This window comes from Tyto alba, unplaced genomic scaffold, assembly GCF_018691265.1.
Source record: "Tyto alba isolate M040663 unplaced genomic scaffold, T.alba_DEE_v4.0 Super-Scaffold_1, whole genome shotgun sequence".
Taxonomy (NCBI): Eukaryota; Metazoa; Chordata; class Aves; order Strigiformes; family Tytonidae; genus Tyto; species Tyto alba.
This window is the reverse complement of record NW_024881261.1, coordinates 41,116,397-41,260,575: the sequence shown is the minus strand read 5'-3', so window position 1 is coordinate 41,260,575 and position 144,179 is coordinate 41,116,397.

Genomic DNA, 144,179 nt, shown 5'->3' with positions numbered 1-144,179 from the left:
TCTATTTAAAAAGAAAAAACAAAGGAGTAGTTGGTAGCATGGACTTTGTTTTTCATTTTCCATGTCTCTTTAAAGTCAGCAGCGTTACCTCTTCTCATGTTAAAGAAACATTTGGCCCCTGGGTTAGCATATGCTGCACACCTGAATGTGTTTCTAATATTCCTCAGTGACTTTTCTGTAAAAGACAGGACTGGAAGATAACCTCTGATACTGCAAATGTTCCAGAACTGGTTTGATTTAACAAATTAGGTAAAGATACCTTATGCTGAACCATATGTGGGATCAAAGTTAACCTGAGAGGATTAGTTCCTTGGCCCATGTCTGTGGAGGTGAAGAATTGCATGTCTTTGTCCTGGAAGCATTATTTTAGACAGAAGAGTAAAATGAGATCTTGCAGGGAATAAACTTGCAGGGAAGGATTAGGTGTGCTTTGTGATAAATAAAGCCAGATGAAATCACACTAATGGCTTGAATCATTTTAACATTTGAGCAATGCTTTTATTTTCTGGGAGACATGTTTCTCTGCAGAAGCATAGTATAGTGTGGTCACATTGTCATTCATATTATTTTTTGTATTTTTATTAATGAATTGCCTTCATTGTTGTGTCAGTCACTCTAGGGTATACTGTACCCAGTAAAAACTATGAGCAAGCATTGCCTGAGCTATTTTCAAATTGCATATAAAAAGACAGTGAAGTAGAAAAAAGTGAATGCAGAGTATGTCCATGAGCAGTGAAAAGAAAACCTATTAGGTGCTTTGATTTCTTTTTTTTTTTTTCATGTCCTTCTGTGTTTCATTTGACTGGACATTGCATTGAGATAAAACACATTCCAATTACCTATAATGGGAAACCAAATTACATTCTTCAGAAGAAATTCTGATAATACAATACATGCAGGAGAATGAAAAATGATACAATGTATTGTTCAATTCCTATAATATAGTAGCATGATCTCCACTGTTCAGATTTGCTCACGGTGAGTCACAGGTATGCCTGGGACTGGATTACATTTTGATTGTATATCTGGCTGACACATAGCAGCTTTAAGAATAATGTACTGATGTGTCTCTTTTTATTTAGAACGTATTTTAATGGATGTGGTTTTGTCAGCTAAACAGCTCTGGAGACCGTGCACATATCAAAGTGACAAATGCCTGGCTGTTAAAGTCCCGTGTCATATTCATGAGGAAAACTAAGATCTTTCTTTTCCATAGGCTGTACAAAGTCATTACCTTTTGGGGCTCTCCTGGATAGCTACACACATAATCTTGTTTTCTCCCAGCATCCTTCAGATGCACAAAACTTGCATCCAGCTTTGATGGTAATTCTCACCGTTAAAAACCTTTAAAGCAAGCTCTGTCCTGTGGCTCTTCGTGCTCACCTACTCCCTAATGCCTGTGAGGTTCAGGCACAGCAGCCTACGGAGAGGGCATCCTGTCTTGCAAGAGGTAGCAAGCAGCGTCATAGTTGTTAAAATATCATACTAGGTCTTCATTTCAGTGAATGAAAACCAGAGTTGACAGGATAGATTATGAAATGCAAGGAGGTGAAAATAAACTAGAATCAATATTACTGAGTTTGACACAGTTAGTGGGCTTTTTTTTTTTTTTTTTTTTTTTTTTTTTAATACCTTCTTCTTAGGACTCACATGAATTGAATTTTGGAATTTAGGCACTTGATTGGTGGCAGCATGATTTTAAGACGCTGTATATTGGTTCCTCTTGTGACTAGGAGGCTAATGTGCCTTGAGGGGTATGTGGCAGTCCTCAGAGTGTCCTAATGGAATTGGCCAGGTAGGTGACAGTGCTGGGAATATTTCATGTGCCCTGAGAGCCTGTGCAGGATAATCCCTTTTTGGCATGGAACAGCTGGTGTCCTGTAGCCCTTGGGAGGATCTGTGGGACCAAAACCAGGGAAAGAAATGTTTTGTCTTGCTGCTCAGACAGCCTGGTTGGTATAAAGTCATAAACACAGTTGCTACACATGCTGTACTCAAAGGAGTTTCAGGGGTGGCTCAGCAGAAAATGAGATCTGGCCCTTTTCCAAGCCAGGCATTTGTCTGCTCTTGAGGCCATTGCAGATGGTCTGCCGAGCTGTCGCGCAGGGCAGCATGTAGGAGCACGCTGGTCCCAGCTGGCCAGCTCCGTATTCTGGAAGAAAGTTTTGGAGCTGGCAGTAGCTTTTTGGCCTCAAAGTTGGGAACTGTTGTGCTTGTACCTCAAAGAACAAGTGAAATGCAAGAAGGGCAAGGGACTTGTAGAGGTAAAAATACACAGGTCAGTCTTGCAAGCTTTTCTATTTACCATAGTGCTGGGAGTTTCTATGTTAATGGCAATAAAGAGAACAGTTGTTTTGTATCCATGTGAGAAAACTTTCAAGTATGTAGTTAGCACAGACTAGTAATTGGCATTTTAGAAAGAAAATGTTAAATATTGCTGAAATACACCACAACAGTGTCCATGTTCTCAATGTAGAAAATCTTCTTCAGATTTTGTGCTCAGAGCTTTCTCACTATTGCTAAGATGGAGAGGGAGGGAATTCTAGGCTCTTCCTTAGGTGAATCAAATTAATGAGGTTATGGATACACTCTCTGTGGATAACTAAATCTTTCAGGGATATGTGAAAACACACACAAGCACAATCCAAGTTTGTGCTAACATTTCTGAACAAAAGAGATGTCTTTTGCAAGATTATTCAAGTCAGGCAAGACTTGAAGGTTCCCAGGCTTACATTACCATGTAAAGAAGCTTTTTATTTCTGGTGTGTGAATGGAACTGCTAGATGCATAATCAGTTATGTTCAAGACAAATGAAAGCTGGAAGAAAATAAATTTTGAAAGACATTGCGCATGGGCTTTAAATAAGATGATTTAGGGGTGAAGTGGCATTTTGCAAATTGATATAATGTATTAAGACATGTTGAAATTGTTTTATGTACTCCTCCCTTCTCAGATTTTTTCATAACATTGAAATGCCAGTTCTTCATTTTTCACTTTACTGAAGACCTTGCCAAGATCTTTGGATAACTCGAATAGTGATACAGCCTAAGCTGCACTCCTGTCTCTAGCCTGTGGAGAGTGTGCACTTTTGCCAAAAGAAACACAGAGACATCCAGCCCCTCCAGCAGAAAGATGCTACTTATTTAAGACTTTCTATATATTTAGAACTAGAAATTCAAAAAGTCCTTCTAGTTCTGAAAGTGTTGGAATGGCCTCACATTGGTTGAAGAAGTCAGTTTCTATTTTTGTACATTTTCATTTTTGACAGCTAATGGGCTATGAAAATTTGATGCCGTTGCACGACAAAGTGGAAAAATTTTAACTTCTAAAATGTATTCCACATGTGACACACAGAATTGTCACAGAAACTTACTCCTTTTCAAAAAAATATTTGTCTCTTTTGCAAGAAAAGTCATTGTCTTCATTTTAATGATAGTGAAGTAATTTCTGCATTTTTAATGGCATGCTACTCTCAAGTTCAAAATAAGTAACGGGCGGTATGTGTTATATTCCCTTTGTGTACAAAGGATATAATTTGTACTGAAGGAAAAGGAGTGTCTCTCTGGAAGACAAGGAGAGAGTTGTGCGCTTGTTTCCTTTTCCTCACATACAAACTGTGTATTTCTAGGGATTAAGTAATGCTGAGCAGGAACAAATCTCATGCAGAGATTGTCCCACTCTACAGGGGAGTTTGCCTTTCCATCTTCATTCTAATTCCTGAGTATTCAAATTTTTTTTTTTTTTTTCTGGATTTCTTATATCAGGTGCTGTGAAACTATTGACTTCTACTCTTCTAGCCTTACAAAGAAATCACAGTGTTTTTTTCTTGTGAGAAGGTGGCCACATCTCACCAGACATCATAAGAATAAGGCAAAATCCAGGCATGTTTCGTATCACCACAGGAGATCTGAAGATGAATCCTGCCAGTTACACCTGTTCTAATATTACTTTTATTCACCTGAGTGCTGTGAACAATGAGACACACAGGATGGAGGGAGAGGTCTAGGCAGAAGCTATAGAAGCAAACTGAGCAGCTTTCAATAAATGTCTTTCCTAAATATTTGCAGCGATTTGTTCCTCCTATATTGAAGAAAATGTATTTCCTCTGGAGATTTACTTCATTCCCAATTCATTAATCAAAGACCAAAATTCAGCACTGTTTACAAATGCTCTTTAAATTGCTAACACTTGCAAAATTCAGAGCAACCCAGTGATCTGCTGCTCTTCCTCTGAAGTATAGCACACATTCAAAACCACATTAAAATGTTTATGTCTGTATGACTGATCACAGCCAGGCCACTCAGATCTATAGTGGCACTGCTGTCTGCTTCTCTGCTTAATCACAGATGTCAGCTTTCTACTAATATGAAGTTACAGCTGTTCAAAGTGAAGTTGCAATGTTAGTGTCCCATCACCTTTTTGCTCTTGGCAATGAGCCACAGTTGTTCAGCTAAAACATAAGGAGAATTACTTTTAACTGAGTACAAATATGCAGTGTTTTGTGTGGAGAGGTAAAAGATGGAATTATAAAATACCGAGGAGTCTCTTGGTGAGTTATTTTTATACTGAGTCAGAATAAAAATAGTATGTGTCTCACTGTTCTTTTGTTATGGGAGATTTCATGAGGAAATTGGTGCTCAGAGGAAGCGATTTATTAATGTCAGATCTTGTTAATAGGGACATTTTTGTCTTTTAGTTTACTGCTTGGCAGGTCAATAAGAACTATTCTTTCACCCAGGAAAGTAAGCTCCAGAGACTGTTTTCCTTATTTTCTAATTTAAAAGGAAAAAAAAAAAAAAAAAAAAAAAAGAGATCTCTGTAGCAGAACTAAAAAGGAAGTGAGACTTGCATCGTAAGGATTTCTGTGTTTCATTGAAGTGGAATGCTGTAGGACCTTGTGCCCACATTTGTGTCTTACATGTTCAGCATCAGAATAACAATTAGTGAAATTTTCTTGAATTACCATTTCTTACTACTGAAATAGATTTTAGACCATAGCAACTCTCTCAGTATTTCCTAGAAACACATGGATTAATTTTTGTTTTCTCTGCCAACTTAGTGGGGAAAAAGGAAAAAAAAAAGTTGACTGTCTTCTCATGCAAATAATAGTGCAACTTTATCCGAATGTGCAATATAGAAATAGAAAAATTTCTCTTCTGAATTTTCCTTTCTCTTCAGTTTTTGCAGTACCTGCTTTGCCAAGGGGCTGTTGGCCATTTCCTGTCAGGAGTGGTTGTCACTGTGCATGAAGTACAGTTGCTTATTATAAGCTTCTCCTTGAAATGTTTTTATTGGTAGGCTGCACTGTTATGCACTTGTAATACCACCATAGTTAAAATGAGGGGCTTGTCTTATTAAGACACTTGCATGTAAATAGTCTTTCATCATTTTTTGCAGAAAATATGTTTATTATACTGTATTTTTCGTTCATGTGTTGAATTCATAGACCACTGAGGTGTCTCCCTTGTTAGAAGAGAAAAAGAAATGGGCAGCTTGGCAGGAAGCCAGCTAAAGAGATGATCTGTGTTTGCCACTTAACTATGAGTTAACTTACTAGTTTCCTCACAGATTACTCCTGCTTGTTATGAGACAAACGACCATATTTTGCTCTTTGGAACATGTAAGGTGCTATCAGATAGCACACATAAGAAGCATACAGAGATTCTTAATTAAATTTATGATCTAATTGCCCTTTTGCGTTGATGCTGCAGCTCTGTCAACCAGCCCCTGCTGAGCCCACCGTGATGAGAATAGATGTCTGCCTGAAATCCACTCTGTGAAACTCCTCAGTTTCCTGCAGGCACAATTGCTTTTGATCGAGTCCCAGTTCTAAGGGGAAAAAGCACTGATACCATACAGGCTAGAGAGAAATTAAAAGTTTTGCATTTGCCCTTTGTCAAAAGACTTTTAGTTCTGCTAAGTTCAGTTTTACGGTGATACAAGTTGCAAACTACCCAGAGCTGCTGTCGGGTTTCAAGTTTTTAAGGAACTTTTAATAGTTTCCATAGAAAAGGAACCCACAGCCATGGCATTACTATTTCCTCAGCTTAAACTCCTTTTCAGGGAAGTTTTCTGCACAAAACTACAGCTATACCTCAACTTTTCCATCTTCCTTGGTGTGCAGATTCTTGCTTTGTGTTAATTAAATTCCCTTCTTTTGTTTCTGTTTTTGTCCCCACATACTTGGTCTCTACTGTGTGTAATGCTCAAGATTTTCTGCAGATCACAAGTTTCAAGAGCACAGCTAATTTTTCTGTTATATGCTGGCACTTACTACATCTATAGCTGAAATCAGAAGAGGCGTTCCCTGACCTTGACTAATGTGTAATTTTGACACCAGTAAGTGTATTTCAAGAGGTGTGAGGATATGCTAAGTCCCTATGAGTCTCTTACACATACTGTCATTTCCAAGGCAACTCACTGTCATATATTAAAGCTTTGACTCTCTCTTACAAAATGTACGCCTGCCTTTTTATGCCTTCTAAAAAATGCTTTTCCAGTATCTTAAATTTGCAATAAGAAGAAGTGTGCAGTTTTTGAAAGTAGAAACTGAAGGGGAAAAAGATGGTAGAAATGACCATATTTCATGATTACTGAATGTTAACATGAACTGGCCTGTAGCAGTCCAGATATTTCAAGTCCATATTGAGCCGGCTGTCCAGATCAGGGAAACTGTGACTGCTGGTTTCCTGGATGGTTTCCAATCTGAAAAATACTATAAAAGAGGTGGTTATTCCTATCACTGGGCCTGTGCTTCACCTGATTAGTACTGTACAGAGACAAGAACACACATGAAAAACTGAAATGAGTGTGTGAAGGATTTTTGGAAGTGATTACTGTTGTCCTCATTGGAGGAAGGGGACTAATTTTCTGTGCTGAGCTGCCACATCCTGAATTTGTAACTCTTCTAACATTTCTCGCATTTACTTGCATCCAGACCAGGCTGAGCTAATTATAGGGGATCAGGGAAGAGTTAATTCGTTAGTTCTTATGAGGGTCTTTAAAACGGACAACAGTGAACAACTGATAGCAGAGCTTGTAATTTCTGCCAGTCCTTTTCATTTTGAACACTCTCACTTGCATACTATGTTAATAGTTCAGAAAACTGTTAAACTTAGAAGTCTAAAACTGCACGAGTGAAAACCACAAGTTCTAAAAACTAAAGGAAAATATGTGATATTCTGAGATATCTGTGAGCATCTAGTGGCAGACAAAAAAGAGCAAAAAGTCTTATTACCCTTTCTCCATAGGGATAACAGCTAGTGAGGTTTCTATGCCTGCAGCTGTTGGGTTGCTGCAGTTTTATTCCACTTTATCACTCCATTTGCACTGTTGTGGCATTAGCCTTTAGTGGTATAGTCTGCATCAGAAATAACTGTATGGAAATGTCTTTTCTTGGGCAGAAATTGGGCATAAGAGCAATTCTGTGTCAAAGTTTTTACATGCCACTTGACTGGGAATGGAGAACTGTTGTTTTTTTTCAGCATCAGTTTCTCATGTTAATTATTTTTATATAAATCAAAAACCTAATGGAATTAATTAAGCAGAGGAGTGTTTTGTTTTTGCTATAAAAAGAAAGGCATTCAATACCGCAGTGACTAATTCCATGCAGTAAGGAAGACTGGAGTCTTTAGGAATAAATAATGTCAAGCATCCTACAGGCAAGTGGAAAAATAATTATTGGACTGGGAGAAAAATTACTGAACAATGCAAAAGAGATGACAAAAACCTCAGAAAAGTTGGCAGATGTGATTTTAAACTTGTATTTAATCTTGTGATGTGGCAAGAGAGGGGAAGAGAGGAGGTACTGAAGGATAATTGCAAGATTAGAAGAAGTAACAAGTTTTTACACAGACACTTACTTCAGGGGAGCTATCTCTTTCTGTATAATATGTGACAAATGGCCCATACCTGAATTTCATGGAAGCTGAGCTCTACACGTTGTTGCGAGGCTGCCAGCATAATAAGGAGTTGGACAGTCTGTAATTCAAAAACCAGGCACCTGAGACTAGTAAATCTAGAGAAGAATGACCCTGACCTGCAATTTTGATGGTAGACTGAGAGTGCCGTTTTTTTTTCCAAAATAATCTCTGCTAAACTCTGAAAAATCTATGAATCAGAATTGTTTCATATATCGAAGGCTGGCAGCGGAGTGCCTCATAATTCTGTTCAGGACAAAGTAGTAAGAGCTTTCAGATGTGGCCTTTGCAGCTTGAGATTTCCTTTTAAACATTGTGTGGAAATTAACATTTGAAATACTAAATATGTTTTCCTTTGGAGATAATGACTTACAAAGTTGCATAAAATTCTGAAAGTCTCATTTAACATTAAGCTGGTGTTGCAGCAGTCCTGCAGTAGGTATGTGGACTGGACATCTGTGACTGAATAACAGCAGCAAATAAACTTTTCTTATTTTTTTCCCATTTTCCTCTCTTAAATGTCATGAGAAGAGAATTATATTAAAAATCTGTCTGCTCTCAGTGGTCAGTGGCATTGTGACAAGTATTTATCTACCTTCTTTAATTTTTCATCTCTTCCCCATTCTGTTTTTGCGTATTGCTATAGTTCATACGCCTCCTTTAGTCACGTGTCTTTTTACCTAAAAAGCTATACACGTTGCATAAGCAAGCAGTTTAACATTCTCCCCCAACTCTTCTTCACCAAAACCTTTTATCTCCAGCTATACAAAGAACCTTGTCCTTTGCTTTGTAGGTAATTATTTAAAACCTGCCTGTACTTTGGTTGCTATTCGTGGCCAGCTGAATTCTAGCCCTTGTTATAATGAACAGTAATCTTGGACTGTTGCAAGAAACTTTGAGGCAGAGGACAACCACTAGTTTTACAATGAAGCTGTAGATTCCTGCACCTGGTTGATAAGAGGCTTGACTGCTGGGAACCTTTCTGAGGTTCATAAAAATGAAACACTGGAGAATGACAAATCCTTTAGCCTACCACTACAACACTTCGTTTCTGAGCAAAAGCAATACTGTACTTATAAGATTACAAAAAGCTGTAGGCAGCAGTTATATTCCAAGAAGATGTTTGCTGCTGACCAAATAAAATATTATTAAATCACTTTTGTGTGCACTGTATATTTGAGGCCATGATTGCATATTTTATATACAAACAATAATCCATTCTTCAGCTGTCCTGATGGATCATCAGGTCAACTGCTGAGTTTTCAAGAGTGGAGGTATAAGAATGTCAAAATCACTGATGTGTGAAAATCTTATAAAAGCAGCCCATTACTTTCAGCAAATAGCTGCTTTTGATCTTTCTGGTGATGGAACTGGTGATTTCTCAGGACAGGTGAGTCTACTGCTTTTCTTTAAGTGCAACACTTTTTTCGTGCATAATAACATCATTTCTGTAACCTTCAAATGTTTTGGTTCCAGAAAGGCTTTTTGTTTTTTGCTCTTCTGGTCACAGAACTCAGACAGTTAAACAACTTTCTGTGACATATGAACTAGGAATTTTATTCCAGCATGAAGTGTTAATTTAATATAGTATTTCTGAGTCACTTGCTCACAGCACTGTTCTACTGAAAATGACAGGCTTGACAGAAACCTAAGGAACCCAAATATCCTGGAGACACTTGAGTTACAGTCATTCAGCATATGTTTGGGGGGGTTTCTGTCAATTGGACACATGTAAAAAAGAATTACATGATTTATCAGCTCTCAGTTGCTCCTTATTCACCTATTGTACAAGAACAGCCAGCAGAAGAAGGTGTTTAGGGCCTGATCAGTACAATCTCCACAGAAATTAAAGAATTTTTTTATGCATGTCAGTAGTGCCATAGCAAATTCTGACTGCTGCAGGTCACTCTAATTACATGCTAAACTGAAGCCTATATTACGGTAGATACAACTGGTTAATTGTCTATTGATAATGAATAATGCAGTCATGCATACTTGACAAATGCTAAGAGAAAATAGCAAATGAGGTAAAATTTAGTCTCTCTTGCTAAGCTTCTCTGCATGGGCTGTTGGCCCCAAACTATTTCAGGGTTCTGGGAAGTAGGAGATGTTGTTGGTGAAAGTGCCATCCCCACCTCTCCCAGGACTGAATGAAGGCATTAGCTGACAGATTTCTCAAGTGGTTTCTCTCTGGAGAGTGTTCCCTGTATCCAGATAGCTGGGCAAATAACAGGAGAATGAGCATTTTGTGTAACAGTGGGATGTTTCATGCCTCACTTCTTTCAGAAACACAACCTCATCATTAGTTTATTTTTTTCCTGCTTAAATTAAAGAAAAAGCAACAGAACTGGTTTGATTAAATTTCCTTCTTCCTCTTTCTCCTTTCACTCCCCTCAACTTTGTCAAATGATGCCCCTATTTGGATAAAGTAAAACTTAATTAGTGTAATGAATTTTCAGTAAATATTAATTATATATATAAATTATTAGTTGGTTGCTTTGAATATTTGCTTGCTAACATGCAGACCACTTATCCCATGCATCATGACAAAAGAGTTCCTGACCATTGCCGTAAACTAGTGTGGACAACGCTGTAACATCTCCTGCAAGTATTCTGCTCATGCCTTACAAATATATCTCAGCAGTATTAGTTTGTCTGTAAGGGACTCATAGTTAATCTGTAAAATAGCAGATTCTGCACACACTTATATTATTTGAGATTTATACTGTAGTGACTTAAGCCATCTGTCTGGAGAACAGAAGCAATTTGATGAGATTTATATAAGCACACATCTGTCTGTTTTGCAAGCACTTATTAGTTGAGCACATCCTAAGTGTTAGCAACTTGAGGATCAAAGTGACAAATTTTTTCCAAAACATAGTTACATCTTATAAAGAATGTGCCAATCATTGCAAGTAATTAAATAAAGGTTGAATTTGGTTTTATGTCATCAATACACAAAGAAGATAACATTAAATACATTTTTTTGCTGTGAGTGTATTTGAGTCTTAGTCTTTTTAGATATTTCATGATATAAAACAGGAGACAGACTTCATTAATTGGATTCCATCTGTGGCTTTTTAGTAGTGAATATTTTTACCTTTGTGGCTTACTAGAACAAAAGATGTTCTAGTTGCTCTGATATCTTCAGTCCTGCCCAAGTGATGAGGTCTCCCAGTCTGCAGGGAATCATGCAGATGGATGATGAAGGCATGAGACTATTTAAGGTCCCAACAGCTTGAACTACTTGCTGCATATTGCAAGGCTACTTCTCTGTTAGTACAAACTCCTTACTCCTTCTCCCTGAAGTGTTTTCTTTTGTTGTCAGATTCTATTTGTGGAATGCATTAGATAAGTGAAGTCTTTTGTTGTGAAAATTGGTGGGCATCCTGGACATTTCGCCTGCTGTCTTGGTGAGTAGCAGAGATCTTCCACAGCTCTTGTTGGACACTAAGAGTCATCAGCTTCTCTCGGGCTTCCTGGTTCTTGGTGTGGCCTGTGCCTGAGGAGGGGCCTGTTCCACAGCGCTGGGAAAAACAGCCATCACATTGGCAATTTCCAGTGCTTTGCTATTGGTCAGGGATCTGAAAAACTGCCTACATTCAAGCCCAGTTACAGTAAAAGGAAATTAAGTTTATTTACAAAATGCAAAACATATGAATGTTTATGAAGACAAAGATAAGAGTGTGAGAGGAAAAATAGATACTCTAAATGAGTTACACTAGAAAAGACAGAAATGTCTATCTGATTACTTGGTCAAATCTTAGCTAGCCTTCCCAGTCAGGCGTTTGGTCCCTACACAGGACAGATGTATTCAGGGCTACTTCACAGGAAGGACTCTCCTCTGCTTCAGAGTGTGTTGCTTCCATTCAGACTTGTATCTCTGTACTCTTCCATCTTGACAGTACTGACTCTTGGTGTGTTCAGGAGATGATTTTGATGTTTTCTCCAACACCCCTCTCACATATTCTGTAATGCTCATATTTAAGGGCAGACTAGGTACCAGTCTCTTGTACTTGACTGGGGTTATACATATTTAACTTTGTCTTTTTCAGAAGTCAGTACTCCTTTGTAGAACCATGAGAATGAAAAGAAGCATTACCTACTAAGTGGGGAAGATAATTAAAATAGATAATAAGTTTATCTCAGGTCTAATGTAAGGTGACGTAACTTTTTAAATGCATCTTTTACTGTTTCACATGAACTAAGTCTTTCTATCTGTTGTGGTTTAGGCTCGGAGCACCACACTCACTCCCCTCTTTCCCCTGCTCTGAGAAGGACAAAATAAGCCCAGGCTTTAGATTCAAGATAGGACAGGAAGGGATAAATCACCCATTACTATCACAGGCAAAAGACAGACTCGTTAGGGGGAAAGAAAAAAGAACATACATTTATTACAGACTCTAAAAACAACAGCACTTACCAGAGCAGGACAGTGAGAAGCATTGCCACATCTTGAGAACACCTTCCCCCCACCCCTCCCTTCTTCCCGGGCTCAGCTCTGCTCCCGATATCTCTACCTCCTCCCCCAGCGGCGCAGGGGCAGGGAATGGGGGGGGTGCAGTCAGTGCTGCTGCTTCTTCCATCTGTGGTGGGGGGAGCTTCACCCAGGACACTCACATAAAAGCTGGCAATTCCATTTGGCTTTAGGTGTTTAGGTTTCAAAATGAGTTGAACCTTTGTGACAATGCTGTTGGAGAGAAAGGAAGTAAAATGTAAATTCCCTTTCAGTTCTCTTTGATCTCACTTCTGCTTTAAACTCAGGTTATATTCTGAAAGAGAACAAACTGTCCAAAATGATTTCCAGATGATATGCAGTGGGATGCCAGCAATGCTCCCAGTGATGTCATCCCAAAAAATCCCAGTGGAAGTTGAACAAAGACTTGGGGCATTCAGTCCCGTTCATTAGCCTAACAGACCAACAGATGTTTCTCTGGATGTTTGTTTGTCTGAATAATAAAATACTCTTCGTTCCTTCAGACAGTTCTGGGTTGCTGAGTGTGTTAGACTAAGCACAGACAACATCAATGTGACTTAGTGGGCTTGGGTTTGTTACCTGCCAGGTTTGATGCATGAATTCGTTTGTTTGTATTTTTATGCAAAAGTGTGTTGGTTTTTATACCCTGTACATATAGATTTCTGGCTGGCTGTCGACTGGCTGGTTAGCTGTGCATGGTTACCAATTTTCTCCGCTGGTTGTGCTCTAAAGATAATCACCCTGTTGCACAAGTGTTAATTAATCTAGAATTACTGAAAACAAGGAAGGGTTGCTCTTCCTGGGGTGCTTGCTGGGTGCAGCTCAGGAGGCTGGGAAACAAGAGCTACCTATCACTGAAGAGAAGGTATGGTTTAAACTATTAAATTTGTATTGACATCAGTAGTGATGCTAAGAATAAATGCATATAAATGGAATTTATTTACTTCTAATTTGGGCAATATCACCTTTCTTTATTTTCTGCTTCATAACTGTATGCAAATTGTGTTGCTCAGGCAGAGGAAGAAGTTGTGTTCCTTCTTTTAATTCATTCAGCCCATGTAAAGTAGTCTAAAATAGTCTAAACTGGTGCTTGGAACCATTTTACTTACCTATTTTGAAACAGAGGCTGTAATCTTAGCAAAATTTTGGCAGCATTTCAAGAGAAAGATCAGCAGATCACAAATTATTATGAACTTTTTTTCTAAAATTTATGAGCATCCACTCTTGTGAATGGTCCTGCTAAAGTAATTTTCAGTATTGATGTGAAGAGCTTTGTGTCAGTGTAAGTATGTAGTTTGAAATCTAACTTTCAGATAGCTCTACAGATTTGATGAGCACATCATACCTACAGTATAGCTGAAGGACCTACAAGCTGCTAGTTTATCAGATGGGAGAATACAGATATGTTAGAAGTCACTAGAGAGTAGTCCCATTTTTTAAAAAATCTAAGATATTTATTTATTTATTTATTTTTAATGAGAGAGTTTGATTTCATAAAGCAAGGACATAGGAAGAGGTTATAATTCAAGCTACCTTAGTTAAATTTCTTTCATAAAAGACATAAAACTCAATTACAGTTGATGATTGAGGAAGGAAATTAGGTGAACTGGGAACTCTAAACTGATCTACAAAAGCACTTGGAAAATTAAGCATAGATTATTCTGTTCATGTACAAAGACATTTATATGGTGAATGGAAGCCATATACTGTGAAACCCAGCAAATATTCTATGTTCATAAATAATTGAAACTCCCCAGGGTAAAATATTCAGTTGCAGTAGACACCTAATAAAACCAGAAGAAATAAAAAGGACATAAGACCACTGGAGAATTTCCAGTACATGATAAAGGGCTTAAGTGCAGCTGCATCAAATGCACCTAGGTTACCAAATGATGTAAAAGTGAAGCTGATGGCTAGGCAAAATGAAATAATCACATGGGCTGAATATCTGCAGACGGTGGCTGGTAGAAGAGCCTTGTGTCAACCAATAAACCAGAAACTATACATAACTCTAAGGAAGAGTCACATTAAAAACTCAGTTTTCTGATTTAAACACTCCGAATTAGGTACAGAGTGGTCGGAATCCAAATATTGATATCTGGAGATGAATGTTTCTAAAAGTGTCTTGTAAGTATGATAAAATATTTGAAGAAGAAAAAGTTACCCAGAAATATTGTCCTACCATTCTATAGAATGTCTGTCTATTAAGTAACTATTTGAAATTCTAAAGCTGCTTGTAATTATTACTAGTGCTTGTTCAAATAGTGAGACAAAGAGTACTGAGGATGATGTGAAAAGAGGAAAAAAAAAATCCCTTTAATCTTTTATTAAAAATATATATACACCAAAACCAGGTGTATAGACTTTTTAAATGAGTTCTTAGGCTGGATATGTTGCTGTTAGAAGGCAGCAAATTATGGGCCTTTCATTTTTTTTCTGTTGAAGATTCCTGGCTTACTACCACTATAAACCACAGTGCCATCCCATCGGGTGTTACCACAAAGGGGACAAGCAGGACGCTAGCGTGGGGAGCACTGTCAGCGACGCGAAAACCAGAACCAGCAGCCAGGGTTCAGAGCAGTGCCCTGCTCCAGCAGCCTCCTGGCCAGGGCACAGGGGCCTCTGACAGGTGAGACTGGAGTTATACTGCACTTAGACCTGTGCTTTACATCTTTAATAAATACCATAATGAGGGTAAAGATTAAGCTGATGCAACAAAGACACATTTGTGCTCTTATTTATTGAAACCTAAAGGTGTAAGCAATCACTTTCAATCCCAATGAACTGGGTTTCGCTGCGTTATTGGCCAGGATATCATATTTCTATTCTTTCCTAAAACAACCTCACAAAACAAAATACAACTGGGGCTCCAGAGCATTTCTTTTACAAATCGACTTTAAAGTTCTCTAAGATAGTTTCAGGTCACAGCAAGTTTCTTCATGTGATTGGATGCTTCATAATCACTCTAAACCATTTGATATTAATTCACAACCAAACTGCATCCGACACTGTTGATATGCTTTGGTTTCTCTTGCTTGTATTGATCCTGTGGCTTAGCTGCTGCGTTACTGTAAGGTTCTCAGCTTTTTCACAAAGACAACTTAAAAAAAAACAAATTTTGTGGGCTTATTCCAGAATCTCAGCAAAATTTTCTAAGAGCTAACTGTGATATCGTTAGGATTATTTCATAAAAAGTTGTTTGTTGCTTTCTGCCCACATTCATCAAAGTGGCCTCTAAAAATGAATCTGAGATCTTTAGTAGCTCTACAGGTCTTGTGTGACTCAGAGTCTGGCCTGATCCTCTGATATTCCAGTTTGGATTCAAAGTCTTTATGCAGTGTCTAAAAATACCAAGGCCAGAGACCCTCAGTAAGTCCTCTGTCGTCAGCAGCTGCTGGTGATTATCCTGGTTGAGAGTCAGGCATCAGCAGAGAAAATTCATCGCTGCTCCTCAGTTGTTTCCATGCACAGAAGGCAGCAAATGTGATTCCACAGTGGCTGGTGGCCCAGAAGTGCTGCATGAGATCGAGATAGGAGGGATGGGGGGTGAATTGCAGCTTCGGTAGGAAAGAGGAGAGGCAAGCTGCTGGGTTGCAAGAGGGCAGCGTGTGAAACGCTTGGTACGACCGCAGGGAAGGTGCAGGCGAACTGGAGATGGCAGGTTATTGCAGCAAAAAATGAAATGCTCAGCAGCCCTGCTGAGTGCATGCAGTTGCAGTACTGCTGATGCTGGGTTTTGTTGTGTCCTGCTGTAAGGAAGAGAGGGCTGAGGAGGGGCGAGGGCAAGGCAGCTGTGCTGAGCAGGGTAGTGGGAGGGCTCTGGTGCCTTTGCTGCTGCTGGAGGTGCCTGGGCCTGATCCAAGCAGTTCTTGCAGTTCTGATTTTCAGGACTCTTGTGTAGGCAAAAGAGATAGCAGGATGGAGGCATCTTTGCTGCTTCAAGCAGACACATCTCCCAGATGAGTATTTACCTTGTTGGGTGCCTTGAGCCAGACCTGCCTTGGCTTCCACGCTCTACCACGTGGTAGAAAGAGAAGGGAGAGTAATGGTATCCTCCAGAAAATCATGAGGAGGCGTTATAGCCCAGAAACTAATATTTTGTTTGCTGCAGAAATAAGCATATCTCCTTGATATGCCCTGAAAACAATGCAAAACATGGTTTCTGTTTACTTTTTTCTTTCCCCCCACCCCCCACTCTTTCTGCGATAAGTATCAGCTGTCTGCAAACATGAAAGAATATGGACAGTTAATAACTATGTCTTTATGGGGTTTATTTCCTATTGTGGGAAAAGTCTAGTTTTAGTTATTCCAAACTCTGGAAGACTTCATATGGCCAGGAGAGTCTTACTCGCTTTGCGGGGCATTTGTTCTTGGTCAGTGTCAGAAATGAGGTGCTGAGGCAGGTCAGCCTTTGCCCTGGCTCATTACTGGTCTTGCACACTGATTACTGATTTCTGATCTCCAGTTGAAGATAGTAATTCTGAGTGTTATTCCTCTATGGCTTGAACATACTGTAACCACAAACGCAGGGGGAGGGAGAGTCTCACTCAATAATTGTTTTCACCTGTGGAATAGAAAGACTGAAGAGTATTACTATTTTGAACTCTCTAGTTAAGCATTGCACTTGATTAGAAGAAATAAGCTAAATATGTGCAAAGCTTCATTTTGCAAACTAGCTTGCAATTTTTTTTACATGATTAATAGTCTCTTGTGAATGATTTTATGCATACTTTATATCACACAGTGCTGATATTTGTTTGCTTTGGAGGCAGGTTTCTTATGTTGCATCTCTCGGGTGAATCTTTACTGTGGCATCAGTCTGTTGTTCACTACTTATTTACTGACATAATTATTTCCCTTGCTGATTGTCTATTACCCAGTTTTTGGTTTTGCTTTCTTTCCTAATGCAGTTCCTCCACTCCCAAGTGAATATACATATTCTCTAGTTCAAGGGGTTTTTCTGGGTTTGTTTTTGTTGGGGGTTGTGGTTTTTTTAGTGTGTTTTTGTTTTTTTTTTTTTTGTGTATGTGTGTGGGTTTTTTTTTTTTTTTTTCCCCTCCTACAGCTGCTTATCATTTTCATAAATTAGAAAATAAATGTGATCAAGAGGTCCTTACCTTGCAAGCTCCAACAGTCTAAAATGGAAACTCCAGCTGTAGTCAAGTGTCGATAGCTCCCAGATTTCAAATTATCATAGTGATGTTTGATAACTGTGGAAACAATGACCAAAAGCTTCTGAAAACACAAGTCTTTTAAAAATCATTATTTTGTTATTACACCAGTATGTTACTATAAATATACTGGCTTAGTTTTGTGAGGAAAGAAAAACATGTAGACAAATACAAGCTACTTTTTTTTTTTTTTTTTTTTTTTTAGTATTTAGTTTTCATGCAAACTAAGTGATATGGAACTGTGCTGCTGCCAAGTTAGACTTGAATTCCCTTTTGTACAGCACATTTTCTCTGCTCTTTTTTCAAAAATTTACAGTATTTAACCTATCTATAAGATGTCTTGGCAAATGTGGTCTGTGTATCACATTCCAAAATCAAAATGCAGTCTGCAGAGTATTAACTAGATGTCTAGCACTGGATTTTTCTTGTGGCCAAGTGCTAAATCACGCTGGAGTTGAGTTTCTCTTCATGGCACTGGCATTTCTGCTCCTGTTTTACCTTGTTTGCAACTGCATCACACAGTCCTTTTATATTTTCACAATTAGTGATGCATGGGTGGGAATTGCTGTTCTATAAATGAAATGAGGATGCTGGTGCTGGGAGAACCAGAATTTGTAATAGTTTGATGTTGAGTGGAAAACATTGATGAGGACTGTGGAAAATACAGAGGTCTCTTCTTTCCCTGCGTTGTGCTCTGCTCCGGAGAGAGCAAAAAGTTCCCTGGAGAGTGGCAGTGAGCTGGTTGAGCAATGTGTTTGGTAGAATTAGCAGGTTGAATGTGTCCTCTCCTACAGGGTACCTGTTCTTGACAGCTTTTTTTTTTTTTTTATTTCCTCTCATAATTCCCTGGTATATAAAGGAGTTGGGGCCATTATGATTTCACAGCCATTCTAGGAAAAATACCTGGGAAGCTGGAATTCCAATCCTATATTGCTGTGCAAATTTCAAGCTCCCTGCTTTCTTGTCCTGAGCTATATTGCTTTCCTGTATAAAAATATATTCTTATCTTATTATTCTGTTTTTAGACAACAGAGGTATGTCTGGAAAAGTTCAGGATGTGTCTTTCCCAATAGTTGAAACGGAGGAGGGAGGGGGAAGCCTGCATGCCAGGCTCTGAGCTCACCAGTGGCCTATCAGCTGGCCACCTTGCATGCTGGCATATCTGCATCAAGCCGATGACCAAGCTGTGTTTGTAATAACCTTTTTCTTTAATTGTGGGTGTCAAATGCCTCTGTTCCTGCTGTTATTCAGAATTGTACGAGTTTATATTGCCAGCAGAGAACAGAGCTTCAGCCAAGATTTTCTGTTCAAAAGCTTATTCTGTTTAAGGTTACCTGAGATACCTATAAAATCTTGGAGAATCACCAGCAAGTTAGGTAACTGGAATGACTTCAAGATGGTGGTAATGTCCTCACTGATTGTGCTTTAAAAGTCATTAGAAGAAATAAAAACTCTTTTGTTAACAAAAAGAAATGTTGATGAGAAAATTTCCACTGCCACTGTCTGCTGCACTCATTAGTCTTGGTAATTCATTCTTGTTTGAGGGTTTTTGGTTTGTGTGTTTATTTTTTTTTTTTTTTTTAATTGTGAAGCAGAGGTGCTGTAATGTGAAAGTGAGAGATCATTCCCATCCAGAAAACTGAAGGAGTCAACAGCAACAATTTGTTCTTGGTCTGTCTGTTTGCTGCTTTCTTACCTTCTGCTGTTGTCTTATGCAGCAACTGAGAAACAATGCAGCATATTAAAGTACTATTCCCATTACTTCAGTTGAACTCATAATCCATGCAAAATTGTGCTGCAGAACTTTGAGGTGTGGCTTATTTGGGATTTGGTGCTTTGGTTTTTTTTTAGTGGTTTTGTTTTGTTTCCTTCTGTTTTTAATGTAGCTGCAGGTGAGAAAATACAACTGATGTTTCACCTCAGACAGGACTCCTGTCTTGTGGACCTCTGTGGCTAGTTAGCTGCAGCATTTTTTTCTGGGTATCAGATAGCTTTCCAGTCATCAGGACTGTGGCATTTTCCCAGTGGCTGGGTAAGGGCATTCGTCGGACTGGGAACAAGACATGCAGCCTGGAAAAAAGGAGAAAAACATCTCTGTGTGTCTGGGAATGCAGCATACCACTGAACATAAGCGATCATCAAAATTGTATCAGGGAACTACGGGAATTTTGTGGTGGGCTGCGGGTTGCTGATGCTGACAGGCTGATGAAAACAAGGGACCTGTAGTTCAGTTGATCCATGCAGGAAGCCATAGACGTTTTGTTATTTTGTCCTTTGTAAACTGGAATAGCTCTAAGGATAGCATTGAGCATAACAGAAACTAAAATCTAGTTTGGAGCAGAAGCATGTTTTGTGGCCATTATAGCACAAATATTTCAGAGCACATTAGGGATATGTAATGAGGTAGAATTTTGGATCCTAGCTATTGGTGGGGTAGACTTCATTGTTTGGGGATTTTTGTGCAGCAGTGTGCAGAGTGCTGTATTATTTGGCTGCTTGGTATTTCCTCAGTAAAATGTAAATTTTAAGCTCTAGAGAGATCTTACCATCTGATGATAAAAGCAGAAATTGGAGGTCATCTGTGCTCAGGGAAGTTTCCACTTCCCTCAGGGTGTCATTGCTTCCTGGTCAGATCCTGGAAGGTGCCTGGATTCAAGAGGGTGTAGAAGTAATTTGAGTTCTTGACAGAGATCCTATATAGACCTCTAAGTCAAGTTCTAAATAGGTTTTATCCATGGCATTGTACAATAAGAACAATAAAACATCTTACTGGACAAGGGCTTGTTGGATATAGCAAATATAGAGTGGTCATACACTGACTATCCTCCGTAGTGATAGGCTTAAATCTGAACCTGTAGTAAAATATGCAATTCACATAATTGTCCTATTTGTCAAAGAATGAAACATCAAGATACTGTGTTATCAACTGCTACCAAAATCCATCCTGCTTCCTGTCTTACTTTCCTCGTCTATCCTAAACAGTATACCTCGACGGAGGGGAGGACAAAGTCTTACAGGACATCTGCTGTAGAACGGGCACTGTCATCTCCTGACTGAGTTTTCCAGACAGAAGTGCAGTGCAAACATCGCCTGCCCTCCTTCTGCCATTTCAGTAGATGCAATTTTGATTCCTGTTGCTAGTTAGCAGGAGTGTATTGATCCCTATATCAAAATGTGCAATTCCCTCAGTTCACTTGTTCTGCTCTAACAGATCCTTTGTACAAGTTTGAAGGGAGGTATGCAGGGCCATTTCAGTTCAGGACTCCTGTTTAGTCTCTGAAGTTACTTGCAGATGAAGTAATTTTGTTGCCATCTAACTTTGCAATATGCAAGTGCTATTAGGTACATATAGTTTGGATGCCATTCCAGCAGCACCTGAAAATCTTTGAGAGCAGAATTTCACCCTCTGGTAATCATATGTATGAATTTCAATGACCAAAATGTGTTTTCAGTGGACCTATGCTGATGGCCTCATTTCAGGACTTTTTTTTTTTTTCCTTCTGATGGTTTGGAGAGAGAAGAAGGAAATTCATACAGCCAGTTTAATTTCATGTCTCCATTGCATCTGAGGACAGTCTGGATTGATAAGAGAGAGGTAGTGTTACTGTTGTTTTCTTTGGTGCTTGAATTTCTGGCATTCAAGGTCTCTTGTAAGGTATTAAAGTAACTGCAGGAACTTTAGTCCTAGTGTTATGCCAGGAAGACCTTTTTAAAGTTTTAAAAGGGTAAATAAAGCCAGTGTGATAATTATTTTATTATGATGAGTGAGAATATTGAGCTTTTCATCTTTTAAAATTCAATCTAAAAGCAGTATTTCATTCTCTTTTTATCCAATAAAATAACTGAAAATAGTTTTACTTGGAACACAGATAAGAAAATGCTAGCGATTAAAGATAATGTTGTGGAATGTCTGGCAGGGTTGAGTGCATCAATAACCCTGACACATAATTAAAGTAATTGAAAATGCCCTGCATGTGTTCTCTGATATAAGGCAGTAAAAGATCATTGAGGTACAAAAGCTCTTTCACAATACTAGATATATTTTTAGATCAATCTCTTTTATTTTTATTCTTTTATTTGAGTCCTTTAAATCTCCACAAAGCCTAGCCTAAATCTGCATCAGTGCCTTTAGCTAGTCCTGTTGGAATAGAGTGGCTCATATTTCATTCAGTTCATTTCTAAGGTTAGCGAAAAAGACTGGATTTCAGCTGAGAAACAGGGCCAAGAGGCTCCTCAAACATGCCAACACTGAACAGAGGTGGGATGGTGCCTCTCTTCTTTTTTTCTATCAGTTTTCTTCTTCATAATCCAATCTTGAGGGCCCCCTTGTCTCCCCTCTCCCTTTCTCTCTTTTTTTTTTTTTTTTTTTTTTTAACTAGACATGCTCGTTCTTCTCTTTCCTTTCTGTACTCTTGCCACAATTGTCTGAAATTAATCGAAGATGATAGGAAAAGTTTTTATTTTGAAGTTTTGTAAGAGGGGGGAGGCGTTCTGATTTAGGTTACTTATTCCCAGATGGGTCCTGGATTTCATTGACCCAGAACTCTGAGTTGATAAGAATTCAGAATCTTCAGGACCAGTCCAATTCTAACAGAAGGGACAAAATCATGTGAGACTCTGTAAATGACTCCAAGGAATGCATGAGGGAAAGTATTTTCCATTAAAAAGCAGCAAGAAATCTGGATTTCTTTTGCTTCAAGTTTAGACTCTGCCAAGGGTTAAAGTTTTTTTCTGGATTTTCTTCATCAGAAAGTGGTGAGGGCATCTGGCCTTTAAAAAAGCTTGATGTAAAATGTCAACTTTCCACAGAAAGGTCCTGTTTGAAATCACTCACTGCTGTTTGAGTGCCAGTGCTAGAATAGAATAGCATATGTCATTTGGAAGGGACCTGCAATGATCATCTAGTCCAACTGCCTGGTAGCTGACAAGAAATCAGAAGTTTACTCCTTCTGTTCCTCCCTCCATCACAAGGTTTTTTCTCTACTTGCCTCAATCCCTGTTTTTCTGCTAAGGACACATCGGAATGGTAGACTTTGGACTCAAGAGTTCAATGTAATTATAAATATGTCCATACTTAACCATGGTCATATGCATGTAGTGAGCCCTAGATTTTTTTCAAATTGGAAATGTAATTTGGATTTCAAGATGTTGAGACAAAAATGCAGGTAGCCAGTCTGATTTTGCTATTTGTCTCAATGATGGACAGTGGTTCATGATCAAAGTATTCTGTCTGTGGTCTTCTCTCATGAAAAATGAAGAGAACTCTTGTAAAAATAGCTTCATAAAACCAAGTTAGGAAATGTGTAATGAAAGATGTATGTTAGCAGCATGTTTTTCTGAAGGAAGATAGATGTCATTAATGACTTCTGTTGTATTTTATTAAAAAATCTTTACATAGTAAGTGCTAAATTGTTCTTAGTTCTTGCACTTAAAAATGGTCTCATGGTCTCCAGAGACTCAATCTATACAGGCACTTACAAGTCCGACAGCCTTCAGAGCAATGCATGGGGTGTAAGGGCTTAGTGCTTGGGCCCTTGTGAAGGATGGATATGGCTGTTTGGAGAAGTTCTTACTGGAAGCATCACTAAACATTGGCTCAAAGGGCACAGATTTGGGACGTTTCTGTACCCATCATCCCTTTGTGCAACTGAGCAGTAGTGATCCATGTTTTATTCTTGCCTCAGGAGGAAATAAGAGTAACGTGACTGGAAGTTAAACATAGGGATGAGGAAAATATGCTCAATACACAAAATTCAATGCATCCCTCTCCTAATCAGTGTTTAGGGCAAGCACAGGGAATAAAACATGTTTCAGTTGGTTTCAGATTGCATTTGTGGAAGTCACTTGAGCTAAATTAGCACACAGTGCTAGAATACATTACTGCAGCACTTGCAATCTGAGGGTGAATGTACTCCAAGGTGTTAACCTTGAATGGTCACGAGAATAGATGAGTCCTGAGATTCATTAAATCATCACTGCAGAGGTCAGGTGAATTTAAGTCAATGGAATTAAATCAAAACATATACTTAAATGGATATATTTAGATAGAAATAAAATTAAACATGTAGGGTAAAATGTCAAAACTAAATTTAAGCTTCAAAGATACAGAGAAGGATGCAACTTGGATATATAGTCTGCTCAGGTACCTAGTAGACAAGGGCAGCTGATTGCATTTGTAGACGTGAAAATGCTTCAGAAATGTATCTTGTGCTTGACATAGTGAGCTTGTGAACACTCTGCTTTTTTGCCCAGTTTGTTTTATCTTTATAGTGAGCCTGTTATGAACTCATTAGTTTATCAGTGAACAGTAAGCCCAGAACAAAGCAGATCCTTGTCTGACTGAACTACACCAGAGGGGCAGAGTACTAAATGTCAAGAAGACTGAGATGAGATAATGAAAAGAGTGGGTTGGACACTAAAATCATGTTTATATTTGGATTTCTTTTTTTTATTGGTAGTTTCATTTTTCAGTTACCAACATTAACTCACTACACAGCTTAACCAGAAGGCAAATATAATAATACAACTGATAACATGCTCCCAGAGGAGTAAAAGAACTGTACTCATGCATATAATACCAAACTGTCATTTCCAGCCAAATTATAACACAGAAAAGTTAACAGTATTGCAACAGCTCTGCAGCATGTTTGCATCTGTTCATTAAAACCCCCATAGTTTCTGTGTAAGACTTCATGTGACATATGTGCTCTAATGACCTTTTTGTTTGCTTTCTCTCATCTGTTTCTTCTTCCATAACAGAATTGTGGATATTCTAAAAACTGAGCTGGAGTGGGAGTGAGGAAGCTGGGCAGCCAGACAGGCTGCATTGCTTATCCACAACCAGTGCTTGCCTTGTCTGTTCTTGGAGATACTGCAGCCTCTCTAACTAGTTTTTTCCAGTGCTTCACTATCCATATTGTGAGTTTGTTTTAACTTCCCAAGACCTGACTAAAATTTCCCTTGTCCTACTTCAAAACTATTACTACTTGTCCTATCTACAGTAGAGTTTATTCTTTTCTGTTCAATAGCTACATGTTCTGTATATCTTGCCACAGTGATCTTTAGTCTAGACAACCCTAGTTCCTTCAACTTCTCTTTTCAGATATTATTTTTCTGAATCTCAGATTTTGCTGTCCTCTATATTCCTTCTTAATTCAGAAACATCTTCATAATTTGCTTCAGTATTGTAGTCTACTTAAAACAACAAAAAGCATCTAGGCCCTAAAGAAAAAAAGCAGGATTATCAAAACGCATGTCAGTTGGCATATGCCTCACCTTATGTGCATAGTATGGATTGTAATAATTTGTCATCGCCACATAGAGAGTCTTGAGGGCCTCTGCATGTATGTTATGTGAGTGCCCTGTCAGGGTAGCATTGCAGGATAAGTCTTAATAGACAACTGGTGCAGAGGGAAGAGACTGTGCCTTCCTTTGTGTCAGTTCTCTGTGTCATTGGAGTGCTACTGGAATTGAAATTGTTTATGGCCATCATAACCAACACAGAAAAATGTAGAGCTGTAGAGCCAAAGCCTCTTTGCCAGGAGATGAAGAGAATGTGAGTCACATGCTAAAAGATCTTGGTTTTGTATGTATGCGCTCTAAATGCTAAACGGGGGTTGGGGAGAGGCAAGTGCTAGACTGCTTAAAGTTTAATTTAAAAAAAAAAAAAAAAAAACACCACCAAAACCCCCTCAGAAATCTAAATTTAACCTTGCATAGGGAAGTTGTATTGGTACGGTCATTGCTTAATTTTTCTTTCAGAGAACAAGTCCAAGTGACAGGTATGGACAGGTCAAGTCTAGGACATCAGCACTATGCATTACAGTGTCTGAGCTCTACCAGGAGCTTTTCTAACAACAGGCAGTGTGTTTGTAGATGTGTCTGAGAGGAATTTTAGGATTTTGGGCATTGACCTAGGATTGTCAGATATCTTGTAGCACAGTCAGCACAGGAGGAGTAATCGCTTTGGCTGGTTTGCAGGCTGTCTTAAAACCCAGGGCAATCTTTGGATACACTCAAGTACTGCTAAGTCATCGGTGCTGTATTTGCATCTGGGATGTGTCAGATCACTGGGAAATCCAGATGGAAGAGTGAAACCCTATGATGTTTGCTCCATCTGATCTAAGGAAACGAGATGGCCCCCCCACCCTCAGGAAACGTTGCACCTGGGGGTTGAGACATGCCCTTTCTCTGTTAAGATTGCTTGTCAGGACATGCCCTGTGCTTGTTGGGACATGGCCTGTGTTTGTCAGGACATGCCCTGTGTTTTGTTAAGACCTGCCATTTATCTGATAACATGGGAGTTGCGAGGAGAGGGTCTGTGCCGGGAGGTTGGGGTGGGGGATATGTTAAGGATTTCTCAGAACTAATTGTAATATTCCCTCCCTATTCCTGGAATTGTGATACATGTGTAACATTCTACGTAATAAAAAGGAGCCGCTTTTGGCTCCAAGCTGCGCATGCAGTTGGAGGAATTTATTCCCCTGTGCGCCCAGCGCTAAATAAACATACCTACTGTATAACCTTCCTGGTTCTAAAGTCATGATTCCGCACCTCACATCTGTGCACTGTAAAATCTACTTCTAACCCTACAGAAAATGTGGATGCAGGAGAATGGCAGTAGCAGGTACCATTTGGTTTTTTATAAATTTTCTGATGTCTGACCCATACGAAATCTTTCATCTTGGGTTGGAATAGGTTCCAACAACAATTTGATGAACACTGCCTCAGCTCAGGGATGTTTTAGCACTGCCAAGCTCTGATAGAGTCTGTATTATGATAAAGCAGGTAATGATGGGTTATGGCAGTCCAAGAGGGGTGCATTTGCTAATGGTGTGTTCAAGATCAAGGTCTTAAAGCTAGGCTCTCACCTTGAAGGTAGGAGTATCTTGACTTTGAGAACACTTGGGGGCATATCAGTGAAATGTGAAGTTCTCTTGGAGTCTCTTTAACGCTTGAAAACAGCACGCTTATTTAGATGCCTGTGGACTTGAGGACTATGCAGTTCATTAGTGTACATGCCCCTTCCCAAACAAGGACTCAGGAGCCCCATCCATCTGTGTGAGCCGGTGCAGACCCACAAACATCAGTGGCTCCTGAGCAATTGTTTCCTGGCAGCTATAGCAAACATCAAAATAAACCTCTATGGACTCTGTTTTTATAAGCAAAGGTAATTGAACATTTTGGAAAGCTATGAACAGCACTGTGGTAACTGCACATCCTTTGGTTCTGGTGTCTGTCTTTGCCTTGAGAATTTTATTTGAAAACTGTCAGCCTAAGGCAAAATAGCAGTAAATGGGGTTATAAGCATAGAGAATCTCTCTGATTGCATAAAAGAAATGAGGGTGGAGAAGTGGTAGAAGACAGAAATTCCTGCAAGACAAAATGTTTGAAAGAATTGCGTAGCGAGAGGCTAACTGGATGTTTTGTTTTGTTTTTGTTTTTGTTTTGTTTTGTTTTTTTCCAAAAAGTGTTATGATGGATGCCAGAGAAAGCTGTAAGAAATCTGGTGTCCAGATGCATCTGTTTCCTGTGGCTAAATGTAAAACTTGCGTTGACAGCTGGTGTCTGTAAATGATTCCGGGAAACAGATGATAGCGATGAATTAGCACTGAGGAAATCAGCATGGCAGCCAGATAGTGTAACTATTTTACATGGACCCTCATCTACTGCCCCATAGCTTCCAAACTGACTGTCACAACAGAGCAGTGCATTTCAAGAAGGTGATAGCTTCCCTGAATTAACAATAGGTACTTGGGCAATGATCGGACTTCACTTGAGAAAATTCCTGTTGGCCTCAGTAGCTGGGAGTGTGGCCCAATTATGAACTGTGGGATTTAGCAAGTCACTCTATGTGGGTTTGAGCTGTGGATTTATAGTTCATTTGCAGAACAGAGACTGGACATTTTTATCAGAGACCGATAAATCTGTGTCTTTATGTGTGGGTGTGAGAGAAGGAAAAGTGCAAGCCTCAAGTGATCTGGGGAAGCATTAACCAGATGGCCCCCCCACCCTCAGGAAACATTGCACCTGGGGGTTGAGATGGGACATGCCCTGTGCTTGTCGGGACATGGCCTGTGTTTGTCGGGACATGCCCTGTGTTTGTCGGGACATGCCCTGTGTTTTGTTAAGACCTGCCATTTATCTGATAACATGGGAGTTTCTAGGGGAGGGTCAGCGCCGGGGGCTTGGGGTGGGGGATATTTTAAGGTTTTCTTGGAACTAATTGTAATATTCCCTCCCTATTCCCAGAATTGTGGTACATTTGTAACATTCTATGTAATAAAAAGGAGCCACTTTTGGCTCCAAGCGGCTCGTGCATTTGGAGGAAATGATTCCCCCATGCGCCCAGCGCTGAATAAACACACCTACTGTGTAACCTTCCTGGTTCTAAAGTCGTGATTCCGCGCCTCATTTTGGCACCCCGGGTGGGACTCTCTCTGCTCGGAACGACTGAGGAACGGACGTCCGAGCCGCGGCCCGAGAATTCTCGGAGGAACTCCGCTCCCAGCCGTTCACTGCAGGAGCAGACAAGAGCCATCTAAACTGCGGACGAAGGTGTGTTTACGGGGTGATGGGCTGCTGGTAAGGTGCACAGAGACGTCTGGCGCACAGCGTAGTGCCAAGGTGGGGTACCCAGTCTGGTTAAGGCGCCCCGGGAAGGGCTCTGTCTGGAGTGGTAACAGGAGCGAGGGACAGGCTTTGGGAGACTGTCAGTGATTGGTATGTAAGAGATAGTTTGCCGGGAGACGATCGATAATTGGTCTGTAAGAGATAGTTTGCCTTCTGTAATAAAGTCCTGCCGGAGCACTCCTACTCTGGCCTGGCCCAGACTTGTGGGAATCTCTCATTAAGGGCATTACGCAGGACTTGCGGGAATCTCTCCTTAGGGCAGGAGGGCAGTACACAAGTGAAGTCCTGGCGTGGACCCCTTACTAAGGGCAGTACAACAGTGGGATCGCTATCGTTCATGTCATCTGTTGTAACCCATGGGAACTGAAATAAGTTTTTGCATCTGGTACCGTGCATCGTGTGCTGATTCACATTAGTCGTTTTTGTACTTGTGGCAAATGGTTAATGGTTTATGATTTATGCTACACACTTCTTCCCTACAGTCATCCTTTGCTACTTCAGCATGCTCTGAAGGCACCTTCAGTTATAAGCCTCAACCAACTTGTGTTGCTGGGCTCCAGCCTCCGCAACCTGCAGATGAGGGTTTCTCCTGGGACAAGCAGGCAACCAGCTACCTGACAGGCTGCTGCCTTTTCTCCTTGTCTTCTCCAGGCTCAGCTGGCAGAACTAAGGACTCCCAGTCCCATAGAGCTGCTCTTCAGGATCAGGAGGAGGCTGAGGCTGTCACCAGCCTATCTTATGACTACTTCCAGCAAGGCACATGCAGCCCTACTTCCAGAAACTAATTTATCGGTCCCTTTGGATCTTGGGAACTGCATTTTGCTTCTGACCTTTGATCCCAAACCTCAGATAAGTGTTACTGTCTCCTAAGACTGTTTGCTGGCAGTGTGGGTGGTGGATGGCTCTCCTGTAAGAACACCATTCCCTCCTACTGTCCTTGCAGTTCTTCAGTGGCAGGAAGGCATTAGCGAATAGTTTAGGTTGGAAAACACCTTTAAAACTGTGGTGGTTTGAGCCCAGAGGGCATCTGAGCACCATGAAGCCATTCACTCACCCCTTCCCACTAGTAGGAAGGGGAAGGAGAAAATGAAGCAGAAATGGCTCAAGAATACAGGTAAGGAGAGGGAGGGTTGGCTCACCCATTATGATCATGGGCAAAAGACAGACTCATTCGGGGAAGAAGGAAAGAACATCATTTTAATTCAAACACTAACAAAGACAACACTTAACAGACAAGGTGGGGCAGTGAGAAGCCACCACATCCAAAACACCTTCCCCACCCCTCCCTTCTCCCCCTGCTCAGCTCTGCTCCCCATCTCTCTCCCTCCTCCCCCAGCAGCGCAGGGGCAGGGGATGGGGGTCACAGTCAGCTCACTGCTCCTTCCTGTTCAGGAGGGGGGAGGAACGCCGCACACCCCTCCCCTGCTCCCCGGGGCTCCCCTCTCACTGCAGACAGTCCTGCACGAACCTTCTCTGCAGTGAGTCCTCCCCACGGGCCGCAGCCGTTCCCACACTGCCCGCCCTGGCGTGGGTCCCCCCCGGCGTGGTGCAGCCCTCCCAGCGCCGAACCACAACACTGGGGGGGCCGCTTCTCCCCTCAGAGTCCCGGCTTCCTTTAAGCAGAGCTGCCTGTCCCGGTGCAGGCTCCTCCACAGGCTTCAGGCTGGCCTCTGCTCCACCAGTGATCTCCGTGTGTGGCAGGGTGGGCAGCCCGGATTCCTCACCACGGGATACAGGGGGCTCTGCTCTGGCGCACCTCCCCCTTCCTTCTCCTCCTTCCTTCCGCTGACCTCAGTGTTTGTCCTCACAACTCTTCCTCATAAGTCCCAACCGCCTCCCAGGTTCCCCTTCTTAATTATGTTCTCACAGAGGTGCAGCCGCTGTCACTGATGGGCTCGGCCCTGGCCAGAGGTGGGTCTGAATTGGAGCCGGGGGAGCTTTGATAAGCTTTTCACAGGGTCCATCACTGCAGCCCCTTCCCCTGCTTCCAAAAGATGCACCACGCAAACCCAGCACAAAGATCATCCTGTCGAACCGTTAACCTAGCACTGCCAAGTCCACCACTAAACCATGTCCCCAGGTGCTACATCCACATGTCTTTTAAACACCTCCAGGGATGGTGACTTAACCCCTTCCCTGGGCAGCCTGTTCTAGTGTTTGACAACCCTTTTGTTGAAGAAATTTTTCCTAATCTAAACCTCCCCTTGCACAACTTGAGGCCATTTCCTCTTGTCCTATCACTTGTTACTCGGGAGAAGAGACTGACTCCTTTCTACAACCTCTTTTCAGGTAGTTGTAGAGAACAATAAGGTCTCCCCTCAGCCCCCTTTTCTCCAGGCTAAACAACCCGATTTCTCTCAGCTGCTCCTCACAGAACTTGTGCTCTGGACCCTTCACCATCTTCATTGTTCTTCTCTGGACACGCTCCAGCACCTCAATGTCTTTCTTACAGTGAGGGGCCCAAAACTGAATTCAGTATTCGAGGTGCAGCCTCACCGGTGCCAAGTACGGGGGGAGGACCATCCCTGTCCTAGTCCTACTGGCCACACTATTGCTGATACAAGCCAGGATGCTGTTGGCCACCTGGGCACACTGCTGGCTCATATTCAGCCAGCTGTTGACCAACACCCCCAGGCCCTTTTCCACAGGGCAGCTTTCCAGCCACTCTGCCCCGAGCCTGTAGCGTTAAAAGGGAGTGGTTGTGACCCAAGTGCAGGACCCGTCACTGAGCCTTGTTGAACCTCATACAACCGGCCTTGGCCCATGGATCCAGCCTGTCCAGATCCCTCTGAAGACCCTTCCTACCCTGAAGCAGATCAACACTCCTGTCCAAGTTGGTGTTGTCTGCACACTTAGGTGCACTCAATCCCCTCATCCAGATCATTGGTAAGGATAATAAACAGAACTGGCCCCAGTACTAGAGCCCCGGGGAACACCACTTGTGACCAGTCACCAACTGGATTTAATTCCAGTTTGGCCTGGCCATCCAGCCAGTTTTTTACCCAGTGAAGAGTATGCCCATCCAAGCCATGAGCAGCCAGTTTCTCCAGGAGGATGCTGGATCTCCGGATGGATGTTCCTTCTGAACTGATCACAGCTTTTATGAAGTTATGTTGGCTACTCACTTCCATCCCCCAGTGCCTCGCTCAATATTTGGGAATATTTCCCATACTTGAAGAATTTGGGGCTTTTTCTTTGCTCTGAGAAAGTCCAACATAGCTGCCATATGTCATCTGGTTCTATGTTTTCTCTCCTCCTTTCCCCGTTCTTCACCATACAGCCCTAAGGCAGTCATTTATGAACCAGATTCTCATACTTTGGGAGCTGAAAGAACCTCCATTCAACGCCTAGGTACTTTGCCACTTATCTTTTCTGTGAAGCTGATGCTCCTTATTGCTATTAGCTGATCCTAAACAGTGAGGGACATTCAGATCCCTAAGACTTGATTACTCCAATATTTCTGTTTTCTTCAAAGACATTGTTCTTCTCCAAACCCATCATTTGCAATTTCCACCCATGTGGTGTCAAGAGATGCATTTTATTCAGAAAAATGCTTTTCCCAAGCCTCTGTACTTTGAGGTGGGTCTACACTGCACACTTAAGATGCTTGGCAGGAGGTTGTTTTTGTTTTTTTGTTTTTTTGTTTTTTTTTTTTCTCCCAGATTTAGGAGGTTTGTTTCACCCATTGAGTGATGTAGAGGTTCTCCTGTATCCAGGTGGTAGCTTTGAAAACAGATCAGAGATCTGAGGCATTTTTAGGCAATATTGCATGCAGAAATCCCACCACGGGCTATCCTCAGGTGTTCAGTGCACACAAGGAACATTGCAGCACTGTGTTTCCCAGCCACGCAGGGACCTTAAGATCCAGACAGACTTTCATGAGGTACCATGCTATTTTTGCAGCATCTGAGAGCTGACACAGCCTTTTCTTGTGAGAGCTGTTGCGGCTGTTACTAAACAGGCGATCTCAAGACCTCCCCTAGACTTGGTGTTTGTTGAAGGGCAACTGCGTGAAGCCAGTCATCCCTGTACAACTGTGCTTGTAGTGTCTCTCCAAAGGACAGGCAGGAAGGAAGGTGCTCACTAGTGTCCAGGACTCTTACAGGCCTGTAGTCCACCAAACTACCAGGCAGGTAGTCCACTGTGTATGATCGCAGCCCACAAGTCTTTTTTTATAAGGCCTGCGGATGGTGAGGAAAGAGTAGTGGCTGTACCTAGTGTCACTTGAGTGTACCTGCTTTCAGAATAAACAGTGGTAACTGTAACTGGAACAACTAAAGGTAAAAGCAGATGATAGTAATTTCTTGGCAACAAAGCAATAAATTCCAAAATACTGGTTCATGAGCAGGATTTTTGTGAAATTAATTTTCAGTTTCTGCAGTGATTGGATTTAAGTTAGCATTGTTTAATCTGTAGACTGCTGATTAACTATGTATATATTATCTTATATTTTACTGTATTTTACAAATGGTATCCTTTGAGGCAAATTATTTGAATGGTGGTTAATTCTACTTGAAAGCAATAGGAATTTTACTGTTAACTTTTACGTGTGGCAGTAAGGTGCTGTAAAGCACTTTTTGCACTCAATTACTTGAGCTAAATGTCCAATAAGTAACTTTGACTTCCAGGCTAAGCATGAGATACAGTTTTCAGTTAATATAACAACACACCTGCCTTTCTTAAGAAGAAATAGCAATGTGAAAGTGGTTTGAAGTATCATGGGGGAAACCATGGAATGAACTATCATTAATAATATATGTAGCAACTTTCACAAGATTTATAACACTTTTGAAGAGTTTTAGACTACATATTCAGGATCATTTCAGCTGCAGACACAGTTCTGATGGGAGTGGGAGGGCTGAGCCAAGGCTCTACTCTTCTACTCTGTCCCAGGTGTGCTGATTTCACAGCCTGGGGACTTGGGAAAGCATGTGTGTCTGTGCGAACTCTTCCCTGTTCCTTACAACTTGTGTAAAGAATAAGAAAGTGCTGTGAAAAGGGAGATTCCTAGTATGTTGAGAGAAGGAAGAGGTTTTTGAAGGCATTCCCGGTACATAGACCGTAAATGATCTGAAAGCTACATTGGGTGGTTGAATGAGCTATGCCGATGGCTACTGCATGGAATTTAGATATTTTTGCATTAAACAAACATTATTGTATTGTAGAGTTCAGAATAAGCTATCTTCTATTCTCTGCTTACAAAACAAAAGTTCTGTAATGCAAAAACTGATATTAATTAAGGTGTAATCAACTAAGACAAAATTGATATAATGATTAAGTAAGATATTCTTGGATCTGTACAAGCTATATATAACTCAGACTAAAACAGGAATAGCTTGACCATAATGCTAAAGGTTGGAAGTGTATGACTTCCCTTCTTCATATGGAGAAAGATACAACAAAATAGTAGAAGGCAGTGGAATCTGGCTTTAGGAAACAGGCTAGAGAAAATGTAATTTATGAGAAGCCACAGAAGCAGACAAATGGAGCCACATGGAAAGACTCAGGGAGTATGTGTCATGATGAAGAGTTAAACATTTACTTCTGAGGGATTTTAATCACTGACATGTAGCCATTGGATTCTGATATGGCTGTTTATAGGGAACTGAGCGTTAAAGAGGGGCTCGGTCTTCTGTGGAGTGGGCATACGAAGTCCCTCTGGAAGCATGACAAGCTGAGCAAATGTTAAATAAAATCCTGTGAAGGTTTCTTAAAGGTGCTTCAGTTCTACATTTGCAGCCCTGTGTTTGCAAGCATACTGTATAATGTCTATGTGTATGTCTGTAATGTGCGTGTGTGTTTTATTTATATATATATATTTAAAAAGAAAGAGAGAATGTACTCTTGGGGTGTAAAAAGTTAATGTTTCAGGTGTTGGTGTTTATTGGAAAAGGAAATCAATAATGGAGTCCTATATATCTTTGATGCAGTGGATTTCACAAGAATGCTCTCTGAACAGAACAGCCATAAAAACTTAGAAATTAGCTGTTTTGTTCAGAATTTTCAGCCTCTTTGCACCAGCAGTGAGCTCTCTTGCTTCCCTTTCTTCACTTATACTCCAGATTTTTTTTTTCTTTTTCTCCATGCTCCTGCTTATAATTGTGCATAAGTTCCAGCCAAAATGCATCAAACCAAATCCAAGGGAATTAACTCCTTTAGCTTTATTGCTTGTGCTCTTGGGGTGATTTTGTATTGGTCCAGCTACCTCCACAAAAGACGTTACTTTCTCCTTACATATGAGGAGAATGGAGAGCAGGTTCTGCCCTACCCAGCCCCTTCGATGAGGATAACAGACAGGAAAAAGGATTTTCTTGAAATGTAGAGGTTAGATTAAAATGGAGGAGCAACCAAATCTGGTTTTTGAGGCAAGAAAGAAATCTCAACAAAAGACTCTCTGCAGTAGTGCAGAATGCAGAGAGATGATCGTAGGATGAGATGGAAACACGAAATTTTTCATTTGCAGCCTATGGAAGTCCTTTACCAGGTTAGAGGCTTGAGGATGCCACCTTGAACATGCAGCTGCAGAATGGGATTGACTGTAGTTGCTTGTCTGGAATAATTTATTCTGGATGTTCAGTTATTAAAGCACAGAACATCTGTTTTGCTTGAGGCACCTCGCTTAAGTCCTACTTGCAGAAAGCATCCCTTTTCACCTTTGAAGGGTCAGAGAGATTTTTGCTGCCAGGACCACTATACAGGTGTTTTCTTCCTACAATGAAATCAGTAAGCAAAAATGTTTGAAAAATCAACGATCTCAGTATTAATAAATTGATAATTTTACCTCTTTTACTGCATAATGTAGTCTTCATTGTGTAAGGACTGAATACATTTAAATCTTTCTAGGAGAGAGAAGGGGAGAGCGTGGTGGTAGAACAGCTTAGTCAGAAGATGGATGAGGAGACAGTAGCTTGATATTGATCTCTGTCCATGAATTAGATAGGCACTGTCTGATAAAATATCCCTGTTTCTCTAGGTGTTATCACACATTACCAAAATATCCTACTTACCCGCTGGCTGCTCAACCTTGTGAGCGAGGCCTGTTCTGCCTTTAAATGGGGCCCATTTATCAGAAGAATAGAGTGGAGATGTTAAACTAACAAATGCAGCAGCGTGAGGGTACAGACAATTAAAATGTTCTGTTTGACATATCAAGTATGAGTTTCCATTTCAGGGAAACGTTCCTTTTCAGATTACATTAGCTCAGCTTTAAATATCACAGGTACAAACGATGCAGAAACCTCATGTTCAGTAGTCCTACTGGTATCCAGAATGAAGCAATCTAATACATTTATTCTGAAGAAATTGTCTCAACACCTGAGTGTAAGTGCAGCTCCTGAGCCAAGAGGGGAGAAGGAGGAGGAGGAATTGGCCCTGTCTCTCTGACATTTCTCATTCAACTCTTTCCCAGCAGTGGGATCCTGGGGTACCTGGCTGTGCCTGACGGGGCTGACCCTAAACACTGGCATCCCAGCCCTGGAGCAGGGCGAGAGGTTGCAGAGCTTCTACAACTCATTCAGGACCCTGAGTTTCAGGGGCAAGAGCAATTCAAGAAACCGTGTCCAGGAAAAAAATTGGTGCCTCCACATAATGTGTTTGAAAGATCTTCAGTTACAACCTTATCTAGGTAATATGGCACGTAAATTAGCAACATTGCCATAAGAGTTGTGTGAGGAAGACAACCTGATAAACAATACCCTACTTATGATTCTAATGGTTCTAAATATTAATGAAAAGAAGATTAAATCTTTACGAGGTCTGTCTTTGTTTCCTAAAAATCAATAATACGTGGCCTCTGTCATGGACAGCATTTATCTGTGTTCGATTTTACCTCCCCCAATAATGTCTCTGCATTTGCAGACGGGGATTTAAGCACGAACAAGAGTTCTGCACAAGTGGATCACTGTTCAGCAGATCCTTTCTCTTACTCTCTTGTCAGTAAGTTAAAGCTGCCTTAATTTATAGATGTCATTTTGAAGTGCTGCTAATTTTAGTTGGCTATAGCAAGGGAAAATCTTTATCTTCTATCATTTCTCATCTCTTAGGCTTTTTAAGAAATGCTATTTACTGTTAGCATGACTCATGTCAATGAAGTTAATATCTAGATTAACTTATGTGGTTGGAAGGCTCCTAAAATTACAGGACTCTCATGAATTAATAAACCAAATCGTCATCTACACTCAGATTATCCTTTATATTTAATAACCCACTAGATAGATAATTTATTTTTCGTATAAGCATGCAAAGATTGTAGACCTTCATTACCTATGATACATACAATCTCCCCTTTATTTTAAATGTATTTTTGACATATGCTTGTGCCCTGAAATAGTCTCTCAAAATAAGAGGATGCTATTTGGTGCCAATGTATTTGATTCCTTAGTAGTGTGTTGTAAGGAACTTCAGTGGGATATCAGTAGATGGTAGCTAACTGTCAGTGACAGGAAATCACTGCAAGAAGGTTGCCAGGCATTTAACTAACAAAAAAGCCCACCTTACTTTATTCCTATTGCAGCTTGATGCCCAAAGAGCTCGTAAGATGAGTAAGTTTCTATTTAAATATCGTTACGTTTTCTCAGAAAGTTTTGTTTGTAGGCACAGAGGGTAAAATATATCAAATCTGGTGATCTGATTTTAACATATTTTCTTCAATTGCTTTAAATGCTAAGTATTGACAAAGGAAATAGCTGTTATAAGCCTGTGCAGAACCGAGGCTTACCAGTAGCTTTGTATTTGCTTTCAGTTTCTGTGAAAACATTTAAAAGGGTTTTCAGTACCCTCTGTGTGAATGCTCCCAAAAGTTTATTCACAGTAGCATTTACACTGTTGTCACCTTTCATTATTTATAGGCAGATAGGTACTGCTTACCCCATTAAGAAATGAAGGTGAGTTCAAAGCACAGTAGTTTGGTTTCTTCTGTTTACAAAGACATTCTCAAGTACCTTTTTAATGACAATTGCACAATCTGTGCTTATATAAAAGTTTGGCAGTAGTGGTGTTTTGTAGCAGAATTGAACAGGATTCTTTTCCTGGGAGATTTAAAATTAAAAGTTCCCAGAAAACAGATAATTACATACATTCCTGGCTTATATCACCGGGTTATGCTAAGAAGAATGTGAACTTTTAAAGATACACAACTTTATACCTGGAAATCCAAGTTCCTGCCACGTTTAGACAATTACATTAATAAATGTCCTCTTGCTTGTGCTTTTACTGCTCTTTTTTCTAATTTTACTGCATCTGAAAGTTTGGTCTCCATTATTTCTTGGACTCCCACAAGTGATACTTTAAAGATGAATATTCTCTCCAGGAAAAATCCTTTATTATAACTTACTCGGCAAAAACATACATCACCAAACTGACTATGAAAGCTGCTGTTCTTTTCTTTCCAGTTTACCATCTGTTTGCATGACCAAATTCCTTTCTATGAGCAGGAAATTTCCCAGTGGTGCTGCAAGTCTACTCTCCTACCTTCTTCCAGGTAGAATTTACCTATTTTTAATCCTTCTGTGATAATTTGCAATAGCACATGCATTGAAGTTTGTTATAAATGGCTCTGGCAGGACCCTGACTTTGCCCTGCTCCAGAAACATTCACAGTTTCTACACAAGTCTCATGCCTTAAGTGACTGTTCTCCATAACCCAGGGATTTTCTGTGTCTTTGAAAAATATTGTTAATTTTTCTTTGAAAGACCTAGCCATTCATTTACATAGTTACCACTTCCAGTGGACATTAGGCTTTTGCCACCAGTCGCATCGTAATTAAATACTAGAAATATATGAAAGATGAGATTTTTATTCAATAAATTTATTCAACTCTTGCTGGTGATTATTTATAAAACCACCTTTGAATTAATCTGACTTTATTAGCATTGAAAATAGTGTTGGTAATGAAAAATACTAACTGCTGCTCATATAAATTAAAAAAAGACACAGCTTATTTTGAAGTCATGTAGGAGAAAATGCTCTTATATTAAGCATTTGCTGATAAGTAGGTATGTACTGCCTCTCTTCTGGTAACAGGTTTTCCTCAAATGCTGATTCAGGTTTGCTAAGTCTTTAATGCAGCACTGCAGGCTATGAAATTACTTTGTCTTATAACAAATTATTCAGAAACTTTGTATTAGATGGAGGACAGCCAAGTCTCTACACTGCGCTACAAATAATCCAGACAGAAACAGTACTCATGTGAGCCTCTCATATATTAAAGCTGCCAGGAAATAAAATCCCTTTCCTTGCATTAACACCTAACTAACTACACTGAACTCCTCCATGTGACTCCACAGATGCACTTAGGCAGTGGGAACACTTGTGCCTACCTGGGGCAGGAGAGCATCTTCCTGCAGTATCTGTTGAAGGTGTTGTCTCCTCTCCTCAGCCTCCTGGCCACGATGCAGGAAGTGGCACAGCACACTGAATGCTTACTGGTCAGGCAGCAGTCCCTGATTTTTCTTGTCCTGATGTCTTCCCATGCTATAGTTCCTTCAACGCAATCAACCTTTCAAACCTATGCTGCTTGTAATGGTCATACTTAATCTTTGGACGGCTATTTTTGGTACTTACTTTGAAGAGGACACACGAGATGTTGTCTTTGCCGTTGACTGAGGCCCTCCTGCTGCAAGCTTGCTTGAGAGTGCAGCGGATGCCTGTGCTGACCATGTGGCTAGCAGTCTTCTGCATTGTGCACTGGGCCAGCCCAGCCCCATGACACCAGCCAAAGCATCTCTGAGAGCTCTGAGCCAGCTTCGAACTGGCTTGGAGACTGCTGATCCAGCCGACTCCCTGGTGTAGCCAATAGGTTGTTTTTTTTCATTTGTTTGGGTTTTCATTTTGTTTCCCTTTTCTGTCTTCAGACTATCAATCCAAGTGCAAAACTACTTGGATTTGTTCAGTTACAGCAGAATCTTGCTCAGTGAATGAGGGTTGCTCCTGGGAAAAGCTTCTTCAGTTTTGATTCAGTTAGCTAAGCTGAAGGCAAGACATTTCTGAGGGTTCTACAGTGCTTTGTCCTGGATTTATGGAGACTGCACTAATACATTTAAAGGTTTGCAACTATCCTGACCTAGTATTCTAGTTTGGGAATTTGCCACCATCCTGACCTAGTATTCTTGTATGGCTCATGTCTCCGAACCTGTGTGACACTTACTGTTACACTGTGATCACAACTGTCATGATTTTCTCTGATTCAGTGTTTGCTGGTAACCTTATTAATTCTGAGTAATTCTACTTGGCCAACCAGGATTCGGTGAGCTCAAGGCCATCTAAGACATCCTTTGCAGAGATTTGTCTCTGTTTTCTTACAGTGACTGCCTACCAAAGGAATTGCCACAGGACAGCATCTTCTTGTCTCTCTGTTTGACACTATCTACCTTTGATCTAGGCCTTGCGATTAATATTCTTAACAGATCCCCATTAAATCTGTTGTTTTTACTGGGAAGAGAGAGGGGATTAGAAATTCCTCTGCAACAAAGATTTTCTTCCCCCTGCACAGGTAAGCAGGACTGCCTGTGAGGGAAGTATACATTGTCATGGCCAGCAGCCATGCTGTGGGACTGCCGTTTCCTTCTTGGCCACACAACATGCACGCGTGATGCCTCGCACTACATCTCTGGCTTTTGAGGCTGGTTCATCCCCATCTGTAGGCCAGCGTTGCGCCCACCGCCTATCAGATCACCACTCCACGCTCCAAGAATGATTTGTCAGTGGCTTGACTCCACCTTTGAGTGCCAGGATATCCCTTCTCAGCCCCCTGGCTGTTTCAATGGCTGGAGAACCCTCTGAGCCAGCCAGCTGATGCCAGTTTGTCTGAAACATGCAGCATCTTCAGGCTTCAGCTGTGTGATTACTGCTGAACAGTGGCCAGCATGAGTTATGTAAACAAATAAGCAACCCAGATTTCTTGGGATCTGGTGACTTGTCCAGCTCCCTGATTTAGAGGCCAGCAAGGGCTGTGAGTCTAGGTTAAGAAATATGGGATCAGATACAGCGAGGTGATTGAGGTCATTGACAAGTGAGGTGGACCCACAGGTGATTTTTGCACCGAAACAACAGGAAATGTGGCCAGGTTTGTGAATAGCTTTATTACTTCTTATTTTATATGCTGAGACCCTGTTCTTACTCCTTGCATGAACAACAGTTGCACATCTCAAAAATTAGGTTGGTTCCATAGTTTTTGATATACTGAGGTGAACAATAACTTCTGGTGCCATTTTTTTTTAAACTTATGGGGTTTTATTTGACATTTCTCTGCCATTATTTTTCCATAACTGGTGGGATTTGAATAGCATTGTTTCTACCTTCTTTGATGTCCTTCAGTATTGCAATTCAGTCAAATAGAGGAATCTTTGAAAGATGAGGAAAGTGGGAATGGCTTTACTTTTTCATTTACTAATCAACATCACAGAAAACTGGAAAATGAGAGTCTGGGTATCAGCAATGCAGTGAGAAAGTCAAAATACTAATAGAAACAACCATCTATTATTACATTAATTAATTATTATTCATTCCAGCACTTGCAAAGTGAATGCAAAAGAAATTAATCCTTGACATCTAATTAGTATTGCTGCATAGACGATTTGTTGTACTATTAAAAATACTTCTGCCCACAAACTAGCATTGAGTTATCCCCAGAGAGAGGGTTAATGCTTAATCAAAGCATGTCACATTAGAGAAGACCTCTATTAATCAGAAATAAAACTGTTTATAAAGTTGATTAGTTGGTTTGAACACAGTGAAATTTGTTTATTTTATGGGAATATGGGTGTATTGTTGTTCTTACACTAATTTATTTCAATTCTTTAGAGTTATCCATGCTGTGGTAAAATTGAATGAGATTAGAAATGCTGTGTTTGGAATTAGTAAATCCAATATTGTGACTGGTTTCCATTGCTTGAGAAGACAAGACACATTCACATTGCTAATTCTAGTCATTTATAGGGTCTGTAATGCAGGAAGTGGGATCCAAAGGAAACTGTCTGTGTCGATGGTCTTGAGTTGCATTTTATTTCCCAGAAAGATCTAAGAATTCACAGGTTAACAGACAATTCTGTATGAAAATGACCTCCAGCCTTCAAATCCACCTGTGTTCTTTAGCAGCACTGAAATGGGTAGGAAGCCCTTCAAAACTTTAATCTCAGTGTAAGGCTAAATGAAAATCTGTCAAAATTGTAAATGTTTTTTGTAGCCATCTATCCCATCTGGACATACCCAGGTGCCTCTGGAAGACAACGAGGGCGCAAGGTGGTTATGCGGGTGGGAGAAAAGTGATGCTTTAGAAGTGCCCTCAGAGTGTTAGGCACAATATGGGAGGGTTGTGCCTAATGAGCTTCCTGGGACTGGGACAGGGTTTTGTAGCTTTTATGTTGACCCATGGTAGCAGCTGGTCTGGAAACCAAACAGAAGGGCTGTCTGCCTGGTTCCTGTGATGCTGTTCTGATTCACCAGCTCTGTCTTTTGATACAAAATAATTGGGAATAGCTTTTTGTTCGTGAGATCGCCAAGCAGAGTTGGGATTTAGCAATCCTACAAAACTGGGCAAACAGTGGTAGGCTTTGCTCTGCTCTCACAAATGAACCCAAGGGACTTCTGTTCTATTCAGAAGTGCAAGTGAAAACAGAATTAAGTCATAACTGCATAGATTATGTTCAGTTCCCAGTGGGAATTACGCTTGCAGTTGGGCAGAGTTAGTGAAGGAAGGTGAGCCATCGTGGGACTCCTGGGGCAGGAGGGACCTGTAGTCCATGGGAAAGCTGCGGGAACTGGCAGGCCGGCAGTTGGAAGAAATAACATCGAAGTAAGGACTAAAGGAGGGAAAGCCCAAAGCTATGCAGAAGCTATTTGCTGTCCCTCATGTTGGGGGATGTCCCAGCAGCTGGATGTCTCCGTGGTTTTGTGTTTGCAAACTCCAGTGTTGCAGTTCAGATCTTGGAAACAATTGAGGTTTCAGTCACATCTTGAAAGTGTGATATTTTGTGGCTTCATTCCCATAACTGGGAAACAAACTCATGACACATCATTGTGTCTAGCTGTCTGTTATTGGCAGAAAGGAAGAGATCTAAGCTACAAGAAGTGCAAGAAAAGTTGATCCGAAGACACATTTATTGCAGGGGAATGAAGTGTGTAGAGTATGTGCGTGCACAAAGAGAGACATGTACCTATGCAGGTGGACGTGTATATAAAATATCATCCATGTGTCTGTACAAATCTGATTTCACCAGTTTCATCAGATTTTATTTTAACTAGAATTTTATTTTATTTTCCTTTGCAGTAAAGATCCAAGCTGTTGTTTGTTTGGCTATACAGAGCTTTCAGCAAACTGGCTGACAATACCCATGTGTACTTTACATAAATGTCTCTCTGATTCTCTGAATGATGCAGGTTGTCAAGTTTGATAATGTTTTTTTGGAAGTCTTTGCACTTATCTGTACCTTGTAACCATCTTTTGAGAAAATCATAAATATGACAACGTGTTTCCTAACTACCTCTCTGCAATAAAAAGCTCAGTTTTGCACTGTTGCAGACTGCTGTTCCCAGTGTCTTACATATTGATGAAGCAGGTCTGCGGGACAGTGCCAAGGTCTTGCCAGCAGTAGTTTAAATAGAGGGAACATAAGCTGAGAAAAAGCTCACAGAGCTTCTTGATGTTTAATCTGTTTTCAAGGCAGAAATATTGGCCAGAAATTCTGGATGTTTTGCACTCCTCAGGAATACCAAAGATCCCTCCTTCCCAGAATACAGTCAGCACATGGCTCTCTTTCCTTGTGTTTTCTTTATCAGGCAGAAATGGGATATTTTGCTTTTTTTTAAATATAAGATGATCCTTACCTCTGTACAGTTGGAGCAGAAATTGGCTTTTCTTTAAAATTTAGCTGCTCTTTACAAGACTAATTATTCCTTCCTTAGATGCTCAGTAAAAAGTAAATCTTTAGTCAACTATAGAAGGTGAGCTTAGCACTAAACTAGAAGTACATGGGTAGTATGGCACTGCACATTCGGAGATATCCAAATATGCTCAGTTTAAAATTTGTCATTGGTACTTCTTAGAAAAACTGAACAGCAGTGGAAAAGAAAAGTTTTCATGAGATACATTTCCTAATTAGCTCTACTGCTATTCTGCTATTTCTGTACTTACAGAAGTAATGGGAATTTAGCTCAACCGTGGGAATAAGTAAGTCTGCCATTGGATGCAATAGCTTACTTTAATTCTTCTGCATCTTCAAGGACTGGGGGTGTTGGCAGGCTTCACAGCCAATGCATTGCCAATACATAGCTGAAAATGGCTTCTAATACCTTTTTTTTTTTTTTTTTTATTTTTGCCTTTTCTGGTGAGATGGCTGTTTTATACTGCATGGAAGTTGCAGTATGGTATTCCAGAAATATTGTGAAAGCATACGTAGATGGTGGTCTAAGATGCAATGGGAACTGAAGCTGTGATTGTTTCTGGGTGAGGAGGACCCAGCTGAGATCTTTGGTTCTTGCTTTCAAGGTTTCCTTAATATCACTGGAGGTGGCCTGCCTTGTTCCTGTGAACATACAGTACAGATGTGTATACACTGCACAGTTTCCTTGCATGTCTTAAAGTCAGCATTTTCTTAGCTGTATGGTGTTACTGGATAGCAGAAGATTCCTCTTTCCCATGTGTCATTTTTCAGGGCATATGTCTTGCCACAGCTGTGATAGCATAAAAACACCCTAGTAAAGAAAAGAGGATTTACACAAATCAAAAATAATCAGAGAAACAAAATCATTGCTGAAAATAATCTAGTGAACAATCTAGAAAACCCAGATTGTAAGAAAATATAGTTTGAACTTCACCAGCAAGCTTTTTGGAAAGAATGATTAGCAGAATCTCTCTGATGCTGAGTGAGCCACATGGAATTTCTTATAAGCTAAAGGTTTCAGCAGATAATCAGAATTTCAGCATAGACAACATTTTTGTAAGCATGTATTTTTAGCAGATCTGGGCCTTGTGTAAAACCGTGTAGATTAAATTATGCTTCTAATGTAAACTAATTTGAAATAAGGCCATTTTGGAGCCAGGAATGGCCTCACTGTAGGTGAGGGCTTCCATAAACCCTCCAAAAAAATGTAAGAATCCAAAACCTACATAGTGCTACTCTGAGGTTTCTTTCTTTGAGAAATGACTCTCAGAATGACATCAGGCATGCATATTGTTGCCAAGTCACTCAAAGCCCATTTATATTTCAGAAGTCCCATTCCATATCCAGTTTCCTCTGCTAATTGTATTGGGTTTTTTTTCCCTGATGTAGAACAAAATTATGGCAGACATTCAGAGAGACTAGATTAGGGAAGCATACAGAAAGCTCCCATTCGATATATTGACTATAATGTGGAATAAACTCTCCTGTCTTTTCTGGGAACTCATGGTGTTTTGGAATACCTGAGTAATTTTGGACTTCAGTGCAGGTAAAATATGTTATGGTTATCAACATGTGATTTTGTTGTTGTATATTTTGGTATGGCTCTTAACTGCCACAAATACTGCTAATGAATGCTGTAAGTTCAGATGAATTGATAACACATTTCTTTTCCCAGTGTTGCAAGCGCTGGAATAAGTTTAATAAAAGCTCCAGTACCTGTATTTCCATCTTACACTGTCAGGTAAGTAAAAGTAATGGATATACTGCTCCTGAGATGAACCAGAAGGCCATCACAGAGCATGGAAGTTCCTCCAAGACTTCCAGCTTTTTCTCCACATTACAGCCTTTTTTTGGAATAACTAAACACACTGGTGAGGTGCAGAGACATTGTATCTGCACATACGTATGACAGGACTGCCACATCAGTCTTCCCTAAGGATAACCCGGAGGTGCTAGGGAGCACAGAGCACGAGAACAAGAAGGTATTTGCAGTTGCCTGAGGCCCGCAGCAGCGGCCGTGTGCCCCCTGTGTGTTGGAGAGCCGGCGACACTCTCACACAGTCTGGGGGGTCACACCGCACTGCTTGCTTTGTCAAATTGGACACTTTTTGTTGTGGAAGCATGGGTGCTGCCTCTGAGTGGCACTGTGTTAGCTCCCCTGTGCGAAAGGCTGAAGGGCGAGTTGTCGAGCAGCTTTAGGCAGTCAGCACCAGCAGCGCGGAGGCTCAACTGAAATCAACTGAAAAGTGATTACTTTTCAGAGTCTTCCTAAACATTTTATCAGATTCAGGAAATAGCTGGAGCACTGGATAAGTGTTAAAGCTTTCAGGTTAACTTTCTCCTTTATTGCTTTATAAAAGGTGCTGTAGCATAGGAGGAGAATACTGCCTGCTACCCCTTTGACAATAGGAGGGGTGGTAATAGCTAGGGGAAATGGAAAAGCTAGCTGGGGTGGACTGGTGCTTTTTCTGTTGCTCTCCAGTGTGCTTATGGAATGAAAACAATGAGAAACACTCACAGAAGGGGGAAGAAGGAAGGGAATGGCAAGATAAGAAATGGAGCAGCCTCTAGCTCCAGCTCTTCCTTGCAATCTTGGTGTGAGAGAGGACCAGACACAGCATGTTACCTGCATGGTGAGGCTGAGACCTAGCGCCTGCTGCCAGCGTGGTGCTTTGGGGCATTGCTCCTGGCTGCCTTTACAGGTCACAGCAGTTTTGCAAGAGACGCGGACTTGTCCAGCCGAGCCAGGCCCTGGGTGCCCGCTCGCAGAGTCCCTCCCGTGTACGATCTGTTTGTATTTGGAACGGCGGCACAGCATGTTTGTGGCTGGAAAAGTGGGTAGCAGGGACTTGGGGGAATCTGAAGTGAAAGAAACTGTGGCATGAGAAGGGCTGAAACAGGACAAGAGGTTTGAGAACACCGTCTCTCTATGCTAGTTTGCCGCCTCTCTCAGACTTCCTTCTTTCCCACTTGGCTCCCAGGCTTGCATGTCCACCCCTAGGAGAAGTCCCTGCCCATGGCAGGGAGGTTGGAACTAGATGATCTTTAAGGTCCCCTCCAACCCAAATCATTCTGTGTTTTGATGATTCCTCCCTCCCTGTGAGTCATGTTCCTCTGTCTCCAGCTACCGGCATCTCCAACAGGAGAGAGGAGAGCAGAGTGTGGGCCTGTCCTCCTCACCAGAGGAAGGCTGGTAGCACCTGTAGTCAGATTCTGGTCGCAGAGACAAAATTCCAGCCTGAAACCAGTGTACCGTAAAAAGCCTGACTAGAGCATGTAATTGATTTTGTTCAACATCTAGTAACTTTGTGGTTAAGAGTATATATGCACCCCTGTAATATGTGCCATCCTTCCCTCATTGACACTTGTGAAAGGATGTTGTGGGCTACATCTTGCAAGAGCCCCCATTCCTCTTTTTTTTTTTTTTTTTTTTCCCCACCCCAGCTGGCTTGCACAGCCTTATGCTCCTAAAATTCATCTTGTATTCGGTGCTTTGATTCAGGAATTCAGTTTAAAAGGACTCTTTTGTAATTAAAACTATTCAAAATTTGCCCTGATTAATGGAAAGGAAGGAATTGTAGACAAAAACCTATAAACATTCTTTTGTCTGCAATTTCTCTTATTTCTCTCTTCATCCCAGTATGAGTAAGTCATGTTGTTAGCAGTCACAATCGTGAATAGGACTTACCTACACAAGGCAGATAAGCAGGCACTTCTTTATTCCAGCACTGGGGAACACGGGGGATAACTCCGCCAAAGACATGTTCGCTGACAGGTACAAAGCACAACATATTTATACACTTTTTCAGCAGAGTCATAGTTACATAAGATCAACAAAATTCATAAAGTTTATTTTGACCTTAATAATGATTGGCTTTCAGTTACCTCACCTTACCTCTCTTCCTATTCTACAGAAATTATTGGTCATCTTTACTGATTGATTTGAATAGAATGGGGGGCGGGCAATGATCAGCATATTCATGCTATTTCCTGGAAATCACTATCATATACAAATGTCCCTAACGCATGTGTGGTTATGTTGGACGGGGATCCTCTGGTGCTCGTCGATAGTCTTCCTCACTGTGTCGGCTGACTGAACTCCATCCCTGCGCGTGCTCAATTCATCTTTGGCCGATCTTCCAAACCAAACCCAGGCCCTTCTGGCACCTATTGTTTTGACTCAAGATCCATAACCAGTACCCCTTGTTTTGATTCAGAGTCCCTAACGATTCGTACAGTGTTCAAGGCACACACCATACCAGCTACCTACTCCTAAGGGCCTTAGTGTGCTTTATGTTCTCATAGCTGCTATAACGCCATTTTAAAACAAAGCCATATTTTAAACTAAAATCAAAATAATATTCTAGGATTCAAGCTATTTTGTTAAGGTAACTGCAACAGTGTCATTGATCTGGAATGCTACCTTGCACATAATTTTCATGGAAATCCTAAATTGTTCTAGGCTATAAACTGGGTTCCAACATTTTGCATACTAGCATGTGATGCAACTACAGTTGCAAGATTTTGTGACGTGAGAAATAAGTTGATCAAAAATCTCCCTTCTGTCTGGAATAGCAATTCCATTGAATGGAAACATTGCATAGAAACACTTTTCACACTGATGTTTTCCATGGGCTGTTTTTCATCATCTCTGCTCATTAGGCTTTAAATGAAAGGACTTTTCAAGCTAGAAAATCAGATATTAACCCCACCCCCACCCAAAGTGAGAATCAGGGCCAAGATGACAGCCTCTGCTCCATGGTTGGAGACTGAGTTTCAAGTGAATTTGTTTATGTGTATGTGAAACCCACTTCTCCTTGCTGTGAATCTGCTCATTGAGCTAAAACCAGCCACCTGTATTTTGTTCTGGGACCTGGCAGGTAGTGACCAGATAGTAGTTCTAATATTCCTGAATAAAAGTGTGTAAGTGCAGCTGCTTTGTGAACTCCTGGGGGATGGGGACTGTTCCTTTTTAGTCTCAAGGAGCACAGTAGTGTCACATTTTGACTGGGGCTTGTGAGACATAAATTACATTCAAGATTCATAGTGGCCAAGGTGGGAATGAATTAAAATTAATACGTAAGAAAGCAAAGCAAAAATCCTACATTTGGAAAGAATTTATTTTTTTTTTTTCCACAGCTGAATTTTGACATAAATGAAATACAGTTTTGTTTGAGCCAGTAAAGAAAAGCAGCAAGACACCATATTTCTACATATATTTTCTACAACGATATACATGAATACTGCTGATTGTCAGATTTGTTCCAAGCAGGGGCATGCCACAGTTGCTTTAAATTTCCTTGCAAACAATGAATTGCTGTTGATGGCACTGCTAGTACTTCTAAAGCTATTATCATATATTTAGACAAGCTCATTATCAACATTATGGATGTTAACACTCCATAAGAGCTATCAACCTATACAGGGAACAAAGGGAAGTAGACAAGCACAGAAAGTTGTTTATATGGTGCGGGTGATTTTAAAAAGCATTCACGCATATTATACTGTTTGCATGCAGGTCCTGAGCCAGAACGTGATGGATCCACATACTGAAGATTGTTTTGGCATATGTAGAATTGCAGATAAGCAAAAAAAAAAAAAAATCTATCAAAGAAAATGGTTCACTGCAGTATCTTTTCAGTCCTTACTATTGAATTTTATCCTTTTTTTTTTTTTAAGTGTCCTTAAGTTCATGATATAGCATACTACTTATGTCTTAAAAAAAAAAAAAAAAAAAAAAAAAAAAAAAAAAATCTTAGCTGTCTCTTAAGAGTGGTTAAGCAGTGGATAGGGAAGTTATTGCTGTTCAGCAACAGCAGAGCTACATACCATGTAAGGATTTTATTCAGCTAAAGTGTAACGTAGAGCTGTAGCTGCAGACTAAATGATGAAGGCTTCAAGTCAGGGTTTCCCACCTCTGTAGGGGAATGTCCATGTAGGCAGCAAGATTTCGGGGTCTACCCAGACTTAACCCCAAAATCATGGCTGGGTTGTGTGATCAAACATTCATCTAGGCAATAGAAAAGAGAGATCTATCCAAATGAGAAGTTTAAGCTTTTGGCATTTGGGAATGCATTTATTTAAATGTTCCTGGTTTGAACTTTTCCACTTTGTATACGTGTTATACTTTTCCATTAGGGGTAAGACTTGAGACACTGGGCTGTAGATTAGGCGTCTTTATGAGTTCTTCAGCATTTTTTGAGTTCTGTAAGAAACACTGTTTGGAGACACCCAGACCAGACCATCTGAAGCTAGGGGACTGGTAACATTATTTCAGGCCCCTGCTTCAGTTTGGAGAGAAAATAAATGTAAGTCAGTTCCTCCAGGGAGTGATGTAGCCTCTTTTGCTGTTTCAGTGCCTCTCTTGCTCCATGTCTGCTTTGTTATTAGTGCCTAAGCCAGATCCAGTTTGAGCTGCCAGCAGAGCTGAGGCATATGTCCTGCGGAGGGGGCTTGCAGCACCTGGGAGCACATGCTGTGATGAAGTAACTTTCCTCCTTCACCAGTAGCCTAAAGCTAAATAGGAAGTCCTGCACCTTCCATTGCATTTCACATGCGTCACGCTTAGGAGCTCGCTGCTCGTGAGGGTTATGAGACCACCCTGCCAAGGTAGCCTGGTGCTATTCTGCAGCACAAACCCAACTCTATAACTGTCTCTGCTACCTCTGTGTCAGCCCACGTCCCCACGCTGGAGAGGAACGAGCCAGCTCTCTCTCCAGTTTGGGTAACTTGGCACCTATCAAGGTCCTGCCTGGCCTTGGAGTTAATGAGCTATACTGGGAATACACCAGCTTGGATCTGAGCTCATGGCCACCAAAGGAGGTATAGATACAGCAAAGGTGGTTGAGATGTAGAAAAAAGAGCCTAGCTTCTGGCACCCTTATCTCCAGCATTTCTAGAGGATCTGGACCGCCCTGTCCAGAACTGTGGCAAGTTTAAGGGGTCACTCGGGGATGGAACCCGGCTCTTGGCAGTGCTGAGCAATCCAGCCTCTGGTTTCTTCGGTGGTCCTGGGCCTCTCCTACAAAGCTTAAAAATATTTTGAAACCTACTTGCTAAGTGACACAAAGATTCAAAGAACTGTAACTCCAGTTTGGCACTTAATTGAAAAAACTTAACTTAAAAAGGAGTTTTCCAAATCCTGCAGATCTTGTTAGACTTCTTTGTTCACATCTGCTTTTGTCTCCTTGCTTTATTTAATTTAGGGACAACTGCAGAATTCAATTAAGCAAGACACCACTATGGGAATTCATTCAGTGCTGCCTCTTGATCTTCTAAACTACTGTCAGACAATTGAGATTTCCAGACTGGAGAAATCTGCAGTGAACATTTTGAAAATCTCATATGACAGAGAACAAGTGTGAATTTCAGGGAGCAAAATGGTCATAATAAATATGCAGCTGTATAAATGCTTCTTTGAGGGCAATTTCACACTGCTGTAATTTCAGTTTTGCCTGGAATTTTTCTGGAATGACTTTCAACATCAAAAGCCTAGGAAAACACATGGTTATCTCTTTCAATGGGTAGCCTCCACCCTTCAAAAGGAGGTTGAGCCTTCAGTAATTTGATTCCAAATAAGCATGTAATTATTTATTTCAGTATTAAACTCTTTCACAAAGCACACTTCTCTCTGAGGAGGCCTGCAGATCTGTGTTTTTGCATCAGTGGTTTACTGACTCTAGGACAACTGTTATTTTCAAGTAACCCTTCAGCGAAACTGGTTTCTTAAATTATTCTTACCCAAGCTAGGACAGGTTTATTCGAGTAACTGAAGTTTATTTGAGAAACTTAAGTAGTATTCCAAATACTGTAGAAAAGATTAATTTGTCTTAATGCAGAAAAAAGTAACAAATCTTCATTAAAGAGATTTTTTTCCTCTGATTCAGAAGCAGCAGCAGCTTCATTTGAGAAATTTAAGTGGTAACTGTGTTAAAGGAGGCAGCGTAAGTGCCATGTTACCAGTCTGCAGCTTTCATATACCCTACCTGAAACATCAGCAAAAAGTAGCTTGGTTTGGTTTTGTTTTGCTGTTTGGTTTTTGGTTTTGTTTTGTTTTTTTTTTTCCCTTATCCTCCACCTGATGCCAGTTAGTCTCAGAGCCACCTTCTAGAGGGTCCATCACAGAAGCTGCTCTACTGAAACACAGCCCGGGAGGCTCTGTTGAGCAGAGATTTATTGCAGAGTGTTCATGTTTTACTCACCCTGTGCTGCACTTGGCTTCTGCTCACCTGCATCTCAGGGGTACGCCAAAAATAACAGGCTGATTTAAAAGCACAAGATACACCCCTTAGGATAAATTGATTTTAAATTTGGACAGATTCAATGCATGTCAAGTGTTTCATAACTGAGTATTATATTTTTTTTTTGCAGAAGCAGGAAAAAAGGCAAGCAAAATCCTTAAACTTCATAAATTGTTGCATTTTGATGCAGAGTAATACAGAGTTTAATATCTTGAGCATATTTGCTTTTTCATGTGTGCTGTATTTTTGTTTTAATTAACCTAATCAACACTTGCCATGTTTTTAGTCTGTTTTTATCCATTAAAAAGACAAGCCAGGCATTCAGCTGGTAGAAAATGGTGCCTGGTGATTTACACCACTGGAATACCTTGCCCACAGTGTGCTAGTGTAGGTAGTCATTGCTCTTCTGAATAGTTTTGAAAAAGTGTTTTGTAAAGAAGATTGGAGAAAAAAAAAAGGCAAGTGAGACTGGAAGGAGATAAGGATCATCAAGATCCAATTAAAGAGAAGCTGTGAGAGAGAGGGAAAACAAAAAACAGGAAGATGATCACCATGTCAAGCTCTCAAGTCGTCTGTACTGTCTTTACCTCTAAGCACACCCCTGCAGAAGCACCCACATAACTTTCTCTGAAGTATGGAGTTCATGGTGCCAGGCAGGGCTAGAAGCAAGAAATCTCTTGCCTAGCTCATTACTGGAGATGTAGAAGCAGAGTAAGGTGCTGTTAGAGAATTGTACTCATAGGTGTCCCTGGGTTTGACTATGGGGTCACGTTAAAGCTTCTGCTAAGTCTGTAATAGAGGATCACAGGCAGCAGGACAGAAAACCTGAATATACTGCCAAGGAAGCATGGGAAGCTTGGCCAGACTCTTACCTGCTCCATCCATCACAGATCTGGCACCAGTAGCTGTGCCTAGCTGCAGCCACTGGGCCTGGTTTAGGTTTGCTTCACAGGTGTGAATTGTCTCTGGCAGCAAACAAGCTGACGGTATTTTCATGCACGTTGCATTGCTTGTTTTGGTTGGGGAGGAAAAAGTTAATTAAATTAAAAAGTTGTTGATACTCAACACTGAGGGGAGTACAACGGTGGAAATGTACTGCGGTGTCTTCTGTCCTGAGCAGATTCCTCTGTCCCAAGCTCCTTCGGCACACTTCTGGTTTTGTGCTAGTCATTTCAGGGGGTTACTGTCAGGATCAGGCCCTCGGAAGGATGCATGGGCTGTCTGAGATCCAGGGGACATATGAGAAAGCAGTCCTTTCCTTTTTGACAAATCCTACACCTTGCAAGCTAAACCCGTGGTGAACTGCGTGTCATGCAAGTGGGTTTGGGGAGCTGCGGTGGCCCAGGGCTGGGCCACCTGTGAAATCAAGCACAGTGTGAGGGGGGGCAGCAAGTCCTGCCTTCACATACCACTCGTACTGTGGGGTAGGGTGCTTTCCCAGGATGGACATGCAGTCAGAAAGCAATCACTTTAGCCTCCTTTACTGACTGAAGCCCTTGATATTTCATTAAATGTTTCAGGTATCAGCCAACACTGCCTGTTTCGATAAAGCAGATTTAGATATGCCAGGTGGTGTTATCTATTATTACATGCAGAATGGCTGCTGCGTTTGCCTGCCCACTTGCTGCATGGTGAGGAAAAGGCCTGTCAGGTGCTTTTGACTACCCTGAATCTGAAAGAAGCCATAGTATATAAATTCCATTTTTTTTTCTGTTACACAAAAAAACTTACTGAGTAGAAGGAAAGAAGAACCCATGCCTTTGTTTCATATGCACCAAAAACAGCTTCCCTGAAATCTGTTCTTTCCTCCTTTGCTCTCATCCGCCTCCAGGAAACCCCCCAATAAAATAAAACATGGCTTCAGTGTTGCTCTGTAATCAATTGACATTTTCCCCAAGAAATAATGGGCGTAAATCAACTAGACATGGCATTAAGGCCACTTGGCAATTCCTTTGATGTTTATGTATTGTTCTGAAATTTGTCTAAACCTTGATTAATTTTACAACACTAAATAACAAGTCTAAATATATTAGATTTACCTTAACTGATTTAATTTACAAATGTTAAGGGATTTAAAAGAATCAACAGGTAGAATGTATGCTAGGGACGAAGAAAAGCCATTTTACTCAGTTATTCTGGGTTTTCTCTAAAAGCTTTTGCTGCATTATCTATGTTTAGATGAGGAGATGGCAGTGGTCCTTTCTTCTCCCTGCCCTCTCTCATCTGCTCGGTACTTGTTCTAATCAATGTGTCTTTTTAAGCAGTATGGTGGATGGAGGCACACCTACTGCAACCTGGCTTCATATGGACAAAGCATGGGAACAGATGTTGTATTTAATACATGAAAGACAGCCCAGCAATCTAGGACTTGGCTTCTTTGCAGAGACAACTGGGGCTTCTTCCTCTGTCCCTTCCCTCTACGTGTGAAAAAAATAATTTATTCTACTCATAATGTTTTCCTCTTTTAAACAAGGAAATTTCCATTTAGTTTATAAACTCAAAGGGAATTCCTCAGTTGACCTCAGTGTTTACAGCCTAATTGCTGGAAAAATTTGAAGCAGCACTTCAGCTGTGGATGAGGCAGGGTGCTTCTCTCCAAGTTGAATTAAGCCATTTTTACTAGATGGAGCCAGCAGCCCCCAACAGTTCAGTGAGCAGGGAAGGGGGTTCCTTAGGCAATGCCAGTACTGAAACACACTGAAGGCTGGATGCCCAGTACAGGAACTGAGCAATTAGAGTAGAGTTCATTACTGACAGTAAAACAGAGAATTTTTAGGTGTTTTCATTATTTTTTTACATTGAGGGAGATTCCCAATATTTAACATATTTCTAGGAGATCTACTATTGAAGTTCATGTCTTTATGCTTCTTGTTGATAGAGCTCTTTAGGAGGAGGTTTGATGAAGTTTTCTGAAGTTGGATGGAGGTGCTAGAGGGGAAACTGGGTGTAAGGAGAGAAAAGAGAACACAGCTGAGGAGTTTGATGATTTCTTGGATCAGGGAGTAGGCTTTGGAGGGAGGCTGAGCCTCAGACCACCCAGCAGATGGGCTGGTGTCCTCACAATAAGGCACAGGACAACAGAGAGGACTTCAGGAATATCATCCCAAAACTATGCTGTAGGTGCTGGTAAGGTTCCTTCAAGTGTTGAAAGCCTTCAGCAGAGATGAGGAGATGAGCACATAGGTTAGTGCATCCACAACAAGTGCTGCTGAAAGACTGTTCGGCAAAATGGATGCTGGCATTCAAGAGGTGACATGGTGCAAAACTGGGTACCCTTGTAGGAGAGAGAGCGGGGAACAGCGGGAGAGAATGATTTAGTCAGTGAGTGATGGAAACACCGGGAAGGGATGTTCTTGATGGCCTTCCAAAAGTCATGTTGTCATACTAAATAATGGTATATTTTTGAGCAGCGACAAATATTACTATTCTGAATGCTGTACTTGCTGCAGTAATTTATTTGTTACAAGTCGTAGCAATGACCCATCTTTCATAATTGACTTGCTCTTCAGTGCCCTTGGCAATTGTTACTCAGAATAATGCAACCTAAAATGGCATATCTTGATCTCTGGAGCTGAAAATTCAACTGTTAATGCTCTCAAGTCTTTTCCAGTTGTAATGGTGGCTGGAGGTAATGTGCTATGGGAAGAAATGGCAGTGTGCTGGTTGGGTGTAGCACTACATTTCTATAGCTAGTGTCTCAGGGCATAGCCATACAGCAAGTTCTGCTTCTTCTCTGTCTAGCCAAAAGTTGCAGCAGATTGTTGGAGATAAAATAGTGACAGGGTAGTAAAATCCTAGCAAAGTAATTGGTGAGGGATAGCTTGTCGTTAACAAATAATGTTGTAGTATATAGATACAAACCTCCACATGTACAGCAGGGAGAAATAAAAACTACAGCACAGGAAGTAAAAGGGATCATTAATTGAGTGAGGAAAGCAAAAGTGTTCACAAACACTGCAGGGCAAGAAAAGAATAGAAAGTTAAGGAAAGGAAAATAATTACATGAGAAATCTACAAAAATAGATAGTTTTGGATTGCTTCAGATCAATCCCAGATCAAGTTTTCTGAATAAAGCCCAATACCGAGTGAAGCGTAAACACAGAGTTGTTCCCAACACCCCCTGAAAAGAAAAGATATGTTTTTCATTTAGCTGCTGGCCTAGTACCCAAAGGAGTTGAACTCAGTGTCCGACCTCTTAAAATTTCCTGGGTCATCTTGGGCAAAACCTTGAATCCCTCTTGTCTTAGGGTTTAATGGCAAATCACCTTGCAGAAAGAGCTGTGAGCCGATCAATGGTGAGGACTGGCCAGGAATTTTTCAGGTGTATGTTTTTGCTGAGAAGTTGCTCTGTCATCAGAACCTAAACTTTTAATGGGAATGTACCCATCTGAATTAAACCTACGGTAAGGCTGGTTTCAGGATAGACGCTATGGGCAAAGTGAGAGAGCTCGGCCAGAATAGCCATGGTCCTCTGAGCTGTGAGGAGCTGGTGACTCTAATATTTTCGTCTCACCCAAGGCTATGAGTTTCTTCAACTGTCTGACCCAAGACACCCCTCTTACCTGGTGAATATAGCATGGCAGTGAGTGGCCATGAGCCTTGGCCTCCCCCGGTGCCAGGGCTTTCTGGGCTGGTAGAGTCTGCCCATTGCTGCTCTCAATTTTTTTCCCGTGCCAGCCCTATTAACTAAACAGCGATCAGTCAAGCTACTAAGTAGGAAATGATTGGTTGGGTAAGTTGGGCTGGTGACGGTGAAGGCAGCAGAACTCATCTGAAGTCTTGCTCCCATCGAGATAGGAGAGCTGTGTCCTGCCCTTTGCCTTGCACCCCTCTCCTCTTTTCCCTCCGACTATTTTCCTGTGCCTTGCACTGACCTGGACCTCCCACTGCACGCTGTCATGAGCCAGTTCAATTAAATGCCAGAAAATTATCTGCCTTTTTTTTTCCTTTTGCCCAATTGCTGTTTTCCATCATATTAGTGCATTCAGGCAGGATTTTGGTATGAGCTAGAGCCAGCAGAAGGTAGCAGCACCAGTGATCAGGCAGGAGGATGGAGATTGGGAAGGAGGGGACATCCTTTTTGGCAGCAGAGCTGATACATCATCTCATCATGTCCTGTGGAGCCATACTCTGCTGATCACCCAATTAAATGGTTATACTAGGAAGGGCGTGGATGAAAGGGCAGAAGAATAACACTGGGAGCCAGAGAAAAATAAGTTAAAATAATGTCCTGGAGGCAGTCCAGCTCTGTGCTGTGTAGACTTTGTGCTTTGCAACCCTGGCATCACCTTCACTGTGCATGAATAATGAATTGCTTGCCATTTTGACAGTCTGTCCCAGATTTGGCTCACCTCACAGTAGCTAACTAAAAGTCAAGCCTTGAGTGCCAAGGTTGTTCTCTTGGCTCCCTTTAGAGATGGATAAAGGGGCAGGCACACCCGGGAAGTGATTTATTCTGGTTGGAAATGTGGTTTATTACTGTCTGGAGGTGCCAGAGCATCCCAGCCAAGCGCAGGAGGAGCCTGGGCCATTATGTCTGTCCAGGGGGAAGGCTGCGATGCCTTCCCCTATGCGCAGGGAGGACTAGGGCATCTGTGCCGGTGCACTGAGTTGTTTGTAAACTCCAGCATCTCTCTTGGCAAATGCAAGTAGCCCTCCTGCAGGGCCCAGAGCGCATTCAGATGAATCATACCTCCAGGGAGTGATGCTGGGTAAGCACCGGGTCTGCTGCTATTCTCCAGGGAGTGTGGGTGTCCTGGGGTGCCTGTGTCATGAATTCCAGCTTTACATGGGTGTTTCAGCAGCCCTAGGGCATAAAGCCCAGCCCTTGACATATGTGCTTAGGCTGGGTGGGCACCGGCGTCACTCCTCTGATGGATGGGTTTTAGACAGTTGCAGTCTGATAAAATGAATTGTGTCCCCTCGCTGTATTTCTTTGGTGTGTGCTGGCAGGGCTAGTGATTTTGCTTTGCCTTCTGTGGTGCAGGGCTCTTCTGACAGCGTTGGTCTTTTCTGTTTTGGGATACCCACCCTCCCCCCACCCCCAATGCATCCCCAAAAGGGAGGATGCTCCGGGGCCTGGTGTGTCCCGCTGGGCAGAGCAGGGAGCATGTGGGTCCACAGCCCCAGCACAGAAAGTTGCCCTCCATTAAGGACCAGTGGTGTCCTTGGCAAACACAAGTGGCCTGGAGTTTGGGGCACATCTGCATGGATCATGTTTGGTCAGCAAAAGATTAAAATTTGGGTTATAAATTTTTTTTCCACACCATTTGAAATTGCAAAGGTACTTTTCTGTGATGATTATTTTAGAATAGCCCCACTGCTCCAGGGATTTCCTAATTATCAGAGAATATTTTATCCAAATACATCCCCAGGATGGCTGGTACAAGTGTTCTCAATAGAAAAGATAATGAGAATGTAAATGGAGATGAAATATCTGCATGAGAAATCTAGATGCACCTGAGTTCTCAACAGTATTTGAGGTTGTATATTTATTCTGCCATGTGAGCAATAACTTGGTCTGCTATAGGATTGAGTCCTAAAATAGAATATGATAGCAGAATACTCTGAAAGCTTAGTGTTGGTAACACATAGATAAGTTCCTGTGAGTGGGAGGTATTGACAAATGTAAAGGAAAAAAAGGGGGGGGGGGCGGGAAGAAAATGGATAAAATCAGGAGGAACTTGAAAGCAAACAAAACCTTTTGTTACTGGACAGTGCATTTTCTGAGATATAACCTAAAGGAAACAATTTTACCAAACCATGGTTTGAAGATATATCCATTTAAATATCAGTTAAGTTTTTTCAATCTTTTTATTTTGGCAGTGGATGTGATGATAAAATGTTTTAGAGTTTGAATGATACTGTGTAGAAGACTTATAGCACAAGAAATGGTAAATAATTCCAGTCTGTACCAGGCTTCTCATTATCAAGGCTGCAAAGTATTTAGAAAGTGAGTCTTTCCTTCTCAGATTATCTTCCTGAAAACCAAAGCGTGAACCTGGCAGGCCTTGTTAAAGGAAAACAGAAAATTACCAAGAAGATATTAGTACACTTGATGTAAATAAATAATTAGGTTTGTATTTTGAGGATATAATATTCTTGATTGAACTGTCAGCAGCTTGAGATATTCAGGCCTTTCATATGTATATTTGCATGGGTCGTTCTATTGTTGCAGATAAAGAAGGATGGAGTTCTTTGCATATATAATAATGTTATTATCAGTTCTGTGATAAGGCCAAATGAAAGCGCATTTTCTTCTCTCTAGATGCAGTTTGGCAGCCAAAACATCCTTTCGTTTAGCAAACCTGAAAATAGTTTTCTGCAAAAAAATTTGTACAAAATAAGGAGAGATGAAGGTTAAAGGATAAAATGAGCTTCCTGGTATGAGAGGGGCTAGCAAAACACCCTTGTCCAGCTGTGGAGGGGAGGAAAAAAAGAGGAATACATTGGCAATTGATGCTCAAATTCCAGCCAAGAGGGTAAGCTAGATGTTCTTGCTAAGTGCTGTGCTGGTGCAGAGCCCTTTTGAGGATTCAGCTGAAATTTCCTTGCAGGGCAGTGTAAAAATCTTGCTGTGAAAAAGCAGCCAGAGTTTCCAGTGTTTGATGTGTTATCATTAATAGGTGAGATGATGCTCAGGATCTTTAGGATTCAGACTGTGTGCAGATATCACTGATAACACACTGCCAGCTTATAAAAATAATCCAGTAAGGACTGTCCTCATACAAGAAGCCAGGTATTAACGTGAACATTAACAGACAAAACACTTTTTTTCAGCACCTATGAGACACTAGTAATGACACCAATATTTATGTTAATCCTTTTGCCCCTACTTTTGGCTGTACTACAACTTTCTCAGGCCCCTTACTTTTACCTTGGCTTAGATAAAGATTTAGTTTTTTGGAAAATCCAGCTTCAGATGATGTCCTGCTAATGTATAAGAGTTCAGTGCTACAGCAGTGAGACTTCCTTGCTTTCATTCTCTCTGTGGATAGTGACTAGATAGCTTGCAAAACTCTCATGATGCTTAGGGGAGAAACGTCCGTGGTGAAGCCTTTATTCCTGGCTTATTCGGTGCTCCACCACGAGTTATGTGTGTTGCTGGCGGCCTGTTGGAGAGCAGGCAGGCAAACATACTTACCCAGACAGTATCTGCCTGTCTCCCAGCATTCGGGGAAATAGTGCTCAGTGAAGGGAGCAACATTTTTTTTTTTTTTTTGTATTTGAGCCCACGGTAAAAAATTGGGAAATGCAATGATCAGGTTGAGTGATGCTCAGGGTTGAAATCTTAAGCACTGAAATTACATCTTGGAAACAGGGAGAAGTAGACTGAGCCAAGGAACAGCGATACTTAAATTAAGCAGATATTGATTTCACTGAGGTGAACATCAAGTTTTATTGATCCAAGAGATAAATATTGACTGAAGCATCCTCATGCGTTCCCTAACCCCGTGCTGTTGTTTTTCCTCTGGAACAATTTTCCTTCTTTTCCCTTGTCCCTTCCCAGAAAATAATATCTTAGCCTCAACTCCTCTAAGCTCCTGCTGTTTTTGCAAAGCCAGTGTTGTTTTCTAGCTAGCTGTTGTAAGCATCAGAGAGAAGAAAAATGGCTGTGACTGTATAAATCAATAAAACCCTATACCCAACAGCTATTAACAAACTAAAAAGATGCTTGGAAATCCAAAAAAGCTCTTATAAAATAATAACAAAAGGTTCTGCAGCACAATCAAGTTCTTGGCTCCTCTTATAGAAAAAGTATTTCACAAAAACAGTGAAATCACATTTTCAGAAAGTGATGATTTTTGATTTTTCAAGGAAAAATTGATTACCTCATTCCTAATGCTGTCTAAAACAGTTGCTGTGATACTTTTTGTTGAAATGATCCCTTATTACCTTCATGTAAATACCAGTTTACAAGGACACAGAGACTTTGCAAATAGTGAAGTGAGTATTTGTAGGGAAAGGAGCAAAGTAGATCATATGGGACAGGTAAAATAATGAAACAATTACTTTTGAACTATACAGGTGGATATATCTATGTGTTTATGTGATAAAAATTCAAACATTTCAAACTTCAAAAAGCAGTTATGTGATTGCAAGCAATGTATATCTGGGCAAGTGCAGGCTATATTTGAGGGAAGAGGACTTCTAGTGTGGATCCTGCGTGTAATTTCAGTTGAAATATTTCAAAATATACAACATTCTGAAATAGCTTTCAGGATTTTAAAATGCTTAAGGTTCTGCATGCTGCATGTGGAAGACTATCCAGGAAGGCAAATTAGTGATGATCATATCGTAACACAGAAAGAAAGAGGAAGAGACAAGTGGCTACAATTTCTCTCTAGGCAAATTCTTGCCTTTTGAAGCACCAAATCATTTTGTTTCCTACTAAAAATACCTTTGCATTTGGATTTTAAGCAGTCACGAAATCTGGAGGCAGTGAGACACACTGACTTTTGCTCTGTAGGTCAGGTGGAAGTTACTCCTGTTACCCTGTGTTATCTCTGATCCTTGAGTGTCTGTAATTGTCAGGTTAGGCAGGTAATGAGAAACATAGGTGGAATTCAGACTTTTGTTACGATAATTTACAGAGATTTTTCATTGGCCTAGTTATGATGTGGCTTATTGGCTTATTTCACCATGATAAAGTGTAGAAAAATGGCCCAGATGGAAAAGAGTGGCTCATAACAAGCTCCCAGTCAGCAGAAACTTTACCCCTGGAAGGGTGATTTTGATTCTGTGGCTTTTTGAGCTTGAAGGACAAGTTTTGAGTAGAAAGCCCAGAACAACTCAAATGTGGATACAAGAGCCCACTACTAAGAGAAATAAAATACTGGGTTTGGAAAGAGCATGAGATGGAACGACCCAGTGGCATGCCGGAAGAAGTTCAGTCCATCTAAACAATAGGGAATAGGTGTGGTTTGTAATGGCTGTCTGTTGCCATCTGTATAGACTGTTCATTGTTAAAATGTCTGTTTCTAAAATATATAAATAAATAAAATGGTTACTGTTTAGAATAAATGAGCAGGACCAGAGTCCCTTGACTCTGAAGTCTCCTCTTTGGTGAGTCAAGGCAGTGAGAGTGACCAGGCAGGCCCCCTGGGCTTGAACGCAGCTCTGCAAGAGGGAAGATGCTCTACACCCCATCCTGAGTTTGTTGTCTATTTATCCCCTTCCGGCATCGTTTTACTATTTCACGCACTTTATTTGTCATTTCAATTCCGTTTTTGTTAGAAGATACCAGAGCTAAAATCTCTTCCGATACATGTTGTATGACCTGTTAGGACTAATCACTCAGACATTGCACCTGCTTGTTATTTAAGAGATGGAATCTTCTGCTCAAATCGCTGGGCTGGTGATTGTTCAGGAAGAGAAATTTTGACACAAGTAAACATTCAGCTTTCAAATTTTAAGTCAGATTTCCTTTATGGTTTTCTCATCAGCAAACCCCCAATTGCTAATTGCTGCTTTTCAGCACTGTAGTCATCCCTGGCATGAAAGCCCCAGAACAGCTTTTCTTTTAATGTCATTTTGTCAGAAATTTTTTCTTTGTGTGGGGAAAAAATCTGCCTTACTCTGTTTTCCCAGAGAGGATCCAGTTTGGTTCCTGTGTTCACCACTTGCAGTTTTGTGGTATAATTATTGTTTAGGAGTGATGATGCACTGCTGTGTGGGTTCTTGTGGAAAAGGTTTTTCAGAAAATACTATTCAAGCAAAGGGAAGGAATCCCATTTTAAAACTCACTGACATTTTCCGTTCAGCTTTTCTGTTTGATTGGCATATTTAATGTCCCCAGAAACCATAGCATTAGCTTTGTAGACGAGAAGACTGCATTAATAGAAGTGACCTAACAAAACAGGGGCTGAGGAATGTGTCAGGCTTGCAATAAATGTGGTAAAAAGAGCTACAGTTTTAGAAGAATCATTATGTCCTAAAACTACTAAATTCCTGAAACAAATGGGCACCCCTGAGCGTGGTCACAAAGTGATAAGCTGGAAGTAATTCCCATCACCTTCTGCTTAAAATTCCTTCGCTGGAGGTAAGATGGGACGACTTCTTTGTGTCTAGCAGAACTGAACCAACATTTTTCTTATCACCAGATACTACTAGCACGTTTTTCCCTTAGGCTTCATAAAAATGGTCCTGAAAGTAAAATTTTTGTTCCTCTCAAAGTGATCCAAATTCTTGGAGACAGACAACTAAACTCAGCTTCTCAAAAAAGTTGGGGATTTTCTCCCTCTTCTTTCACATCTAGTTTAAATTTGACCTGCTGAAAAACGTGGTTTCACTATCAATACCCATGGCAGCACCAACAGACAGTGCTGTGCTTCTGCAGCTTCTCTCCTAAGGGTGTAGAATAAAACCAGGGCAGGTTGAAAGTCACTGCCAGTGACGAGCGGCAGAAATTTTTCTTTCTGCTTACTGAAAAATGTGTGCTGATAACTTGAGACCCTTAATGCAGGTGGGATTTCTCTCCTTACTGAAATTTGTGTGTGTGTGTGTACCTGTGTGAAATTGTCTTGAGAAGAAGAAAACTGGATGCATGCCTGGCATGGAAGCTATAGAAATGTGGCCTGAGGAGCATGCAATCATTTCCCCTTTTTCCTTCTCCTGACTTTGTCCTTGCTAGGTATTTTTTTTTTTCTGTTCTCATAAATTTCCACTTTCTGTGGAGGTAAATGCAGGGCTTCACCCAGGGTGGCCCTATAGCCAACTGGAGAGCTGTGCAGGGGGAGAAGGACTGCAGGAACAGATTGGATGCCTAGGCGATCTCAGACATCAGAGGATTAATGTTAATTTGTGATGGCTGGCGATTTATATGGGTAATGTTCAGAAAACATAAGAACTCCCAGCAAATCTATTTCATAGCTGGTTAACTTATTGGTCTCGTTCCTCAGTTATCTAAAACTTCCTTGTTTTAACAGAGACATGGCTTCCCTCCCACCCACCCCCCACCCCCCCTTCTTGCTTCTTCCGTTCAGCACCCTTATCAGTAGAAAAAGGAGTTATAACATGGACAGAAAGTAAAAAAGTTATAGAGGAAGACGTGCCTAAATAAAATACCAACCGAGGGAAATCCAGTAAGTTGTATATAGATGTAGATCTCAAGGAAAGACTATTATGGAGAATATTGTGAGTTTCTCAGCAAACCAATAGACATTTGTAAGTCCTTAATTAGCAATTAAGTAATTATTTTAAAGCAGAAGGCGAATTGAATTGGTTTCTTTGCAGCCTAGCAAAATTTAGAAGATTAAATACTTTTAAATTAGGCATTAATGCTACAAAGATAACAGTGGTCTGACCATTGCCTCGGGATCCTAGATATTAGATTCTGCCTTTTTTTCATAAACTGCGGGGTTGCATGTTTGATACAATTTTGGCTCTGTTTCGATGGAGGACACCACAGATGCTTTGAATGCACAGTTATTAGTAGAGATGAGACATGGAAGTAATGAAAGGACTCATTCATAACTTGATATCATGGGGAAATACCTCATGTTAGTAGGTCAAATGAGATTTGACTTGTTAAAATTGCTGATGTAAATCCATACAGCCAATTCAAATAAAACCTGACTTTGAAAGTTTGAAATATCACATTTATTTCTCTCTTCCTCCTGCTGTTATTCACAATGTCACACCATTCTGAGACCAGAAAAACAAACTCCAAAAGAGAGAAATTCTTTCCTAATTTCTGGTTCCTCCAGAGCATTAGGAATCTTTAAAAAAAATCTGTTCCTATGAGGATTTGAATACAATTTGCAGACCTAAAAATTGAGTGAGGTATTTTGAAAAAGGATTTAGCGAGCATCTAGCTTAGTCAGTCAGCCTTCCGATTAACTGCTCTATTGTGATTGTGCTCCATGAAACCTTTATAGCAGTACAGATGAAATAATATTTATTTCAGGAAATGTGTCTGTTTATAATTGTTCTTGGCTTCTTAAGAGAACCCAGCAAACTCTGCAAGTTAGGATATTATTGAAGGAAAAGGACCTTGTGGATGCACAGCATGCTGTAAGTTCTAACATGTTTTATCAACATTTGCATAAACAACAGCCACAGCCAAAATCAATGTCTGAATTTGTAAACAGTGATCTACCTGCATCTCAAGTTAATTGCTTTATATAAGAAGGAGTAGGTCCTGTAATGAGGTGGGATTTTTTTTTTTAGTCAATTAGACCAGTTATATTTGCAAACTAGTTTTGCTATTGGTTTTATTGACTGCTTTCCTAGTATTTCTCCCTTGGCAAGTTTCTTTGTGTGCTTATCTATTAAAACTCGCCAGTGAACTTGGAGGGTGAGGATGTATGCCTGCGTGCCATGTGTTCTTCCTGTTGTGCCCCACCACCTCCTTAGATCTTACCATTCCTTCTGTCTTCCTTTCCCTCTGTAGCAACTCCCTAGCTCACCCTTTCTCCCTTCCCTTGGTACCCTGCTGAGGAGGCTGGCGGTGAGAACGGTCAGCGCACGGGGATTTACTGACTGCATTTGTATTCAGTGCTCTCTGGCCACGGCTGTGCACGGGGTTGGCTCAGCAGTTCCATTGCTTTCGAGACTACTGAAACACGAGTTGTATTCTTCTGCTTTGTATCACAACTCCCGTGGTTATGGATGACGAAAAGAAAAAGGAAATTGCTGTGTTGTTTGTCTAACCCAGGGTACTGCTAGAAACTAGCAAAAGTGGCTAAGCTATGTCTTGTCTGTGCCCTTGTGCTGACAAAAGTTCATGGCATCGGTCTTGAAATTAGGATGGGTGGGAATACACACTTGCAGTTTTAATGTATTGTTTGATATTCTTCTGTAGAAATGATATTTTGGAGCTACCAAGTCACCAACACGCAGTTATTTCTTATATTGTAGCAGTTTTCAGCTGAAACTCTTAGAAAGAACAAACTCTATTTGAAGCTAATGGCTCTTTTTATCACTGTAAGTCCCATACAGCTGAACATTAAGTGCTTAGATAAGACCACATGGCTCGCAGATCTATTCCTACAAATTGAAGAAATAAAGAACAGTATCTTATCTCATTCTTTGAACCTGAGAAAGCTAGTAAGTTGAAAACTCCTGTACCACATCTATGCTTTTTTAATGTTTTAAACCACTATTTCTCTCTTGCTTATGTCTTCTTCTGAAGGAAATGCTCTCTGAGATCCCACAGTGCTAATTGTCATCACATAGTCTGTCCAAGATGATTTCTTGTGCTTAAAGACAACATGTTAAATGAGTCAGAGTTGGTGTGAAGTCCCACATTAAACAGTGCAATCATATCCTTATTATGGTTCAAAACTAAATATACGCACTGCAGTTTTTATATTGCTTTTGGAATACTGATAAACATCAGAATTAAAACCAGAGTCATATATAAGATGCAATGAATTGCAACATTGTTACAGCCTGGAAGAAAGCAGAGTTGATCTCTGTGGAACAGTGAAATCTCTGTTTTACCTAAGTTTTACATAATTTGCAATCTATATAAATTGACCAGGCATAGATTTCCATTTAATGTAAGTGAAGTACTGCTCAGACATAGTTTTTTAATCTACTAATGTTTTCATGGTTGGAATATTTGAGATTTTCTCATTTTTGAATATGTGTGAATCTAGTGTCAGTCAAATCTCCACCAATATCAGAGACAAAATGTTTCAGATATGCAAACATAAATCATTAGCAATGTTTACTCATTGTAAAAAGGTCTTTTGAATATTTTAATCCAGCCTTATTATTATGATCGCTACTAGCTCCAGCTAGTATATATTTGTGTGCAGCTCCTTTTATGAAGAAAAGAGGAAAACGACTTTTTAGAACATTAGGCAACCTAAATGTAGGGTTTTCTTAATTTGGATTTTCTAAATATAGGGAGCTTGGTGGCTTTCTAAGACACAATTCCTTGCTGTTGTGATGCCAAAGTCAGAGGTGTCTGGCTGTAGTCAGACTATAGGAGTTATTAAAAACAGGTTTTGTTACCTGTTGAAAATATGTAGGTCTTGTACATTTTGTTTATTGGTACTTGAATGGAAACTCTGGAATCAGAATAGAAAATTAAACCAGAAACTACATGTCTCACTGAACCTTGTGGGAATTGGTGTTGAATTAGGCCTCCTTTTGGGCTAGTTCTTCAATTCTTTATATTCTTGGCTCTGTTAGGAAGAAAAGGACTTTCCCCTCTTTTGAAATAAGTGATTCCCACTGCCTGATTTCATACCCTAAGTCCCGCCTTGCAGTAAGTTTGTATACATTGATTGATTCTGTTGTACTGCTAATGAATGCACTGAGTACCAGAAGAAGACATTTTAGACAGTGTTTTCAGGTATCCTCATCAGAGCTGCATTTGGGGGGTGAGGCTGGAATACAGAGGAGCTTAAGGAAGGCACCGTGAAGAGACAGTGATATTCTGTCAGTTGACCTAGTAAAAATGACAGAAAATATTACTGGAGGAGAAGGTTAAAAGGTATCATGTAGGTTTAATGGGAATGACTGTTTACTGTGCATAATCATAACAATGAACATATCTGAAAGAATTTCCATTTTGTGTGCAAGTTAAGGAACTATGCACTTTAAAACATTAGTTAAAGTTTTCAAGTAGTGTGCATAGATAGGAAGTGATTGTTTATTATTCATAAAATAACACATTAATGAATCTCTGGTGACATTGGCAAATCTCTCTGAGTCTGAGAGATATTCCAGTGGGTAATTCCACCCACAGCAGTCAAAGATAAATGACTTTCTGGAGGTTCCTGTACCTGTCCACTGACAATTGAGAATGCCAAAATATGTGGCTCGGCCTAACTGATTGACTTTTGGATGGTGAAAGTTAGGGGAGGTGAGTCCTGTCATCTCCATGATGCAGATCCTTATATCCTTTTAAACTACCAAACAGACTTTAAAATGAGGATTGAGTCCAGACTTCTTACATTGGTGTTCTGACATCTGTTTTGACAAATTTGGATATCTAGTTAAGAAACCTGCCGCCTGCTTGGGCTTTGAGTTAAGCAGCCTTACACTTTAGAATTCTTTGCAGTTTTTCTGGGCTCAGTTTCAAGCTTTTATGGCTTCTTGCTTTTGAGTTCTGACTGTTTTCCTCATTTCCTGATGATGGAGTTGCACTACACCATTAACTGTAAGATGTATGGTTATAAATGTTCAAAGAATGATGGATTTTATTACACTGCCAACAGAGCCATGTTGAGGAGGCTGTCTTTAATATATTATTGATGCTCTAAACCATTATTTTTAATAACATTGTGCACTGGGAGAAGAATACCAGTGGAATGGAAGCATAGGTGAAGATGATTTCTGAAGCAATAATCCAGTAGGAAGTCAGTCTCTCTGACAGAGTCTCTGGATGAGTATGTGTACTCTTACTTTGAGCCATTAACTGTGGAGGAGATATTTACTGCTGGAAATGGAGAATAATTTGACAACTGTTAATGCATTCCCATATATGAAGAAATCACATGGTAGAACCTGACATGGTAAACATTTGTTGTTTTGTCAGATTTACCTGAATTAAGTCCCTGTGGCAGACAAGTGTTGAACATTGCAGGTACATGGCTTTGTTTGAAGTGGTTTGTGCACTGTTTCCGCCTTTGCCTGTTTCTGGTTTGGTTTTTGTTTGTTTGTTGTGGTTTTCTTTTTTCCCATAAAAGTGAAAAATATGTGTCTTTTCCAGCTTAGAGTCTCCCTAGGCAATTCCAAATCTAGAGTTACATTATGCCACCATATCTAAGCTTGGTCTCCTAGGAATGAGGTGTTTTCTTCTGAATTTTCAGTTCGTATAAATATACATTTCCAAACGTTTTCCTTGCCAGCATGAAGCTTAAAGCAGGTCTGGCCGGTACCCTGGGGTGAGTGCATGTGATGTGCTACTGCCTCAGGGAGATCTCAAAGCCTGGGAGAGAACCAGAAGGGAGCCAGGTAACACCCTGGGCCCGGACAGTGAAAACGTCATAAAAAAGAAGTGTTGAAATTATTTTAGTACCCAAATTAAGGTTTCTGAGGTCTTAGTTTACCTCTTGAAAAATGAATACAGGGTTGAACACTGTTATTTACATGCATGTGTCTGTAAATATGGACAAAGACAAACTGCAGCCTGACATTACCGAGAGGAAATGAATCTGTTTCTCTCTTGTTTTGTGCTTTTAAGGAGGAATTCAGTCCTCTGCCTTGAGCTTTTCCCTTCAGAGGAGATATCTCCCGATGGGCCAATAGTGGTCTCAGGCTCTGTGTCTGCACATGAAAGGCAAAGGGAATAGGATATTACAGACTCTGCTGGTTGATCTATAAAGAAAAAAAATGCAGCAAATTTCAGCAGCAAGAGTGCTTGCGAGCTCTGTTGTTGGCCAGCCAGATGGATTGAAAAGGGGGCAGGAGGGCCAGGCTGGATAATTTCACATGCTCAGATTTGATTGTATCTTCTGGCTGGGAAATTTGAAAGGCTGATGTATTACGTAGATTTTAACACATGTTCTGATCTGATCCTGGTAAAGGCAACAAGATAGCTCACCTTAACCTTAGTGTTGGGGTTTTGCCCTGTGCATTCCCACACTTGTACAACACTAACACAGGTCCCAAGACTGCAAAATATCTCTGTAAATGCGATGCTTAAAAAAGTAATGAATTCTAATAACTCCTACAAATACATCAGACAGGGAATTCATGAAAGAACATGATAAAATAAGCATATGAATGTCACCGTTCATGTTGCTTTTCTGTAAAATTGGCAAAGCAAAAAGCTGCCATTAGCAGAGGGTTGGATTCTTCAGCTCAAGTTCGGGATATGTTTTCTTCAGGCTTTTTGTCTTTGTTTATAGGGCTGCCTTACAATCACACTGTGACTCTTCACAAAGTCTAAGTGTAAAACTGCGCTGCTTCCCACAGCTGTTCTCCTTTAGAGCACATATTTGTGCCAGCTCCTCCTTCAGACAGGGAGATGTCAGTGCTGCTCCCCAGTTATATCCCACGTTTCTCCGTTAGTATTAATGGCTTGTTCAAGTCTGAGGATTTTTCCTCCCTTGGTACAGATCAAGGACTTAGTACAGAACTGACTAGATTTCCAAAATAAAAATATATTCTCTAGTGGTCACATGTACTGTCAGGTGAAGGGCTAATTTTACATTTGTAAACCCTGCCATTCACCTGTAAATTTGCTGTGATCCTCTGGCTCTGTTCAGCTGTTAGTAGTATTTATACTATGTATTATACTATCTATTTAAAATTCTTTTTCCTAGTCCTTCACGAAAAAAACATCAAGAAAATATTTTATGGATGAAAATAGAGTTATGAGCCATGCTGCTACTCTTTATTTCTTTTTCCATGCCTGTCAATAAGCACCATATTTATAACTTTCTTTATTTCCCATCCTGAAACTCTGTTCCAGCAGCTTTGTGGTTAGATTGAAAACTAGTCAAGTTAAAGCAAAGTTCTTGGTGGCTGAAAAAGGAAAAGAAAAACCTGTAAATAATAGCTCCTCATTTACCCAAGTCAAAAGGCAATTGCAAGAAGTCTTTTATGTTTCTAATCAGTTTGTGCCCTTTAAAAATCTGCCCTAGGAAGGCTAAAACCAAAACATGTAAAAGGAAAACAGCTGAAAATCCTTGTGAACCTTCAGTCCTCAAAAAGAAAGCAGCCTTCACTCCATCAAAATTGCAAACCCTGACCCGCTGTTCTCATTTTCTTTGTGCTTCTATATATAATTATGAAATATTAATTATAACTTTTACCCACCAATAGTGTAACTTGCTTCAAAAGTAATGAAATAAAGCATCCGTAGAGCAAACAAGCAAATAATTTCCTGCTGATTGATCTGCTGTTTTAAATTTAGTGCTCTGTAAAAACATCAAGAGTATATTCCAGGGTGAACCAAAACAAATCGGGAAATGACAGAATTTTTCATAGAATGGAAATACTCTTTCATGACAAGTTCATGTCTTGAGATACAGAATCCTTAAAGAAAAAAAAAATGAGAAAGGCAAAAAAAAAGCACTGAAAGAAAAGCATGGATTGCATTGCATTTATTGTAGGGTGTCAGGGTTTTTCTTAATATAAAGAATCTAGTTAATTATAGGGAAATGAAGCTTTGGATCAAATTGTTTTTTCATATGTTATATGTATTCCTTTCATGAAAGATGTTATGCAAACATACCATCAACTTTGGTTTTAGATCATCTTTACTCTTGTTTAAAAATAAAATAATCTTTAATATGTTGTGATATATGGACAGAAAAATGCATTTGCCAACATAGTATTGGGAGCAGTTCTTAAACTGGAGCATATGACTGGTTGTATGAGATTCTCCATGAAAAACTGATTCTTACCTAAATACTTGTGGGTAACACTTCTCCTTCACTTACCTACTAAGTCATTAAAGTACGGGAGGGTGATTCAGCACCCTCACACACATGAGCAGTCCCTGTTCACATGACGACCCTATTGAAATTATCCCACTTAATGAGGACGGCAGAGCTGAAGCTCAAGGAATTATCTGGCAGAAGGATAAAAAAATCAAAGAGGGAAACTGAATTTCTTCTGACGCTTGGGGCAGACTGCTCACAGTTGCAGCACTGCAGTTTTTCTGCATTTGTAAGGCCCATTGATCTTCTTCCAGGGGAATGACATTCTAATTGCCATATATATTTTTTTTTTTTTGCCCTGTTATGTCTCCCAAGGAAGCTCCTGCTGCTTTGCCTAAGGAATTTAAGTTGTCTTTGTCAGAAGAGATTCTTTGTTTTGTTATTATGATTCTTTAACAGTCTGGTATCTGATACTATTTCTCCTGGTATTAGTGGATAAATGCCTCTGGTTTATGTTATTAGTTCAGGTGCCAGTGTGCTTAAGCAAATAAGCTTCAAGGGATTTTAGTTGAGCTGCAAGAAGCTAACTCAAGCATTTGCATCTGTGTCACAGTTAATCTGCAAATATTAATTTAGATAATAAGGGTAATGTATGCATGGAGAATTAGGCATCAGCTGTCATATTTGAAGTTATATTGGTGAAATATCAGGATAAGAGCAGCATTTTTTTTTTAAGTGATCCATATTTTAGAGCGAGGGTCTTCCTCCCAGTTTTACTTTCTTCTCTGTCACCCTGAGAAAGCCAACGTGGAATTTCTGATAGATGAACAAGGGAATCGTAGCAACAATCATATTAGAAAAATTTTTGTTAGGAAGACGAATTTCACTGAAAGTATCAATCAAGTTTTAGGGATTTGAGTGGGTGACATCAGTTCTAAAACTTCCCCTTTATATGTTTTTAGCTCTGAAATGTCCATTTTTTCCACACTTACCCTCTTTGTCATTGTCTGTCTGTTACGTCTGTTCATCCGTGTCCCCTCCCCACTATTTTCTACTCCTATATGTAGCATTATTGCTAGTCTTTTCACTTGTAAGCTGTACCTAGGAGAGATCTATAAATTTAAGTTTGTAGCATAGGTGCAAGACCATGGTGGATTTATACTCAGTCCCTTGCCTGAGCTACCTGAGTCAGTAAGAAACAGTTTGAGAAAAAACTATTCATTATTTCTGGTGTTTCTCAAGTGAAAATGTATCTATGTTTGTGGGTTTTTTTGTAGACCAGGCCTTTCTTTGGAAAAACTGTTGCCTTCATTTCTTGGGAAGGGAAATTCCCTTTCTACATGTCGTCAGTGACATGTAAAGGGAGTGAGTCTGGAAGGGTAGAGACACTTCCTATAGCATGTGTATAGCTTAACTCCTGAGACTTTCTATAAAATAAGTGTAATGCTCAAGTACTGATACCAGTCAACATGGCTCTTGTCCCAGGAGAGAGATACTGACCAAAGGAAATTAGGCAGAAGACAGGAGGTAACCTGTGTATTAACAAATACATTATAAGTCTCCATCAGCTTGCCATTAGTCATATTTTAATCTGGTGATAACTTTATCCTTTTAAATTAGCATTCAGAGGTAGAAAAATCAAAGGCTAGAAATGAAGGTCTCACTTATCTTGAAATTTTCACAGCTTTCCGATAGGCACTGGTTACACACGTGCACTGAATGGTAAGCATTGCTTCAGGAGTCAGTGGGGTGCTGAAAAACTTCACTTAAGATATCATTTTTCTATGCCACTAGTTGCCAGTTTATTGTAGAGGGCATTTACCTTTTTCCATGTCCTTCCAGGGACTGCTCTGAACCTTACTGACAGAGGGTTTTGCTGAAAGGTGGTCTGGTCCTGAAATGTCTTCCTTGATTCATACCTGGAGCTAGCAACAAATGCAGTCTGATTATTTATTTATTTATCTATTGATTTAAAAAGGACATTAAGTTTGAAAAAATACTTTTATTATTTGGCAGTTGGGCAAAACTGATTCTCCTTCCATAAGTCTTTTGACACGTATAAGACAATAAATGGACACAATATAGAGTAGCAAGCAACTGCTCATATTGCTCATTGCTATTCACAGCTTTTGCGTTTTTTTGCTTGATTGGTATTTTATTGTTTGTCATTTCCTGTGAAAGATTGCTTGGTAGTTTCTACATAGCTCTTACTGAGATTCATAAGTTTTAAGAATTATATGAAAATATACTGAATATCACCTCTCTGATTACAGAAAATATATGTTTTAAAGCCAATAGCCTTTTGATAGTAAGACAGAAAACTAAAGCACATCTCTTTTGGGAAAAACCCACCCAATTACATTGCTGTCATTAATCATGCAGGAAACAATGAGCTGTGAGAAACTAATGAAAAATGCTTTGGAGATGCTTTGTGTAAAAATGAGAGGGTTTGCATGATGTTGCTGTTTTTATACAAAGATAAAGCTAATTTCATAAAGCATCTCACAGTCTGAATAAATAGTTGTAAATCAGCTACAATAGTGAGCAAAGTCACACAACTACACAAAACCTTCTGATTAGATTAGATTTTCTTTTATGGAGAACTGTCTGCTAATTTCTTGCTTGACTTTTAGAATCTTAAAATCTATAATAAATTTGTGGAGTTATAGAAAAGCATGTATGGAAAGGACCGCCATGTGTCTAGTCAATGAACTTGAGGCTTTCGCCAAGTAGTTAAAAGTAATTTTAAACTGTAGTAACAAAACTAAACCAAAACAAAACTGGCAAGAAGTTGGGATATGGTGGCTGGGGTGCACGGCCTTTCAAATCTAAAGAGAGGAGGAAGAGCCATCGTCAAGCTAAACACAAATGATGTGCAAAGCGTGCTGGCCAAAAAAAAAAAGGAGATAAAAATCAATGACCAAATCAATTATTCCTTCCCACCCCTCACGTGTGGGCAAAGGAAATATTTTTGCTGTTCTTCACGTTAGAAAGTTTGTGGGTTTTTTTTATTTCTTTTTCCTTGCATCTAACCTCAATCTTTTGCAACTGCAGTTTTGGCCCGTTCCTGCTTGTGTCCCATCCATCATGGGCATGGAGAACTGGTTATTCTTCTCCTCATTCCAGCAGCCTGTTATCGAATAGAAAGCTGCTGCAATGTTCTCTCCTCGCTCTTCTCTTCAGGCTAAGCAGACCCCATTCTTTCAGCTTTCTCATCTTCCAATCACTCTTGTGCATGTACTGCATATGGACGTTCCATTCCAACCAGAAGCAATCCCATAGTGAGATGTATATATATATATATGGCATCATATTACATTCAATGATTTCTATAACAAATGATGATATAGATTCATGTTTTCTGCATTTGTTTTTTATGCACTTATGTAAGGGACAAGTTGACATTGTACTGTTTCCCCAAATATAAACTTGCCCGCAGGCCTTCTTTTCTTCTTATAGCCTGCGCACGCACCCGTCTGTACTTCTTAATGTCTTTCTACTGGAAGAAAAGCCATTAATCTACAATGGACTTAGAACAGAGTCCTTAATAACATCAGTACTGGTACAGCATTCTGGAACTTAAATTTGACATTGCCTCTGTGATATGTAGGACCATTACTCTGAAATATGATGGTGCTTTTATATAAAGTCACCCTGATTCCTGGTCACTGAAGTTCTTCCATGGAGAGGAGTCTCTAAAGGAAAAAGGGATTTTTAAGAAGTAGAAGTACATGTCATTGTTTCACTCAAGATATACAGTTGCACCTTATACAATTTTAATTTCTGTTCTGAGGATGTTAATTGCATCTTGAGCTGCATCTAACTCTGAGTTGTTACCTGTTCATAAATATTCTAGATATGCCAGTGTAGCTGAGGTGCTGCTGGAACCTTTTCAAGAATATCCATCTAATAACAACTTCCTTGGAAGGAAATGCTTTCAGAAACCTGCCAGGGTCTGTTTAGCGGGAAAGATTTAATAATGTGGAGCAATTGGTGAGGCAGACAAATTAACAATGTGCATGAATTTGTATTTGCATGCTAAGTATGTGCCAACATTAAAATCCCCTAACAATAAGCTTGTTTTTCTACCTCCATAAAGCCAATTATTACACATATTATGCTGTACTGAACTCTCTCAGTTCCCAGTCAATCTTACACTTAAAGCTGAATGCCTATATTATTTAAAGATCTGATAATTTCTTGCCAGGAAAAAAAGCAGGAAATACCTGATACAAAACTTTCGAGTTTGTGCCATAGCAACATTGTGTAATACATGAAAATAGTATCTCATAACCCCAACAAGAACAGTGAAACAATGTCAATGTGATCTTAACCATAAGCAACATTTCATCTCTTTTGGTCTTGTCACAGCAACAAATTATTTTAGAAAGAAGTGAAGCAAGTTCAGTATTGTAGATTAAATTGTGTGTGTTTAAACTTGTTTGGCTGCTAAAATTTTGGGATTAGGATTGGAAGGAGAACAGGTAGAGCATTAGGAAAAGTAAACTCCTTTGATCTGTTTGCCATGAGATTAGAAGAGAGGTCTAAACCAGGAAAAGTAAGCATACAGAGTAGTTCTGTGCTTCCTTGTAAAGCTGATGGTTTCAAAACCTGGTAAATCCAGCAATTGCTTCCACCTGCATGTACATGAGATTTTAATTAAGACAACAAATTTGCTTGTAGCTTCTAAGGGTCCTATACAGCAGTTTAAAATCACTAAGAATGCTCTCAGTTTTAAGGGTTTTCTTCCTCAAGAGCTATTTGTTATTTCCACAAAAATAGGTGATTTAGCAATGTAACTTCAGGGTAAGTAAATAGGCAGAGAGGTTATTTCAGCCATCAGGCACTGTGGTGTTTTGCAGCGAGATGAGAATAACCTTTGCTGGCATTTTTGTGGCTCAGTTTCTAGATAAATCTGGACTCTGGCAGGCTGTCAACCCTCCAGGGCTGACTTGGCCCCTTTACTCTGTCATGATCATAATGGGAATAAAGTCCTGCTTTTTGCTTTTGAGTATTTGAGTGTGAAGTGTTGTTCCTCGTGGTGTGAAGGGCATTTCAGCCTCCTTCTTCCTTCTGTGCCAGGGTTGCTTCTAGTCTCAGAGGATGGTGGCTAACTCTGAATATGTGCAGGGGGCTAGACTGGTGCCTGAGTGAGCCTCAGGGCAGGGGAAGTGCCTCACCTGCCCTAGCTAAGGTGCCTGCCTCCTCTTGAAAGGATTTGCCCATCTGGAGAGCCTGGGTTTTGCTGCTCAGTACAGCCATGCAGTGGTAAAAGCATCCTCAGTCATGAAGGTGAACCCAGACTCTGGTGCCTGATGTGGGGATTTTGTTTAATCATTCTGCTCCAGATACTCCAGTTGATAAAATTACAAAATAAGATGGGCAATAAATTGGGTATCCAACTCTTCAGCTGTGACAAGTTGGGGTGTCCCACTGATGTGCGCCAAGCAAGAAGTCTGGGCACTTTTACTGCCTTAACACAAGACTCTTGTCATTTCCATCATTTTCAGGAGCTCTGTCTTCCTTTTACTGCTATGAGTGCTGATGTTGCCTTTACCTGCTCCTGATTTAAATGCTTTTAGGAAGATGCAGTCCCTGAAGCCCACTTTTCTCCTCTATATTATCACTGGATTAAAAGCCAAGTCAAAACAGCCTCCCTCCACCTTTTTTCCTCAGTCAAAGCAAAGCTCTAACCATAGTGCATCCCTAGCGATGATCTTACAGCTTAGAGCAATGTTTTTTCATATTTCTCTATGGTTTTCTCTAGAATACTAATGCATTTTTTTTTTTTTCCTTCTGCAGGCACTTCTGGTTATGCATTTGAACTCCACAGATCTTGTAAAGTAACATTCACCCTATGGAAATACGTTGAACCCTACTGTTAAGAGTTATGTGTGCTTGGGTTTTTGTTGCTTACAAGGTATCCTCACTGTTTTAGACAGGCTATTGCTTGTATCAGAGGTGTCAGTGGCAAATCTCCTCTTGTTTCACACAGGAAGTAAAAGGGGGAAAAAAAATACTTACAAAAAGATTTTCAGGGAGATTTTTTTTAAAGAAGTTTGGTATGCATTTAGCCATTTTTTTCAATGCATCTTATTAATTGAAACTAGGAGTTTTGTGCCGACTCTGGTAAATCCAAACTGAATGGGAACTTTTGTGCTGAGAATCAGCATGGCATTTTTTGGCGGTAATGCAACAATAGGGAATCCTAGAGAATGTTATGGATTTTGTGGTACTGAATGTGCAGCCAAAATCTAACATGGTCTTCTAAAGGTGTGAATCATCTGTAGGTAAGTGTAAAGTGGAAGAATATTAATTAAGTTGATGAATCTTATTTGAAACTGAAATAAGGTATGTCAGTTCCTTTATACACATCCACCCACCTTCACACATACAAGCATGCTTTAACTCTGAAGAACATCCAGGTCTGTGCTCCTGTTGCCAAAGTCTTTTGCATCTGATCTGTGTCCAGGTGAGACCTTGAACCAAAGACTGTCCTTGCTACCTTTCACAGTTGAGCATTTCTATTACTCCTATAATCCTCAATACATATTTTTCCCTTTATCTTTCTACAAGACTAATAATGATATTGCATCTTCTGTTATACCTTCAGAACAAAAATTATCATCTGTCGGAATTTGTAAGCTGATTTTCCACTTCTGCTTCAAGGGTTCTTGAAACTCAAAGCTGGGGAGGTTTGCTCTCAGGCAGTTTTAATGTGGGATCATAGATGACAATACACTGTCAGGGTTTTCAGCCCTTAATTTGCAGCAGCTGCATTTAACCCTTAGTTTACCTCTCTTACTAAGTTTTATAAACATTGGAAAGAGATCTCTAATGTTTATTCCAGTAAAACACAACAGGCAGATGTTCAGCTGAATTAAATTGGCAAACTTCTATTGAAATTGGTAGATTTACCCATATGAGTGTTCATCCCCAATAACGAGCTTAAACAGTGTTTTCTAGAGGAAAACCGAATTTCTGTTAGATGAAATGCTAGTGACAGAAGTGTTCCAAAGAGTATGAATATGAATTTGAGTCTGCTTATATAGACATTTCATAAATTCCTTAGGTAAATTACTTCCATCTGCTAAGGGAATACATAAAATGCTGTGTGACCCTGAAGACTGTGCAGGTGGCACGTTACAAAGAGCAAGTATTTGAAATATTAGTTTTAGTCAAAAAAAATTTCAGGCAGAACAGATGCTGAGTTGTGTCCATGCAAAATTCTAACAAAGCTAATGAGAAAGCTTGCCAGTAGCCGGTGGGCGTAGCACATCTCCGAGATGGTCAGATCAATCATTCAGCTCAACTGGGAATGTGCCTGGAGTCATTTCTTCTGTGGGATCTTAAAAGCAGTGGTATTGCGATGAATGCTGCTTCACGTACCACTGAAACTCAAGTGCAGTGGAGAAAGGACCAGCCACTGAGCCATGGTATCTCTATACATGACTGGGACAGGCTATAGAAAATACAGTACTCCATCTGACATACGAATACATGTAGCTTAACCAGACTAGATGTAATATCCTCTTTATTAGTCTAAGAATTAATAAATCTACATCATGTCATAGCATTTCCCCAAAGTTGTGACGGTCTACAGGGAGACATTTTCTGATGTTCTACCGTCCCCTTACAGCAAGAACCTGAAAATCAAACCATTCACTTAAACATTAGCTAATAAAATTAGACTCTGAAGTGATAGAGGTTAATGGGCACTAGAAAGACATTGGGCGTACTAAGAATTTTAAAAATAGGCTGTACAAAACACTAGAAAATGTAGCACTGATTCATAATAGGAAAGGGTGAATGGCTGTTGTCCATATGATCTGGCTTTCCTCAGCCTGCCCAGGAAAAGTGACAGAACTAAGCACCTAAGGGGAAATACTACTAATATGCTATTTTTAACACATGCAGGGCTTTAGAACTTAGCCCAGACTTCACAAGCCCAAAGATAAAAAGGAAAGGCTGTATGGTAAATATCTACATTTCTATCTGGCAGTAAAGCTTAAGTTTGTTTTACTTAAGTTCCTGCTACTTTTGATGAAAATGTGTTGCCCTGCCACCAAATAGGCTAAAAATGAGTCTTCTTGCTATTGCTCCAGTGAAGAACTGCTATCTCATGAGCAAAGTATCTAGAACAGTTGAAGCAAGGGCCTGAACTTATAATTTTCTTCTGCAGGAGTTAAGTGACCTGTGAGACTTATACATGCATGGAGTATGCTTCTGGTTTGACTCTGTTTCTTATGGTGCTTGCTGCTGTGCATTACAGTTTTATTTCCTTCCAGTAGAGGAATTATACTGCCATAAACCACAGACCTTGAAGAGATGAAAATGGTGTTTATAGTATTTTCCATTTTTACCCAGCTAATTAATTAGGACAGATGACATAAATTATTGGTGGAAGCAGCATACAATGAGAGCCACCAAGTTCAGTTTGTTTCTTCATGATGGTGACTCAGAAATGAAGTTCATAGAACTTAAGTAGGCATAAGGATTATTAGGATTTTAAGTAGGTCAGGTACTTTTATTCAGCTACTGCTGAACTAAGCATATAACTTCTGTGTTAAGACAGCATCTCATAATATAGACATTTGATCCTGTTTTAAAGCCTCTAAGTAATAAAAATCAAAACACGTACATGACGGTTTTTTTCTAGTGTTTACTTCTAATCCTTATATTTTTTAAAAAAGTGCTCCTCCTCATTGCAATTAGTTTCAGCTTCTAACAGCTGGAACTTTGTTATTTTTGACTGGAAAGCTACCTAAAATCTGAAGATATTTTCCCATGGAATCTGTTGTAATGTGTTGTAAGCTGTTGTAAACTGCAATCAAGTCATCTCTTTGACCTTTCTTGAAAAAGCCAAACCACACTGAGCTTCCCAGGAGTTTCCCTGTGATGATTTCCAAAGCTTGTTTCATTCACATATCTTTTTTTAAATTTCTGAAGTACACACTGAAAAATGGTCACAGTACTTCATTAATACCTTTTGCAGAAGTAATACATGTCCTTATACCAATCTGAAGTTCCTCTGGTTATATTTTAAATAATCCTAGCTCTGGTGTTATTCTGCAAGGTAATTACCAATGCACACCTGGCAAGACTCCTAAGTACTCATCAAGGTATGGATTCTGTTTTACTACCACTGTCACGTGGTTTATGAGTTTTCTTCTATTAGCGCTCAATGAAGTTAATCAATTCCTAATACTCATTTAAGTGCTGACATTCGTCCTCTCAGTTTTCCTCATGATTGATTTCTGCTTTGTAAAACTTGCTTTTTCAGAGAGTTATGGGCCAGATTAACAATGACAACAGAGAAATTAGGAGTGTGAGATAGGAATAGAAGTATCTTTGTGGCTCTGTGTTTTAGTATGCATGAGACCAATAGGGACATGTTGCTGCCAAGTCAGATGGGGTTGATGTATCTAATACAGTATAGTTAGGAAATTTAGGCAAGAAGGGAGCATGGGAAGAATAAGGACCAAAAAAGAGAGAATAGAAGAAAAAATCTCTGTAAGCTCTCCCAGAGAACAGAGAAAGCACTGTCCGTAGCACGGGAGCTGGAAAATGCATTTAGACATGAGGCGTTTTTCTGTTGGTTTGAAAATCGATGAAATAGATAGAGGTAACAACAATGGAGGTGAAGACCATAGTGCTTGGGTTAAAAAGGTATGAATGCCCACAGGCATGGGTCTAGTGGCAAAAAAGATGTAAGAGAAGTTCTGTATTTGAAAGTGATTTGAAAGTAACTATCACATAACAGGGTTTCCTTCCATTTTAAAATGTAAGATAGTTGCACAGAGATGGGACAGAATAATACTTGAGTCAGGGGAGCTTTGTCTATTCTCGTTTCATGAAATAATGTTCTAATCGGAGGGAAATGGTAGACTGGGCTCCAGTCTGTGTCCCAAAGATGGGAGTGTGAGAAACAGAGGCTAATGAATTTGCATCGTCTTGATAAACAGAGAGTGCTGAGACTGTGAAGCTACACTCTACTTGTGGAGGGTGTTAGGAAGGGACCCAGAGAACTCGTACTATGAAATTGCAGGGTGGCTGTGGGGGGCTTCTGGGCGCTGCTGAGTCCATCCCCCTTTCTCCCCATCTCACTCTTCCCCGCTGGTTGTCTATCCTGTCCTTCGTGGGCAATGCTTTGCTGGGCAAAGGACTGCACTCCTATTTCCCCTCGATAGAAATTGTCTACAAACTTCTCTCTAACTTCTGTCTGACTGGGAAGAATTTCCACCTTGTCTTTGCAGTCATATCCCCCTTGAGCAACTTGGGGCAATGTATTGTTCGCCTTTGGTGTTTACAACCTCCAGCTATTTCCAATTATCACAGCCTCTTTTGTCATTGTTTAGTTAAGCTATACATACTTGCTTTTTAAAGTGATTTCCCATTAGTGTGTCTCTCTAGCCCTTTATCTTTCTTTGTTGCTGTTTTCTGAACTCCATCCAGTTCTTCCTTTTTTTCCTCCTCCTAGTGAGCTGCCAAGAAGTAGTTATTACATCTTCTCAGGGACAGTAGAAAACCCAGAAGGTAAATTGCAGTATTAAAGAAAGAAAGAAGCAGGGAAACAGGTTTAAATGTTGAGTTCTGCATGTGTATTTCAAACCAGCATTTATAAATTAGAAACAGATGGAAAGAATTCTACAAATGTCTGTGAAGGGGAAACTCTAACCCGAGAGATAATTTGCTAAAGAGGACTTTAAAGTTACTAGTTCTCAGGTATGGTCCTCCCAAGCAGTTAAGCTGAAAAATTATGACATCCTAGAGGACCAAATCCCACTTTAATATAAGTGAGCAGGGCTAAGAATGAAGTCTGTGAAAAAATTGTTACTTAGATTGACCAGAAAGGAAAGCCAGAGGACACTGGTCAGAGGAGTGAGTATAGGGATTGCAGTGAAAGTATCTGCCCAATGTCATAAGGCCATGCTGAGAAGGTGTCTGTAGAGATGAAAATAGCCAGTGCTCTAGGGATCTTGCAGCATTGCTTTTGCTGCTGTTGCCTTTTCCTACGTCCACACTTTTCCTACCTTCTCTGCATTAGAGGTCACAATTTCCCTGTCAACGATTCCCAGATTTTAATACCTCAAAGGAAAAGAACCTCAGTCTCTTTTTGCACTGTCCAGGATCTCTAGCTTTAACCATATTTAAATTGTGAACTCCTCATGACACATACTGCAGTTTGGTTTTGGTTCTGTGTGGGAAATACCAAACATAGATGTGTTAGCCTGGTGAGCATAGGCAGGGAGACTAGAAGCAGCATGTCACTCTTGCCCATGAACTTCTGAAGAGCTTTCATGGTACAGCTGCATCTATATACCTTTGTCTAAACAAGACACTGCCTGTATTTCTGCTAAAGGAGATGTGGGAGATGGGTAACAACAGGGATTGTGTGGGATGGGCAAGAGGAAGAGGCTTAGGTAGCAGGATCGAGGTGTTTGGGGTTTGTGGAGATCTTTTTGCTATAGAACAGGGAACTGAGCACCACAGGATCTCTTAGGGGCAGGGAAACAATGTTGGGAGCTGCTCACCAGAGAATTACACCAACAACAGTGAGAGAGTGAAGGGAATTTTGGCTGGATGAAGAAATGGAAGAGGATTATGACAGTAAAGGTTGTTCTCAAATTGTCTGAATAATTTCATGCTAGTGCTGGAAAAGTTAACTGAGCTTGTGTGCATCATTCTTTTCCAGCAGAAAGGGACCCATTTATTCACAGGTAACAGACAAATAGAAGCACAAAGATGTTTTTGTTTTTTTTTTTTTTTTTTTCTGTAAAAAAAAATACAGCAGGTTTATATTTTAGGAGAGATTTGTGTTTTCAGTGAGGGCATTTTCTTCCCCAGTTAAACTAGTATTTGAAAGTAAAGGTGAGCTAAGAAATTTCAGTTAAAAATGGGTTTTGATGCATTTTCTTGGAATACTAAATGATTCTTTCACCTTATCATTGGCTTTTAAGAGCAAAGAGATTAAGTAATATAAAAACCTTGTAGAAAGTTAACTTTTTCACTATTTTTTGAAATTGCTTGTTAGCAGAAGTGTCCCTGGAATCATCAGCTTCTCTGCACCGCAATATATTATTACACAAATAAGTCTGCAGGATTGGATAGACTCACTGGTCCAGAAAAGCTATTAGACAAAGAAGATAGCTTGATTATATTTTTTGGCTTCAGTACACTTCTGAAAAAAAGTTGAAAATGGAAGAAAACGGGTTGTTTAGATTCTTTACATACATTTCTTAAAGGGTACCAGTAGCTGTTGCTAGGTTTTATCAACAGAGACAATTGGGAAAGAACATCTGAAAAAGAAGCTTTTGGTCTGCTTTCTGTAGCACCATTTGTTATCAAAAAGGTGTTGCCATTTGATAGCTGTTGGGTGTCCCATGTGAAATAAACTGGAGGGGTCAGTGCCATACCTAGAGGATAGGCGTCCACGCCATGAAAAGCCTTTGTCAGCATTCATTGGAATATATGTTAGCAATCACAGGAAGAGTGAGCTTTGAGTGTATCAGTGCCCCAGGCAAAGAGATGTGGAGTTCGGACATTAAAAAGAAAAGAGAAGACATATTCTCTGTGTGCTAGCGCATGCATATTCAAAAGGAGTATGTGATAGTGCGACAGTGTCAAGGGCTTGTTGGCAAACTTTTAATCACAGATTGAGGGTTTCTGCTTTCATACAACAGGAAAAACAAGAAAGCAGTAGGTTGAGGGAGAGGGGTGAGGGGAACAAGTCACCTCGTATATCGGTCTTTAAACCAGAGACCCAGCGGCACATGCCTGTGCAGGGTGCCCTGTGGTTAGCTCAGCTCTTTTTTGCCCAGAGCTCAGGTGTCTTGGTGCCTCCATGAGCTGCCTCCGCAGTTCTTGAACAAGTGTTCATTGTTTCTCCTAAACCCATTTTTGCTTCTTTTAAGTCCTTTAGCTCTCAGGAACTGGCCATGGATAAGCTGTTCCAAGCCCTGGGGTCTCCTGTATCATCCTGTGTCCCACTTTTAATCCTCTCCCACATCCATCCTCTTGTTCATTTATGTCTACCCTGCATCGTTAGCCCCTGTTTTCATGGCCTCAGCCATATCACACGCCCTCATTTCTCTGTGCTCTATCGTTAGGCTGGCACCATTAATGGTTCATTCTGCATTGAGTAACTACTTGCTATTACTATCCATATCAAAATGATGGTTGCACCACATGATTATACAAAGCTAAGCAAAAAATAAAAAGTCATCTAGTCATTAAAAAATTGCTGTTGCAGCTAAGCAAACTAAAATAGTGCTCCAGGCAGGCCAGGAAAAATCTAGAGAAAGCAAGCCTCAGTCTTCAGAGATACTCTGGGGCTGGGTACTACTAATAGCAACCCTGTATTTACTGGGGTAAGGGGCTGCAGACTCCTTAGTTCCTAGTCCTCCCTGGCCTGTGGGCATCTCCATCAGGGGCATTTCCTATGGCTGTTGGTGTTTAAAAAGGCAGAAGCTCTCTTCATTTTGATGATTTCCTGCTCTCTGAGTGTTGAGGAATTTCTCAAGCTTTGCAACAAGATTTATTCCCAGTCTTTATGCTTTATATTCAACAGGAACTCTTACAGTGTTTTTTGGCGAGGAAAGGTCTGATCTTTTTCTACTGATCTTTTTTATGTTCCAAATAGGGAGTGTCAGTCCAGTAAAATCTTACAAAACAGAATAAACTGTTACAAGATGCCTGCTACATACCAAGGGAATTGGAAAAACAAAATGCTTCCACCTTCAGCTCCTTCAACCCTATTTTTCCTCGGTCCATCACTGCTACCCTTCCTTCTAGCACTGGGCCCATGATGGACATTTCTCTTCCTGCAAATGTGTTTTACTGATAGTAGGACAGGGCAGATGTATGCTGCAGTACTACCTATGGGTATGTTTCCAGTGCACATCCACTAAAAGAAGAATTTGCAATCACTGTTTCTTTTAGAGAGCAGTGCTTGTAAATGGTACTGGCCTGTGAGGTTTTCTCGGACAGAGGCATCTGAAGCAGCATGCTGCGAGAGGAAAGCTACCTCGTATGGAAGTTCAATGTCCTTCACAAACAGTTTTGAATTCAAAGCATGGTCAATCTTTCATCAGCTCCTACCCTCAAGGAAGAACATTAATACATAGTTAAATGTATATACTACATCCTACTAGCCTGAATTAGATCAGAAACCAGCTCTTTAAAAGTTGTACACCTGCAGAAAGTGGTGTACTCATGCAAACATTTTGTCAATCCAGAACGAGTCACAATTTATTTGCAAATCCTTTGTTTTGCAAAATATAGTATTTTTACCTCAGCAGAAAAGAATGTCTTCATAAATGTGATGCTTTGATTCTCTCTGCAAGTCTAACTGTGGTTTTGTTTCCAAGATCTCCCTTAAAATGTAAGGTAGTCGGAGGCAGCTTTAGTTACAAATAGCAAGCATGTAGGAAATGATGAACTTAGATGTCAGTGTAATAAAGGGAACAAAAATCAGTTGTGGCTTTCTTTCCTAGAATTAAAGATAGTGTTATGGTATTGGCTTTTTTTACACAGATAATAATATTAATTTTCACACATACGGTAGACGTTTTCTTGTTTTAACTTAAAACCGACCAGTCTCTAACATGGGGATTAAGAATTAAGACCAGTGTCTATATGAGCCAAAAAGCTACTGAAAGCCAAATGATTAAGAAAGTATTTGTTTTGTTTTGTGTTTTTAACTGTGTAATGGAATTGCAGAATTCAAGATACACTGCACATTACTTTAACCTGATCATACTTCAGAAAGCTACCTAATATCGTTATTCATGTGAAATATGGGAACAGCATTAAACATTCTGTTAGTGGGTTTTTGCTTTCAGGCCCACCTGGATTAGTGACTGAGGAACCTCTGTTCTGTCGTGAACTGCAGAGGCAAAGAGGAAGGAAGAAAGCTGAGCAGGTAAAAAAATCTAGTACCCTAAATGCTTAACCTGGTGGTGGTATTATTAATGTGTCACCTGTGGCTGCTATCCAAAGTTTATTGTAATATGGAAATTAAGAATGGAACGGGACACATGTGCAATCGATGCTGCTAATTACATATCATTTGTAAGGTTTTATGACAGTCTTGAAAAATGTTAGAAATAGGAAATTATTCCCCCCTGGAGGTAGGAAGAATGTACTGAATATCTGAAGAATGCAATGGAGATGCAAGGTAAAGAAGATGGAGGAGTGGAGAAGTTCTTGGCCAGGAAAGGGCAGGAGAGAGTCCTGGTTCCAGCACATGCATTTCCTAGGGCAGCACTTGGCTGCAGGGACTTGCTGCTCCCAAAGGCAGCCAAGGCTTTCAGAGCCTGTAGCAGATAACTGGGAGAGCCTAAACAAGTCATCAGTACAGCTGCTACTGTCAGAGCGGAGTTGCTAAGGGTAGGCTGCCACCTTAATCTATTTTCCTTCTAAAATTTGTTTCCAGTTTTAATGAAATCTAGAACTTTATAAGTGATGGGAATAAACGTGGCTAACTCGTTTCCTTAATCTTGTCTGGAAACGAAAGCAATCCCCGCGCAACTTAGCACGTAGCAGGTGCTTTGTCCTCGAGGAGGTGTTGACTCAGTTAAAGCAGTGTGTGAAAGTGTAAAGCTGCATTGTGCCTAGCCTGTGGTTTTCAGGTGTTAGACTTTTACTGAAGCAAGAAACTTCAGATTTGCTCACCTGAATTTTACCCTTTCTTTTGTTCTACAGACTATAGACTGTACTAAAAGTGCTGTCGTACAGGTAACATTCTGCAGCCAGGGGCGTAAGCCTGAGCATGGATGCACTTATATCAATACAGGGGTGCTCTATACTAGTGGAGTCTTGCTTACTAGACGTGAGAAGTTATCTTAATATACTCAATTTCAATATATACGGAATCCGTACCTATGTGGTGGGCAGGAGGTGGGTTTGCCTGTTGCATTATACGTAAGGAAGTACAGCTTGACAGCATAGGTAAGCCACTTGTGAAAAGTCAGAGCGTGACTTTGTGTCTTCATAATATGGTGCTCACTTTAAAAATACTCATCTAGACTGCTTTATGATCTGCAAGTGTGCACAAATGGCTTCATTTACCACTGCAACACTGTCTGGTCCCTTCTGGGGTAAAATACAGAAACAGCTACTTACTGATTCATCACTCAGCACAAATCCATTGTGCTGTGACACTGTTCAGGATATGTCTCTACCAGAAAAGGCGACATTTGCAGTTAAACTTTTCTCTGAAACCATGGCAGTGGCAAGGTCAGGTGCTTACAACTAACCAAATGTTCGTGTAACTTCAGCTTGATGTACTTTTATCTCTATACAGTTAAACATAGCAGAGAATTGTACCTAGACCGTTTTTTCCACAATTCTTCAGAAGGCATCAAGAAACTGCTGTGGTATGAGCTCAGAGAGCAGCTGAGCACCACCCAGCTGTTCACTCACACCTTCCCACTATCAAGAATGGGAAGGAGAAAAATGAAGCAGAAATGGCTCAGGAATCCATATATGGACAGGGAGGGTTGTCTCACCCATTATGGTCATGGGAAAAAGACAGACTTGTTAGGGGAAGAAAAGAAAACACCACTTTAATTATAACGCTAATAAAGACAACACTTAACAGACAAGGTGGTACAGTGAGAAGCATTGCCACATCTTGAGCACACCTTCCCCCCACCCCTCCCTTCTTCCCGGGCTCAGCTCTGCTCCCGATATCTCTACCTCCTCCCCCAGGGGCGCAGGGGCAGGGAATGGGGGGTGCAGTCAGCTCGCCACTCCTTCCTGCTCAGGAGGTGTGGAATAATTACTGAAGTGACCAAAATACAGCATTGTTCACACATTAAGGAAAGGTATAAAAGCAAAAAACATCTAGGGTAAAATGCAGCTGCAGCTGGTATGCACAGAATTCACCACGTCATCTGCGATTCCTGGGACAATATTGCTTGCAAAGCAACATGGGGAGCAAGTGAAGCAGGCTGGAGAGCTCACAGTGTCTCCCTGTGGTGGTACAGCAGGTACGGGAACGAGGTGGTACCACAGAACTGATAAGCTGCACCCTGGCCACCCTGAGCCAACGTCCTGTCAGATTTTGACGAAATGCTGTCCTTTGTGTGAACTTTGCTCATTACAATGTCATTACAAGACCAAAACACACCTCCATCCCAAAGGCTACCTGCCTCCAAGGTGCAACCTCTCCTCTTTGAGTCTGCGCCATGAGTTGTTGTAATCTATACCCTTAAATGTGAGGCAAGAGAATTTTACTCCAATCCTAATAAAGGTATTTATGACTAGAGTCACTTAAACTCCATCCTTGAAGGTAAAAAATAGTATAAAAATAGCCCGGGAAAGAGAGGAAGGGGTGGGGAAGACACCATCGTGTGAACTTCTGGGACCAGTCAATGGGCTGAGTCTCTCTTTCGCTCTCCATAGGGACACCTTTGGGTAAGACTTAAGAACTTAGAAATCTTTCTAGAAAGTCTCTTTTCCATTTTTTATAGCCTAACTATATTGTTATAACTTTGTTGCGTGCTTTATCTATACTCTTATTTGCATGTGCTTTGCAGACAGTGTATTTATCACCGGCAATCATAAGAGCCTCTACACCTGTCACTTAAATAAACTGTATCATTTAAGTAGATAGTCATTTTGGTTTCTCACTGAACGTGACCAAAGAGTGGCCGTGCTAGTTCGTGAGCACAACTAGGCTGAAGGTGCAGTCCACTATTAGTGTATCTGAGTTGTAACAGTTTTATATATTGAACCCGATCAGACTGATAGTGGTGAATTGGTTCTCACTCAGATTTTCTGCCTTAACCATTTCACGTGACGGGAGGTGGGTGAACGCCGCACACCCCTCCCCTGCTCCCCGGGGCTCCCCTCTCACTGCAGACAGTCCTGCCTGAACCTTCTCTGCAGTGAGTCCTCCCCACAGGCCGCAGCCGTTCCCACGCTGCCCGCCCTGGCATGGGTCCCCCCTGGCGTGGTGCAGCCCTCCCAGCGCCAAACCGCAACACTGGGGGGGCCGCTTCTCCCCTCAGAGTCCCGGCTTCCTTTAAGCAGAGCTGCCTGTCCCGGTGCGGGCTCCTCCACAGGCTTCAGGCCGGCCTCTGCTCCACCAGTGACCTCCGTGTGTGGCAGGGTGGGCAGCCCGGATTCCTCACCACGGGATACAGGGGGCTCTGCTCTGGCACACCTTCCCCCCTTCCTTCTCCTTCCATTGATCTTGGTGTTAATAATTCTTGTAACTCCTCCTCACAAGTCCCCACTCCCTCTCAAGTTTCCCTTCTCAAATACAGTATCACAGAGGCACAGCCACCATCAGTAATTTTCTTGGCCTGGGCCAGAGATGGGTCTGATTTGGGACTGGGGGAGCTTTGAGCAGTTTCTCACAGGGGCTACCACTGTAGCCCCCTCCCCTGCTACTAAAAACCATGGCACAGAAACAGAGAGTGATATGGTAATGGAAATAACCTCTACATATAGCAAAAACTGTGGGAATATAAAAAATCAGAAACATTTTATTTCAAAATTTATTTGTATTTTTTAAAAAGCAGAATAAGTTATTTGGTTTTGGTAATCAAATGTTTAGGTTGATAAGAATGTATGACTGTTATGAAAGCCTAAATGTTCTGCTTTCATTGAACTTAAACTGATTTTTATTGCTCATGTGATTGCCCTCAAAATATCAATTTTTGCCCAGCATTGATTTTACATCTGTCCATCTGCATGGTTTCTTTAAGCTGCGAGCCAAATTGAGGCCAATACATGTATCATAAACAGCAATGCATTTAATTCTGCTATTTATTTTCCTTCATTTTCATGTGTTTGTAGCCCTTTACAAGCATTCTATTCTCTATATATTTCAGAGAAAATATTATAAATCTGTCATGGACCATTTGCAGAAAACAAATCTTTGTAAAGTAATAACATGAAAGGACATATATCTAAAAGAGGTAGTATCATGGCAATAATTAATGGTCAAAGCCTGGTAGCAACTATGAGGAATATTTTTTCATTTAAAGAATGTATGAGACTATAATCAAGTAAATCAGATCTCAATAAACAAGAAGCCAGTTAAAAGCCTCATAAACAATGCATGAATGAGAAAAAGATTGTTGTGGAGCAATTAACCAGAGACTCGGCTGAAAAGTAGTTAATGACACAGGCATAATAATCATGGCTTCTAATAACAACAAAATCAGGAAGGCAATACTGCCTTCTCATGAAAATAAGTCATTCTGGCATGAAAACATTTAGAATTCATATTTTAATACAGAATTTTTAGAATAGAACTCTACTGAGAGTGTCATGTTGCAAGGATATTTCTCTGCTGTTACGATAGCCAACAAAATTATATGAAAAATTTCTAAAGCTGCAAAAGTAAACACTCATTTTCCAGAACTGTGGGAAGCTAAATACCTAGTGAGTACCTTTTTCCTGACCCTCTTTCTGTTTATAATGAACTGGATTTCTTATATATCCCCTTAGTGTATATCTTTTATAAAATGTCATATTTTTTCCCCAGAAATGGTTCCATCATATAGCGAGAACTCTCATATTAAAAGTAAAATAAATTAAAAAAAATAAATCTGTGCATATTTGTAAACCTAGCTGAGTGGTGTTTCATGAGGCGGGAATATCAATACCAGCTTCCAGTAGTGTAGGGCTTGGAACACTGTCCAGAAATTTCGTGCATATCCTTCATAAGGAAATGCTAAGTGCTATTCTAAAAAACATTTTTAAAACATTCTTTTCATGTAGGATTTTCTGTGGAGGGTAATGCAGTTGTCCTGGCACCTAGGCCTAGAGACATGCTCCTGTGGAGGTGGCGTGGGCCAACCAACTGATCCGCTGTCTCAAGTGTAGAGCTAGAAGTCACTGGGACACCAGCTCAGGCTTAGAGCCTGGGTGCTGGAAGAGTCCCAGTTCAACATGAGCACCTTGGGGCTTCTCCAGCCCTAAGCTGGGGCTGGGAAATGCTGGTGGTCTTCCCTGGTGTGTAATCTGCAGGACTGGAAGACCCCGGGGTGACTGTGGTGGCTGGCCCAGAGCAGGGAGCCTGAGCCTCAGTGCTGTTCTTGGAAGGAGCTTCACGATCCTTTTCCATTGAAAGAGTATCTGGAAACCCAGGAAAACATGGCTGAATCTTGGGCTTTATCTGTGGATCAAGCCCACACCTTTCTTATTTTCTGCTGTGGAATAGCGAGCAGAAAACAGGGAATAAAACTATTTCCAGGGCTTTTGCAGATTCCTGATCCTTGGCATTTTCTTCCTGTGTTATCAAGCAACCCTGGTAGAAAACCTGACAGGTTTCTGATGGAAATTTAATAAGGCAGAATCCACCCTCACTACTGCGTTGTGGGAATGGGGAAAAAAACCAAATCCGCGAAGCCAGTAAATGGCCACAAAATGTTTTTGCTTCAGGTAAGTGATCTTTCTGAAGAATCTGAGTTTGTTAGAGGATATTCTGCCTTGCTCCAGCCTTGGTATGAGCAAAATTCATCTTTTTTTTTCAAATGAGATCACTGGTTACTACCGACTGCTAATACATACCATCTGAAGAAGGGGGATTTTTACTAATTTAAATTTGTCTAGGTCGTCTTCCCCATTCTCCTTATTCAGCCTCTCACCCATTCATCTTTGTTCCCCCTTTTATAAGGCACAGAGCGGAGGGCTCAAATTAAAGCTGTACTTTGACCACTAGCCTTTTGAGTCCCTGGGAAACTCCTTAAAATAATGAACTGGAAATAAAAATAGTTAAGATGAGAAGTAAAAAACAAGATTTAAGTTTAAGATTTGAGAAGTGATCATAGTGCCTACTAAAACCAGAGTCCCATGACCTTGGACCCCCAGGGACAGGCTTTTTGTCATGCAAAGTGTTCTGCAACTGCTCTCATTTGAAGTTTCAGGTATTCCAGAGGGTAAAATTAATGTATCAAACCAGTAAAATAATAGACTCTAGCATCAAATCTGTAATGATGATTAACGCCATCAAGCTATAGATGTAGTATCATTGCATGTGTCTTTTCGCAGCCTCTTTGCTGAGAGCCAAACCGAGATCTTCTTATTCTGTGAATTGGAAAGGGACTAAGGAAATAGGTTTTATGCTGAAATTTCCTGGCTTTGATATGTGGCTTCTACTGGTAATCTGTGTGGCCATGTGCCATGAAATATGAGAGATATGGTTAATTTGTTTATAACTTAGATGACCTTTCCTCTTGATGTAAAGCTGTATTTTTCAGTCTTGCTTTTACTAAAATGCAGATCAAGTTATAAATTTATGTATATATTTAAAAATACCCTGAAATACTTCAGAAGACTGCTTAATGCTGGATGGTGCTCAGAGCCGAAAAATGAGATAGGAATGTATGCCAGTTAGGAAGTTGACCTTCTTGTTCTTGGTAGGATTTTGTGACCCTTGCCACTTACAGAGGTCCCAGAATTTAATGAAATTAATTTTTTTTCTAGCTCTGCTACCTTCTGAATGCCACCTGGGAGTTGGATAGTCCCCAACAAGCAGTCCTCCTAAACTTTCTACAGAATTCTGGCCTGTCTTAGTGTAACTTGTCTGCTTTCACTTGCATTGCAGGAACTGTGCTGACTTTTTTTTTGTCCACAATTATAATTTTTCACCGAAATCTTCTCCCGCATTTGTGCTTGATCTGCAGGAGGAAAAGTAAAATGTGGAAAGTTTTTAATTTTTCTTAACTAAACTGTTTGGATATAACACTGAATATATGGAAGGAGTTGATCAAATGATTACACTGAGACTGCTTTCACATAGCTCCAGCTCAGAGAATATTATTGCAAAATGTGGTAAATAATTGCCTAAACAAAATAGAGCACAATACTCATTTTAGGCCATTTCTACAGCTTGTTGCTTTCAGGAGCCTATATATATGTAAGATACAATTTTGTTGCTCTTCATTGTCCTGCCCTCACAGACTCTTACTGTTTAGGGGAGCTTTCCAGATGTGTACCTCTGAGTGGATGAGGATCATGGAAAATTGTGGAAATTGCCACATTGGGTCAATGGTCTTTCCTTTGGGGAATGTGTGTTTTTCTCAGCAGTGGTTTCTACAGCAATAGAATATCAATAGTTTATATTACCAGAGCCACCTTCTTAAAGGTGAAAGCTAGGTGTTTCATAAAAATTCTTTTAGAGAAGTAAAAAAGCAGTGTTTTTAGATCTGCTAACAAGAAAGTCTTATCTATTTAAAGTAAGTCTGGGACTTTTCAGATTTAAGCTCCTCTGAAAAACCATTTTAGGTGCCTGCCTCTCTATTATTGAAAAATCTCCATTATAATTCATGTCTTAAATTATCAGTATTTTCAAAGTGTACTGACTTGTTGCTTCTATCTTTCCTTAAAAGCCAATCCTGTTCAATTTTTGCTAGTTAAGGAATTGCCAGGTGTGTTGAACACAGAAGCAGTCTGTGTCTTGTATTTTCTTATTGTTCGTTCAGATAGTACAGCATGTCCTGGTCACAGGAGGTAGTCATGCCAAGCAGATGACGCTTGTTATCACTTTCTGTCCTCCTGAGGCCTTTCCCAGTGGCTTTGGTGGGACCCGGTTTTGCATTTCGTATGCCAATGGAGATTTTCTGCTTTGTTAATCAAATGAAAGAAGTTCAAATATTTGTCCGTTTTAAAAATTTAGATTATGTTTTTTTCCACAGAATGATGATTTAAAATCACTTAATTCATTCTAAGTTTCTGTGATGTTAGCAGTCTAATCTATAAACAAAATTTTTAAAACCCCACCTGTGTTATTTCAGCTTTACATTTAAGTGAATCCAAGTTCCTCCTTGGGCAATTCTTGCCGGAACTGGGAGTTGGACCACTGAAGTTCTGTGTGCAGACTCAGAAGGACTGAATCTAAAAGGAGTGGGTAGCAGGTTCATTGGACATGAATTTGTCATAATTTATTCCTGATTGGATCCGTCTTTTCACTTGCATACTATGTGGGTTGGTTTTGGTGTTTGTTTGGGTTTTTTTTTTTGGTTTTGGCTTTGTTTTTTCCTGATGTGGCTGGAAGGAGAAATGCTGCAAGGCAACTATGTGCTCCGTTTCACAGCTACCAGGTCAGCATGCAGGATGATGCAGGTTAAAGAACTGAAGCTGTCTGTGAAGATAGCATGAGATTGGAGATAGCTCCAGTTTAAAACAAGTATAGAGCGTCTGCAAATTCTTCATGAATATCAGTAAAGATTGGAAATAGAAGAATGCCATAAAGGTACTGTTCTAGTTCTATTAGAGGTTTTTTCCTTGTCTTGTTTCATCTGGAGGCAGAAATCATAATGAAAACACTTGCCTGTTATGACTGATGGATGATAATATATCAATGAGTGTGTCTGTTCACTGAATCATGGAGGAATAGCAGTGGAAGGGGCCTTAGTGTGTCCAGTGATAACTTCTAGCACAGCAATCAAAATTACATGTCTTTTGGCAGGTCATTGTGTAGGGCCTTGTCTACCTTTATATTCATCTGCCTACACAGTTTTGGCCATTGTTAGCAATAATGGAAAACTTGGTCTTTGATGTATTCCGTGGTAGCTGTATAGAACAACTATTCAGGGTGGTCCTGAATATAAGAACTTATTTTCTGAAACAGAATTACCTGTATTGAAGTTAGTCTAGTCCCTCTGAAGTCACACTGTCCTGCCTGGTTTGCCCACAGCTCCAGCCCTTTCCTGGCCAGGGAATCTCCAGCTGCGGAGCTGCTGCTTCAGGCTTCCCTGGCTAAGCAGTGGTGCTGGTGTTCCCTGCCCGATAGTGTGAATATTATACATTTTAAAGAAAATATACAAACTCTTGCACTTAACCTCTGTCATGTGTTGTGATGGTCAGTTGCAAAAAGTAAGAATCACTCCAGTTACATAAACCTCAGTCCTGATTCAACCCCTTTCATTCCAAGGTGGATTGATTTAGCTAACTCTAGTCCCTTTCCTCCCCCTAAATGTTTCTAGTTGCCGTTTGATCCTTTTGAAGTCTTGTATTTTTAATTCAGTCCTTCTGAAGCTTGTTACAAACAGCTAGCAATCCTGGCCAAGACCTTTTAAATAAATGAGTTAGAAAAATAATTTACTGTGCTCATAGCAATGTTGAATTACTGTTTAAATAGAGCAAATTAGATCCAAAATTCTCATCAATATCCTCTCATGTGACATTGTCAGCTCAGGATTGTTTTAGTCACTGCAATTTCAATAACACTTGTGTTCAGCAAGTAAGGCTTCTTTTTCTTTTTCAGAGTCTTCGGTTGCGTTTATCAATTGTTCTAATTAAATAGTAACTTGCTGTTCTTGGTAATTCTGGGCCCTGAGGAAGGTTGGTTTGGCTGCAAGATTGACTCTGCTGATAGATTAAATGGTTTGTTGACACAACAAAATAAATGTGCCTTTAGATAAAAGTGTGTTGAGTTCTGCTTACCCAAAGAACTAGGTAGCGTAAAATAAAGTATGAGAAACTTTTAGAAAGATTTTTCCATTGAGTGCACTTAAGGTTTCTCTCAACCTTTCAATAGCCTGTTCCCCCCTTATGCTCACTGGCTTTATTTCTGAAACAGGAGACAGACGTGACTGTTGTGCCTTTGATTAAATCTTTGTGGTAGTGTGTCAGTCTTTTCTGTAGCCAGAGGATCCAAGAAAGAAGGCAGGTTATATGTCCATCTTGTTATTCTTTTTAGAAATGCTACCGTATTCCAGGACTGTTGCAGGTCAGGGAAGGTCTGAAAAACATAGAGGCAAAAAGCTATGGGGTAATTCACCCTGATGCATCCTTTGCTATGAGTGTTACCAGATCTTTTCCAGCATTTTGGAGCATTGCCTGAAATTTTCCCCAAATGACAGAAATAAACTGAGTGTTCGTGTATGGGAGCAGAGAATATGCCACCTTCAAAGGAAGCTTGAATTAAAAGCATAGATGTTTGGTAAATCAGAGCGATGGTAAACCTCTAGTCAGAACTGAAGGCAGCTCCTTAGGTCTTTTCTTCCATCATATAATTGCAAGAAACCATGTAGGAGAAATAGAAGTCTGGCAGGATTGACAGCAGCTTCATCTTGAACACCTTCTGTTGCAAAATGCCCCTCAAAGTCCTACATAAAATCTTTTGTGCAAGAGCAAAAGCCACACTTGGACGTTTGTGCCCTGCCTGGGAAGAAAAAGAGATCAAGGAAATCACTGACGGCATGGGCAGCTGCACGAGCAGGGAACGTGTGAGTCAAAATCCCTGGGTAATTCCCAGTGGACCATGTGACAGAGGCAAATAAAATTTTTTCATTGTGTCTGACAATTTTTAATTCCACACGCCAGAGAACAAATTTATTACTGGGAGCATGGGCAAGATAAACTAACCGAACACCTGAGGCATTTGCCTACATTGTGGAGCAGAAGCACACTTCACTCAGCCAGTCTCCTGGAAAGGAAAAAATCAAACAGCCCAAACAAGCCATGGCAATCAAATTACGTGGCGGAGGGGATGGTAGAAAGTGGGGGGCAGACATGGAGGGGAAATAAAGGGAATGTTTATAGATGATGTTTGGCAAAGGACCTTTCTTTTACTGGTAGGAAAAAACATTTGGCTTTGATCAGAATGGTTTCATGTTGTTTCTGCCCCTCTTCTACTCTGCTTCTAATTGCAAGTTTGTGTCAGTTTTGCGTTGTCTTTTTATGATGCCCTGACAGCTACTAGCTGCTATACCAGTAACCTGCTTCTGAAATAGATTCACTTTCTGAAAGGGGCAAAATTATACAGGAAGCAGATTTGCTTGAACTAAGCAAGCTGTCACTGAAGACTAAGCAGAAATTAGTGAGAACTGGCAGGAAGAGTAAACATCTTTCAAGCAGCAGCAAAAAGGAGTGTTTCTGTCTTTTCTGCCTTAGTTTGGTGTTTAGGTTTCCTGTTTCTTCTTCATTGTGCTTGCTTTTAGCTCAGGCCTTTATGTCTGCTGTCTGTAATGTGCAGCATGGTTGTTCCCTGAGTCCGTGGCAAGAGCCTGTGACCTACTACGGACATGTGTTTGCTATCGCTCTGTCATGCTGGGTGGCTGGTGAAAGAGGAGCAGCTTCCTTTGCTGCTCTAACAAAACAAGGGTGATGCTCTGCGAGTGGTCAAGCAGCGCAGTATGATACTCTGGCTATGCTATCAGATTATAAACGAGTCCTTTCTAAGCACCAATTATTCTCTGTCAAGTTGTTTGTTTTCATTTTCTCCTTTCAGTGGAAACAAAAGAGCTGAGATCCACAGGCAATAGCAGAGATATAGAAGATATGTGTTCTGATAATGGCATAAACTGCAGCTTGCTGGTGTCTTGCTAGATGATCACATATAGAGCTAATGGGTTTTCAAATGACTATATTGTGTCTTTTGGTTGTCCCACACAGGGATAAGTCATTTCATCTGGGAACAGGGAAATATTTGGCTTGAGTTACTAACCAATATAGTATGGATTTTACTTATCTGAAACCAGGTGTTTGGAAATTAATTGTGTTGGATTCATGCTGAAAAAAAAAAAAAAAAGAATGTCAAATATTCTGGAATTGGAGAGCTTCACAGTTGCCTTACAAACAGTTTATTAACAAAAAAAACCCTCTCAAGGCAAAATTTGCTTACTAATTATTCACAGAGCTCTAGTATAACGATGCCTCTGTGGAAAAAGTGTGGGTAATGAATTTATCATGTAAGGCTTTTTTGTCTTGATATATCTTCTAATGGGTTTGCCCTGCAAGTTGTTGCACTCAAGGACTGATGAAAAGCAATAATGCTGGGCACTGAAATTTATAAACCAATTTACACTGTGGAAGGAATTACAGATTTTCATTGAGTTAATGTTTAATTATCTGAGATCTTCTGTTCTTTATTTCTTGTAACTGAATTGGTTTGTCACTTCTGTTAATTAATTAGACAAAAGAAAAAAATCTTAAAGCCCACTGCTGCTCAAATTAGTGTCAGTTGTGGGATTAGTGCATGGTTTATTGCCCCCGTGAACACACACTGCCTCTGCTTTGCTAGCACAAACACCAGGGTGGGCTCTAAAGCCAAACCACTTCCAGCTTTGAGGAAAGAGGGGAAAATAGCCTTTTTGGGTTTGATAAGCTTAGAAAAATCTCCCTGTCTTGGCTAGATAGAAGCCTGATTCCTTTAGCACAATGACCTTAAGTATGTCAGCATTGGGAAACATCTTAACAGTCATTCCACTTGACTTTAAAGGAGCGTACTTTGGGATTGCCGTGGCTGCCAGCACAAGCTGTGATGCGAAGGTTGCTAAGGTTACGAGGAGGCCTCCAGTGATGTGCACTGACATTCAGATAGGAGAAAGCAACAAACTGAGTAAAGAAAACAATTTTTTAAATTGGACTTTCAAATATATTTGGATGATTATTTGCTCCCCTGTCTTCTCTGACACATAAGAACTCCACAGCAGCAATGTATTAAATTATTTCCCAAGGATAGAGTAGACTATGCATGCATCTTTCTTCTTTCTTCCCTTCCACTCTGCCACCTTACTGTGTAAGAGGGAGATTTTACTGGGCAAAACATAGTAGAGTGCAGAAGATGCATTGCTATATTTTAATCTATTCTAGAGGAAACATACCTTGTCTAATGATTTTTATTTTTTTTTTTTTACCTTCCTCTCCTTGAGTCATGAGAATGCAGAGCAGGAGGTGGAGATGGCAGAACCTGTCCTTACCTCCTCTCTCCACTTTACCCAGCCCCAGCGTGTTCCTCCTTTCCCTCCAAAATCCTGCTGGAAGGAGCCCCAAAGGGCAGTGTTGGAGTGATGGTCCTGTGTGGGCTCCACTCCATTCTCATTTGGTCTGCAAAATAGTCTGGCAGAATTAAATGAATTCACTATTTTCACTCCTTTCTAGAAAGGCGGGAGAGCTGAGCTTGCTTGGTGAGAGTAAAGTGACTGTTTTGTACAGCTGTGATGAAAAGTGTCTAGAGGGATGGCAGCACTCCTTTGCATCAAGGAAAATAGCAATACTTCTACTCCCAGATCCTTACAGGATACCTAATTCCTGCTAATTTTGTAGGAGATAAATGCCAAAAAAGGAGGTAGACACTTGCAGTCTCTTTTTACATAGCCTACACTGCGTGCCTAACCCTGCTTACAAATGCTAAAGGTGGGATCTTTTTTTTTTTGGAATTATCAGAGATAATAGTTGGAAGAGAACATGAAAACGTCTGCTCACAAGGCTTCTGTATAAACAATACCTTGGGTTTTTGAGAAACTTTTGTAAATCCCTGACTTTCAGCTTCATTTCATCTTCTGCCACTTTCTGTAATGCTTATGGTAAATAACACTTGATTTTATTTTTTTTTTTATTTGAAAATATGAATGTTATGAAAAATAATAGAGTCCATCACATTTTCTTAAGTGTTTGTGGTTATAATGTATGGGAGCATAAAATATAAGCACATGTACGATTATTGATAAATAAGTAAAATTGTGGTATGAATGGCATAGCTGTAGTCAGGCTCTGTATCCACCATTTAGAGAAATGATGAAAAATATGAAAGCTTAAAATGCTAAATAAAAGATGTGAGTACATAGCAGTGTTTAAGAACCAAGATGGTAAAGCATGAAAGGAGAATCCCCCTGAATCAAATAACTTTTCTGAATGAGTATTCTGAAAAGAATACATTGCTGCTGTGTTTAGAGATTTTCTTAAAATTACCTTGAAAATCCCTGTTCCAACTCAGAATTAGGTGTATTTTATGTTTCTGAATAAACGTCACTACTAGGATTCTGGATTATTCTCCTAAATACATAATTTATTAGGATATTTCACATTTAAAAGAAACCTCAGAATAAGCCCTTTATTGCCCTTCAGGCATTGTTAGTGCTACCTATCAAGAAACCATGGCCTTAAAATCATGCAAGTGAAGTAATATCCTCCTTTCTTTTTGACTCGGTTTTGCACACCGGTGCCCCAGGAACCAGCTGGCCGGCAGTGTCGCCCCGGTGCCCCCTCAGAAGGCAGCGCTCCCTCCGGCACAGCCCCGTGCCCAGGGACAGGCCGTGGCCTTCGGCCTCGCCGCTGCCCTGCCCGGGCGATGAGGCGCTCCCGAGGCAGCCCCTGCAGCCAAGCCTTCCAGCGCTGCCTCTGCTCTGGCACCTTTGCCCTCTTGTCCCCAAGGATGGGTTCTGGACCCTCAGCCAGGAGAGGGTGGGCAGCAGACTGAGCCACGAGGCTTTGCTGGGAATGCCGCAGGTGTTCTGCTTCAGTCTTTTCTTCTGCCTTTACACATACAATTATTTTTTACATACCTTTGATCCTAACAGCTAAGCCTGTTCAATTAGTTGCCTTCATATTTGCTCCTCTCCCACCTGATTTTGGTTCCATGACATTTTCAGGAGGGTTTGTAATGATTTCAGGGTGCACAGCACGGTGTGGAAAGCACTAGCCTTGATGTCTAGAGAAGAATGTAAGACTAGCGTGAATCCATCAGTCAGAAATGCTCTTTAATCCTCCAGCAGCTACTGCCCTTGAACTTGTTGAGACTGTGTCCTGAGTCTGAGTGAGTGGAGGGGATTTTGGCGGCAGGGGAGGGGGCTATAGGGGCAGCCCCCTGTGAGAAGCTTCTCGAAGCTCCCCCAGCTCCACGTCAGCTCCACATCTGCACCAAAACTGAGCCCATCAGCTGAGCCTCTGCGAGAACGTATTTAAGAAGGGACGTGGTGATGAGCAGTGGGACTGGTGAGGAGGAGTTGGGGCAGCTGCGTGAACACCAAGGTCAGTGGGGGAACGGAGGAAGAAAGGAGGGGGGAGGTGTGATGGAGCAGAGACCCCCCTGTATCCTGTAGGGAGACGGCAGGGCAGCCTCCCCTGCCACCCATGGAGATCTACGGTGGAGCAGACATTGATTTATGGCCTGTGGCTTCTGCCTGAAATAATCAAGGTGCTGTGCCCGAAGAAGGCCGGGGTCTTGTGGGAAAAGGTAGCCCCGCTGCTGTAATTCAGCACTGGGAGGATTGCAGCATGCAGGGGAGTCCCACGCTGGAGCAGCTCAGGAAGGTCTGCAGCCGTGGGAGGGACTCCCATTGGAGAAAAGTTGCGGAGGACTGTCTGCTGTGAGAGGGGGACCACGCTGGAGCAGGGGGAAGAAGTTCCAGCAGCTCCCCCCACTGCAGATGGCAGAAGCGGCAGCACTGACTGCACCCCCCATTCCCTGCCCCTGCGCCACTGGGGGAGGAGGTAGAGATATCGGGAGCAGAGCTGAGCCCAGGAAGAAGGGAGGGGTGGGGGGAAGGTGTTCTCAAGGTTTGGCAATGCTTCTCACTGTCCTACTCTGTCTGTTAAGTAGTGTTCTTGTTAGTGTCTGTATTAAATTTATGTTGTTTTTTTTTTTCCTCCAATGAGTCTGTCTTTTTCCCATGACTGTAACAGGTGATTTATCCCTCCCAGTCCTATCTTGAATTCCAGGTATTTGCTTATTTTCTCTTTCTCAGCACTGGGGGGGAAGGGGGAAGTGAGTGGCTGTGTGGTGCTCAGTGGCCCTCTGAGCTCAAGCCACAACAGAGTGAGAGAGTGTCTTGTGATTTAATATCACTTGGTGAATTTATTTTCTATGAGTTTGTCCAGGTATGTTTTTCCCCATCAGCAGTTCATGCTGGTTAGCTGTTCTATGTTCAAAACTCCTTATCCACTTAATTCCTAGTGAGAGAAAAGAGAGAGGGAAATGTCAAGAATAAATATTGTGGTCTTCCTGATGGGTTATCTACCTGGAGCTGAAAACTGAACTGGGATGGATGACTGTGCCTTTAAATGAAGCCAGACGAGAGCCCTCCTGGTCTGGAGGTGCATCTGAATTGGAAATTAGGATCCTTAATCTCTTCTCTACACTATGTGTGGGGCTGAGTAGGGTTTTACAATGAGCAGGTTGCAAAATTTCTAAACCGAGGGAGACAGTTTGCTTTTTACTTGCATATGTATTATACTGCAAGTATGAATTTATGAGGAGTTCTCATTCCTGTTAAAATGTTGTTCACAGTCTCAGGGAGAAGGTAGCCAAGGAACCTCTTCTTTCTCAGACATCCAGGTAGTCAGACAGATTTTTACCTGGCCCCATCTTAGTCAGGTGCTACTGCTACCTGTTTTCTAATGCCTAATCTTTCTGCTGCAGCAGGAGGTTGGAAGAGAGAATAAGTTAATTAAGTTTAAAGAAAGGCACTGTGGAGCTAGAAGCAGTTCTTTCCTCCTTTAAGTGTTCTGAATTTTTTTCTGAAAGTGTTTTGAAATTTTTCTGAAATCCTAGAAGACATCCTAGTTACCTACATGGGTTTTTGTTTGTGTGATACATTTGTTGTAGTGAGGTGCTGTAGAAGCTTTGTGTGTGCCTGGAGGCACGTGAGCTGTGGTTTGAGCCTTTCCTCCAAGCCCTCCATGCTTGTGGGAACAGTTTTCATCTGGCTTACTATACCAGTTTCACACAGTTGTAATTTCTCTGACTTCAGTGGGTTTTCTTGTGACATGCTAGTGTCGAGTCAGATTTGGGTCTCATAGATTTTGCAAAACCAAGCTGAAAATAAAACAAGGAAAAAAAAAAAGTTTTCCAACAACATTTATAGTTTCTCATTTCTAGCTTAGGAGTTAATACGCCATGAAACCTTTTATTTTGTGGGTTTTTTCAGCAGTACTCTGACTCTTCTGCTCCTGCAGAGAAAACCAAGGTGAAGAGTTAAACAGAAATGAAAAATAAGGAGAAGAAAAATATATAGTTTTCGCACTCCTTTTGGGAGCTTTAGAGAGACTTCACTTTTTTAGTGGTTTATGATGTGTGACTGTGTCCATGTCCTGGTCTCAGCTGTGATGCTGCAGTTGGCTTCGAAACCTTTGGGACCCTTCAGAGGTCATAGAAATGTAAAACATTAAGTTGGTGACAAGTTGCATTCAAAATGATATCTTACATATTGAAAGCATTCTCAAGCTTGCGTGCATGTTTTTCTCTCAGGGATATGCATACCAACTGTGTTCAGGTTACAAATAAAAAGATTACAAGATTTTTTTTTTTTTTTTCATACTATTATTCCAGCACATATGACATGTTAGCTGAGAACTGGACTGTGCTCTTTCTGCTCCCTCTGATATCAGCACTGACATAGACTACGATCCAATCAATGGCAAGTTTAGCCTAACTGAAGAAATTTGATGTCTTATCACAACTGGTTGTTGCCACAGCATTTATTCAGCTAGAGCAACAGGGTATGTCCTAGAGACAACCACGCCTGGCTGGCATTCCTGCAGCTTTTCCCCTTTCTGCCAGGGCATGTAAGCAGCCTCCTCTATTCCGCAGAACCAAACAGGGGACTGCCTGTTGTATTTCACCCGAAGACATAAGGAGAGGCAGTTTTGCATGCAGGGGGTGACTGATCACCCATTTCTGAGGTGGGTTACCTAGGGCTTGCAAATAGAGAAACAACAGCATGAGAATGGGCTGATGTGAAACAAGTAAACGTCTTCTGTAACTCTGAGAGGTGCATCTCTCCATTCAAACATACTCTTCTCATCTTCCAAAATGTTCCTGCTCCTGCTGGGACGGAGTGCTCCCCTTTGAGACAATTTTTCCTTTTAACAAGTATCACACCATTAACCAGTTGGGTCTTGTCTGTGATCTTTGGCACAGTATTTGTCAGCAGCAAAATCAATCCCCTGCATGACTTTTCAGGGAACCCATCATCAAAAGTTTAATTGTTTGTCTCTCCAGCTTTCAGCTTGAGCTGGCAGGATCAGCAGACAGAAAAGTCATCCTCTTTTAGGCAATTAGAGGAAATGCTATGAGAAGGTCAGTAACATGAGCAAACAGGAAACTCTCATGTCATTTTAGACGCAGTTGCTGATAGTGGAGATCATGGTTCTGAGCCAGGGAGCTTCCTGCCTCCAGGGTGATGGGAATCCCTTTGAAACAGAAACTCAAAACTGGCAATTTTTATTGCCTCTAACATGTTGGACCTTTCTGCATCAGTCACTATAAAATGCTATTTCCTGATAAGTTACAGGTTTTTGCCTCCCTCTGACAGGCAGAATATATCAGTGTGAGGCTGCAGAAATGCAACGGAGCTTCTGGTTGCATTAGAATATGGGCATTGCCTGCAAAAGGTAATGTTGGCATACCATAGAGCAGATTTTCTACCAGGGAGTTATTTCATTCTTGTTAGGACCCCTTCAGGTGGCAGTTGGTAAGGACATGAGTTATTCTTAATATTATAGTGTTAATATATTAAGAATAATAGTTGTTATTAGTAGGCTTGGGATGCTAATAAGAATCTATTCAAGCGTGCCAGTACTGTCACTGCCTCCGAAAGTTTCCAGTCTATGCCAGCAAGTGATACATGGGAGACAGAAGGGGCTGAGCCAGTAGGTAAAGGGGATACGTATGGTCTAGCCCTCAGCTGCATGAGTAAGGAAGGAGAAAGTTCTAAAGGGCCTCTGACTTTATGAGAAGATGTGGGCATAGGGAGGGTAGCAGAAAGTGGAGCACTGCAGGATTTCAAAGAGGAGACTGAAATAGCAAGGAGATGGGCAAGTTAAACTGTGGCAGCCTCTGGGGCAGAGGGGCTTTGCTGGTTTAGGAGTGCTGGTGTGATATGAATAGCACGTATACAGGTTTTTTGGCCATTACACCCCTGTTATAAGACCCTCCAGACCTCTGATTCATGTGACATAAATTACATGGCTCAAAAGGGCAACTGCATTTGTGCTAGGAGCTGCTACTTACCTCTATCAGTTGAGTTGTAATCCAAACTGACAAAACTCCACTTGCCAAAGATAGTGGCTTCTTCTTCCAGTCTGCCAGAGAGGCCCAAAACACCATGTGCTGAAGTTTGCTTGTTTCTTAAGCAGGTAGGTCTTTGAGAGCTAACACTAAAATGCTTAGTTTGAAGAGCAAAATCACAGATTAACCTCCGGGGTTAATACTCAAAATGGAAAAAAGGAGATTCTGTTTTGTATCAACAGGAAGATTTTATACAGTGCAAGCTGTTCTTCGGGCAAGCATCATCTGTGATGGTCTAAATTATGCGATATGGATGATGATTTTCTTGCACTGCACATACAGATCATTCAACCATGAGATTGGAATCATGTTAGTAATAATTAAAAGTATGTACCTGTTTTTGTGCTTGAATATACTGTTCTGGCCTGTGATTAAACTGTGCAGTATTAGGACATGAATTTTGACTTATTCCAGCAATAATTTATAAGTAAAATCTCGCCTCTAGAAGGTGTATACCCAGTTACTCATTACCTTGTGTAATGAACCAAGTCCATAACCTTCTTGGTGGTGTATGAAAATAATAAAATGTGATTGAAGGTTCTTATTTATGCTATCACTCATTGTCTGTGACTGGGTGAAATTTGCAGAAGTGTTGAGGCAGTCATCTTTGTACCTTAAGACCTCTTTGAAATGTCAAGAAAGGAACTTTTCTGCCTATTGTGAGATATTTACTGGGTGGGAATAATTGATCTCAAAACAGTCTTCCAAGGGCTGGAACAGAGCCCCAGAGATACTGAAGAGTCTCCATTCTTGGAGAGTCCCAGAACAACCGAAACTGCTTTAAAGCAAGACGGTGGACTAGATGACCTCCAGATGTCTTTTCCAACCTAACATTTCCTGTTTTGGTTTGGGTTTTTTCGTGACTTCAGAATAACTTTCAGAAAATACAAGCCCCACCAGAACAGAAGTCAGAAATCTATAAGATTAAAACAATGGCGAAGCAAGTAGGGCCATTCAGTACTTTGCAGCATTCCTGAATTTTACAGGACACACAAAATCTACTGAGTAAAAAATTCTATAGTAAAGTGTGCAAATTCTGCAGAGTGACCTGGCAAAACCCAGAAGGCTTAGTTTGGGCAATTCTCACCCTATCATGTCCACTATGATCTTCTGATTGTCTTTAAGCAATTGAACATGTGTAATACTACAGTACTTAAAAATGAATGAAAAATGTCACAGTGGATCTTAGAAATGAGTTACAGAAAATGCAATAGGGCTCAGTGAACTGTGATTTGCTGCATGTCACAAGCTCTAGCTGACTCCATCAAGTTTGTCTGTGACCTTGAGAGAATTATTACATCATTTGGTACCAGAAAATGTAGAATTGGGCTTCCACCCTCATACCCCTCCTTGACTTTTTTTTCTGTTGACAGGGAAAGCATTAGATGGGCTGCCTCTTTTCAAATCCTCACTATTTACAGCAGCACAATCTAAGACAGGCTGAGCAAGAGGGCAAAGTAATCACTTTCTGGAAAACACTAAGTAACATGTTACATTTCAGGACATACACCCTGCATTATTTGCATCCATCTCTCCGAACCTGATTCAATGCATGGCACAACTCAGAATCTTTCTGAACATCACAATGTAATTGCCAACTTAGATTGATACTAGATCATATTAGCAAGGTGATGATGACATATACAGGTGTATGAAATGTGTATCATCTTCTTGTGAACATATATAACTTCTCACTTTTTTCAGCCTTTTTCAGAAAAATATAGCTCTGTACAGGGTTTTGGTTTATGATGGTTTCTCTTGAGTCCCTGCTGTTTGTGAAATGCTTCTCCTGAGAGGGTACCAAATAGAGTTTTGTTTATAATAAATTCAGACAGAAATCTTGGGGCTGTGTAGTATCTCACAAGGAGTGATCCTGGACAGAAACAGTGACTTTCCCTCCCTGGGACAGGGTGAGGAGGGGGCTGGGGCACATCTCTCTGGCTGATTCCTAGGTTTTGTCACGTTGCTTTGCCACATATCCCCATCTCCTCTTTAACTGGTGCTTAGGCTGAAGATCTGGCCTTATTTGTTGAAATCTGGAAATGGGGACAAACTGAGAAACACTGCCTGACTGAGAAGAAGCCTACAATTTCTATAAAACATTGTGCTCTCATATGCAGGACCTCCTTTTTACTCTGCATCATCTTGTCCAAATTATTAAAAAAAAAAATAATAATCACCGTCAGTTTTGTGACTGCTAATAATCCAGCTGCAGCACATTTCTCTGGGCAATTCCCCCCGGTCTGAAGCAGCAGATTCCCTTCTGCTACTAATTTTGTGTGGGTTGAACACTACCAGCTAGCTGGTTGTTATATTTTAGCACAGTTTCTTGACAGGGGTTCTGTTGCATCTGTGTATAACTATAAATTTCAGTTATAAGAACTCTTTATTTTCAATTTAGTATACTTTTCTGCAGTGTATACCACATTATATTGGGGGTGTGGTCTGACACTGCTTCTCTACCTCACCTATAAATGCTGTAGTATTGCTTGGAGTTCCTCTGAAAAGCAATTGGAGGTGAATCTGTGCACGCATCACCCTGTTACTAGGGCCACCAGTTTGATAAAGTTACAGACGGTCAATAAAGCATGGGCCTTCATGAATTATATTTTTTAAGAAGCTATAATTAACTTCCCTGAAGAAAAGCATTGCTTCCACTGGCAATCTGGCAGCCTAAATACTAGCTTCATAGAAAAGTTTCATCTCTTAAAAACTGAGGAAGGAATATAAATGTTAGCTGTAATCTTACCGCAATTGAGCTTTAATGTTTCAGCAGCAAGTTTGTTTTGTTTTGTTTTGTTTTTTCTAAGTCATATATAATTTCTAAATTTCTCTGTGGTTACAAAAGCACAGCAACAATTATTTTAGATTTAAACCCAGTTACTTTTTACACTTGAAAAAAATCAGGGATTTATTATTCTGTGAGGAGAATCACGGACTCCGGCAACTCTATAAGAGTCAGAAATCGAAATCGTTTATTGCCAATACAAGTGCACTTATATGTCTTCCTAGCAACTGATCAGACATAAACAGAAGGCTGGATTGGTTACGTGCATTCTTCACACGCTGTTCACACGCCTAAGTCTAACATTTGATTGGTCACTACCCTCTGTCCATAATACACCAGACAAATCATTGGCTACAAGTTAGTTACTGCTATCCTAAGCCTATTGGTTAATTAAATCTTACAAGCACAAACACAATGTTCTATACACTTTTAGCTCAAGGTAGAAAACTTTCCACTGTTTAAGAAACGACCAGAGGTTTCCCATCAACCATAGCCTGGCATGTTTTCTTCAGACAAAGCTCAGCATCCTTATCATGGTTTTTCTACATTCCTGTTTGCTACTCCCAAGGCTTCTGGCCGACCAAGGTCAAGATGTTCTCATCATTCACCAGCTGTAGAGCTCTCTCAGTTCTTCTTCCTCTTTTTGTGTCCCTTTTGCGATGTAGCCAAAGTCTTGCTCTTGTCTGACGTGGCCATTGTCCTCTGAAAACGATCCCACAATTCTACTGATTTTTTGTTGTTGTTGTTTTTTTCCATCAAAAAAAGAACTCTTCTCTCATCAAGGGGCTGGAGCACCTCCCCTGTGAGGCCGGGCTGAGAGAGTTGGGGGGTTCAGCCTGGAGAAGAGAAGGCTCCGGGGAGACCTTTGAGCAGCGTCCCAGGGCTTAAAGGGGGGACAGGAGAGGGGGGGAGGGACTCTGGGTCAGGGGGAGTAGGGATAGGATGAGGGGTAACGGTTTTAAACTGAAAGAGGGCAGATTTAGATGAGATCTAAGGCAGAAATCCTTCCCTGTGTGGGTGGTGAGATGCTGGCCCAGGGTGCCCAGAGCAGCTGTGGCTGCCCCCTCCCTGGAAGGGTTCAAGGCCAGGTTGGACGGGGCTGGGAGCCCCCTGGGCTGGGGGAAGGGGGCCCTGCCTGGGGCAGGGGGTGGCACTGGAGGGGCTTTAAGGTCCCTGCCAACCCATTTGATTCTGTGATTATGTTCTATTTGAAAATCAATGATATAATAACACCTGGAATTCCTAAATCCCCTGAGATGACACATTTGATTTTTCAAATATGCTACTGTTGATCTTGTGTGACAATAGATTTTTCTATATGGTTTTATACGGTATCAGATAAGCTACAGACAAGAGGGGAGGGTGTGAGCAGAGGAGAAAGCTAAATGTTTTTTGTTGCTATTTTTACTCAGTTACAGTAACTACTCTCATCATCGAAGAGATGTTCACCAGTAGAGTGAAACCAGAAGTATTCAGTAAAGCACAGAAGTAATTATGGGACTAAAAGAAAAGTCAAAATATATCTTAGGCTATTGTTTGCTTTAGTTTGTGAAGTGAAATATTTGTGATAGGTCCTCTGTTGTTAACAGGTGTAAGCTCTCTGATGCCATGGGAGTTTCGCTCATTAGCCACCCAAGGGTGGACTCCTCTGTGCTTTGGACTTTACTTTTTACAGTGGTACTTTGTGGGTGCAAAGTTCCCTTCCTTTTTTTCCCTCTTTAGGCAGTTGGGTTTGAGTGGTTTTTTGAGGTTTTATACTGACATATACTAAAATATAATCAACTATCATGTCATGTCACATCATAAATCCCACCTTAGATTCCAGTGCAATTAGTTCATTGAAATTACTAGTGCCCACACTCTGAATTGGATGATAAAGCAGAATTATTGTGTCATTACACTATAGCATTCTGGTCAGAATTACCTCTTTTACAGAGAAATCCAAGATAACTATCTCTGTAATTAAATGTGCTCCTGCTTGCTTAATAACTATAAAACCAGCCACTTTCCTGGTGTAATTGCTTAGCAGTATTTAAGAATGCTCTGTGTTATCACCTGTTGTGGATCTTTGGGAGAGTTATAGTAGGAAGGAAGAGAAATTAAAAAGCAAGTTGCTGTTTAAGCATGATAAATACAAGTACATATTATTAAGTACGTGGGTTTCATTCATAAAACTATTTCCTAGAAAATTAAAGCAAAGCTACAGAAACGTTAATGCCAAATGCACAATGCTCCAAAGAAGATACAGCAGTAGAAAGAGTTATTTTAATGGGCTTTCTTTTCATCCCGTTTTTCTCTTCTCTGTGATTACTGAATCTTGCTCTGTGTTTTGCTCTTTGTGCCTAGTGTTATACGGTAACCTTTCATCAACATCGGAGGAGAAGACAATTTGTTTGTGGCCAGGTTTTAAAGTTTCTTTTTTTAAAAAAACATGTTCTTATAAATTGAAATGCTAACTAGATAAATTTGTAAATCTTTGCAGGTCTGTCAGAAATTGGAAATTCTTACTTTTGTCAGGCATCCCCTGGTAAGGCTGCCTCTTCAGCAATGTTTACAAACAGGTACAGAGATGTCAGCTTATGTTTCACAACAATGTAGACTATTATGATTTTCTTGGAACCTAGATTTTTGACTTTTTGACCAATGCACTGTTCTGGGATACAGTAAGCAAACAGGAAATAACTAATGGAAGTGGGTATTTTTTATCTGTGGCTATACCTTCCCAGCCAACAAATCCAGGCTCTTGGTGTTAGCTGTCGTGATTCATGCTCCAGTCCTGGGTAGGAGCTGGAGAGACACTGAAATGCCCTAGAAATGGAAATTGAGAAAGACTGGGGCTTGGTGTCTGCTTTGGAAATGCAGTGGGGAGGGCACATAGTGTTCCTCCTTCTCGCCTTAGGCAGTTGTTCATCTAAAACACGGGGTCTGGTGCTGCAGTATGTCCTTGTGTGGGCACAGGGCTGGCCCTTTCTGCTGGGCTTCACTCGGTGTGTAGCTGTCAGAGCTTCTCTGGCGTGGAGAAAGGATGGTGCATTTGATTTGTGTCAGGAGTGCAGCTTTTGAATATCGCATCAAATGTATTCACATTCTGCTTTGCAAGTATCAAGAGAGGTCACTGCTATCAATAGATATTGTTTTGGGGGTTTTTTTGAGTTGCAGAAAACTCTATTTCTTTCCAGGATAACTGTGATAGTTTGCTAATATGACCTTTTTTTGTGTTCAGTTTTCAAGTACAGATTTTATCGCATTGACTGGTCTTCATTCCCAAGTGAAAGCAAAGATGCTGTTGCGTGTCGAATGTGTGTTGTCATATTGAAGGTTGCTTTATGCTACAATACACTTAATTGTATACTACAGCGAAGTGTTTATCTGTCCTTACATAGTCATTTTAGGCCATAAATATTCCTTCTGTCTGGTAAATACTACCACTTCTGCATGATTTATGTATCCTTGCAAGATTCTCCATCTTTGCCTTCAGTGACTGAATAGCAAAGCTTTGCTGATAATTTCTTTTGTAGTTTTTGCCCCGCTTCTTTCAATTTTGAGTCACAATAGTCTCTATTAATATACTTGTAGATCATTTTCTCATCAGGCTGATTCTTTTTTCTTCCTTTTCTGATGTAAAATATATTATGTTTTCCCATAAATAAGACTCTCATCTCTTGATATTTTGTTAACCACTTTGAGGTAACCTCTCAACATTTTTTGTTGATTTTTTCATTTTTAATAGCTTCATGTACTAAAAGTCTAATCCTGCTTCCAGTGATGCTTTAACACATTTTTCCTCTGATTATAATGGTAATGTAAACCCTAAGTCTTCAGCATTCATACTGCTGGAATGTGTGATATTTTCATATAGTTCTAAATTTAGGTTGTATTTAAGAGCAGGATTTTTTTTATTCACTATACATGTCTATGGCATAAAGATGTAAAAACAAGGAGAAAAGTGAAAAACTTGTGAGGGGACAAAAAACAAACACCACACTTTTCTCAGAAACAAGGGGAAGAGGAAATCTGCCAGGGAAAGCAGAGAGTAAGTACACAGTTTCAATATAAAAAGAGAACCACAATAATAAAAGGCTGGACTACCCCTATGAGAGATGACTCGTAGCTCCCTGAAACAGGGTCATAGAAAAAAAGCCCGAGAAAGAGCTAAGGGATGGGGGGAGGAGGCCTCCGAGCCGATGAATGCCTCAAACACTGGCAAATAACGCAACTCCAGTCACAGGGTGAATTATGAGGAGCCTGGAGCTGCTGAGGCGGCCTGATTAGCGCAGGATGGGGCTGGGGAGGGGGTCCTGGGAGGGCAGGACGGCGCGGCTCTGGGGCAGCCTGGAAAGTGTCAAGGGGCATCTGTCCCGGCAGTGGCTTTTGCTTCATTAGCCACGAAATGCATATTACAGTTGACACCTCTGGATATGCTAATGAAGATTAACAAGATCATGCTAATTACATCATCCCATGAAGCACCTTACCCCTCCCCATACATATGTTCTGTAGGTATGTGGGTTGGCCTAGGGGAGGGACCCAAGGAAAGGGTGTATAATCTGGGGGGGGGGGAGGGGGGGGGAGGGTGAGGAGTGAAAAGAGCAAGCAAGCAGTTGATAAAAAGAAAAAAAGAGGATGTGTAAAAAGAGGATGTGTAGAAGGGAAGAAGACAGATGCATCCCTGACAAACTTGTACAGAACCAATGCAGGACCCTGGACCAGTGATCTCTATTTCTCTCTTCTCTCTCTCTCTTCTTTTCTTTTTCCCCTTTTCCCTTATTGCAATTAAGTATTGCAATTATGGCAAGGTGAACTATATCACTTGCCATAATTCATCATACACTTAGCCAATTAACATGTATCCACATTGTGGGAAATTAATAAATGCCTGTGCATGGACTTTGAGACTTGTCTTACCATTGTCCACTCTGTCAGGCATTTACGAATCTAAGTCACTTGTCTACCTCATCTGAGCAGGATGTGACAATCTCCTCAGTGATTTCTGCTCTTTTGTTTACTGTGGAGGAGTGTGAGGAACAGTTCCTATTCCAGAATCTCTCTTTATGGAGCATTCCTCAAGGAAAACAGCATAGAAATAAATGGTAAATCTTCTCATAAAGAGGTCACCAGCAGATAGAGTGCCCCTCTGGCCTGTGGTGGGAGGCATGTTGTTAAATGTGTCCCCAAGTGATCCAAAAAGGAGTAGAGAGGCAGCAGGTTTCACTGGTGGTACTGTTTTTCAGCAGAGTAAAGATGAGGGACGACTGTGAAGAGCTGCATTAAAAAAAAAAAAAAAAAAAAAAAAATCCACTGCTGAGTGCCTAAGTGATAAAACTGACAGGTGAAATATAGATAAATGCAACGTGAGGTACATGGCAGGTGGGGAGGAATACTCCTAGACTCCTGTTCTGAGATGAGCATTATAACTCAAGAACAAGGTTTGGGGGTAAGAAAGTTCAGCTGAATTCTCTGAAGTCCTCAAGAAAACACCTTTCCCTGCTAGGGTTTAGAAAGAGGAATTAAAATAAAACAGAAAACATCATTATGACACTGTGTGATGGTGCTTCTGCATCTTGAATATTGCATGTAGTTCTGGCCCCATCTTTTTAAAGGTATAATAGAACTGGAAGAGGCTCATAAAAGAGCAGAGTGAATGATCAAATGTACTGAATAGGCTCCATAAAAGGAACAAATGGGACTCTCTAGCTCCTGAAAAAAAGATGCCTGGAGAGACCTAGGAAACTGGGAGGTGAATATATCTTCCTGGTCAGAATCTAGCAGGAATCAAATGAAACTCAGGGGCTCTGGATCAAAACAGAGAGGGGGTGGTTCTTCACAAAGTTGATAGTTAAACACTGGAATAGCACAAGATGTTGTAGATGTCAGAAGTTCCCAAATGTAAAAAAACTAGCTGGGTATATTAATGGAAGAAATTTCTTCAAATATTAAATAGACTGTGTCTGGTTCAGGAAGTCACTACCAATCCCTCTAGTCCCACTGGAGGCTGGACGAGTGCTTAGGGAAGCAATGACTGATGCTCCTGTGATTGCCCTATTTCCACATTCTTCCTTAGGCAGCCAGTATCAGACACTGTAGTGACAGGCTGTTGAGCTGGATAGACTCAGATCTGTCCTAGTGTAGTCTTCCTTCACTCTTTTTGCTCTCCTGTATTTAACATTGTAGACTTTGAGAGGGTGGGTCTACTAAGCAGACTTTTGCCATATTATGGAAGGGAACGGGACCATATTTTAATGGCTTGAAATCTGTGTGTCTCATTAGACAGGAGGAAATACACTGAAGTCAAAACAGCTGAGCCACCTCCCATGAGTGCTGCAGCAGCTGAAGCTGGCCAAATACTGAGTAAACTTTCCTTAAGGCAAGAATGATTAGAAAGATTACCTCACAGGAAAGCTTCTATTCCTTATTTCTGTGAGTGTGTAGAAAAAATACAAATGGCAAAACTGTTTTTACAAGAAGAATGGGTAATGAAGGCAAATGCCAGCAAAAAACTGGCCCTGAAGCGTGTGTATGTGTGTGTGTTTGCTGTTGGGGCAGGGAGCACACATCAGAGTAGCAAGCACTGAGGCCCTTGCATCGCTCTTAAACCTGAACTCTGACATACCCTCAAAGCTGTGTTTCACCTTTCTGATTTTGATCGTCTCTTCTTTGCTCCTTAAGAAGGACTACTGAAATACAGGTGGGCAGTAGATTTTGTCCTTGGAGAGAAATGCACTGGAAATGCAACTTGGAAACACTAGAGGCAATTGTGGCTTAGATCTTAGTAATTACTGGAATACCTATCACAGAATGGATGCAATAACTGTTCTACTGCAATTAGGGTGGTACCATGTGCATCCCTGTTTCTATAGGTAATAAGAGGAAGAAAACTCATTTTGTACAAATATTTTTTCTTTGGACACAGCGTTATCTTACAATCTATACATAAGGTTACTCAGAGATGGTAGTGTTTTGCTGATGGCTGCAGAACAGTTATCATCTCCCATGTAATTCAGTTCTGCTGAATCTCAAATAGTATGGTATAGTTCTGGCTTAATAGAACGACATTAAGAAAAGTTCTTACTTTTTCTGAAGTATGTTGTGTAATTTATATTTAGAGATGCTGAAAGTCTTGATGTCACTCCTTTTGCTGGATGACTGAGAAGCTCTTCATCGGTTGACCTTTTAAGAGGCCTAAACCTGGCTGAACAAACATTATAGACTTGATCATCCTCTGGTGCAAATAAATCTTACATCGCTAAAATCATTGGAGTTGCACTGATGCACACCAGCACATTATATAAGTCAATATTTACAACTTAGCTGCTGTTGAAGTTTATTGATACTTCAGCTGAGCTCAGCTGTGAGGGAAAACCTGTAGAGGATGTAAGTTGCAACTCCCACTGATTTTGTTTTCACATATTCAGTGACTTCTTTTCATCAGCTCACGTAAAGGTTAAAAGAAGGGTTAACTGAAGTGGCAACATCTGCCTTCATAAGATAATCTGATGTCAGGATAGCCAGCCCTGCTCACCCATCAGCTCAGAGGCTTTTCCTATTGATATCTTTCCTATTCCTATCTTAGCTCTGGGAGGTGAGTTGGCTTCTTGGAGGAGCCCAGAAATGAAGGTGCCATAACCTACCCATTAAGCGAGTTTGGAAAATTCCTAGAAAGATCTAGTTGGATGCATTCTTACACTATAAATTTGACAATGCGACTGCAGACAGAAAGTGTGTTTAATCTCTAATTGCAAAAGGTAGCTTGGTTTTATTTTTGAAGTGTCATGTGCTGTTACCAAAGGGTGGAGATACTTAGAATCACAGAATGGTTTGGGTTGGAAGGCACCTTTACTGGTCTTTGTAGCAGGAACACCCACCACCACCACCACCACCACCTGCAGGTCAGTGGCCACCGGCTCTTTCGTGCCCTTATTTCCACATGACTATGACATTCCCAACTCTTTCTTTAGGTTTTGTGCATTGAAAACATGAGTGCAATACTGTGTTAGAATAGCTTGCATTTAATTTCATTTTCTGTGTGTTCATTTATTTTATACTGAGAACAAGTATGTAGCTTTTTATTCTTCAGGCTGTAAGCAATTACATTCCAGAATCTGTCTAAGCGATAGTTCACTTAAGGAACAACTAAGACATATGTATACATTTTGCGCCGTCTTTCCCCCCAGAAGCACTCATTTCTTCTACAGAATTTCAGCAGTGGCTGTACTTCACCAGTGCTGTATAGTTTTACACTTGTCAAAGCCTCAGTTTCCAATACAGATAGATTAAGTGCAAGTCTGTGCAACCCCTCATCTCTTACAAAGCTTGGAAAAGAGATGACTTCAGTGTATGACAGTTAGCACTATCATCACAGGACAGCAGCTATCACAACACTGGATGCATCAGACTTTCTATGAAGTCAACCCATGGGGGGCCTATTTTTTAGTTTTTTTTATATCTGCTGTGTGAGGAAAGCTGGCGTTTTCCCAGAAAGAAAGGAATAAAGCAAACAAGTAATAGGATGTGGGAAGAGAGATGATTATTAATTCCATTAAATTTGGTCTGCTTTTAGATTTTCAAAAAAAAAAAAAGAGCCAAACCTCTTGTATGAAGTTCTTCATACATTGCAGCAATTTATAATCATTTGGAGAAAGGAACTAAGTATTAGAATCTCATGCTATGATAAAGATTTTTCAGGCAAGTAAAAAAGCATTTTTGGAATGATATATATTTCCAAAGAGTAACTGTCATCCCAGTTAGCTCCTTAGTATTGGCAGTGTGTGAGAGGGAAAGTTACCCAGGCTGTCAGGAGGCTTTCAGCGCATTAGCCACGGGCTCTGCTTCTCATCCTTGTGCAAATAGATCCAACATGCCTACATTTGTTCACTGTGGGGCTTCATTCTGATGTGTGCAGAAAAACATTTCTTTTTTGTATCTGCAGACTCCTAAGCTATGGGAAGATGTGGTAATATGTGTATTTTCTTCTACTTGTCTTTCTTTCCTGAGGATTTTTGTTGTTTCAGGGCTTTAAAGAAAAAAAAAAAAAAAACAACCAAAACACTTTACCTGGAGCCTCAGGGTTCTTCCATAGAAAGCCCAAAACACAGCTTTTCAATAGTGGTTCATCCCCTTCCTCAGTGTGGAAGGAGAGGGTACATGCAGTTACGTCTATTTACCCTCGTGGTTTCAGCAGAGCTTTTACGACTTATTACATGCTCGTGTACACACGAACTACTGCCTACTCTGATCTTCTTTTGAGTGATTCTTTGGTCACTGTAGTGTTTGTAGAATGTTCTGTGTATCAGGTAGGGGCGTCAATACTGAAGAATTAAATTGGTACCATGGTTCTTTCACAAACCGGAGAGCTCTGTCATCTAACTCAAACCGGGGGATCCCTACAGCTAGTACAATACCAGCGCTTCAGTTTCTATTTAGTCTACTCAGAAATGCTTTTATATAAAACATTTATCCTGTATTAAAGATTTTAATTGTTGGTTGCTGTCACCTTGTGCATAAACAGTCTCAGATCTCACACTGTGAAAGATCTTAATTCTCTTCCCTCTTTCTCCACATTTAATGGCTCAAAAAATTAGGATCCTGGGGAAAAATTTCCCTGACCTTTCTCTTCTCATGATACAGTGCAAAAATGAGGCGGTGCCCTGGTCTCCTATCACCAGGGTTGCTGTTGTAGGTTTCAATGAGCTTTCACCACAAGCAAGTTTAAAAAGGTAGATACCATCAATGTATGTGGACAGTGTCAACACCATGGACACATGTATTCTGCCATCTGCCCTTCTATCCTGAAAAGATCAAGGCCTGGGTGCAAGGCATTTCCCCTGCACTGCCTAGTTCCTTTTAGAGGCCAGTGCATGGCAAGGAAGAGAGCCCTGTGGCCACTGAGATGGTTATGCAGGTCTGGCTAGCCAGGGTCCTGTGTGAAAGGACCCCCTGAGTGCAAATGCACAGGAGTGTAGACAGAGCCTATAAATTCTTTCTCCTTCTAGCTATTATGTGGAAGGTCACTGCTGATGTCACCAGAAGTCCCAACTTTTGTCTCTTACACTCTGAAGACACAGTGGAAGGCCATACAAATTGCTCGGGGAAAGTAAAATCAGCAGGAGGGAGAATGCTGTGAACCGACGGTCAAATGTTGTAATACACTTTGCTCCTTGTGTTAGGCATGGCTGTGATCAGAAAGTGGTTGTTGCCATCATCCTACCAGGCAATGGAACAGCAGTTTGGAGTCATTTGGAGCCTAACAAGTTAAGACTTTATTGGAAAGATAACATTTCTATGATACTTGAAAGGGAAGCGGATAGTCTGACTTATGGATTAAAAGCAAAAAAGGTTATAAAGTTCTCCCTTCCTATTAAGTTGTTCTCATTTCTTATATGCAATATAACACCTCTATTAAAACTATGATGGTAAAAGGAAGGGGGAATGAGGAAAAATAAAGTTAAAACTAGTCTAAATTATCACATAGATATTTTTCACTGCTCCTTCCTGCTCGGGAGGTGGGGTGAATGCCGCACACCCCTCCCCTGCTCTCCGGGGCTCCCCTCTCACTGCAGACAGTCCTGCACAAACCTTCTCTGCAGTGAGTCCTCCCCACGGGCCGCAGCCGGTCCCACGCTGCCCGCCCCGGCGTGGGTCCCCCCCTGCGTGGTGCAGCCCTCCCAGTGCCGAACCACAACACTGGGGGGGCCACTTCTCCCCTCAGAGTCCCGGCTTCCTTTAAGCAGAGCTGCCTGTCCTGGTGCGGGCTCCTCCACAGGCTTCAGGCCGGCCTCTGCTCCACCAGTGACCTCCGTGTGTGGCAGGGTGGGCAGCCCGGATTCCTCACCACGGGATACAGGGGGCTCTGCTCTGGCACACCTTCCCCCCTTCCTTCTCCTTCCATTGATCTTGGTGTTAATAATTCTTGTAACTCCTCCTCACAAGTCCCCACTCCCTCTCAAGTTTCCCTTCTCAAATACAGTATCACAGAGGCACAGCCACCATCAGTAATTGTCTTGGCCTGGGCCAGAGATGGGTCTGATTTGGGACTGGGGGAGCTTTGAGCAGTTTCTCACAGGGGCTACCGCTTGTTGTGGTTTAGGCCTGATTGGCAGCCAACCACAACGCAGCACCTCTCTCTCCCTTCCCCTCCGGCAATGAGAAGGGACAGAGAGCCAGGCTTGGGGTTCAAGATAGGACTGGGATGGGGGAAAATCCCCCTTTTATGATCACGAGCAAAAGGCAGACTCGTTAGGGGAAGAAAAAAAGAACATACATTTATTACAGACACTAACAACACATAACAGAGTAAGACAGTGAGAAGCATTGCCACATCTTGAGAACACCTTCCCCCACCCCTCCCTTCTTCCCGGGCTCAGTTCTGCTCCCGATATCTCTACCTCCTCCCCCAGTGGCGCAGGGGGCAGGGAATGGGGGGTGCAGTCAGTGCTGCCACTTCCTTCATGTTCGGTGAGGGGAGTGTCCAAAACTTGTTCCCCCCTGCTCCATCGTGGTCCCCCTCCCACAGCAGACAGTCCTCCACAAACTTTCTCTGACTTGAATTCCTCCCATGGGCCGCAGCGTTCCCCACACTGCTCCGTCATGGGTCACTAACTTCCTCCGACTGGATTCCCTCCCACGGCTGCAGCCCTTCCCGAGCTGCTCCGGTGTGGGACACCCCCACATGCTGCAATCCTCCCAGTGCTGAATTACAGCAGCGGGGCTGCCTTTTCCCATGAGACCCCGGCCTTCTTCGGGCACAGAACCTTGATCATCTGAGCAGGAACAACAGGCCACAAATCAATGTCTGCTCCATCGTAGATCTTCATGGGTGGCAGGGGGGGGGGCCGTTCCCCCACTGACCTTGGTGTTCATGCAGCTGCAGCGACTCTTCCTCACCAGTCCCACTGCCCGTCACCACGTCCCTTCTTAAATACGTTATCGCAGAGGCGCAGCCGATTGGCTCAATTTCCCAAACAGAAGTGGAGCTGATGTGGAGCTGGGGGAGCTTCGAGAAGCTTCTCACAGGGGGCCGCCCCGATAGCCCCCTCCCCTGCCACCAAAAACTTCACCACTCACTCAACCCAGGACACCGCTGTAGCCCCCTCCCCTGCTACTAAAAAACCTGCCACACAAATCCAGCACAATGGATTTTTACTGGCTTTTGAAAGATGTTTAAGTCATTGTAAGAATATTCAAGCCCTTTGGCTTCAGCCAAAGGTCTGTGTAGCCTGTTACCATCTTTTCAACACTGGCAAATAGGAGTGTAAGAACAGGGAAGGCATGTAATGGTGATTCCTTAAGATCCAGGATTATCTCCTGACAATTTGTGCTTCAGGCACTTCGGAACTAAAGATTGTGTCTCTTTATTCAATGGACCTCTATGGCTTTTCCTTCCTTTAATTTGTAGGATATCTTTTTGAAGTCCTGTCAGTTTTTGACAACCACACCATCCTGTGGCATAGAGTTTCGCAGCTTCACTATGCAGAGTATAAAGAAGTATTTCCTGTGTTTTAAACCTGTAATTTAAAAAGGTATTTTTAGTATTTTTATTGTGTAGTGTCTCCTTCTTTGAAAAGACAGTGAACACTTCTGTTGGCAATTTTAAAATTACTAGCATATAACCTGTTGGTTGGCTTTTTTCCCAGACTGAAAAGTTTGTCTATTCAGTTATTCCTCATGCAAAATCTATTCCATGTCTTTGATCGGACTTCTTGCTTGCCCCTTGACCTTTCCAGTTCCATGGTACACTTTTTCAGATAGCTGGTTTGGAATTGCAAACAGCATTCAAGATACAGGCATGCCATGTATTGATATGAGGAATAGTAATATTTTCTGTGTTCTCTGTTCCTCTCCTAGTAACTCGGAGCACTCAGTTTCCTTTTATGACCTTTACAGAGCACCGTGCTCCAGTTCTCATGGAGCGACATATTCTAACCCCAGCATCTCAGTCAGCTCAGAACATAACACTGTGTACATAAATTTGGGATTACATTTCTTCATGAGCATGATACTACATTTATCTACAATGAATTTCATCTGCTACTTCTTCCCACAATCACTCAATATTGCAGGGTTATGATGCTTATATTAATCAGGCCTCTCCTGCTAGATGACATGCTAGTGTTATCAGCAGACTGTGTCACTTGTTACTATTCATCCTCTTTTTCAAATACGTTCAAACACTTCTGACTGTGTTGTACAGTGCATGGTGACCTTCCACTGTGTGCTTCCCACCTCCTGGTTCTTATCTTCCTGACAGTTCTTTATCTGGATGAAAACCTTCATGCAGCTCTTACTGTGAGTTTTCAGGTTAAAACACTGCAGTTAGGACGTTTTGCTACTGTGTGTGGTTATTTTTATCAAGCGAAAGTTTTATTCCTTACCCCAGTATCATAGAGTTCACCTCTAAGCATTTCATTAATTGCACCTTAAGCATTCCCTTTCCATCACCCAATCCTCTGCTTCCAGACAGTGCTTTCACCTTCTAGGAATAAGTCTTGCTGGCTGCACCCTGTCATTTATTGCCACTCATACTCTCAGTGGACAAACCAGAAGTGTGCAGGTAAATTACAGGCCTGAGCGCCATGGCAGGGGCCTGCCTTACACAGGCATTTTGCAATAGTTGCAGGTAACTGTGGTCTGCTTTTCTAGTGTCTGCCTTATCATTATAGTGATAAAATACTTGCCCTTTTGCTAAAGGTCACAAGATTACAAAATTAAAAAATTAAGATAAACAGGACATGAGCTGTCAAACTAGGGGGGCTGTTTGACATGACTATTAGGTATTTGTCTTTAATTTGATTTTTACCTCTTTTCATGGAGTCCTGGAATTTGTAATGTTGCTTTTAATTGACATATTATGGACCTTCAGATAACATCATTATTCAATGTAGTGAACAAGTTTCTTGTGGCAGTTTCTGGTACAGATTCCCAGAAGTGGACTGCATACTGAAAAACTGGACAGCAGTGAGCATGCTGTGGTAACAGTTCCATTGTAAGTCCATACATCTACATTTTAGTATGCAGCAAAGGTCAATTCTAGACTAGGAATTATATTGAAAAGTTCATCACTGGAATTGAGCCTGGAGGTTAGTAAGTGAGGACTGCATACAAAACTTCAACCCATGCAATAAAACATAACCTTCTCTTATCACCAGTGGCAACTGTTACCAGAGATGGAAATCATGGTCTGTTTGCCCTTGGAAGAATTCTGTATTAAAGAACAAGACGGAGGAGGGAATCAATGACTAGGGCTTCCTCTGGAGCAGGGCATGCTGAAGAAGTGACAGTAGCAGATAACACCATATTCTCATGATCTGTGGTGGAGGACTCAGCAGGGGGTTCTAAACTACACAGTTTATAGCTCACTGAAATGTGGAAATTGTTATTGTTCATAGCTCTCAATTTTAGAAGAAATGAAGGCAGTGATGGAAAAGTCACATTACAGTTTATCACATGAACTGTTAAGCTGCCCCGACAGAAATAGGTTGTTTCAACAGCCCTCGATGGAATAGACTGGAGGGGGATGTAACAGGGACAAAACTGTAAAATGGAAACATTTTCAAACATTACATAAATTGAGCATATGTGATTTTGCAGAAAATACAAGAACCACTGTGTGGGAACATGCACACATGGGGCCTGTGCTTCAGGAGCTGAGGACAAGCATCTGGAGTGGTGGGAGAACTACCTGCCCCAGCTCTTGTGTCTCTGAAGTGAGTTGGGTTGAACACTATGCACTGGGCTTCAGAATTGCATTCCCTGAGGCAAAGGACGGTTGTATTTCTCCTTTCCCCGAGCCTGTAAAGTGACAAATACACAGCAATGATGGAAGCAGCATCAGATTCAGGCAGTGACTGTGAAGTAGCAGGTGGTTACTGTTATACAGAAAAAGAACACTTCATTTCAGGATCACTGGCTGTGTTGGAGATACATACATATATATATGTATCTGCTTAAACTGCCCTATGTACAATGGGAGCATCAACTCATGTAAATCACTGGCTTGTCTAAAGACAGATATTTCTGAGCAGGGAGCTGATACTGCAAGTTTATTTTCAGCTAAACTTCAAGTGGTATGTAATGAGTAGAAAGATATCTCACAGAGGTTGATTTTTGGTAAAGACATTTTTTTCAGGTACCATGTTCAAGGGAGAAAGAAAACTATCAGAGAAAATGTATCCCTTTACAATTAATATTTAGTATAAGAATTCATCTACCAGGCTAAGAATTTGCCACTTAAAATTTCTACACTATCTTTACTTTTCAGAGTTATATATCAGTTTTTATGGTCATTTACAGCAGGAACTCTCTAAAACTTGTTTATCAAGGAAATTTTCTCTAGTCATGATGTTTACCAAAGACTAAGTAGTTATCCTACCCTATGATTTCTTTGCTCTGAATCACTCTTGTTGTAAATATTTTCATAAGCAAGTACCTTGCTCTGTGCTTAACTTTTAACTTTCTTTTTAAAAAATTTCATGAATTGCAATTAGAAGTTATATTGAAATTCTGGATGCTTGCTGGCAAGAGATGTTGATTTGAATAATTGTACTAATATTAGATAATTTTCCTTTAAAGTATAAAAGATCAAGTTTTAAAAAAGATTCTAATAAAAACAGAATTGAAAACTTAGAAAAATCAGTACTGGGGAAGTGAGAGAGATGGAAGATAGCCAAATAAACGAGAAGTTTCATTATTGTCCACTTTCATTATTTTAGTATAGGTCTTACACTATTTGAACTTCCTCTTAGTGCTCCACTTCCTGGAATTCTGTGATTATTAGAAAAGTAGATTTTCATTAAAAGTATTTCAGGACCTCATTGACTGAAAAATGAAATAAAATAATAGGAAAAAAGTATTTAAATAGCACACATGTAAAGATTGAGAACCTGAAAGGCAAACAATATATTGCTTTTCAAAATATGACTTGAAAGGTGTCACTTAATGCTTACTTTTAAGTATATTTCAGACTTGTTTTGACTGAAAATTTTTGCTTAAAATTCTAGTTTTCTTTGAGACACTCTTAGTGTTTTCCTTAATTGAAGGTTTACATTAACAGCACTATAAATAACTGAATTCACAAGTGCTTATATTCTTTCAAGTTAGAGAAATTTTTGCTGGTAAAATGAATACAAGAATATTCAGGAAATATTCTATGAATGATATGTCTACAGGTGAAAAGCATAATCAAATAAGAAGGACTCGTAAGATCACTGACCATGTCCAGAGCACCTTGACAGGATGTGAGGACTTTAGTTACCAGCACTGTGTTAGCTTATTATAGGAAGGATATTGATGCTGTAGCTCCAAAGTCTTCTCTTTCATACTTTTCCATGCTTGGAAACCATGTCTGGTTCTAACCTAGCGAAGGTGTTCATAAACTCCTTTTACTTCCAATGCAGGAAGGTCAATTTAAAAAAGCAGCAATATTACTCATTCCCCAGGGCAAGGGCACTCTCTCTCATGTCAAGAGGATCATTAGCTTCTCTCTGGGCAGACCCAATTATCCGAGTGCTGAAGAGGTTTGTTAGGATAAAGCTGCTTATCCACAATAGTATCATCTGGTTACCTGAGCTGCACTTATGTCTTTGACACTCTGAAAATTATACAAGACTAAGAGTTAGTCTTTCTTTCCATATGACCTTCTACTGTACTTTTCATGTTTCCTCATGAATATAATTCTTACTGTTTATCAAAAGATTTTCTGAAGTTGCAAGCTAAGTGAAGCTACTTGCATAGATTGGCACAAAATATTTTATTGTAAATCTTCATGTGTCATTGTCCTGGGTTTGAGTGAGTGGTGGGGTTTTTGGTGGCAGGGGAGGGGGGTGTAGGGGCGGCCCCTGTGAGAAGCTTCTCGAAGCTCCCCCAGCTCCAAGTCAGCTCCACCTCTGCACCAAAACTGAGCCCATCAGCTGCGCCTCTGCGAGAACGTATTTAAGAAGGGACGTGGTGAGGAGCAGTGGGACTGGTGAGGAGGAGTTGGGGCAGCTGCGTGAACACCAAGGTCAGTGGAGGAACGGAGGAAGAAAGGAGGGGGGAGGTGTGCTGGAGCAGAGACCCCCCTGTATCCTGTGGGGAGACGGCAGGGCGGCCCCCCCTGCCACCCATGGAGGGATACGGTGGAGCAGACACTGATTTATGGCCTGTGTTTTTCACCTGATTGATCAAGGTGCTGTGCCCGAAGAAGGCCGGGGTCTTGTGGGAAAAGGCAGCCCCGCTGCTATAATTCAGCGCTGGGAGGATTGCAGCATGCGGGGGAGTCCCACGCTGGAGCAGCTCGGGAAGGGCTGCAGCCGTGGGAGGGAATCCAGTCGGAGAAAGTTGGTGACCCACGATGGAGGAGTGTGGGGAACGCTGCGGCCCGTGGGAGGGACTCACGTCAGAGAAAGTTTGTGGAGGACTGTCTGCTGTGAGAGGGGGACCACGATGGAGCAGGGGGAAGAAGTTCCAGAAGCTCCCCCCACTGCAGATGGCAGAAGTGGCAGCGCTGACTGCACTCCCCATTCCCTGCCCCTGCGCCACTGGGGGAGGAGGTAGAGATATCGGGAGCAGAGCTGAGCCTGGGAAGAAGGGAGGGGTGGAGGGAAGGTGTGCTCAAGATGTGGCAATGCTTCTCACTGTCCCACTCTGTTAAGTGTAGTTGTTAGTGTCTGTAATAAATGTATGTTCTTTTTTTTCTTCCCTAACAAGTCTCCCTTTTGCTCGTGACCATAAATGGTGATTTTTCCCCATCCCAGTCCTATCTTGAACCCCGAGCCTGGCTCATCTGTCCCTTCTTATTGCTGGAAGTGGAAGAGAGTGGCTGCATGGTGTTTGGCTGCCAACCAAGCTCAAACCACGATAGTCATCCTGAGTTATCCAATTATATTTGCATCAGAAAAGGTTTAAGCCCTGCTAGCTCAAAACATAAACTGCAGAAGGGTGATGGTTTAAGCAGCAACCTCAAAGCAGTTGCACTCCTGAAGGAGCTGGCCCTTGCCTCAAAGGAATGAGCTGGCAAAGCTTATGATCTCCATTATTTTCTGCAGTGTGTGTCTTCAAATGCCAAACCCCTTACGATTCCTATTTTACTCATTCCCCTGTTGATTTGATCAAACGCTGACTCCAGTCTATATTATTGTTAGCTCATTCGTTTTTTATGACTTCAATTAAAACCTTGATTTGATGACCAGTGTTCAATTTTAGTCAGTCTAACATAACAATAACTTGATTTAGTTTCTTTTTATGCACTCACTTATTAATTTTCAGTGAAATTCAAAAGGATGTGCAGAAACTTATTTTCTCTCATAATCACAAGAACTGACTATGCTGAGAAGGTCAGAGGGAATCGAAGTGAGACATCCGAGAGCTTCTGGCTCCTAATTTTTCTCTCTGTTATAGGGACCAGCTAATCTGTAATCCACTGTGACTCAGAAAATCAGTATGTCATGTGGATGAAACACAGAGGTGGAATATTTGACTCCTAACTTGAAATACAAACACCTTGTAGCAGGTTCTGTATGTACAGATATGTCCTGTGTGAGAATAAATTACCATAATCCAAATACTGGGGAGGAAAGGCAGACAATCTTTGGCAAATCTTTTTCTTCATTCAGTAGTTTCCTAATATGTCTGAGAAGCTGGAATGAGTGAGTTCATTCTCCTCTGAACCCCCCATGCTGTTGTTTCCCAGTGTGCCAACTGCATCAATTATCACTGCAGCACAGGCAAAATAAACAGGCTAGTACATATTGAGATCTGCTGTAGACATAAAGGAGATCCAGTCATGGATATAATGCATGAAGTGGTTTCTCATTTTAAGAAGCGGGAATTTTTCATTAACAGGAATGGTGGCAGGAGTTAACTCCACAAATCTATACCTGTTTAACCTCCCAAATTTCCATCTGTTCAGAAAGCTCCTATATAATTCTTCTATAAATGAATGACTGTTCTATAGTATTCTCAGCTCTCTTTGAGTGGAATACAGCACTGTGTAGTGTATGGCAGTAGAAATGCTTGGGGAAAATTGTACTTCAGCAGTGCTATTATTTCACATTTGAATCCATGGATTAATACAGTGAGCTTTACAAAAGGCATCTAATTTCTTCAGGGACTTTTTGTATGTGCAGAACTTGAAGGAACCTCAGCCTGGTTTCTGTCCTCAGAGCAAGACAACTGTCTCATGCAGATTTACCCGGACAGATGGTGACACAGACACATCCAGCACTGAACAGACAAGGGGGTGCGCAATGCCTTTGCTCTGAGGCAGGGCTATCGGTGAGGCAGCAACCAAGATGAAATGAAAAGTGTGCATTAAGCTATTAATAAATCTGCAAAAAACCAGGTGATTCTGGAGTTTCTGTGTGCTACTCAGAAAGCAGTGTATATAAAGGCTAATGCAGGAAGAAAAAGTGATGGAAATCTTCCTATGACAGGATAGGCTGTGTTCATGCAGTGCTGAAAATTTGGAAGGTACTAAGAGAGTTATATGAAAAGTCATTACCTACTACCCATGCAGCATTCTTCAAGCAAATGCACACGGTACTTCGCAGCAAATGTAGTGCTTAAAACTTTAGTGACATAATGATATTTCAGTGTAAAATATGACGTTTTCCATTGTCTTCACTGGCACAGTGTCTCCGCTAGATGAGGAAATGGAAGATAGCAGAAAAAAGGAAGTAATATCTACTTTGGTACCAATTGAAAACATTGTCCCTGCTTTTTATTCTCAATATCTCTCTATGGCAAAATATAAGCTTTTTTATATTTCAGTGGTTTTTTTCAGGATAGATGCTATAAATTTTACATCCCATATCAACTTTTTTGTTGATTAATGCTAGTCAGAAACTTTACAGAGGATAATGTCTTTATCCTGTCACCTTATACTGTCACACTGCTCAGGGGAAGCAGGAACATGGATGCACGATATCAATGTAAAGCTCAGGAGAAAGATACAATTAATATTCTTTCCAAATGGTTGCGATACTGAGTAATAATTTGAGATATATATCTTATACATCTCTGTTTACAAGGAGATAAAGAATGTTGGAAAAACAGAGGGAACTATAAAATACTGGGGAATATAAAATGTGAAAATACTTGGAAGACTTGCAAATACACATACTGACTGATGAAAACAGAAATATGAATATATGAACACTAATAAATGAAGTAGGTTGGCTTTTGTACTGTTGATCATTATCTCTGAAAAATATTGTAAAACTTGAAGGCCTGACAGGCTGATGAAAGGCAAATACTATGTTAATTTTCAACAAGAATTTTAAAGAAACAACAACAAAATATGGAATAAAATTAAACCTGATATTTGTGCTTATAGATGCAATTACTCTTCCTAATAAAAAAGTTTTCATGGTACAAGAAAAACATCTTAGAATATTTCCAAGGCACAACCAGCATAAATTAGAGCATCGTTTATTAAGAATAAACACTGGAATTAATGTACATGATCTTATTAATAGAATTACCAAAATGCTTTTGAAAGAATAAGTATAGGAACTTGTATTGTACTGATTCAAAATTGATTTTCTAGCTGTATGAGAAATTCTGCTTTTTAAAATGTAAACAACTGTAAGCCTACAGTAATAAAACTAGCTACAAGGAGATGAACTTGCAGGCTTTTTAAAAATCTTTGAAATACTATGTGACACCAAGATGAAATTAAATGGAATGATTGGTGTGGAGCAATGTTGTTCATCTACTTGATTTCTCTGTGTTTCAGATAAGGGGGAAAAAGCATTAAAAAAGGCCCAACTGGGTCTGGGCACTTGTTCACCAACATTGAATTGTACTTACTGGCAGCAGGCTAGAAAAGTCCCATATATGTTCAGGCTAACCAGTCTATTTTATTGTAGCATGGATGAATTATTCTCATTTTGTGATGTAGGAGGACTCATCTTTTTGTGTGTCTTGTTTTGTTATTTTTAAAAAACAACAGCTCTAGGTATCACAGACAGAGCCCCTTGAATTCACTGCATTTGCTCTTGGCTGGCATTATTTTGCTGTGAGAAGTCAACGTGACTTGAGTTTGTAGGCTTTGATGTCAGTGTACAATTTATTGCCACATGATTGAAGGTTTTCCTCATGTTTCCTTGTAATATTTCAATGGCCAGCCTCTAAATTACAAGCCATGCTTTAACTGCCCACATAAAATTACTTCGGCTTATTATCAAAATACTCATGAAATGCATATGGCAGAACATGCAGTGAAATCTGTTATAAGATGTAAGGAGTGTTAGATGAGATTCATCAGAAGTTGCAAGAAATATTGCTAGGTATGTCAAAGAATTACAGAAACTGAAAAGGACTGAAGCGGTACTGTAGTGAAGAGTAAAGTCTGTTTACTTGGATTTAGAAATTACAGCACTTTACATATAACAAACATACACTTTTAAATTTACTGCTATGAGACTGAATTACACTAATGATATATTTTCAAGAGGTTTTTTTCACACAGTTTTCTCTGAATACTTGTATTTCAGTAGTATACCAGATATCTCTCACTATTCTGATACAACAAACACACCTGATGAGCTATTAAATGTCTCATTTCCCTTTCTACTTTTTTTTCTATCCACTGCCCAGTTCAAGTTGGACTCTCTCATTAAGTGAAGGTCAGTTTTCTCCACTATAATGGCTAGTAATTTTCTTTGTTATCTCTTGCTCTTCATTAGTTCTGAATTTTGTAATCTCTGCCCTCTCATAACAAAAACTGGTATACTGTTTCAACATAATACTAATAAACAGAAATACTCAAGCCACAGCTAATTGACATACTACCACATTTATACTGGTAAGCAAAGTTATTTCTCCACATAAGTATGGCCAGTGGAATAAGACTGGATCCCCCAAATAGAAAGTCTTTCTTCAGGACTCAGACAGATAAAATACTCTTTCGGTAGCCTTGCGAGTGAGCCTGCAGAAGAGGAAAATCCTTGACCTGACCAAAGCTTTCCTTCTGCTCACCAGGTAGCATTAGGTTTCTAGTGACTCCACATTGTGCCCTATGATGCTGCAGAGGCTAAAGAACCTTTTTCTATTTTGGGGGGGGGTGTGGGGGGGGGGTGGGTTGGTGAAGCTGTTTGGTTCTGGAAATACTTTGCTTCCTCGAATGACAGGAGAAGTGCTTTTCATGTTTAGGTGTTCTGCAATAGTTCTTAAAGTGCAATATAAGCAAAGAACAATTTTTTTTTTTAGCAAGTTAGAGCAATCAGCTAATTTTGTTATTAATTTGGAGATGTTTGTAAAAGGAAGTTAATCAATAAATATTCTGTATTGAGTAACAGAGCTAAAAATGACAACTGGTGCTGTATGGAATATTTGATTTTCTTTTAACTATGTATTTATTTCTTGTGTTGTGGGAAACAGGCTTTACAGGCTTCCTTCCTTGTTTTAATTCTGTGGGTGAAGAAGAATCAATACAAATGAAAGCTCAGTTTTGCAAACATCCACATTTGGGTTCAAGGTAGATATTCAAATTCATAATAATTTGGAAGATCAGATCTTCATGTATAAAGGGAGAACAGATAATTTATTTTTATCTCAGCAAAAGCACACTAGGCATCATTGTCTATGGAAACCACAGCCGTGATGAAGTATTAATTACACTGCTGGAGGTAACTGCAGGTGATAAGAGGCTTGAAGTATTTGTTCTTCAGCAAAAGTAATGTTTTATATATGACATATATATTACGTCAAAGATTATTCTAGAACAAGCTCTTCTTCAGAAAGAGACTACTCCAGAAGGTTTCTTTAATTTGGTATTTTTAAAGGGAACAGCTTCCCCCCCTTCCCCCCCCCCCCCTTTTTTTATTCTGGTATGCTGTTTTAGAAAGCGGTATTTTTATGATTCAGAAATCAGGTTGAATCAGCTCTTCGATTGTGACATGGAATTATGGGTGAACTCTGATCACTATAATTGTAAAACCTCTCTTTTTATTTCAAATATTTATTGAGTGGAGGAACTTGCAGGGTGTCATTATCTGACAAAGCTATAGGAACTTCACATGCAGACACGGAGGATCTGATGAGCACAGGTGCTTTCTTTTGGCTGTGAGCGCTCCCGAACTTCTTTAGTGGTATTATGATCCACGGTTAACACTTACGAAGCCTTCTGGGCATGCTGTGCTGCGCAGGCGCGCAGCTCTCCTGCTCCACGCAGGGGAGGGAGCCTGCTTGCCACTCGTGTCCCGAGTGTCCCCGTGACTCTGTTTGTAGCTCCCCGTCAGGAAACACTCTAACTCACCGCTGCCATCGGTGGAAAACGTGCGTTAGGACCCAGGCTCGCCGAGAGCTGGCTGCTGCTCCCTCAGGACGGCGAGGGGCGGCGGGGCCGCCATCCGGCTCGTGCCCCCTCAGGCGGCGGGCGGGGCGGGGCGGGGCGGGTGGCGGCCGCCGCTGGGCGCGTGCCCCCTCAGGCGGCATTCCTCGGAAACAACTCCGGTATGTAAATACTCGGAAATGTTGTCCTTGCCTTCAAAATCAACATTCCACTGATTTGGTCAAGTTTTTTTTTTTGTTTTTTTTTTTTTTTTTTTTTGTGTTTGTTTTGTCGAGGTGGTTTTTTTTTTTTTTTTTTTTTTTTTTTTTCTGTTTTGTTTGTTAATTTTGATTTACATTACAAAAGAAAGTGTGATTTAGCACAGTTTGTTGATTTGATCTGAGCGTATTCACTATTGATACTTAGTGATATAGCCCTCTCAATTTTTGGCAGTATTTGGGTCAGTCTATAAATGGTGAAAAGCTTAATGGCCAAAGATAACGTTTTTTGGAAGCCAATTTTAAAGGGTGTCCTTGTTTTCTCTGAGGTAATAACCTGTAAGCAATAGGTAATTAAGTGATTTCGTGGAGAGGAATGGTGTGTTTAGTCTCACAGACAAGACCTAAGGAGATCAAGCTGCTACAAATTTAGGCTAAATTTAATTAATTGTTACAATGTAAAGTATTTGAAGAGAAGAAACACATTTCTGAGAGTTTTGGTAGGTATGCATTTGAAAATCTCCAGTTTAATATTTTGCTTGACTTGCTAATGGACTGCTTTAGTTGAACCAGAAGTTACCAGTTTGTCTGTGTTCATGGGGGAGTGTTCTGACTTGTGCTTAAATGGGTTCTTGTTCTATCACATGTGATATCCTGGAACTCTTCCTGATACAACTCCTGGTGACTTGTATATGACCAATATTTCATCTGAAATGCAGAATACTGATTAAGCCAACAGATTTGAAAACACAGTGTTCTTAGAATCACAGGCTAGTTTGTGTTGGAAGGGCCCTTAAAGCCCCCCCAGTGCCCCCCCCTGCCCTGGGCAGGGCCCCCTTCCCCCAGCCCAGGGGGCTCCCAGCCCCGTCCAACCTGGCCTTGAACCCTTCCAGGGAGGGGGCAGCCACAGCTGCTCTGGGCACCCTGGGACAGCGCCTCACCCCCCGCACAGGGAACAATTTCTGCCTTAGATCTCATCTAAATCTCCCCTCTGTCAGCTTAAAACTGTCACTCCTCGTCCTACCCCCACCCCCTGATCCAGAGTCCCTCCCCACCTCTCCTGTCCCCCCTTTAAGCCCTGGGAGGCCACTCGAAGGGCTCCCCGGAGCCTTCTCTTCTCCAGGCTGAACCCCCCCAACTCTCTCAGCCCGGCCCCCCAGGGGAGCTGCTCCAGCCCCCCCAGCATCTCCGTGGCCTCCTCTGGCCCCACTCGAGCAGCTCCGGGTCCTTCTGCTGTTGGGGGCCCCCGAGCTGGCCCCAGCACTGCAGGGGGGTCTCCCCAGAGCGGAGCAGAGGGGGAGAATCCCCCCCCTGGCCCTGCTGCCCCCCCTGCTCTGGCTGCAGCCCAGGGCACGGGTGGGTTCTGGGCTGCCAGCGCACGGGGCTGCCTCACGGGCAGTTTTCCCCCCACCAACCCCCCCAGCCCCTCTCCTTGGGGCTGCTCTCCAGCCACCCCTCGAGGGCCCAGCCTGGGTTTGTGCTGGGGATTGCCTCGACACAAAGAAGGGAGGTTAATTCACATGCTACCTCCATGTGACCATAGAAGTAGCTCTGAGTATTACTAGTTTAGCTTTGAGTAACTCCCGCTTATATTAATAGCTGTTTTCAAGGTAAAAGATGACACTTTTTTCCTTAAAGCACTGAACAGTATGTTTAATGTTGACATTTGTGAGGATTTTAATGAGCTCAAACCATGCAGCATTCTTCAATTAACTTTGATTATACTCGTATATAATTTATTTTGGACAGTAACTGGAAAATTAGTTTTCATTCAGGAAACAATTGGAGCTCACCATGTCTTGACCTCCTAGAATCCCATGAAATTTTAATGAAGATCAAATTGAATTTTATTAGGGATTAGAGAAGTGCACTTGAGAACAAAATCTCTATCTTTTCCACCCCAAACTGGCAGTAAGAACAATGGTGATGAAACTAGACAATAATGTTGGAAAATAACTATTTTGATTATTGTAGGATTTTATTTAAGAGTGAATATGCAGATGCTAACAGCATTAGAAATGTTTGGAGGCAGTCAGGACGTTGAACCACTGTGCAGGAAATAACAGAGGTTGCAGGTATACAAGGTGATTTTTTTATTAGTTTTGTTCTTTCCCCCTTGTAACTGCCTTGTAATTTTAATTCAAAGTGGAGGAGAGGTCAAGTCAAGTTAAATTATTTGCCAGGTTAAAGTGAAAAGTAGCCATGTACCAGAAGAAGCTGTTAAGTGTATCTTGTAAGACTGAGATAATTTCATGTACTGTATTTTCAAAGTGCTTTTCCCAGTCTGAGTTTGAATATGACAACATACTGATTCTGCTCTCTGAAGTGTGTGCGCCTCTATTTCCTCTCTCATACAGAGCTGTACATATGCGGAGTTTGGCACTCTGGCTATCATCCTGCCACGAGTTCCTGAGGGTGGCAGAGCTGACATGTCTGCACACATTTTGCTTTGCATTCTCTTTCCCTTCGAGTCTCAGAGTATTCTGATGACAGCTCCTGATTAGTGAAGTGCATCTGCCCTATGTTGTAAACCCATTTGAGTAATAATGCCTGAGAGAGAGCATTAGTTTCTGTGCTGTTGAGGAAGAGGAAGGACAGCTGGAATGGCAAATGAAATAAGAAGGGATGGCATTTTCTCAGGGTCTTGATACTCAGTGTAGCGCATCTGTCACTGAGGTAATTCAATATCAATGCACTTTATACAGAGATGTAGGTAATAAAAGTCTGTAAAATGTGCACTGCTTTCAGCAATTGTTTGCATTCACTGTTTTATTGCAGTTTTACTTTTGTGCTGTTTCTTAGTGAAATTTGGATTCTTCTTTGAGTTCCACTTGAGTTTCTCTGGTCTTGTTAGCACTGTAGGGGCTGATGTTCATTACAGTCTGTTGATGTCAGCACACTCAGCAATTAGAGGAGCGAGCCTTTCTCATGCATCTGATCTTGGTTTCAACTGCAGACACAAACTGGCCTGCATTGTGGTTCAGTGCATCAGCATGTTAAACAGAAAGAAAACAAAACAAAAAAAAAACAGCCCAGCCAACAAACAAAAGTGTTAGTGTGTTATTAATTCCTTAGTGATGTCATCAAGGGACATGTTTTTACTGCTTGGTGCTGCTTCTTGATTTCATGTTGCTAACTGACGTCGCTGATAAACTAGAATAGGCCCTCAAATTACTGACTGTAGAGGGAATAGAGGGGAGACAGGTAGAATGGAGCTGCTGGGTAGCTCGTTATGCAAAGGGCCTGTCTGAATAATGCAAAGTGGATGCTGGGCTTTAAGAGACAAAAGCCTCAGATGTTGGGGAAATTAGAATCCACTGTCAGCCCAGTATAAGATTGTTCCTAATCCGTTTATCCTCTAAAATACTCTTATTTTTTTAGAATATAAGGGTTCAACTTCTGATTGATGGCAGTATAAACCTCCGACATCTGAATGCTTTCTACCCGAAAAGTAGTGAAATAGAAGTTGTAGTATGTTTGATACTTTCACTTCAGGGACAAAACTGTGTTTGGACAAATTATTAATGTTTTTTGGTAGAAAGGAAGAGACAAGGCAAGTAGGAGAACAATGCCTTGTTTAAGTAATTCCTGAGAGGGAGAGTAGTGTTCTTATAATGTGTAATTTTGCTCCAGACCTTTTAATGCTACTATAATGGGAAAAAATTGCTTTTATGCAGTGATTTAAAAATTTTTAAAAATGCTTAACACTGTCTCAGTTTTGAAAGGCTGTTTTAAATTTGAGACAGTTATGTTGGGTATAAATCTATCTCAAGGTCAAGCTTATCTCTTGGGTTGTTTTTTCTTTTTTTCTTTTTTTGGTTTTTTTTTTTTTTTTTCCTAGCTTGGTTTTTGTTTTTTTTTTTTTTTTTTTAATCATACCTTAAGTAATTATTTATTAAAACCCAGAACAAGGTATGTCACCAACCTTAAACCTTGGGTGTTAGAATAGTGCTCCGGGAGTACTTTTGTATGGTGACCAGGCTGCAGATTGTTGCTGGACTAACTTCAGGTGAAGTACTACAAAGGGCAGTGACAGTTCCTGGTAGGTTTGGGTGCAGTGGCACAATGTTTATCTCATTCTACAGACTCAAAAAAAAAAAATTAATTGAGGCAATGAAGGGAGGTGGGGCCTTAGGGAGTGGCATGGTGCAAAGCTGTGTCTTATGTTATCGTTGTGTGAGTGATTGAGAATTTTGGACTATGCAGGCTTGAGTTCTTATTAAATAAAAATATGTAAAATTTTGTACTGGCATTCCTTCTAAGGAAATCTGTGTGCTTTCAGGATATACTATCAGATCATAGATACACGTTTACAGGACAAGCACTTATGCTTTCTTGCTACTGCATTACAATGGCAGATGTCCAGCATGCAGCAATTCCTTTCAAAACCATATTCCAAAAATAATTTTCTTTGGATGCTAGACAGCTTTTCTTTAACAACAGTCTGTAAATTCAGTGGCCTTTAAGTGCCTCAGAATGCAGGCTTCCTAGGTTGGAGATCTTTGGGGATTTTTTGCAGCAATTTGATTGCAAATGCCCCAGGAAGTTGCCTGCAGTGCATCATGTAAGTTACAAGGAAAAGCATGTGATTCTACAGGAGGAGGCTTGGCCGGATGGAAGGTTTGTTTCCATCAGTCCAGTACCATTTCCGGGAGAATCCAGTGGAGGAGCAATAGGATGTTGAGGAGCTTTCTGGATTAGTATGTTGTGGATCTGGTTGCAAATTTCTGTAGCATATAAATGCTACAGACACCTAGGTGGCAGTGGGTTATGTCTGAGCCTCACTTCCTATTCCACCAGCATGGTGCTATGTTTGAAAGCTGCATGGTCTTTGTGAACAGTTGATTTCAGTTGTTGGAAATGTATTAATTAAAAAAAAATAATTAGGTGTGTGGTCTCAGCTTGGAAATGTCTCCCTCCACTAACTTGGGGAAGACAGTGATTGTTATAGCACTTACTTTAGACAGCTTCTTACCTTATTTTCAGTTACTCTAACATGTGCTTTCTCACTCCTGATCAATGTAGACATAAATACCTTCTTTGGGAGAGGGATTCAGAATCCTTTATCTTGTGTTTCAGAATGTCTCACTAGAAGGAACTGAGGAAGAGGGCAATGATCAATGTGAGAGCAGCATTTTCCCCTCCTTCTTGAAAAAGAAGCCTATTTCCTGTCAGTTTCAGAGGCATTTGGACAATGCCCTTAATAACATATGTTAGCTTGTTCAGCCCTGAAGTCGTCAGGCTAGGTCAGGTTGGACTAGATGATCATTGTAGGTCCCTTCCAACCAAAATAGTAGTAGTTTTCCTTTCCTCTTGGTATCACTATGATTGTTTTGCATTCCTATTGCAAGCAATGGTTTTTAAATTTAAATTACATGAATGAACATATGCCTCAGTAACAACTCTAAACAAAATCTGGATTTATCCAATGATGGGAATACAGTTTGCTCTTGTCTGTACTCCATTCCTTCTACCTGCCTCTAAAGTATAGTAGATAGTCAACTTTTTGAAACAGTGCTGTTAGGCCAGATGGGTTAATAAATCCAACTTCCCTTGTCTAGAGGAAAGGATTCTTGCCTGCTTGGTTACCCACTTTTTTTTGATTTCTTGTTTTTTGTAAAACATGGTGGCAGAACACAGGTCAATGGAAGATTTAGTTCCTGAAGCTGTCTGAAGCTGTTCTCTCTCTTGTCCTGCCTACCAGCATACCTCTTGAATTTCTGAACCTGAGCCTATTGTAGGGAAGGGTCATACAAGTGATGAATTAATGATAATTGCTATACTGGAAGAGAATCTGACTGATACAGTGTAACTTGTGTGTGGTTTCTCCTTTACCTGGGAAGTCCTCTGTGGGGAGTGGATCTGTAGGGTGTTCTCTGGACAAACACAAATATGCAAACACATGAGCAGGTTTAAGTATCAGCCAATAGAGGTATTAAATGAATTCCCTGTTTTGTACTAATCTAATCTGACTTCATTACAAATCATGAACATCCTTCATTATAACCCTGTTTATATTGTATATGGTTGAGCTGCTCATTGTCAGATGGTTGTGTGGTGAAAAAAACAGCATTGTGTCTTCTTTTTTTGTAAGATTAGCTAAGATTCTACCAGAGACTTTCCTCTGAATTCCCTTACTCTGGGGATTTGTAGCTCAGTATTTTGGTCACTTTGGTTTTACATCAAATCTTCCCATAGAAGAGGAATATGTCAATATTCTTCACAGGATACAGCCAAGGGGCAAGTATAGGGCTGTGTCATTTAGTGTAACCTTTGGGAGCTGAAGCTGTGGACTTCAGGTTAACGTGTCTTTTTGTTTGGGTCTTTCAAATCTGTGTGGAAAATGGTAGGGATCCATTCATAGAATTTACTGTACTATATTAATATCGGATTTCTTTATGTAAAACAGGATGTGTCTTGTGCTGTACAGGGCAAAATCCTACTTTAAAAAAATGTATTTATAGTTACCAACAAGGTTCTTTGCCAATTCTACCAGTTTCTTCAGTGCACAGTACTAAGTTCAGCTGTAATCATCTGTTTCATGTTCTTATAATGTGAGACTCTTCTTCACAGCATACTTGTTTGACTGGACTTTTAGAGCAGGGATAATTTCTATATTTGAAAAGGGGTTAGAGTTAATCCTCTGTTGGAGTCAGCTTCCCCTTGACCCTCTTCAACTTTTAAGTTATTCACAATTTTCTCAACTCCACAGCTTTTGGAATTATTTTTTATGTTTATATTTGAAAACTCCAGTTGAAAGCAGATGGCTTGGATTTTTTTTTTTTTTTTTTTTTTTACAAAAAAAAAATTAAAAAGTAAATGCTTTCTCCAACCTACTGAAATTTCAACAGTATTTCAAAATTTCAGTGTTTGCTTGGCCTGTTTCTGCATGGTATTTTCTGTTCAAAAAATCTTCTTAGCATAATCTTATCCACCAAAGCAAATATATAGGAAATATCTGTGTGTTTAGTGTTGCTCTTGGTTTTTCACAGGGAGAAAATTGAGGCTGAGTGGTGAAGAAGTCCTGTATGCCCTGTGTGACTCATCAACTTTGACTGCGGTTCCTTCAGAATAGGCTTGCTCCACTTGCTCCAGGTCTTTTTTCAACACAGATTTGTTTGGATTCTCCATTCATCTTAATGTGCTTTTCAGTAGGCAGACTGCATAGGCTTTGAAGAGCCTTTAGGGTTGTTTTGACACTCCAGTCAAAGAGTACAAATAGGCGGGGCAAGGAAGGTGTTACTGTAGCATCCTCTCTTGCCAGATAGTTTTTGCTGTTAAGAAGCTCTAGCCAATCTTTTAACTCATCCTTTATGGAGGAAAACTATGGTGGTCTATGTGTGGCCTTTGAAATTCTTTGGTGTGGTGAAATGGGACTCTTAATGACAGTAGGAGTGATGGCCCTTTCAAGTGCGATTGTATGGAAATTGCCACTTGTAGCTGGGCACTACTTACTGCTGTGCTGTTTTCTTGGGCATCTCAGATGATGGATAGTGAAAGGGAGAACAGGTTGGATCGCTGGTCTAGCAGCCACTGAGATTGGACTTGCCAGCAGGTAATTGTTGTGTCACAGACTTGTGGGGTTAGCTTTGTAAGACTGATGCTCATCTGCTTATGGATGAGATTACAGGCCCAGAAATGGGGCTCCACCTTTCAGGTCTGTGCCAGTTCTTGGAATGTTGTCACAGTGGTGCCTTTTGCATCTGATTAGCAAACTGCTGCAGAAAGCGATGCTAGTGGTGCCTGTCCAGACTGTTGCTGTGTGGCTGCCTCTATGATCCTGGGGCAGCAAACTGACAGTGTGCGTTAGGTTCTGTGTGCTGGAGAACACCTGCCCTGGGTGAACGGCATGGTGCCAGCTGGCAGGGCAGAGACCCTGAAGTGATCGGAGTGCCTGGCATCAGGATATTTGTCTCTTGTGAGCTATGAAGTCTGTGTTGTAGGCTGGGTGATGGTGGGTGGCTGCTTTCAAGGCCTTATGGGGGGTGCTGCAATGTCTTCATGGTGTTTCTCAAGTCTGAGGACTCCTTGACACATGGCATCTGTGTAAAGAATAATTGGGTTTATAGGTCTGCGTGGCACAACCCAGCAGGGCAGTGTAGCTGCAGGATATGAGAGCAGCAGACCTCACCTCCATGCTAGTGCAAGCTCTGGACAGCGACGGAGCTGAATTATTTGAAAATTGTCGTTGCGTGTGTCCAAAATGTCTGTAATAGCTAATCGCTGTCCATGCTTAATAGCTACTAAGTATCAAAACTAGGTTGTTTTTGTTTTGTTACTGGACACTTACCTAGAATAAAGATAAATGCTGAAAACATTTTGGAGTAGGCCACTTATTCGTGTAGCTGTGGATCTGTGGGTTTTTATAAAAATTTGATTTCTCTTTTGCATTTTCTTAAACCCAGAGCTCTGTAAAAAGATACACAGTGCTTTTGCGTAATAAAATAATGTTTGCATGTGTTAGAGTTATTCTTGGAAACATATCCTTTGATTTGCAGAAATGAGAAGTGGCAAGTGCTCAACATCTTCGAAAACCAAATCTGGCTGGTTTAGATGTCATCAGAAGTGATTGTGGTTTTCCAGTGTCTGATAATAAATTCACTGAATTTCATAATGGAAAATAATGTACATGTAAAAGTCTGACATGAAAATACAACCTTGTAGGAATCCTCGTCTATTGTTTCACCGAGTTGCATGTCAAAATTGCCTCCTATGCAGGGGAGATCACCTCTCTCTTAAGCTGGTGTTTGTCCATCCCCAGACTACTTCTGCTCTTGTTGAGTGAAATGCCAGAATTTGAAAGAGGAATGGAGTCCTCTAAGAAGATTAAAGTTTTTGAAAGCCATATGAAAATAATTTTGAGAAAGGAGACCTAAATTAAAGCCCTCCTTGGCGGAAGGGCTAGCATGTCACTGGTCTGTTTGGTCTGCTGGCTTGGACGCATACAGTCCAGCAAGCCACTTGTAGTGTGTAACCGAAAGTGGTTGTGGAACATGTTGCCTACTCCAGTTGGAAATGGTGTGATGTAGCAAGGGGTTCAGGGAGTTTGAGAAAAGTGCTAGGAAGGATGAACAGCTAATGTTATGGAACAAGTATGAGGCGAGAGGAGAAATGGGGGAACTGGTCATATAGTACACAGTCTGTAGGAAAAAAAAGCTTGTTCCTTTTGCCTCTGGTGAAAAAGCATAACTGTGAACCACAAAACTTACTCTGACATCAAATAGTGAGCTAAACTCCATCCAAATGTCACATACTTTTTCAGGGAATAATTAGGCAGCCTACTACATTTTGCAAAGATCACCTCTGATGATGATGAATTCAGATAAGGTGAGATTGTGTATGTGTCTATAAAATTCTGGACTTTAGGACGTGTATTACTAGTGTGGAAAAAAAAAAAAGAAGACTACAGCTCCAATGAAATAAAACCAGTATATTTGAAGAGCTGAAAGTTTTTGGGGAAAACTGATGTTAACTTGTAAAACAAATTGATAATGAAATTAGGAAAATTTGGTCAGACACCAAAATACTATATTTAGATTCAATTTATAACTAAAATTGGGATTTATAAATGTGGGTATAGTATGATTTTTCTTTCCTACCTAGATCTCTGGCTTTTCTTTCAGTGTTTGAAGTTGTTAGAAACCTCTACAGATTGCAAAGCATTCTGTTTAAAGAGCTGAACTTCTGGGCCAACTCCAGGAAAATATTTGGCTGTCAAGTCACAAAAGGGACTGAACAAAATTAAGCCTCTCTAAAAGAATAAAATACTTAGTCAAAACAGACATGCAGCTGGAAAGGGGTATTTTAATAACACATCATCAAGTCTAGCAAACCAGAAGGTTTATTCTTTGTTCTTTTCACCTCTACAGAGACTTTTACCTTCCTCTTTGTTTCTATTCTCTGATTCTTCTAGTCCCAAGTTTAATTCTTCATTTTAGAGTAAGAGTTTCTTTGTAAAAGCTTTGATTTCCTTTTATGTGCCAGATCATTTCTATGACATTAAAGCAAACAATTTTAAATATCATAGAACACAGCCCGTCTTATGTGAGTGGCTTTTACCATGTTTTGAGGATTTCAAGTTTTGTAGACTTATGACAGTTAGGAGAACTAGGCTCTAAGTAAATACACTCACAAATAGAGACGTGATAAAGGAAATAATTTATTTGGCTGAGGGAATATCATGCACTGTTTACAGACTTTTTCTTACAAAGAAAAAAGTGAGTAACTTAAAATTACAGCCTCCAGGTTTCCCTACTCCTCTTGAAAATACACATACAATTGTCATTCACTTACCTGCAGATAGTTTTTTATTTGCTTAATAAACTGAAGTTTATCCAAATGTCTGGTTCAAAAAACAAGCAAAATAAAAAAAAAAAAAAAAAAAGCAACCCAACCCAAACAACCCAATATATTCATGAACACTTGCCAGGAAACCATTTATAATCTTAATTTTCTTTCTATTGTGATTTCTGCAAATATTTTGATGATTGCAGTGCCTGGATACTAGTTTTCTAAATGTAAATTTTATGCATTAATTAGCCATCATTAAACATTTCTCCCAAAACACACAGATTAAGCATTTCAATGTGCTTTTCTAATTACATTTTAAAAATCTAGCTGTAAAAATGCCTGGAATCAGTTCTGTGCACACACATACATGCAACTTTCATTAATGTCAGTGAGAGTTAAATGCAGAAGGAGAGAAAATTAGACCTGAAATAAACGTTAAAATGTGCGTAGGTGTTTAAACTTATATCTGTATTGCTTAGTGGAGTAATGCCTAAAGAATATGGTCTGGTCTTGATCCAAGACACGGTAATAATATCCACAACTCACCTTGTGTGGGATTCATCCTGCTTCACTTTAAGCAACTGAGCATCGTAAGTCTGAATTAGTGACTTCCATTTTCTGTTATTGTTAGTGGAGAGGAATAGATGCTTTTACTTGTTGATTTTTATAACTGTAAGCTAAAATTCTTCACAGGATCCAAACTCTAAAACTACTTGCTTCTCTGCCTTGCCCTGGCTATAAAGTGAGCCTTTCCAGTGAACTCAAATGAAGAAAGACTCATGTTTCTTATGATTTCCTTGGTCTCTTGGGGATTGTCTGTAGTGTGCCACCCTCATTTCCAGTTCTGAGGGCAGCAGAGTTTGAGCACGCAGGTTGTTTCCTCTTGAGTAGACCTTGTTAGAGATTACCAATTGGACCTTGAAGGAAACTAATTGAGCAGCCCTGATTTAGCGTGATGAGGAGTTTATCAGCTGATTGGGCATCTTGATGCTACAGTGAAAAAGGCAATTGATTGCAGAGTCACTGATTTATCATGAATGTCATGGCTTGCTTGGTTTTTGCATAAATGTTGATGTAGTTGTGAAATTATATGGCATGATGTTGGCCCACGCATTTTTGTTTTGCTGCACTTGAACATGTTGGTTCTAGAGTGCAATGTGGAAGTCTCAGGTCTGTACGCATCAGTATTATCTAGATTTTGCTTATCCTTTGGTAACAGTAACCCCTACTCCCAACACCACAGGTGCTGAAGAGGCAACAGTACAACACAGCTTGATCACACTTGCAACTTTGGGTAGGTGAACTTGCTTGCTTTCTAGTCAAATGCTTACTGACTGCTTGAATTGTGATTAGATTTGCTTGAATATTGTTCTATGTCTCCCTGGTAAATTTGTAATCAGGTAGGTTAAGTGCTGACTGTGCATTTCAGTAGGGGAAAGAAATAATCTAATTACACTCAGAAGCTGCAACGCAGAGACTCAGAGGCAAAGTGGTGCTTGATCTCTGTCTTCAGTAAAACTTGAAATCATTGCTGGGTCTGTGCTGGTGGTATAATCTTGTGAATGCAGTTGGGCACAGAACGTGTGTTTTCTGTTATATCTCTTCCAGTGGGGCTTCTGAATCATCACTAGATTCTTTGTATTAACAAATAATACAGTTTATTAGACAGGATTAGGTTTGTAGATCCAGAATCAGGGATGCTTTCTATCAGTGTAAGACTCGCTACAGACACTAATCTGAGTGGGCTAACTAAAGTCCCAGAAGAGGCTTGTAGAAGGATTGAGAGCTGGGACATGAATTTTGGTTATTGGAAGGCAAAATAATTATTCCTCACCAAAGTATTTAGAATTCATCAAGCAAGAAAATGACCAGCTCAGACAGAAGCTACCAAAATGTTGACTTTTATAAACAATCCAGAATACTATATATCTTACTCAGGTTTGTTTGTGAAGATATGAGTTCACAGAAGATGACACACAAAGCTCTTTTGTGAACAAATGCAGTGTACATGCCAGCATTTTAAAAAAGAAGGTATGACCTTACAACATTTTGTTATTAGAACTTCCAGAGGTGTAAGCAAGGAGAATTAGGCTAGCATCCGTAAAAGGCTGGAAGGAAGAGGCTATCAGTTTGATGCTTTGGGCTATTTTTTTGTTATTGTTATTATTTTAATTTAAGCACTGCTGCCATCTATCTATAAGGCTTCTGCAGCCATGTTGGTATTTGCATGGGGAGGTGGGTAGTGTGGGTAGAAGATAAGTGTATGGAAGTTGTGGCTAGTGAGTTTAACTTCAGGAAAGAGAGGAAATTTTCAGCAGAACAGAAGACTGGTTGCAAATCTGAGTTCCCTCAAGAAAGGCTACTTAAGTGAAGATTAAGACTAACAGTTGGGTGTGTTAAGTTGGCTGTTTGATGAATGAAATAGAAGAACCAGCAAAATGGATTCATTGCCTCATGTTAGTGAGAGCAAAAAGAAAGGAACTTTTTGCTTACATATAGAGCCAAAAAAAAAAAAAAAAGATAGAAAAAATAACACATAAAGCACTTCTTGCTGTCTGCCAGGGAAGAAATCTTGAAGGACATTGCTGAGGACAGAAATTTTTACATCAAGAAATCTGGAAAATAGTCTTAGAAAAATAAAACAAACATTAGCTTGTGTTCAGTATCTGGACACAAGCTTGCATTCAGTAGCTGAGTTGGAGTGCTAACGTTGTCTGTTAGGCTTTGTTCAGAGCTTTTATATGCCTCCAAATCATGTCAGTTATGTTATGATGGAAATCTAGCAAATGGTAGTATCTGAGCAGATTAGGCTTTGATTTGGGTACAAGAGCAGCAAAAAAGAAAATGATGGGTGAGTCCAGTTTGCCCAGGGAAGAACCACTGTTACTGAGCAAGAGAGTGAGTGAAACAAAAGCTGAAACACTCTGAAACAGGAATTGCAAACTAAAAAGAGAGATTATGTGATAAAAGAGATTGCAGATTGTTTCAGGTGAATAACCTTATTCAGTAGTCAAGATCGTGGCCGAAAATTAACTGGCTTGGCAAATTGACCAGTACTTGTCTAATATAGGTTTGAGTCCTGCTGTGTGAAGATACCTGTAAACATGGAATATCATGTTAGAGTTTTCTAAGAAACCATGAGTCTTCATTCAAGAAACCTCAGTCCTGAGGGCAAAAGAATCCAAAAACTGCCCAAAGCACAGTTTGGCAGGTGCTAGGATACATTCAGGGAAAATATTACCTACACTTCATATAACACTGAGTATCCAGTCTTGGC